Genomic DNA, 144179 nt, shown 5'->3' with positions numbered 1-144179 from the left:
TGTCGTTTAGTAAGTTTCAAACCTGAACATGAAGATGATATTGCTAATCGAAAACTGTTTTAAGGTGTGAAAGCAACATCTTTTTAATGGCTGCTCCCAAATTTTCAGTCATATACGGCGCTTAGTTTTATCTTGAGCATTTCTTTAATATTATTTTTAATCTCTAATTGACCTAATTTAATTAATATAATAGGGTATCTAATCCTAATTTATTTACTTAATTTTTCAAATTCCATCTATTTAAATTTTTATATTATAATTTTTATTTAATTTTAATATTTCACCATACAAAATAAAATTTAATTATTCAAAAATCCTAAATTTATATATAATTCAAAATTATAAATAATTTATTTATAACCTTAGTATAACCGCAATTGCTGGCACTAAATTTATTATTATTCTTATAAATTACTATTTTTTATTTTCATGAATATAATTAATAATAATATTATTTTTCAATTTTATTATTTAAATAAATTTTTTTTCCTAAAATTTTATTTATATTATAATTATAAAATAAATTTTTTAAATAAAAATTAAATTTTATAGATTTAATATTTATTCACTAATTTCTATTTTAATATTTTAATTATATTAAAATATTTTATTATTAATAAAATAATTAATATTAAAATTAACATAAAGAAATAAAATAAAATTATATAAATTTCATTTTGTTTTGTTAGTCAGTTGTAGTACGCCTGCTGCTAGTTTATTTTTTAACAATGGTAAACATTCAATATTGTTCCATGATTAATAGTTGAATTTAAAAAGGAAAACTGCAACGAAAATAAAAACCGAGTTGGTTCTATTTACGGTAACTCTGTTCCTTTCCAATGGTTAAAGTTGGCCGAGTTTAACTCTTAGTGCTCACACTATATTAGCGTAACCCGGACCAGTTTTCAAAGTTGTCACATTTAAATACGCTTTAAGAAGTAGCGCTGGGGTTTGGAGGGAAAAACTTGTATATCTTTTCTACAATTTAGTTGATGGGCAACCTTGGTATACTATTAGCCACAGAATTGCAAGTGTTCAAAATACGTATCCAGCACTAACTCAATGCGAACAAACTGTTAAGAAATCGGAATTTTTAAAAAAGTAAAAATAAAAATAGAGATGAAAAGTTGGATTACTTGTGTTATTCTAATGAATGTACATTATAATGATTTAAGACAATTTTATTGCACTTTTTAATGCCAGAGAAAGAAATTGACTGATGCAAATTGGCAATTTCAAAACTGGAAATATTATTATTTTTGGATAAAGCGGTAAGCTTTTTTAATAGGAAACAATAAATATTTTTTAAATTAGAAAAACATAATTTCATAAATATATATATTTAATTTCAAAATATTAGGTGTACAACTTAATTTAGTCCGTTTTTTTGCTTGAAAAACGCATTTATTTGAATGATAAAATGAATTAATACCTTATTCAAAGTATTGTCTATTGCTAGCCACTACTTTTTCCTATCTTTCTGGCAATTTATGGATTCCGTCGCGGAAGAGCGTTCATCTTTTGAAGCCAAGAATGAATTGAGCCAATTTTTAATATCTTGTTTGAAGTGAAGTGTATTCCAGTCAAAACGTTTTGCATCGATTGAAACAAATGGTAGTCGGAAGGGGCAAGGTCTGGACTATAAAGCGGGTAAGCCGGATTCCCATCCGCTATTTTCCAAATAGTTTTTAACCGGAACAGTAACATGAGACCGAGTGTTATGAAAGATTATGGATTCGTGTCTGGTTGCATATTCTGGACATTTTTCGGCTATAGCTCGCTTTAAACGGATCAATTGTTGCCTGTAGAAGCCTCCCGTAATGGTTTGACTAAGTTTTAGCAGCTCATAGTGGATTACATCCTTCTGATCCCACAAATACAGAGCATTACCTTGCGACCACGGATATTCGGCTTCGGCGTTGATGTTCCCGGTTAGCCGGGCTTTACATACGATTTTTTGCGTTTCGGATTGTCGTAGTGAATCCATTTTTCGTCTCCGGTAATAGTTTGATGCAGAAAAGACTTTTTTGTACCGTTCAAGCAACATTTCGGACATGCAAAATCGTCCGATATCTCTCGGTTTCAATTCGTATAGGATCCAATTTTTTTGCTTTTGGATGTATCCTGCGGCTTTGAATCGTTTCGAAATAGCTTGTTGAGTAACTTCCAATGTTTTTGCGAGCTCTTCTTGCGTTTGACACGAATTTTGATCAAGTAATGTTTCAAATTCTTTATCTTCAAATTTTTTTGATTGACCCAAATGTTCTTTGTCTTCAACACTAAAATCACCACTTTTAAATCGTCGAAATCATTCTTTGCAAGATTTATCCGATGGTGCAGATTCACCATACACTTCCACAAGCATTCGATGCGCTTCAGTTTTACTTTTCTTCCAATTGAAACAGAAAATCAAAACTTCCTGCAAATGGTGCTTATTTGGAACGAAACTCGACGCAGTAAAAATTAAACTTGTGCAAAATTTAAATGCTTGTAAACAATATTTGATTGACAGATGTTGACACTTCACGATACAGCAAAAATCAGCTGTCGCCGTCAACCATTTATAGCACTTAGAGCCATTATTTTAAAACGGACCGAACTACGTTGTACACCCAATAAATTTTGTTAATTTTTATGTGTTTTTTGTGTTTTTAGTACAAATTTGTTGTGAATGCTTCACTCATTGTTGTCAATAATATAATAGTATAATATTTTTTTAGGAAACTTTCTGTCTTTGAGTATATTTTTTTGAAAGAGTAAAACAAAATTTTGACCAATTTTCAGGTAGCGCTATTTCCCTTCAGCAGCTTGCACGCAAGTGTCAGTCGGCATTAGGATTGCGCGGGAAGTAGTAAGGTAAAGGGAAAGCTTTAATCTGAAAATTGGCTGAAATGTACATTTTTTGCTGAGCCCAGATATAAACCAGCTATTAAATTTAATTATCAATAATTACTAATTTTTTAATCAGCAGTATTTATTTTAAATTAAATTAAATTAAATTAAATTTATTGTGTATTATGAAATACAATTGAGTTACAATACGCCATACAGCAAAAATATATACACTTATGCATATACATAAGAGGTGTTACTGCTGCTTCAAAGCGCATCTGAAAATATACAAGATATATGAAAAAGTAAAAGATAATAAAGACAACAAAACAAAAGAAGTTGATAATAAGAGAAAGATAATAAATATTTGAATGTAAGAGAGTAAGTTATGCTGTAGTTTATTTGTTAGAATTAAATTAATAACGGCAGAGAGAAAAGAAAATATGGATGAGAAAGATTTAACGGACGAGGGTAGCATATTAAAATACTTGATTGCTGTGTAGGAGAATGCAGTTTGAAATTTGGAAGAACGGTGAATAGAAAAGGATAGACAGTCATAATGGCGCGTCAAGAGCATTGCAAGAGTGGAGTTCGTAATTGAAATGTAGAAGGTAACAAATATGGGGGGGGGGGGGGTGGTAGTAAAAGAAAGATAATACACAAAATAGCATAAATGGAGAACAAAATATTGCCTGATTTTTAACCTGTCAGAGCGGATGAATAATAGGGAAATATGATCTTATTTGCAAATGCCGTAGGAGAAACGCAAGCAGGAATCAATTATTTGTAATTAGTTATTCCAGTCAATTGAATGAAATATACAATTATACAATTTATTTTATTTATTGAAAATTTGATTAATACTTAACATTTTTTTCTAGGGAACTAAAAATTTTTAATAATTTACTATAATCAAGAACAAAATTTTTAGTTATATTAATAAATTGATAAATTGATTAAATTTTGATTAACACAGTTTAACGTGGCTTGATCTTTGCTGTGCCAAGATGTTAAATAACTGAATTAGAACTAGAGTTTTTTATTCCATAACTCTTTTTCTCTTAAATTAAACACAATTTGATTTGTTTTGTCGACTGAATTCCAGAAGCGGGTTCACCGCGGTTACGCAAAGCGCTGTTTCGAGACAAGTATTGCTCCAATCAGTCACAGTCTCAATTGTCCACTTCTTCTGGCAGTCCGAGTCCTGGTGACAGTGGGATCAGTCAGTCCCATAGTTCTTTCAACAACAGTCCTTCCCAGGGGTTCACTCCAGTCTTTGGTTCAATCGGCTCTGTCAACGATTACAATCTAGATGTGACATCTTCTAACATATCAAAAGTGCGTATAATTAAATCTGCTTTCTCGTTTAATGCATGGAATATATCACATGATGAATTTTACGTAAGCTATGAGAAAGCACTGTGAGAGAAGCAATAAACAATATGAAATATAAAAAATGTACAAAAAGAATATATTTTAGTTAGAAATCATTAATGGATCAATTCTTGTTATGAAAGAATAATTTGACAAATAGTAAAAAAATTAATAGTTTGCGAAATATTCAATAAAATATCTATTCTTCAAATATTTAAATAAATTTTGCTGTATTTTATATTTATATGTGCGTGCGTGCATGTGCGCGCGCGCGCGCGCACACACACACACACACACACACACACACACAGTGTTTGTTAATGGTTGTCCCTACGTTTTACCATAAGAGTATGATTTACCGACGGATATATGTATTTCCAACATATATTAGAAATTACAAATGCGTGCTCTTATGGTAAAACATGGGAACAAGCATTAACGAACACCCTATATATATATATATATATATATTGTAGTATTGGGAGTATAAATTAATTTGGTCCGTTTTTTTTTGTGGTCAAAAATGCATTTATTTCAGAACAAATTGAATGAACAGATTAATCAAAGTATTGTCCATCACTGGCTACTACTTTGTCCCACCTCTCAGGCAATTTTCGAATTCCATCTCGAAAAAATGTTTCGTTTTTTGAAGCGATCCAAGTTAGGAGTCAATTTTTGATTTCTGCGAAAGAAATGAACCGGTGTCCTGCTGTATCCGTCGGAATAACTAGTAATCAGATGGAGCGATGTCCGGCGAATACGGCGGGTGTGGTAAATTATCCCACTTGAGCGTTTTCAAATAAGTTTTGACGACTTTTGCGACATGAAGTCAAGCGTTATCATGTAGCAGAATAACTTTGTCACGTCGTTCCTTGTATTCCGGCCGTTTTTCTCGTAATACATGGCTCAAACGAATCAATTATAGCCTATACCGATCGCCCGTAATGGATTCGCCAGGTTGTAGCAATTCGTAGTATACAACACCCCTTTGATCCCACTAGATACACAGCATCACTTTCGAACCATGAAATCACTATTCTTGAAACGTCGAAACCATTCCCTACATGATTTATCAGTTGGAGCATTGTCACCATAAACTTCTACCAGCATTTGATGCGCTTCAGCTGCGCTTTTCTTCCAATTAAAATAGAAAACTAAAACCTCCCGCAAATGCTGCTTAGTTATTACAAAAGTTGGCATATTCAACACAGTAAAAAACAGGGGTTTTGTATGAAACTCAAAGCGATATGTACTGAATATTATTGACAGATGTCTAACCTCTCTGAAACCATCAGAATCAGCTGTCACTATAACACATTCATAACAGCCAGAGCCATTTTTTGAAAACGAACTAATTTATACTCCCAATAAAAAGAAATCCATTATTTTTCTAATGAATGGCTTTAGTAATCTGTATCTTGCGTTGTATAAGTGCGATCGGGTTACGTTAGATGGCGTTAGAAAGATAAGATTTTGTACTAAAAAAACTGTTTAGACAATTTTGCGATTGCTTGACTCGCAAGCAAACCTACTAAAGTGTTACACTCCGATTTTGATGAGCTTTGAATATATTGTATTCTAAATCAAAATAAGAGACACGTATTTTTTTATACGGGCTCATACGCACTTTTAGGGGGTAAAACACCTCTGTGAAAAAAATCGGGTTTTTTTTGTAACTATAAGAGAGAAAAATGTTCTAAATAAAAGTTGAATGGCTTGAAAAGTACTTTATATAAGTGATAAAAACTTTATATAAGTACTTTATATAAGTGATAAAAAAAATAATTTTTATTTTAATATTTTTTTATACTTTCTCCCACCACATACCCATTTTTTATTTCTTTTTATACGCGAAATAAAGCTTATTTTATTATGAATTTAGCGATATATGATGAAGTTATGTTCCGACATTCCCATGTTCCAAAAATAATTAAAAACCTCTCTATACCTATGGTATGCGTACCTGTTCGTGCGCTATGGAAGTGTCCTTCTCTGATTTTGACGAGCCTTTAATATGTAGTACAGATAAAAATATGGGACACGTATTTTTATATACGGGCCCACATGATTGTCAAGAAGTAAAACACGCTCTTGAAATAAATCAATTTTTGATTTTTTGAGGTAATACCATCGAAACGGTAAAAGATATAAAAAAGTTTCAAATAAAAGTTTTATGGATTTCTATATACTTTGTAACAGTTTGCTCAGATTTTTCGAAAATGTCATTTTTTACGAAATCCCCCTTTTCTAAATTTCAGAAAAATTTAAAATTTACTTTATATCAAAACTTATAGCATATTTAACAACAAATTCAAACATGTATGATAAAGTTATAGTCCAAAGACACGTATTTTAGAAATAAACTAAAAATATCTATATCGCTATACACGCGCTTCATCCATATTCGCTTTATGGCGTCTATTGTTAATATTTTTTTTTATTGATTGACTATAAGACTTTTTTTGTATTATATTTTTATATGCTTTTTTAGGTTTGATTTTATTGATTTATTTTTTTATTTAAATTCTTATTTATTATTTATTTATTTACTTAATCTTATTTATTTATTTATCAGCCATTGGATGTTTATATTTAGGCCATGGAAGAATTTTTTAAAATATTTTTCAGATATAATTATGTAATTATGATATAAATTTGCATATCAGAAATAATATTTAAAAAATTTAATCTCTTATTCATAATCAATTTTTATCTGCCAGATTCGTAATCTTTTTACATATGCGTAGTATAATACAAAAGTGTTTACATTGAAAAAAAATGCGCTAACATAAGTGTGTTGCAGTCGATAGGGAGTACTTTGAAGGGAGCAATATCACTTTTGACAAATAGTATTTTGAATTTTTTGAATGAATTCCTGGAAGTTTTTGATCAAAGTGGTACGCTTCGAAACAAAAAATCCGATTTTTTTAAAATGGATGTTATACCTCTTAAAAGTGAGATTAGGCATACATAAAAAAATACGTGTCCCTTATTTTGATCTGTATTACAACATATTAAAGGCTCGTCAAAATCGGAGGGGAACACTTCCGTAGCGCACGAACGGATGTGCGTACCATGCGTATAGAGAAGTTTTTAATTATTTTTGGAACATGGGAACGTCGGAAGATAACTTTATCTTATATCGTTGAATTCGTAATAAAATAAGCTTTATTTTGCGTATAAAAAGAAATACAAATTTTGAAAAAAAATAGGTACGGGGAAAGTATAAAAAAAATTAAAATAAAAAAATTTTTTATCACTTGTATAAAGTACTTGTCAGGCCATTTAACTTTCATTTAAAACATTTTTCTTTATCTCTTATAGTTTTGACGATATATGCTTCGAAAGAAAAAAACCGATTTTTTTTAAAGAGGTGTTTCACCCCCTAAAAGTGCGTATAGGCCCGTATAAAAAAATACGTGTTTCTTATTTTGACTTAGAATACAATATATTCAAAGCTTATCAAAATCGGAATGTAACACTTGGGTAGGTTTGCTTGTCAGTATTGTTTGAGCGCCAGTCAAAGATGGACACCAGCAAAGAGAAAATACGCCATATTTTAGTTTTTCTCCGATAAAGGCGAAAACGCAAGTCAGGCGGCTGAAAATGTGAATAATGTTTATGGTCTTGATACTGTAACAGCCAATCACGCGCAATTTTGGTTTCGTCGATTCCGTTCCGGTAATTTTGATGTCAAAGATACACCACGCCCTGGAAGGTCAATTGTTGAAAATGTCGATAAAATAATGGAAATCGTCGAGTTCAGCCATCATGTAAGCACTGTTTTGATTGCCCAGGAGCTAAACATTACACAAAAAACCGTTTGGAACCATTTAAATAAGGCTGGATATATAAAGGAGCTCGATGGGTGCACACGAGTTAACGCAAAAAAATGGACCGAATTTTCCTGCGAATCGCTGCTGAATCGCAACAAAATCGACCCATTTCTGAAACGGATGGTTACTGGTGATGAAAAGTGGGTCACTTACGACAACGTCAAGCGAAAACAGTCGTGGTCGAATCACGGTGAACCGGCGCAAACGATAGTCAAGCCAGGATTGACGGTCAGGAAGGTTTTGCTGTATGTTTGGTGGGATTGGCAGGGAATTATCTACTATGAGCTGCACCCCTATGGCCAAATTAATTCGGACCTGTACTGTCAATAATTGGACCGTCTGAAGGAAACAGTTGTCCAGAAGTGGCCAATAGCAGAGGAATTGTGTTTCATTAGGGTAACGCCAGGCCATACACATCGATAGTGACTCACCAGAAGCTCCAGGAGCGTGATTAGGAGGTTCTTATGCATCTACCTTGTAGTCCGGACCTAGCATCAAATGATTACTACCTGTTCCTGTATATGGCGAATAATTTTGCTGGTGAAAAATTCGCCTCAAGAGAAGCTTGTGAAAATCGACTGTCCCAGTTTTTTGCCAATAGGGACGAAGGTTTCTATGAGAGAGGCATAATGAAATTACCTTCAAAATGGCAACAAGTTATCGAACAAAACGGTGCATATTTGAACTAAATCGGATCATTCTAACTATGCTAAATAAAGCCTTTAATTTAATGCAAAAATAATGGATTTCTTTGTACTACACCTTTATATATATATATATAAGGTATATATATAGGTAATAGTATATATAAGGTGTAGTACATATATATATATATTATATATATATATATATACACACACACACACGCACACGCACACGCACACACACACACACACACACACACACACACACACACACACACACACGGTGATTCAAAATAACCTATTGGTCCCGAAGCTGGCATATTCGTAATCGAATTCTGAGACGATTTTTTCTTTTGCAAAAATTTGTCCGAAGCTTAGTTTTCAAGTTACAATAAGAATTAGTTAGCGTATGACGGGTCAGATACAAGTGGTAGACAGGGGCGGCGCGACTCACTGTTACACGCGGGTGTTTCCGTGGGGCATCTCCTGCGCTCAAATGACTGACAAAAGTATGTAATGAATGTACATACGTCCGCGAATAATAAAATTTAATGCAAATTAGATTACTTAAATGTGCACTTGCAAGTTAAAAGTAGCACTTTTAAAACGCACACGAAGGGAAGAAAGGGGAGAGACACGTACAGAGAGAGAGAGAGAGAGAGAGAGAAAGTTTAAATAGGAACGTGTTGTCCGTGTACTTTTGTCAGTCATTTGAGCGTAGGAGGTGCTCCACGGAAACACACGCGTGTAACAGTGAGTCGCGCCGCGCCGCCCCTGTCTACCACTTGTATCCAATCCGTCATACGCTAATTCTTATTGTAACTTGAAAACTAAGCTTCGGACAAATTTTTGCAAAAGAAAAAATCATCTCAGAATTCGATTACAAATATGCCAGCTTCGGGACCAATAGTTTATTTTGAATCACCCTGTGTATACCATTTTATGATATGTACAGGGTGATTATTAATGACTGTTACAGTGTTTTTTCCTGAGAGTATTCATACCGACAGAACTTGTAATATACTAAGTGCTCGTTAGATAACAGTTGCTTCGGCCGGCACGCGCGCGCGCAGCCGAGTAGGTCGAGTGATACGTACAGGCACCTGCTGAAAAATTTTTCTCAGATTACTTGTATATACAATGTAATTTTTTAGAATATTTGTATAATTTTATAGTTTTTTCAGATTTTTTCATAAGAATTGGATTACTTTTTATAAATACTTTGAATGTTTACATCTTAAAATTTTTTAATGTGTTAATTATGAAGTATCCTAAGATTTCTATTATTTTTTGTTCTATAATTTCAGATAAAATGTTATAAAATGTAAAATAGTTAAAAGTATTTTATAAAAATTGTAAGATGAGAAATCTCTAAACATTTTAGAATTCACACGTATGAAAAGTTCAAAGACAAGATGTACACTTTCCAAGTAATTCCAATTATTTTCGAAAAATGTTCCAATTCGTATAAAGATTACGAGAAAAACTTATCAGGGATGTTTTCGGGAAAAATTCTCATAATTATGGAATCGCTCTTCGAGAAGTTATGGTATTTTTCATTTTTTGTTAGAAAAAGATTTAACTCTTAAACATACCGATCCTGTACAATACGGAAACACATTTCTGAGAGATTTTTTCAACTTTGAGAAGCTATAACTTTGATTACAATCAATATTTTTCTACGATTTTTTTTTAAACAGAAGTTCAAAATCTCAGAAGTGTGACTGCACAATCGGCATTGCCGAAAAATAATTTATTGTGAAATTATAAAAGAAAAACCATTAAGCAAAAATGAGAAATTGATCAAATGAGAAATTGATCCACTTTTCCTTCAAAAAATCATATCTTCGCAACAAAAAATGTTTAAGGACGGCGTTTTAAAGCTAAAGAGTCACGCTTTCAAAATAAAATTTGTCAAAGTCATTCCTTTTAAAAAGTATAATTATGTAATATGGAGAATATGAGGTATTTTGGGCATCTAAAAATCCACTTTAAAAAAAAAAAATCATCTTTGCAACAAAAAATTTTGAAGAACTTTACAATATGGCGTTTTAAAGCTAAAGATTCATACTTTCAAAAAAAATTATATCATTGTCATTTCTATTAAAAAATGTACTTATGTAACAAGGCGAATATGAGGCATTTTTGATTAAATCGTGTCTAAAATTGAAAATTGATGTGTTTTATGATATATTTCGGAAAAATTCTTTTTTACAGCATTTTATAGTATTCCAACTTTAGACAGAGTATATGCGAGTAACATCCGCAAACTGACCTGTTCGAACGTATTTTGTCCAGCTTTTTTCTGTAAAATACTCACAAAAAAAGTTTCACTTACACACTATATGGGTCGCATTGACCCTAACAAAACTTTGTTGCCGTGCCGTTCGAATTCTAGTTGACCAAAAAAGTTGATCAACTATAATCGAAAGAGATTTCAAACTTTTTTTACGTTTTGATTCGAACCTCCTATCTCATTCCGTCTTTAGATAGCAATCGTTGAAAACTTCATATGGGGTCTCTCAGACCCACTTACGTGTTTAAGGGTTAAGAAAGTGTTAGAAAATCTGAAGAATTTTACATAACTTCACATGCAAATATTCCGAGAAATTATGTGATTTCTTATGTCATGTTTTTTTGGAAAAGTGTGAAAAAATATTAGAAAATCTTAAAATTTTTTATATTTTCTCATAGAATTGTTCTGATCTTATTGTGATATTATAAAGCTTTATATTTTATGTTTTAGTGAAAAATGTAAGAAAATTTGAAAAAAATTTTTACATAAGTTCACACAATTACTTACAAATTGTTGACATGAGAAATTATGAGAACTTTTATAGAAAAATATAATAAAAGTTGTTCCAGGGAAAGCCGTGCATACTCCGTTATATTTTCCATTTATTACTCAAATTACTACTATTATTTATTAATTAGGTTAATAAATAAAAGTATTACATAATAGCGTAAATTATTATTAATAAATAAACTAATTGAGAGAATTACAAGTATTAAAAAGTTGCGATAAAAATTATGTAGATATAAAAGTATTTAATATAATCACTCGACACTGCTCGGCCACGCGCGCGCGTGCCGGCTGAAGCAGTTGTCATCTAACGAGCGCTTAGTATATTACAAGTTCTCTCGGTATGAATACTCTCAGGGTAAAACGCTGTAACAGTCACTAATAATCATCCTGCATATATATATATATATATATATATATATATATATATATATATATATATATATATATAATATGTATATATCATAAAATGGTGGTAAAAAGATTATGCTCCCACCATATGATTTTGACATAGATTTGAACCATTCTTATTTGCAATGCTGTAAAATAGAAGTGCTATATAGTACCAATTTCGAAAATGGATGCATTAGCGAATGTATAATGGTTTTGATAGTCCCACGGAAAAGGGATGACCGCTCTCAAGTTTTTCCTATTAGCAAAATAATTTTATGGTTTTTTTTCAGTACGATGGTGGATATTCATTCAACCATAAGGGTATTCTGAATCTCGGCAAAAACCTGGCGCCTCCACTATTACCGTACATACCACCGCCAACGTCTCCGCCACCCGATTATCCTGGTTTGGAATATCCACCGGTATTCGAGCCTGGAACTTACTCCCTTTCCGATGCGTCATTGCTACGCAGTCGCAACAAAAATAGTCAAAACACAAGCCAATAGCACAGAATGAGCCAAATTCATCCTTTTAATAAAACAACCAAAGATAATTTTCTTATATGGATTGTAAACATAGAGATACAATTGAATTTATTACAAATCGTAATAGAGTTAATATTGTGCTATTAAGTATTCTAAAATAATCGTCCGTCTCATAGTTGTACAAATAGGTTAGATATATTTATGTAGTTATCTAAATACAAAGAATTTATTTTTCTCTAAAGCGCATATTAAAAACGAAATATATTTTATAATTATTAAATATAATAATAATAATAATATAATAATAATATATGGAAGACTGAATTGTCTAAATGTCAAGTAATATCGTCTAAATATTGTAATTTGAGATTTGTCCGTTTTAAAATTATTTTATATGATATAGAAAAATTGTGTAAAATTTAATATTAATATTGTCACCATTAAAAGTAAATTTAAAAATTTGTTTAGATTTTGGTAAGAATTTAGGAATTTGTTATATGTAAATCATTTTCTTAATTGTTTATATGATTAATGAAGATGATTCCTTACGGAGTGCCATTAAGACTAAGCAGTCAATGGGCAATCCTCTAATATTATTATATCATCACGATTACTTAAGAGGACCTGGATCGGAATAACTATTATAGGGTACAAAATTCTCTGAATTGGCAACAGTATTGAAAACTTATGTGTTTAAAATACAAGAATAAGTGAGACACTCAACTTGAGCTTAAAAATAGAGAGAGAAAGAGAGAGAGAAAAGAGAAGAGGGTAATATGGTATACCCATTTTCATTTTATTGAATAACTTTGTTTATAAATAATATTTTCAATTGAAACTTGAACGATTACATTTGTCAGAGTGTTGTTTGACAGATTCTAGACTCAAAGTAATGAAATATTTATTATTTAGGACGTGATTTATAAACCACGTCCTAAAATATCTAATGCACGGCATAATCGGCGGAAGAAAAAAAGTGGTTGTAATATGGCTTCCCATAAAAATAATTTAAAAAAATTAGTTTAGTTTAAAAGAAACACAATATCTTGTTAAAAAATTTTATATTTTTAATTTTCTATTGTTTAAAATTTTCCTGCGTTCAGAAGCTTTAGAAATACCATTAGAAATTTTATTAAAAATATTATCCCTGTTTAACATTGAACAACAAGCATAAAATGATGTCTTTAATGTTTCTAAACACCGCTCTTTAGAATGACAATCGATTTATTAAAGAAATATTTCGATATAAAAATTCCGCTTAAAAAATCATTAACAAAATTTCATGTTATTGTTTTAACTTTGTATAACTTGAAATTTATACAGTCAAATAAAAAGTTAAATAACAGAAAAACACTCGAGTGTATGTATTTTTGTGTCGTGTGATAATGCACTCAAGTTTAAGAATAATGAGGAAGTGTATATAATTATAGTTTAAAAGTGTACCTTGAAAAAGTTTAGAAATGTTCAAAAGTAAAAATGCTTTATAACAATTGTTAGTCATTATGTATTGGCATATTAGCATCACTAAAAAACGGCGAGCTACTAAACAAATAACTCCATAAACAATTGTTAGAGTATGTCACATAATAACGGAAATAATAGGGGTAGCCATATTGTCGATAGTAGCCATAATGCCCTCTTCCCCACCTCTCTCACTCTGTGTGTGTGTGTGTATGCGCGTGCGCGCGAGTGTGTGAGAGTGTGCGTGCGTGTGTGTATATACAGGGTGTCTTGCAATCACCGAGCAATATTTTAACAGCGTATTCTGGATGTAAAGTAGAGCAAAAAATCTTAATACAAAAATGTCGAGGCTATAGTAGTTTTTGAATTATAACCGATCAAAGAACCAGTAATGTTGCGTAGAACTCGCGCGCTCAGGCCCGTAGTTGGATAGCACGCTCATCGTTTTATCATTTGTCACTGATTTCACATAACATTTATTTTTACTATACATCTGATTCCTAAGAACGTCACTAATTATTACTGTTATAATTATTAGATTTTATAGTTTTACAATTGCAAAACAAGGATTTTTACGTTTTCAACATAAAAAGTAATTACAAAAAATAATTTATTATTATTTTTGTATTTCTCACGATTTATAAAGCGTAAAATCGTATAATTACAATTAATCAAGGAAATAAAATTAAATCGTCCACATTTATAAAACAATATCAATTTTTATTACAATCTTGATGATATACTGAATTATAAAATTTTACTTTCATGATTTGCAAATTTGGAAAGAATATACTTGAAAAGGAAAACAAATGATTAAATAATTTTTATAAATAATAGTAAGTTGAATTCGGCCGATTGTGGACAACACAAATTAATAAATAAAAAAGACCAATTTGATTAAAGCGAATTTTGAGAAAACTTTTTAATTTCTAGTTCATACAAACTGCAAGCGATTATTTGTCGATCTTAAAATACAATTCTAAACCAACATTGGATTACGACATAATATTACAAATTAAATAGGCTTTTTTCATTTCTCAATTATCATACATGGTTTTTTAAAAATAAAGACAAATTTTTCGAAAAGTAAAACATGTATTTGCATAAACAATATTTATGTATTTTAATTTTTTTTTGTCATTTATAATAACTGCTCGAAATGTCCTCCATTTGATTGTAAACATAATTGTGTACGTATTAATAAATTACGACCGGAATTTCTGATCATTTCATTAGTAATTTTTCCTAATGCTTCATCAATTCGATGTTGCAACTCCTCTTCATTTTCAATTGATTCATTTTGATAAATGTATTGTTTTAGATGTCCCCAGAAAAAAGTCCATTTGTGTTAAATCTGGGGATCTCGGCCAATTAATTGGAACGTTACGTTCAATCTATCGATTTGGATATGTTTCGTTTAATGCATTTCGGATTCTTCTTGTAGCATGAGGAGGTGTTCCATCATGTTGAAAAATCATGTCTAATCGCTCATTTAATGGCACATCTTCAAGTAGTTGTTGCAAATCAGTTAAAATAAATTCAAAATATCTGTTTCCATTTAATCTTGGTGACAAAATAAATAGTCCTATCTATAAAATAATATTAAAATTTCTTCGAATTCAGTGGTTTAATACAATAATAATTTTAATTAAAACAAATACACATGTTAGATAATACCATTTGGTTATTAACAATTCCAGCCCACAAATTAATTTGGAACTTATGTTGGAATTTATTATGATATGCGTTTGGGTTTTTGTCGTTCCAAATATAAACATTATGTATTAAAAATGTATTAAAATTTCTTCACGTGTAAAATATGACTCGTCCACAAATAAAATTTTATGAACAAAACCGGGGTGTCTTTCTTCATTTTCTAATAGCCATGTGCAAAATTCGATTCTTTTGGAATAATCTTGTGGCATTAGACATTGCACCCTCTGGAAGTGATACGCATGCATACTGTGTTCGCGTAATATGCGATGTACTGAACACCTATGTATGTTTAGCATTCGACTCAATGTACGAATACTTTTCCTTGAATCTTGATCAATGGCATTCAATACTGCTTCTACATTTTCTACAGTTGTGGCAGTACGATCTCGACCAGCACCATTATCTTTATGTAATGGTATTAATGAGCAGGTGTTACGAGCGTGGGAAACTAAATGCAAAAATACACCATGTCTTGGTCTTCTACACTCTGGAAATTTTTCTGCATACATAACCGCTGCACGATAAGCGCTTTGATTAGCTTTAGCATATGTGATTAACATATCGAAATATTCTTGTGATGTATAATCCATTTTTATTTTATCACACTGTTCACACACTGTAATTATACTTTGATATTATACTAAAAAACTTTGTCATGTTTTTTTATGCAATATTGACTCGTTATTTACTTAGCGAGCATAATACAAATTGACATCTTTCCTATACATTTAGTAGTTACATTCAGTTTGTATGAACTTGTGAAATTAGTGACAAATGATAAACCGATGAGCGGGCTATCCAGCTACGCGCCTGAGCGCGCGAATTCTACGCGATATACTGGTTATCATTACAAAAAGTACTATAGCCTCGACATTTTTGTATTAAGATTTTTTGCTCCACTTTACATCCAGAATACGCTGTTAAAATATTGCGACCCAATAAATATAATATCAAATTAAATGGTTGGAACTTAACTTTATTGTGAGCACAGTGGTTACTTAAAGAAATTATCTATGTTAAAGAACGAAGAGACATGCACAACTTTTGCATGGTAAAGTGAATATTTTTATATAATAAAAATTGTAGCGTTTTTTCTAATGAATACAATGATGTATGATTTATCAAAATTATTTTACAAATTATAGATGTTATGTCGGTTTAAAGATTCGCGGGCGACTAATACCATTTCAGTTTCGCTCCTGCGATGTGGCTAACTTCCGACTCCCGATTTGGTGATTGACGTGTAACATGTTGACATCTGATTATAATATTTGATGTACGTAAAATGTAAGTAATAAGAATACAAAAATCTACAGATTTATAAAATTATTACACCAAATATTATAATCAGATATCAACATGTTACACGTCAATCGCCAAAACGGGAGTCGGAAGTTAGCCACACCGCAGGGACGAAACTGAAGTGGTATTAATCGCCCGCGAAACTTTAAACTAACATAACTTCTATAATTTGTAAAATAATTTTGATAAATCATACATCATTGTATTCATTAGAAAAAACGCTTGTAACATCAATTTGGAGAGTATTGTACCCTGAAATGTCGGTAATTTTGTTATTTTAAGATCCTTTTAATGTTCGTAAATTAGATGGTCTTGGCAACAGTCAGTCATATGTATATTCCAAAACTTTAATTGTGTGAAGCATACAACTGAAGAGTGTGAAGAGCAGTGTTATGAATATGTTTGCAGCATTACGTACACATATATATATATGCTCAGACTAGCTATTGCAAACGTTACATGGACAATAAATAATCAATGAAAATTACGATGTGCAATGGTCTACAATTAAGCAAGTTAATTTATTAATTAATGATCGCGGTAAAATTTTTGTTTTTGATTACAATAAACGATTACGATTAATGATAAGCATAATTATAATTGATTTAATTGATTGCGTTAATTAAACATTAATTAAAAATAATCGTTAATTATTAATTTTTAATCAAAATTAAATATAATTTTAAAAATTATATAATTTTTATGAACTTGTATGTGTAATAGATAATTTAAATTTTTTAGGAATACAAATATTCGTAAGGCTTTGAGGAATCAAATAAAATTTTTTAGTTGCCTTAAAATAATCTTAGGCATTAATCTATTAAACGTTTAATCAATATAAAATGTATTAATTATAATAAATTATATATATTATGTAATTGTAATTAACCTAACTATTGATTAAAAATAATTAGTGTTGATTAAAAAATTAATCATTAGTTTTAACTACTGATTTATAACATTGATTGAATGTAGTTTGTGACTGACCAACTTTTAACTCTTATATTTTAAAGCTACTGTTTGAAATAAAAAATTACACTTAACTATTTTACTTACTTTTTCGAGAATTTCCTTGACATATTTTAATTCGTAAATTTTGAGAATATCTGTGTACATATTTATATATTTTAAATTTTTATTTGATTGTTTTAGTTAAATTTTAATTAAACTAAAAGATTCAACAGAAAAGATTCAACTTAAAATGAAATAAAGTTAAAGAAACGTCTAAAATATTTACAATTACACATGATTAGAAAGCTTTTAATGAAACAAAAATATTCTAAATTGTTATGCTTTAAAGTATATTAAAAACATTGTTTTGAATTAGAAGCAAATATAATCATTGAATTTAGTTCAATGTACGTTGACAAAATACATTAAATATGTTTAACAGAAAAAAGTAGTGTATTAGCAATATTACTAAACAAAAAATGATAAAGGAGATAGTTATTTGTAGAAGAATAAAATATGACACTCGTTCATAGTAGAATGCGTAATTAAGGCGATGCTAAGGTGCGTTAGGTGAATGGACGTCCGAATGCACCCAAGTATCATTTTCTTCTTATTTAATGTTCAATAAACAAAGGCTAAAATATTTAGGTGCATTTGGATGTTCATTTTGAATGCAGCCCTGGACAGTGGAACAAACTCGACGTCAGTACTGCAGATTGATACAGATTTTTCTTCGATGAACTATGGGTTGCGCGTGCAGTGCTGCTAGACGGGCCGGGTTGCTCCTCCACCAACTAGACTGCGCACGCGGTTACCATGGTAACCGCAGTACCGAGTTTTGGCGCGATTCCCGCTGGCGCTAACGGATCTAACGGATCTAAAGGGCCACTTGCACCAACGCCGATTAACTAATCGCAGATTAAGTGTCAACCATGATTGGTCAATTTTACTTAACGACAAATATCAATTCCGATAGAAAAATTTAAGTTAATCGGCGTTGGTGCAAGTGGCTCTAAACAGTGGAAGTCATGACGAGACTTGTGATGTGAGTCCCTAAAGTCCCATATTTTCCGCGTAACGCGTAATGCGTAACCAATCAGAAGCGTTCTGCGTCTTTTGTTGAGCCTTTTTATAAAGTTGATTGGTTACGCGATACGCGTTACGCGAAAAATAGCAATTCATGGGACTTCAGCCTGAGTAATGTGATATGAAGACTGAATAGGACAATAGGTAAGAATGGCTTTGTTTACACCGAATACTTGATACGCGTAATATTTAGTAACTTTCTGTTTAATTATCTTAATTTCGGTAATAAATTTAATGAATAGTATATTAAGCTGGTACAATATGAATCAAGATAATTAATTAAATATAGATATCACGTATACATTTACACGTATTGTCAAAATTAAAACAATTTAATAGAAAGTTACTTGTTAGTACACGTGTCGTTAGTACAAGTGTTCGGTGTAAACTAGGTCTATGATCTGTGATATTAGTACTGTAAGATTGTAACTAACAGGCACCCGGTATACGTACCCGTGGCGCTGCGGACAGGATCGAGACAACCGATCCTAACGACCTATAATAGGTAAGATCGAACTAGCGGCGCTGATAATCTCGCGAAAAACGGTTCGACAACCAGAGCAGCGATGACTCCGGCGAATTCGCTCCGAAACTGTCGTGCAGTAAACGACTCGCGATCCCTATAACCATTTCTGCAGCTGCAAAGGTTGGTAACAGATTTTGGTCCGCATACATTGGTATTTCCGGTACTGTTAGCAAATTTGTACCAAATATACTACAACCTTGTTGGCAGAGTATATATGACAAATTGGCGTTGAAAAACAAGCAAATCTGTTGAAAGTTTTGACGACAAATTTATAACAAATATTAAACAAGTTTGCTATTGCAAAAATGTTAGCAATTTTTACGCAAGAATGTAATACCCAGGTAGAACACAAAGGTCATAAGATGATATCAGGATATCATCATGACTTTATTTCTCATTTAAAAGTCACCGATAAGAAATGACGCGAAAATGATTTAAAAATGAAAAAGAAATTTACACTATATTACAGACAAAATCATTCTTTATAGTTTCCAAAATACTTAAATTGTTTTAATATATTGTTATAATAATATAAACAATAGAAAATACAATTATATATGAAAATTAAAATATGTGACTTCATTATGATCGATAGATGAGATATGACACCGTCATTTGTTCCTATAGTGATTTGCTTATTATAGATTAATGTGTTTCTATACGGTAATGTTGATTTCAAAATACATACAGTTATGAATGTGGAATACCTCATTCAAATCTTATAGTTGAATGTATATAATTCAGCCGAATTAATGTGTATAAGGCAAACAAGTGCTGGCGCTACCGCTAGGCGGTTACGCCATGGAGGATTTTTTCGTGAGTCGAGTACGGCTACAGGTGTTATATCTTAGGCGCCACCGCGACTAATTCACCAGCACACTTCAATGAAAATCTTAATTAGGAGCTGATTGTTGTAACCTCGAAACGAATACTTGCTCTAACTGTTTTCAAATGTGACGTTTGTGTGGAATGGTGTTCCACATTCAATTTTACATTTTTACAACATGCCGTTAATATGCTGTTAAACGCGGACAGCAAACCGATGGCAACAGTTGCCATTATGTTGCGCTATCATACGTATCCCTGCCGCCAATTTACTTTAGAAAACTATAGAAAAAATGTCTATAGTTTTCTGAATGTGTTTTTTGAAACAAGCATTGCATAGGGTTCTTCTTACATAAAACTTTTATAATTTTTAATAAGATAATAAACATACGTCCCATACAGCACAGAGAGATTGCAGGAACATTGTAGAATGATTTCATTGAAACATTGTAATATTGCATTTTGATTGCAAAATATTGCTGCAACATTGCTGGAAGATTGCAGCAACATTAAAATGTCCGCTTTTTGAAATATTGCATTGAAACATCCCATTTTTCCAAAATATTAACATAAATATTATTACATCACATAATTCCAATAAACAAAACAATATTTGTGTAACATTTTAAAAACATTTTTCGCAAAAAAAAAAATCTCGGGAATATTTTTTCGGAAATTTCTAAGCGGTCACCCATCCAAGTCGCGACTCTGGTGAACGTTGCTTGACCTCCGTGATCGCTGCGAACTGATTCCTCATGATGACCTGTGAACACTTTATGCTGATATGTGTATATAACTGGTAGATCAGATCAATATATGTTATCGAAAAAATGAAATATGTATAATTAAAGCACAATATTTATATAAACAAATATAAAATTATAGTTTTTTTTACTAATTTTGCAAATGCAGAATAGCATCTGGAATAACTTTTCTGTTATTTGTTTAAATAAGATGCAATTAGAAAATATATATCAATATAATACAATAATTAAATTAAATATAAAAAAATTTTTATTAAAAAACAATTAAAAAATATTATTTGTTCATTGGCTGTAGATCGAGGTTTCTTCATATATGGACCTATTTCATCTATTGATATAAATATTTATGTTTCTTAACAATACTATGATGCACACAGCACCACGGGACCGCATGCCTTTTTCTAGACGTCTTAAGCCCGTATCAGACTACGCATTGAAGATTGAGATTGAAGATTAAAGATTGAAATTTGACTAATCAAAACAAGCAAATTTTAACTCCTTTTATTTTGATTGGCCAAAGCTCAATCTTTAATCTTCAATCTTCAATTTTCAATGTGTAGTCTGATACGGGCTTTACAGTCAACATTTGAAGGATGTCTGCAGACGTCTATGCAAAGTCGATTTGCAGGTAACTTTGAAAGCCTGACTTGGATGAGTCGATTTACAGTCGATATATGGACGGTTGTATTCTTAGGGAATGTAGAGATTCAGCGGAAAATTTAGTAACGTCGCCCGACCTTAGTTTGCTAAATGCGGATGAATAATTATGGATGAGTTAAATTAATATATTATTATACGCGAATATTCTACTTTGGCTCTTTATTGTCACTACTTTATTAAAAAATTATGATATTACAATGTTTCCGGAATATTACTGGCATATCCAATGCGATGTTGCAGGCATATTGTTAATTTATGTTTCTGCAATGTCTCCGTAATATTGCATTGCAATTTGCAACATTGCAACGTTGCTGCAATGTTGCTGGAATTTTCTGTGCTGTATGGGGTATGTAAAGTAAATCTGCGGCAGAGATAAAATCGTGATTTCTTTTATTACGTAGAAAGTTAAAAAAATCACTTAAAAATCATTTGTATATCAAGAATTCATCATAAAATCATTCTAAAAAGTGTATCGAATGACGTCATGATGATTTTTCCCAAAATGACTTATATTTGATGTCATCATGATTTTATTATGATTTCATGTTCTACCTGGGTACTATCCCTTTGACAAAATACACGACAGATTGGAAGTTGATAGTAGACAGATCTGTTGTATGTATAATTGACAAATTGATGGCAGATAGTAAGCAAGCTTGCTATTACGAAAATGAGTACTTATCACACAAGAATGCAACATTAGTTAAGTTCCGTAAAGCGCATAATGCGCATGACATAATCCTTGTTGATCACCAAAAGTTAAACAAGGATAAAATATTACATTACGCACATCATGCTCTCTTTACGAAATTTGACCATTATCTTTTTGTCAAAACAATTATGCAACTAATTTGTTTATAACAATTATAAAAACTATAACAATTAAGAAAGCATCATATATGTTTCTTTAATTTTTCCCGGTAAATCGATTGGTGCAATCAGTTTTCCTCTACAGTCATTTTTAACAATTTGTTTATAACAATTAATTGCAAAATTGACTTTTGCTCTTTACGTCAATAATGTTTTATTATGCTTTGATACTACTTCTAATTGTTATTTTTTGACTGATCTGACCAGGAAAAAATTTTAATTATTTATATAGTTAATATTAAAAATATCTAAGGCTAAATAACCATAGGGTTAGTGACAGTGATCGCGTGATATTTAAAACGCAAGTTTCAATTCAGTTTTACTTCAAATATAACTTTTTATTAACGTTATCACATGTATACGATTAGCTCAGTGTCAGCGTGTTAGGTTGTTATTCCAAAATCTTAGGTTCGAATCCCGCCGGCGCCGAAATGCGTTTTCAAAAATTTATAAAATAATGCGCAATTGTAATAAGTAAATTAAAATGTTATATGTGAAACAGTGGATACAAATTAAGCTAAGAATAATAAAATCGGTTTAAAAAAAAATAAATTTTTTTGTTGGTCTCGGAAACATCAGATTTGATTTGTATTTGGTATCATTCTATCAGCACGTTTGATAACAGCCCAGATAACATTTTTTGCGCGCCAAGTTTGCGCGTCTTATGCATGTGAACTATGTACGCGGTTTGCGTGAGTTTTGCCCGCAAGTTGGTTAAGCTCATGTATTGTCCGATACACCAGCATATCACATGCAAATGGATACCATTTTGCATGTGATTTGCTGTTGTATCGGATAATTATTTGTTCGTAAGTTGCTTGCACCCAGATAACATTTTTTTGCGCGCAAGGGGAGATTTGGCTTGTGTTTGATGCCATTTTGTCATCACATTATTATTATCAAATTTGTTCTAGTATTGGATTCAATTTGACTTCAGATATGTTCATCAGATTTGGTTTACATCTGGCATCCTAATGCGGACACAGTAGGATACGGTTTTGGTACGAAATTCCGCTGGAAATTGGTGCCAATTTGATATCCTTTTGCATACAAAATGTTTGCTGGGGAATTACCTCTACCGTTAGCGCCGAACTTGTATTCTGATATCGCTTTCGCGGTTATACCGTTTCTTTATAAAAGTGCTTATGTATCAGTGAGTGGTCTTTCAAATAAACTTAAAGTTAATTGACTTAACGATACTTGTGTCTCACCCCGAGCCTCTCCTCGTCCTGGTACCTAAGGCGTAATACACGCACGCCGGTTCGTTGTGAGGCGTCGATGGTTTTTCAGACTTAGCATAGAGAAGAGAAACGTTCACGGAAATCGTGGCCTGACGTTATCCGCCCGCTCGGTCGGTTTAAAAAATAAACGCCCTTACGAGGGCTTTTACAGCTCAGAAGTGGAATACAGCCCACCTCCCTCAAACCGTTTAAAAGAAAAGGAGAAAACGGACAAGTTCCTCTGTATCTTGCTTGCGTGCATAGTGTGGAGTTCGTGGTTATTTTGCGTGCTCGCTGTTCAAGTAGTGATATCGTTACCGCGCTTCACGAATGTGAGTGCGTCGGCCACGTAAACGAAAGTGGGGCTAACGGGAAGCACCATTAAAGACTTCGACGAAGAATCCCAGAGGACGGACACTAACTATCCGACCCGTAGTTGAAGAAGGATGGAACGGGCGAAATTAGAGGCTCTCAGTGCAGAGTAACTCCGAGAGAAAGCAAAAAGAGCAGGCCTTGCCGGAATGGTGCTCGATGATCCAAGCAGAACCATCGATTGCTAGACCTGTACCCCCGAGAGAAGTTCGCCTCCAAGGGCGTAAGCAGAACGACTTCAACTTCAAAGGAATCTAGAAGACCTTTGCAGTCAGAAACGAACGCACTTACAGAAGCGTTCACGAGCATGACTGAACAGTTCAAAACCATGCAATCGCAGATCCTGGAATCGAACAGGATTCAACAGCAATTGATACAGCAACTGCTGACTTCGTTAATCCAAGGCGGACTCCAATGCCTGTTCTCCCGCCGCCAATGCCAGATCCGCCCGTCGTGGAGGAGCATACTCCACGAAGCCAGGGATCGACGCGTCGCACTATCCTGAGCTCCATAGTGTCTTCACACGCCGTGCAGATGCTTGCGTCGCAGATCCCAGGGTTTGGCGGGCGCGACGACGAGAACGTCAAATTGTGGATACAACGAGTGGAGCAAGTGTCGACAATTCATCAAGTGCCGGATGATGTGACCCACCTTGCGGCCACGTCCAAGCTAACGAAACTAGCGCGCCGCTGGTACGACAAAGGCCAAGGCCAGATGTTGGAGTCGTGGCACGGCTTCCGAGAAGTTATCTTGAAACGTTTCAAGAAGAAGATTCTATACCACATTGCCATGCAGACCGTGGAAGCGCGAAAGTGGCTGCCGCTCAGGGAGTCTTTCCGCAAATACGCAATGAAGAAACTGGACTTGATGCACTCTCTCGATTTGTCTGAAGAGAGCGCGATCCACCTGTTGGCGGGATTGGCAACCGATCTCTCACGGAGACAGTCGTTTCACTGAAATGCGGATCCATCGACGACTTCTTGGAAGAGATGCAAATGATTACGTCGGTATTAGCCGAACCGCAGGGAAAAGCCGCGACCGACACTAAATCCACGAGAGACAAGGTATCGACCGAGAAAGCTGCCGACAAAGGGAGCGTCATCACCAAGGAATTTGGCGGCAGCACAAAATTTTGCGGGTACTGCAAAATTCAGGGCCATAACCGGCTCGATTGCTACAAGTTGAAGAAGAAGGAGCAGACACCGTTTGCGGCAACCTCGGCAGCGACGCCTACCGTCGCAGCGGTCCAGGAGACAGCGGACGAAGAATTTTCCGAGGAGGTTACGGACGAGGGATCTTCCGAGGAAGAACTGCTGGTAGCGTGCGTTCACGGTGGAAACCTCGAGATAAATCGACTTTCGCTTACCGCGACTAGGCTTAACGGCGTTGCGTGCGATTTGTCAGTCTTGGTAGACACCGGAAGTCCGATCTCTTTCGTGAAAACCGCGCGCTCGAACCTTTGCGATTAAAATATAAGGCGCTTAACGGTGCGCCGCACAGTGGGGCCAAATGACAAATCGTGTTTCTTAATTGTCTACAGCCTTTAATTCTTAACGGATTTTAATGTTTTTTTTTTAAATTAAAGCTTGTTTAATTGCTAACTAAGTTAAGAAAGCCGATTTTTGAATTTGTCCTTTTTTTCAAAATGGCGGATGTAATATGGCAGCTGAAAAATAGAAAATTGAATCGATATATAACAAATTGTGTAATGCGTGTTTTTGATGCTGCAAATTATAAATCTAATATTAAAATTACGAAACCGATAAAATAACAAATCAAATATGGCTGTCATAATAAAAAATTATAAATATGAATAAAAGATAAATGAATCAAATTCACATTTATTACCCATTGGCGAATTATCTGAAAAAGCGCAAGAAGCACATAATAAAGATTTTAAGCGTTTCAGAGAATACCACACTCGAAAACATTGTAGAAGTACAACAAATAAAGATATCATTAAAAAGCTGTTGACTTTGTCTGATCATTATATAAGTGATCAACGGAATCAATGGAAACATTTTTCGAGGGATATTGATATCGAAACTCTTCAATTATTGTTAGACTAATCGTCAAAATAACACTATTTTATTATTATTTGATTCATTTATCATTTATTCATATTTATAATTTTTTTATTATGGCAGCCATATTTGATTTATTATTTTATTGGTTTCGTAATTTTAATATTAGATTTATAATTTGCAGCATCAAAAACACGCATATACACAATTTGTTATATATCGATTTAATTTTCTATTTTTCAGCTGCCATATTACATCCGCCATTTTGAAAAAAGGACAAATTCCAAAATCGGCTCTCTTAACTTAATTAGCAATTAAATAAGTTTTAATTAAAAAAAAAAAACATTAAAATCCGTTAAGAATTAAAGGCTGTAGACAATTAAGAAACATGATTTCTCATTTGGCCCCACTGTGCGCCGGTGAGAATTAAAGGCCTATTGAATACGACAATTACATTGTCGCAACTCGCGCATTTGGATGCGAAAATAACACTTCACGTGTTAGAGGCTGATAGGATTGTCGCGAATGTAATCATCGGTCGTGACTTCCTCGACGCGCACGGAATTACAGCAGTGTACAACTCGCGCGATAGCGATAACGGACCGATGACCCTGCAGCCACCGAAGTGGCTGCAAAAAATCGCGGGATGCGTTGACGGTCCCCAACCGCACCCGTATAACGAGATCATTACCGATTTCGATGCGGAAACGACAGAAAAACTCGTTGCTTTGTTGCTCGAAGTCGACTATGAAACGGCCGACAAAGCCGACGACGGCTACGCGGTTAAAGTTCGACTTAAAAACGACGCAATTTATGCATACACACCGAGGCGATTTGCGCTCGCAGAAAAGTTAAAAATAAGAGAGATTGTTGACGATTTCCTCGCTCGCGGCGTTATACACAAAAGAAGTGATCACTCATTTGAAATTCTTTCGATTTTCGGGCGACCAACCGAAATCATCTCCGACCGAGGTACGGCCTTCACATCTACGGAATTTTCCGATTTCTTAGAAACATTGAAAGTCAAACATCGACGGATGGCAGTAGCCTCTCCATGGGCAAACGGTCTCGCGGAGCGCGCCAACAGATTTTTGAAATCGACAATAGGTAAATTATTAGGAGTATAAATAAGTTTCCGCCGTTTCACAAAAAATGGCGCCACTAGTATGTTATGGTTGAAATTGTCTGTTGTAAAACGTTATATCGTAAGGTTGGACATCTGGCAACAACATAACCTTAAAATATTAGCAATTTTATGTCAGCATCATATATCTTTTTTCGTGCGAAAATGTCAAGTTTTGAGCCGAATAAGCGTCATTTCCGGGAGCTTTTGATTTACTTCTTTAATTTGAAGAAATCTGCAGCCGAAGCGCATCGATTGCTTGTAGAAGCATATGGTGAGGCTGCCTTAAGTGAGAGAAGTTGCCGTGAGTGGTTTCACAAGTTTAAGAACGGTGAATTTGACGTCGAAGACAAAGAACGTAGCGGAAGGCCGAAAGTGTACGAAGGCGCGGAATTGGAAACATTATTAGATGAAGATTCGTGCCAAACGCAAGAAGCACTTGCACTTATATTAGGAGTGACTCAACCAGCAATTTCACATCGCTTAAAATCATTGGGAATGATTCAAAAACAAGGAAACTGGGTTCCATATGAACTGAAGCCGAGAAACATTAAACGCTGATTTTTCACATGTGAAATGCTGCTTGCCAGGCATAAACGAAAGGGTTTTTTGCATCGTATAGTCACTGGTGATGAAAAATGGATCCACTACGATAACCTAAAGAAGAAGAAATCATGGAGACCACCTGGCCATGCTTCAACATCGACAGCCAAGCCGAACATTTATGGAAAAAAGCTCATGTTGTGTATTTGGTGGGATCAGCTTGGTGTCGTGTATTATGAGTTGCTCAAATGAAACCATTGAAACCGAATGAAACCATTACTGGGGCTCTCTACCGAACACAATTGATAAGATTGAGCCGAGTACTCAAGGAAAAACGTGCCCACTACTACTCCAGACACGACAAAGTTATTCTTTTGCATGATAATGCTCGTCCACATGTTGCGGCGCCGGTCAAACCTACCTGGAAACACTCAATTGGGAAGTTTTACCCCACCCGCCGTATTCACCAGATATTGCTCCTTCTGGTTACTACCTGTTTCGATCGATGGCGCATGGCTCTCCGAGCAACACTTCACATCATATAAAGATACAAAAAATTGGCTCGATTTGTGGATAGCTTCAAAAGATGAAGCATTTTTCCGACGCGGTATCCGTATGCTGCCAGAAAGATGGGAAAAAGTAGTGGCTAGCAATGGACAATACTTCGAATAAAACATTAGGTACCGTTCTTTCACAATAAATGCCCAATTTTTGATAAAAAACGGCGAAAACTTATTTATACTCCTAATAATTATAACGGCGTCCGTATAGAAATCGTGTTTCGAGGAAGCGCAATACGTAATTTACAACATCTTTCATTCTGCGATTAAAACTTCACCTAGTCGATTGTTACTTGGCTACGAACGTCGCTATCATAACGATAAAGGCCTTACGGATCTTATTGATCGGTTAGCGGTTAGCCGATGCAGATTCCGATATCGAGAAAACAAGGAATTCGAACCGCGACCTTGCCATCAAAGCAAGTCAACAACTCCGAGCGTACAAAAGTAAATATAACGCGCGACATTCCAAGCCGAGCAAATATAAAGAAGGTGACCTCGTTATGATACGCGACCTTCAGAGCAAGCCTGGCGAAAGCTCGAAATTCAAATCGCCTTACAAAGGACCTTTTGTGATAGCTAAGGCACTGAATAATAACCGATACGTCGTGCGTGATATTCCGGGATTTAGTGTAAGTCCGAGACCGTACAACACGATCTTGTCAAGCGATAAAATGAAACCTTGGATAAAACCTCCAGCGAAATCAGAGTAGCTAAGGGGAAAATGTAAAATACTAGAAATTTTACGTAACTATCTCCTTAAGAGTTTAACATTTTACTATGAAATTTTGTTGTAATTCCAGAGAGTTTAAAAATTTCGATGGTTAGAAAATATAGTACTATTGTCATACTCCATATAATCGGGACGAATGGATCATCAGGGATGGTCGATCTGTAAGATTGTAACTAACAGGCACTCGGTAGACGTACCCGTGTCGCTGCAGACAAGATCGAGACAATCGATCTTATCGACCTATAGTAGGATAAGATCGAACTAGCGGCGCTGATAATCTCGCGAAAAACAGTTCGACAACCGGAACAGCGATGACTCCGACAAATTCGCTCCGAAACTGTCGTGCAGTACATGACTTGCGAATTACTTCTACCATTAGCGCCGAATTTGTATTCTGATATCGCTTTTGCGGTTATACCCCCAGAAAACATTTTGCGGGTGAATGTCCAGCAAATCACGCGCGAAAGGGATTCCTACAACGCAAGCAAAACCTTATCCAACTGCGTCGCCATAGCGCTAGCAAAACGCTAGCACACTTTGCGCACGATCTCAATAAGCGATATGCACGCAAAACGCTAGCACACTTTGCCCGCGATCTTAATAAGCGATACTCTGCCGAAAATGTGCTATTAAAACCGATTTAAAAAAAGGTAATCCGAATCGATTGGGATTTCTGCACCAAAAATACGGTATTAAGACCGATTGAAAAATAAGATCCGAACCCAGATAAAGAACGATGGCACTTTAGGGCCGAAATTTGCCCATAACGGGGAACCCGTGAATTTGGTATATTTTTATGTTTTTGGGTCTGCTGAATTTGAATATAAAATTTAAAATTGTCCAAAGTACAGGGAACTTTATGAAAATACGATATTTTTACATAAAAACCTAGTTTTGCGATACATGTTTTCTAATGGTAATTTTGAACTCAAAGACCTTTTTTTTGTAAATTTCTTAAAAAATGGGTCTTTTAAATCACCATATCATGAAGAAAATTTATAAACATAAAAAAAAGAAAAAAAATATAATAAAAATATATAAAAAATATAACAATATTTAAAAAAATATATAAAAATATAAAAAATATAAAAAAAGAATATAAAAAAATTAAAAAAAATACAATAGGATACTCTGTATGTATCTATGTATATATAGACATATACAGGGTGTTCAAAAAGTCCCGGACCGGCGAAATATCTCAAAAACTAAGCATTTTAGAAAAAAAATGTTTCAGATAAAAGTTGTAGGGTTTCAAAAGATCTATTTACTGATCTTATCAGTTTGATCTTGGATGGCGTCGCCAAGGTCAGATCGAAATCACATTAACTTTTTTAAATGGAACTGCCTACTTTTTATTGCATATTCTTGTAGCTTATCTCAAGACCTTTCCAAAACACTATAAACAAATGTATTTTTGTTAAGTATTTTTCGAGTTGTAAAGTTTGAAAGTTACATTATAGCTTTCAAGCCTCACAACTCGGAAAATATTCAACGAAAATAAACTTTCTTATAGTGTTTTGGAAAGGTCTCAAAATCGATTACAAGAAAATGCAATAAAAAATATGCAGGGTGTTCAAAAAGTCCGGGACATTCAACCGGTCCGGGACTTTTGGAACACCCTGCATATTTTTTATTGCATTTTCTTGTAGCTTATCTCAAGACCTTTCCAAAACACTATAAGAAAATTTATTTTCGTTGAGTATTTTCCGAGTTGTGAGACTTGAAAGCTGTAATGTACTGTAACTTTCAAGCTTCACAACTCGAAAAATACTTAAAGAAAATACATTTGTTTATAGTGTTTTGGAAAAGTCTTGAGATAAGCTACAAGAATATGCAATAAAAAGTAGGCAGTTCCATTTAAAAAAGTTAATGTGATTTCGATCTGACCTTGGCGACGCCATCCAAGATCAAACTGATAAGATCAGTAAATAGATCTTTTGAAACCCTACAACTTTTATCTGAAACATTTTTTTCTAAAATGCTTAATTTTTGAGATATTTTGCCGGTCCGGAACTTTTTGAACACCCTGTATGTATATATATATATATATATATATATATATATATATGAATATGTGTGTATGCATAATTATAAAGTATTTAATGATTTAGTGTTATAGTGATTTAAAAGATCCATTTTTAAAGAAATTCATAAAAAAAGAGGTCTTTGAGTTCAAAATTACTATTAGAAAATATGTATCGCAAAACTAGGTTTTTGTGTAGAAATATCGTATTTTCATAAAGTTCCCTGCACTTTGGACAATTTTAAATTTAATATTCGAATTCAGCAGACCCAAAAGCATAAAAATATACCAAATTCACAGGTTCCCTATTATGGGCAAATTTCGGCCCTAAAGTGCCATCGTTCTTCATTAAAACAGAATACATTAATGTAAACGTAATAAATGTTTAGTTTACAAAAAAAATATTTCTTGTCCTTTTCGTTAAAAAAAATTAAAAAAAATTTGAATTAAATATTTAATTTATGTACAAGATTAAATAACAATACAAATTGTTATTTACATGTAAAAATATAAAATTTTATGTGGAACAGCGTTTCACACACACGCCATGTTTGAAAAAAAATAGAGCGAGTATTCGTCTCGAGGTTACAAAAAGCAGCTCCTAAAAGTGTCACTAAAGTATGAGCTGACGAGTCGGCGGCGGTAGCGCCTAGATATAACGCCTCAACTCACGAGAAATCTCTTGCGGCGTGGCCGCCTAGCGGTGGCGTTAGCACTCACTTGTTAAATCCATTTCAATCTGAAATTACAGAATTTCAACTTGCGGGCAAAACTCACGCAAATCGCGTACACAGTTTACATGCATAAGACGCGCAAACTTGGCGCGCAAAAAATGTTATCTGGGCCGTTTCTTTATAAAAACTGCTTATATATTTATGCTTATATATTTATGAGTGGTCTTTCAAATAAACTTAAAGTTAATTGACTTAACGATATTTGTGTCTCATCCCGAGCCTCTCCTCACCGGTTCCTAAGGCGTGATATGTGCACGCCGGTTCGTCGTGAAGCGTCGGTGGTTTTCCAGACTCAGCACGGAGAAGAGAAACGTTCACGAAACTCCTGGCCTGACGTTACCCGCCCGCTCGGTTGGTTTAAAAAATAAACGCCTTTACGGGGGCTTTTACAGTACCAATAAAATATGATCTGTGATGATCTTTGCAATAATAGCAATAGTAGTAGTAGTAATAATAGTAGTAGTAGTGGTGATGGTAGTAGTAGTAGTTAGTAGTAGTAGTAACCCTAGTAGCAATTTTCTGCAAGACTGCTGTAAATCTTGCAGCAGATTCTTGAAAGATTTTGCCAACAGGACGTTATGATCTGCTTCCTCATTCTGTTTTCTGCATGATTCTGCAGGCAAATTCTTGCAAGAAATTTGTATATATATATATATAAATATATATATATATATAAATATATATATATATATATATATATATATATATATATACAGGGTGTCAGGTAACGATCGCCCGTGGTTTCGTGGATTGATAAATCAAGTAAAACTGAGTAGAAAAGTCCTTTACCACTTTTTAATATTTGCCATAGTTAACGAAATAAAAATTAATAAAGTCTGCGAATAAGCGCGTATCACCGCGCGCAAGGACCGCCCGCCGGTCGCCGAGACGTAGGCAGCCGCGGCTGTAGGCGCTGTGCGGTGAGGAGGGAAAAACAGCTACTGCTTTTCCTTCTTCACCGCACAGCGCCGCGCCTACAGCCGCGGCTGCCTACGTCTCGGCGACCGGAGGGCGGTTCTTGCGCGCGGTGATACGCGCTTATTCGCAGACTTTATTAATTTTTATTTCGTTAACTATGGCAAATATTAAAAAGTGGTAAAGGACTTTTCTACTCAGTTTTACTTGATTTATTAATCCACGAAACCACGGGCGATCGTTACCTGACACCCTGTATATATATATACAGGGTGTCCCAGAAAGCTCGCATTCCATTTTAAGAGCAGATTCTTTGGAAAATTCTAAGAAAAAAATCCTAATACAAAAATGTCGAGGGTATAATGGTTTTTAAATTATTCGCGATTAAAATTTACGAATCACTGAGCTGACATTTCGCGCGCTCAGGCATGGTGACATGAGAAAGGTACCACAAGGGTACCTCTTGATATTAAGATTGTCATATAAATACGCAGTGACATTTATATTAAGAAATTACTACTATAGGACACATATTTGTACATTACATATGCACAATTAATGTTTTCAACAAAATACCAATTCAATAACAAGATGTTACGATAGCCGTTGGATTAGCTGTCAAAATAAATTCATTACCATGTTCATATGATAAGAACTTTTATGGTAACATATCGATAATATCAATAATTTATTTACATTTTTAACTATTAAAAATGTAAATCGGTAATTTAATTGATATAAACGCGATAATGTCAAATAGACATAATTTGATATGTTTGAATTCTACTTTATCAACATATTCAATCTTTTTCATATCATCGCATAAATTATCGATATTATCAATATGTTACCATAAAAGTTCTTATCATATGAACATGGTAATAAATTTATTTTGACAGCTGACCCAACGGTTATCGTAACATTTTGTTATTAAATTGATATTTTGTTGAAAACATTAATTGTGCATATGTAATGTACAAATATGTTTCCTATAGTAGTAATTTCTTAATATAAATGTCACTTCGTATTTATATGACAATCTCAGTATCAAGAGGTATACAAGGACTTTGATTCTGTCCATGGGGAAATTTTCCAAACTGAGAAGTCGCTATCTTCCTACATATTTACAGTTCATGATTAACGTAACAACCAATAAGCTCTAGTCGTTTCATTAATCATGAATTGCGAGTATGTAGAAAGTGGTGACTTCTCAGTTTGGAAAATTTCCCCATGGACAGAATCAAAGTCCTTGGGTGTACCCTTGTGGTACCTTTGTCATGTCACCATGCCTGAGCGCGCGAAATGTCAGCTCAGTGATTCGTAAATTTTAATCGCGAATAATTTGAAAACCATTATACCCTCGACATTTTTGTATTAGGATTTTTTTCTTAGAATTTTCCAAAGAATCCGTTCTTAAAATGGGATGCGAGCTTTCTGGGACACCCTGTATATATATATATATATATATATATATATATATATATATATATATGTAAGATAATGCAGCAAATCGACAGATAGTCCGCGTGCACTCGAGTCACGAAGTAGGACGGTCAGGGAAGGCACCAGAAATAATTCACTACCTTCGCGTGAGGCACAAAACGCGAGCGTATTTATTGAACGTGAGCGAAACAGCTTTACAATAGCTACAATAATTATTCTTGTCGAACGAGGATACCACTTGCTAACCGACCGGAGGCCGGACCGGGGAGAGCCGCTGTACACGTGATACTACACTTTAAGCGCGTGGCACGCGGTACCCTTTTCACAATTCCAATTAATTACGGAAGGCGTCCCGTAATCGAACAATTCACTTAACTAATACTGAGAATGATTAGGAAAGAGCGGAGGACACCTTACTGTGGTCCGGAGCTCTCTTACTCGTTTTCAATCAAAACTCGAATTCCTCAAATCCCGACTCAAATTTCACGTGCACACTTCTCGCGCTCTCGGTACTCTCTCTCCGATCCTGCTTCCCTTTCCTTGTCATTTGGCGCTCTGCGCCCTCGCTTCCTTTGTGTCCTGCCCTGCTACTATCCACAATCGCTCGCTCGATAACCGCTGTACTTGAGATTCTCTTACAGTTCGGCCATACTGACTGTACCATTCGTCCTCGAATGTACCGCAAGGATCATTAACTTTATAAACAGTTCGTTGTTTCCTATATTTTAACAAATTGTAACTTTTACTTATTCTAAGCGCTTTCGGTTTTTTTCATATTGTACATTTTTAATAACCGCTAACTTAGCCTATTATCTTAAGGCTCCTGACTCCTCAGCCGAGAACTCCGCGTTGACGGTAGCGACATTTCGTCGCGGACAAAATTAGAACTAATACACGTGAAACGTGACAGATTGACGATGAAATGTTATCGTGCATGTCATTTTGTTATTATGTGTTTCATTGTAAAAACATGACTTGTCTCGTATTTACCAAATTCGTAAAAATGGACCGCGAGTAAAGTTTCTTTGAATTTTATACATAAAAGTACATTTTTCACTCCTTTTAATAGCTATCCGTGTGTTTTCCTGTCTAAATAGACGTTACTTTACGTGCTTTTTACGACTATTTACTGACTGCTAGGCGAAAAAAGGATAGTCGTGACCGATATTTAGAAATGTTTTAAAGCCATCTGATTAGTCTGTTTTATCCAAATTGGCATTATTCAGAAATGGCACGTCGGACAAAATTATGTGCCCATGTGTTTTCCTGTTTCAATTGCTTCACTTTACATGCTTTTTAGAACTATTTACTGATTGTTAGGCGGAAAAAGGATAGTCGTGACCGATATTTAGAAGTGTTTTAAAGTCATCTGCTTAGTTTGTTTTATCCAAATTGGCTTTATTTACAAATGGCATGTCGGACAAAATTACATGTCATTTCACGCAATTTCTCGCTTCTGACGTCACGACTTCAATATGGCCGCGGCGAGTACTCAGGAGCCTTAATACTAACATTTTCTACATTTCCAGTATATCTTTTCCTGCGTACTCAAGTTTTCAATGACTCTCTTACAAGTTTCTTATATTACTCGTATTTCTTTTTTTTTTTTCTCTAGTTTGACGCAATTTTACAATATTAGCGCGAATTCTCGCTTACTCTTGTATTCATCGTTCTGTTTATTTATTTATTTGTTATTATTATTATTACTATTATATATATATATATATTTTTTTTCCCGTAATTATTTTAGGTTATATACGTTTAGTAATACTACAGTATATAATTTCCTCAATGCTTTCTCAATTTGATTTTTAACTCAATACTAATTCCTCAATAATACTTATTCAACAATAACTACTCCTAATTACTTCATTCTTCAATAATAATAAATAATAATTTTAATTTAATATTAGTTAATAAGGATTTTGGTTCGTCGATTTTCGACTCCAACAATCGTGAAATATTGTTTGGTTTACAAAGGGTAATACTCATATGGAGAATTTATAAGAATTTTACACAAATTAATTCTTATTTAATACTGACTATTTGCATGTCTTAACTAAATATGTATAGACGCTTCCTTTTTCTTTTTTTTTTTTTCTTCTCAGTTCGCTATAGAGGATTTTCAAACGGATTGACGTTGATTACTAGATTGATTGATCATTATTCAGTTTTCTCGTCTTCGCTCTGTGTATCCGAATCGTTAACAGTAGACTGATTACTTTTTTGATTTATTTTTATCCAGGGTTTTAATTTGTCTGGAGACATTATTGTATCAAGGGGTTTTTGCGTAATATTATATCCTGGGACGTCTGTAATAGCATATCTATTTTTATTCAGGACCGCTTTCACTCTGTATGGGCCTTTATATTTAGGTGCTAGCTTAATGTTCGTTCTCGGTTTAAATTGTGTTACGCGTACCAATACTAAGTCTCCTTCTTTGTATTGTGTATTTTTCTTATGTCTTTTGTCGTATTGTTTTTTGTTATATTCTTGTAATTTTCGGTTGACTGAGAATGCAATGTCTCTCGCTTCCTGTCTATCTCTATCAAAGTTTACATCAATTTCTCTCAAATTATCTATTAGTGTGCGTAGAGTTTCATCGTCTTTGCGTCTCTGATGGTAGCCCAATAGCAATTTACTTGGAGTTGAGTTTACGGATTTATTTAGAGTGTGATTGATTACATGTTGTACTAAAGGCAAGTTTTGCTTCCATTCAGTTGCGTCATTAATCACCTTTGCCATTGTAGATTTTAAGAAGCGATTAACTCTCTCAACCTGACCATTGGCCCAGGGCGACGCTACTGCCGTTTTAACGTGTTTAATTTCTTTTCCTGACATAAACTCTTGGAAAGCATTGGATGTAAACGCTGTTCCCCTATCGCTTATAATTCTGTCCGGATCACCAAAGATATTGAACAAAGAATTTAGATATTGAATTACTTCATTTGATCCCGTCGATTTCGTGGGATATAACCACACGAATTTAGTACAGGAATCTATTATTACAAGAATGTGTTTGAAATTTTCGCTACTTTTTTCCAACGGCCCGAAATGATCTATGTGCAACGTTTTGAATGGCAGAATGTCCTTTTCAACTAACTCTAACTCTCTTTCAGGTTTGCCAGCCGACAACGAGTACGACAGACATTTTATACAGTTTTCAATGTATTGTTTGACTTTTAATTTTAAATTAGGAAACCAGTAATGCGATAAAATTCCGTGCGCTGTCTTTTCGTATCCTATATGTCCCATTTCGTCATGATTAATTTTAATTATTGAATTGACCATACTTTCAGGTACTACAAATAAACTATTTTCTCTAAATTTTCTGAATAATAATCCATCAATCAGTGTGAATTTCTTGCTCCCTTTCAATTCTACTATCTCAGCAATTTCTTTTAATTTGGGATCCATTAATTGCTTAAATACTAATTCATCCTCGGCTGTAATCGCATTGATAGTCTGCGGGTTTCGACTCAAAGAGTCAACATGCGCCATTTTATCCGCGGGACGGTGGACCAGTTCGAATTTATAATTTTGCAAAGCTAACGACCAGCGGGCTATTCTCAGCGGGTTTATATTTACTTTTTTCATCGCTAATGCCAACGAGTTACAGTCGGTTATGACTTTGAACGAGATACCCTGTAAGTAGACGTGGAAACGTTCGATGGCTTTCACAATGGCTAGTGTCTCCAACTCGAAAGAATGATATTTTTTCTCTGCCTCGTTTGTGGCCTTGCTAAAATAGGCAACAGGCGCCATGCATCCAGATACTTGTTTCTGCAAAAGAATTGCTCCAAACCCTTGACAACTAGCGTCTGTGTGTAACTCGGTTTCCGCGGTCGGATTATATACTTTAAGGATAGGCGGGGATGCGAGCTCTTTTTTAAGATTTTCAAAGGCTTCTTTGCATTCGTTATTGAACCTGAAAACGGCTTCCTTTTTTACTAGGGCTTGCAACGGTTTGACTTTTAGTGAGTACTCTTTGATGAATCTACGGAAATATCCTGTAAGACCGAGAAACCCTCGAATCTCCCGAACGTTTCCTGGACACGGGAAATTCAAAATAACTTGTACGTGTCTTTGATTCATAGTAATTCCCTTGGCTGAGATCAAATACCCCAAGTAATCGATTTCTTTAGCCAAGAATAAACATTTACTGTAATTAAGCTCTAATTTATGCCGTTTCAAGATTCCCAGTACTTCGGAAACTATCTTCAAGTTTTCTTCCACCGTGGAAGTTGCTATCAGAATATCATCCATGTATATCAGGATTTTTCCCTCTCGAATTAATGGAGCAAAAATCTGTAGGATTCTTTTTTGGAATTCCGCAGGCGCTTCAGAATAGCCAAAAGGCATTCTCGTGAACTCGAACTGTCCCGACGGGGTTGCGAATGCAAAGTATTTCGTATCGTCTGGATGTACGGCTATTTGGTGAAAACCATCTCACAGGTCGAGTTTGGAGAAAATAATTTTTCCATAAAGCTGATCGACTTGATCTTCGATAATCGGAAACGGAAACTTCTGCGGGGCTACTCGTTGGTTGAGGGATCTTAAGTCGATGCACATACGTTTTTTCCCGTTGCGCTTATTTACCAGTATTACACGCGCGCAGTAGGGTGATACGCTAGGTTTAATAATATTACGAGCCAGTAAGTCGTCCGTTATTTCTTTCAATTCCAATCTCTCGTTAACTGACATACGTCGTGGTGCGTACCGGAAAAAGGAACTGTCTTTCAAATGTACCCTGATGCAATAGTCGTCTCGAACGGGTTCGACGACGCTACTATCACACTCGTGGAATACATCCAGCAATTTTTCTCTAGTACAGGAATCTAAAGTTGGATCAAGATTTTCCAAGATAACATCGTCGCGATCTTTATTCTCTGTTACATTTATGCCGAAAATATAATTTATTTCCTTATCCGGTGTTTGAGATTCGAATTCAAAGACTCCCGTATGATAGCATAGACGTAGATTAGACTGGTCGAAAAAATCACGTCCTAACAAAATGTCAAACGCAATCGTACTATCCTTGACAACGAACAAGGCAACATCAAACCAGTGACCCGCCAATTTCTCGAGGCACAATTGGTCGTGTATTTTCCCGCAAAACTCGATAACTGAATTATTCACACCCTTCAAATTCAAGTTTTCTTTAACGCGTAACAATTTGTTTGACCGAAAGGATCCCAAATAAGTCGATTCTCTTATAAGACTCACCGGGCTGCCCGTGTCCACCAGCGCGACAAGCGTTTTACCTTTACAATCTAGCCCTCTCACTTTTATCAACGGAGTTCTTTCCTCGATCACGCAAACGCTGCTATTCGCTGCCTGCTGTTCCATTGAAGGGGTGGTCTGCTCCGGCTCCTCTTCTTCCCGCCGCTCCAGATGATTGATCCTATTGGTTGACGCTTCTGTTCTGCCGATTGGGCAGTTCGGGCTGATGTGTCCTTTCTGTTTGCATCTGTGGCACGTTATATCGACGTGTCGGCACTGCTGGATACTGTGCCCTTTTTGGTAGCATCCCGTGCAAGAAAGAGCACTTGCATTTGAATGCCTTGCACCGGGGCGCCCCTCTCTAGATTCAAATCGCCGCTGAGACACACTATCACCTACGAGCCTTCTAAACCGCTCCATGAATTGCGGCACTGAACTAACTTGCATGTCTACCGCGAACCGGCGTAGTGTTAGGTCTCTCACTCCGTCCGCTAGCATCTCGATCTTTTCGCGCTCCGATAATTGCAAGAACTGCATACGGTCCAGCTTATCTTCCGCATAGTCCACGAATCTCTCCGAGTTTGCCCTCCAAAAACGTCTATTAATCCTAGCGATCGTATCCGTAATGGCCTCTTTCCTCTCGAAGTAATTCCGCAACTGGAAGCTAAAATCTGGCCATGTTACGACTGATTCAGGTGGTTGACGGTGGAGCCAGTTTCGAGCGCGGCCGGCTAGCTGGTTTATAGCCGCCGTGACTAAGACGTCGTCCGTTATTCTGTGCAGTCGCGCAATAGATGCGCATCGCTCGATCCAGCGCTCGACAACCCCGTCATCCTTTCCGGAAAATGTTGGTATCAGTTTCGCCGCGAACTTAATTCGTCCCCAATCATGCGACGAAAACGGACGCTGCTCCGCGCCTTCGCCGGATACCGTTCGCGAAAAAGGATCGCTTGACAGACCCGATAATTGACGTCTCTCATAATTCGACTGGAGAATCTGCGCCACTGCTTGCGCAATCTCTTGAGTATTGAATGCAGAATTTTCTGCCCGATCGTTGAACCTTGCAGCGCCTTCCCCGGGGCGGAAATATGCTCTATCTTCCACAAGAATTGGTTGGGAACCCGCCGACATAGGTGGATCGTCTGGAATTACGCTATTCGTATCTTCGGTTTCCTTTTCATCTGCCGCGTTAGGGCCAGCTACTGTGATTTGCTCTGGCCAACCGTGGCTTTCGTAATAATCTGTGAGTCGCTTCATTAACACCGCCCGTGTTCCGCAGGTATCTAATTCTAGCTGCCTGGCGATATCTTTTAAGCCCTCAATATTCAAATTGTCTAGCACCACCCGACTCATGATGCGAGAGATTACTTATCGATCGCGGCTTTAATGGTAATAAGAAAAACGAATAACTTGCATTCGAACACTGATATCGATCGACAAATCCGTACCGTCGGTAATTATCCCTTTTTCATCGATCACTCCGATACCGTCGGTAATCGTCGTTAGGATTCAAATCCACTATCAAAATGGCGGACCGCACTGCTCCGATTTTCGCGCGTCACACATTCCAAGACGAAATTATTTGCACGTCGCTTCGGTTCCCTTTATTTGTCCAAGTCTACTTACTTAGCGCGAAACTGGCGTAAATATTGACACCGCTTACCAATGGTCACCCGTCGATGTCTCCCAGTCGCTACCTTCTTTCTTACGTAGTGCCGAAATAATTCCCGCGCCGGTGTTCACGTGATTGCACGTGATGAGCACGTTGAATCACACCGCCGACTTCGTGTTCGATATTCGAAAGTTTCCTGAATTTTGCACTCACTTCACTGGTCTGTGTACTTAAAAGGGGTTCACAAAGGGAAAAACTTAATCCAATGTTCTTCAGTTTAGTAGTTTTTTATCCAAAGGTGCGAGTTTGACCACTTCTGAAAGGGATTTGCTGTAAGATAATGCAGCAAATCGACAGATAGTCCGCGTGCACTCGAGTCGCGAAGTAGGACGGTTAGGGAAGGCACCAGAAATAATTCACTACCTTCGCGTGAGGCACAAAACGCGAGCGTATTTATTGAACGTGAGCGAAACAGCTTTACAATAGCTACAATAATTATTCTTGTCGAACGAGGATACCACTTGCTAACCGACCGGAGGCCGGACCGGGGAGAGCCGCTGTACACGTGATACTACACTTTAAGCGCGTGGCACGCGGTACCCTTTTCACAATTCCAATTAATTACGGAAGGCGTCCCGTAATCGAACAATTCACTTAACTAATACTGAGAATGATTGGGAAAGAGCGGAGGACACCTTACTGTGGTCCGGAGCTCTCTTACTCGTTTTCAATCAAAACTCGAATTCCTCAAATCCCGACTCAAATTTCACGTGCACACTTCTCGCGCTCTCGGTACTCTCTCTCCGATCCTGCTTCCCTTTCCTTGTCATTTGGCGCTCTGCGCCCTCGCTTCCTTTGTGTCCTGCCCTGCTACTATCCACAATCGCTCGCTCTATAACCGCTGTACTTGAGATTCTCTTACATATATATATATATATATATATATATATATATATATATATATATATATATATATATATGCTGCAAATTTGTAAAATTTATTCTTTCACTAGAATATTTTAGTATAGCCTTAAAATGGATTAAAAAAAGATTAAATTTGAATTAAACATTTCATTTATGTACAAGATTAAATTTCAATACAAATTGTTATTTTCATGTAAAAATATAAAATTTTATGTGGAACAGGATTCCACACAAACATCATATTTAAAAAGAATGAAAGCGAGTTTTCGTCTCAAGCAGCTCATATAATAAGAGCTCACTGAAGTATGAACTGGACAGTCGCCCGCGGCGGCGCCTAGATATAACGCCTGTGGCCACTCTCGACTCACGAGAAGATCTTCTGCGGCGTGGCCACCTAGCAGTGGCACCAGCACTCACTTGTTAAATCCATTTCATTCCGAAATTGTTATAAACCTTGCAGCAGATTTTTCTGCCGCTAATTAAGCAAAATCTGTACAATATCTGCACAAGATCTGCGCGTCATTTCCATTGTAAAAAACTTGCACAAATCTATAGATGATATTTGTGCAATATCTGCACAAGATCTGCGCGTCATTTCTGTTGTAAGAAACTTACAGAAATCTGCTGATCATATTTATGCAATATTTGCACAAGATCTGCACGCTACTTCTGTTAAAAGAATCTTATGTCATTCTGCTGAAGAACTTTGCTAGACTGTTTACAGACTGCAGTTGCGGGAAGAATCTGCTTCAAGATAGCTTAATATTTGTACCAAGTTTCTGCAAACAGTTCATATACAAGTACAGTGCACGAATATTGAAGCAGTCTGCTAGTAATCTGCCAGCATGGCTCTTTTGGGAATAATATCTTCTGCATATCTGACTCAATTCTACTGCAATTAACTGCACGCAGATTCTGTCCTGTAGAAAATGCTACTAGGAAATATATTTTTTTTTATTTAAAAAATGAGTAATATTGAGAAGGGAGCTATTAAAAAAATAGTTAAAGTTAGAAATTTTAAACATGCATGGTTAAATGAAGATATTTTTAGAAGATGGTTAGCTCCCTATCCAGAAGAAAATAATAAAGCTTCCCAGAAAACATTTTGCGGGTAAACGTCCAGCAAATCACGCGCAAAAGGGATTCCTATAACGCAAGCAAAACCTTATCCAACTGCGTCGTCATAGCGCTAGCAAAACACTAGCACACTTTGTGCGCAATTTCAATAAGCGATATACACGCAAAACGCTAGCACACTTTGCGCGCGATCTCAATAAGCGATATGCACGCAAAACGCTAGCACACTTTGCGCGCGATCTCAATAAGCTATATCCTGCTAAAAATGTGCTATTAAAACCGATTTAAAAAAAGTTAATCTGAATTGATCGGAATTTCTGCACCGAAAATATGGTATTAAGACTGATTGAAAAATAAGATTCAAACCCAGATAGATTTATTAAAACAGAATACATTAATGTAAACGTAATAAATGTTTAGTTTACAAAAAAAATATTTCTTGTATTCTTTTCGTTAAAAAAGATTTAAAAAAAGATTAAATTTGAATTAAATATTTAATTTATGTACAAAATTAAATAACAATACAAATTGTTATTTACATGTAAAAATATAAAATTTTATGTGGAACAGCGTTTCACACACACGCTATGTTTGAAAAGAATGAGAGCGAATATTCGTCTCGAGGTTACAAAAAGCAGCTCCTAAAAGTGTCACTAAAGTATATGAGCTGACGAGTTGGCGGTGGCGCCTAGATATAACGCCTGTGATCGCACTCAATTCACGAGAAAATCTCCTAAATCCGGCCTTTGCCGGATAATACCGGATATTTTCTTTTATCCGGCCGGATAGTCTGATGTTAACAGGTTAACACCATTGCTTATTTCGATCAGAGAAAAGCCTGAGAGCGGCCATCTTAGCTTTTTTCGACCATTAGCATCACCAACATCCATTTTCGCGTATGGAACTATAAATCATATCAATTTTGCAACACTGTCGATAAAAAATTTTTATTGGCAGTGTTGCAAAATTGATGTGATTAGCCTATAGCACATGAAATGCATAATACCACATAAGCGTAGCATAAGGCCGCTGGACCAATGAGAATCTTATGTATATCAATATGGCGACTTTATGCTGGATGCTCATTGGCCACGCAATCTTATGCTATCAGCTATGCTTATGCTCTGTTATGTATTTCATGTATAACATCTAACCTTGCGTGGAAAATTAGCATGTGAAAAAATCTTGTATTGATAAACCATCAAACTCGTTGCCTTCGTCTTCTTTGGCTAATGTTCACAATGACATATCGAAATGCTACGACGAAATTGTAAATTCTTCGAAGTCAGATACTGAAAGTTCATATGCGACTATTACCAAAGAAATAAATGATGGAGAAGCTGAATTTCAAAGAAAACTTAGTGACAGATCTAAGAAGAAAAAACAAATATATAAATTAAACTTCAGAAACATTTGATATTGCCTCTAATAAAAAGGATAGATAATCCAGTATCATGGTGGAATCAATCCGAATTTCCAAATTTACAAAAACTTATTTTAAAATATTTGAGTGCTCCACTCTCCTTGGTAAATTCAGAAAGGTTATTTAGTTCTGCAGGGAACATTTATGTAGAAAATCGGAATAAGTTACTCTCAGAAAATGCAAAAATGCTCATTTTTATAATGAAAAATTTAAATTTAAATGCCTAATTTTTGAAATTATTGTTCAGATGTTAAAAATAAAAATAAAACATTTTATCAAAATAAATATTTTTTTTTTTGATTAATAATTTAACTTAATTTTTGGAACATTTTTTGCCGGATAATATCCGGTTTATCCGGCAAAAAAGTATCCGGCCGGATTATCCGGTATCCGGCCGTGAAAGTATATGTTTATCCGGTATCCGGCTATTCGGTAAAAATCACTATCCGGTGCATCGCTAATATAAAGATAAAGTTAAACGAGCGGAGATAAAATTAGCGGCTTTCTTTGCTGAACATAACGTAGCTTTTTGTAATGTAGATCATTTAGTTCCATAAAAGATATTTGTATTGAACCTGAAATTGTACAAGATCTTTCATTGGGCCGAACAAAATGTATTCAAATAGTTAAAAATGTAATTTCAAAAAACAAAGAAGAAAATTTAATTTTCATTTTACAGAATCGCAAATTCTTCATTTTAATTGATGAAAGTACAGACATAATGGAAACAAAATTCATGTGTTTACTTGCAAGATATGTTTCGCCTATAGATAAAAAAGTTAAAACAAAATTATTAGAATTATTAGCATTAGATTCTAAAGATGGTACTGCAAATAAAAATTTTAAATTATTTAAAATATTTTTAGAAGAAAAAAATATTAATATTAAAAATATTGCTGGAATGGCAAGTGATAATGCTTCAGTAATGACCAGTAATGTAATAATTCTTTTTTCCGCGTTTAAAAACTGAAGTACCGGGTGTAGTATTATTAAATTGTATTTGCCATTCTTCCGCGATCGTGGCTAGTGAAAGCTTGTGAAAAATTGCCACAAAATTGCGAAAGTATTATTAGAAATGTTAAAAATTGTGTTTCGGGCAGTGCAAAAAGATGTGCAATTTTAGAAGAGGTTCAAGAATTGTTTAACATGAAAAAACATAAAATGCTTAAATTGTCTAATACAAGGTGGCTTGCCTTACATAATTGCGTGACTAGACTTCTTGATAATTGTAAAGTTTTGCAAAATTACTTTTATTCGGCCGTTGTAAAAGAAAAATCTTAATCTGCACAAACTATTTTTACACAACTTAATGATAAATCGATTAAAGCCTATTTATTATTTTTAAAATATTCATTAGAATTTTTCAATCAATTTAATACTCTTTTTCAATCACGCAAAATTTTAATACATAAATTATATTCCAGTAGTGAAAAAATAATAGCTGACATAGCTCAAAATTTTATAACTTTAGAGACTTTGAGGAACATCTCTACTTTAAATGTAGACGATGAAAGTAATGTAAAACATCTGACCGATATATATGTGAGACCAGAATGTGAAAGCTTTTTGCAAACAATCAGCCTCCAGAATTTGTGCAAGAAATAAAATTAAAATGTTTAAATTTTTACAGAACAGCTGTTAAAGAAATGCTTAAATGTTTACCATATAATGATCTATTATTTGAACAGTTAAAATTTTTAAATGCCACAATTGCTTTATATAATGAAAGTCGAGATCAAATAAAAGATTTATCCTTTGTTGCAATGCGCGTTGATAACGCTATTAATATTACAAAATTAGCAGCAGAATGGAGAATTTTGCCAAATATTTTCAATGATTCGGAAAAAAAGAATTAGCTATTTTAGAAATTGATGAGATGTAGAAAAAATATTTGACAGTAAAGATTTTGATGATGTTTCTAAATTTAAAGTTATTAGTCGAGTCTGTTCTTACTTTTCCACATTCAAATGCCGAAGCGGAACGGATCTTTTCAATAGTAACAGATACAAAAAATAAAAAAAGAAATTCTTTAGCAAATGACAATTTCCGCAATTTGTAAAATTAAATCTAATTTTCAGGCTGAAAACATTAATTGTGTTAACTTTAAAGTAAATTCAAGACATTTAGAATTGCACAACTCGCAAAACTTATATCCGAAATAACATGAATCTGATAATGCTTAACTTTTTTATTTTTTTAAATTTAAATTTTTATTTCTATTTTTATACGCACGTAAAGTATAATTTTTTAATTATTGTAAAATAATAATTTGCTTTATTTCAGATTTGATTCTTTCATTTTATAATAATAATAATGTTTTGTTTTCAAATTAACATATACATTTTGTTTGTTTGTAATAATTATAAAGTTTGTTTTATTTAAAAAACAGATTATAATTTTGTTCAATTATAGTTTATATTATAGTTTAATTATAGTTTAATTATAGTTTATATTATCAGTTCAGTTTATATTATAGTTCAATTATAATATAGAATTATATATTTTATTTTACTGAAATATTTATTTTAATGTTATAAAAGCGTATTGTAATTTTCTTTTTTACGGATATTGGTAAGGTTTTTCGGCAGTTTTCCTTACCCTTGCAATAAATGTTTGCATCTATATTATTCTGCCAAATAAAAAATTTCATTATAATTATATAACATGTTTTTCTATCATTATTCTCTCATCCCATTCTTTTTATAAAGAATTATTTTTTTACCCTATCCTATTCTTGTTAAATTAATTTTTAATTTGTAGTATGAAAAAATATAAACATTTAGATTTATTATAAAAATCAAGACTTTCATATATATTTACTGGGATCCGCGCGCTTACAATACGTTCCTGAAGAACTGGAAGGGCAGGCGAGCCAGTCCGGCCCGTCTGGCAGCATTGCGCGCGTGAGGCGAAGAGTAAGGGGAATAGGTTAGTGCTCTTTGTCAAATGCACTTATCTGTCCTTGTTCTTTTGACTTTAGCGCCTCTAATGCAAGATCTCAGAACTAGCATGAACACAATTTCTGCTCTTCGCACCAATACACGTGAAAATTACATAACCAATTTTCATACATTTACACACAGATAGCACATTGCCATCTTTGTTGTCGTTTTGACACCAAATTTGACGTCAAATTGATGTCAAGTGACAATTTTGGTGTCATTTTGGTATCAAAACGACAACAAAGACGTCAATGTGTTAATTTAATTCACACCTTGTTAGCTACTTATTTCATACACAATGTCTAATTGTAAGACTTTTATATGGGAATTGTTGGCTGCAAAAGCCGATAAATAAACTATAAATTTTTAATCAACTTTCGTTTTTCGTATTAAATTATAGCTAGCGAGGCGCATTTTTGTCATTACTTTAACTGAGTAAAAGGATTTTGCGATCTGTAAAGCCAATACAAAAGTAAATACAAAAATAAGCAAGTATAGAGACCGGTCCAGCATCCCTTTAAGGCTCTTAAATACTCGCCGCGGCCATATTGAAGTCGTGACGTCAGAAGCGAGAAATTGCGTGAAATGATACGTAATTTTGTCAAACATGTCATTTGTAAATAAAACCAATTTCGATAAAACAGATTAAACAAATGCCCAGTGAGAAATGACAGGTTCAAAAACGTCTAATCAACGTTTAATAAATCAGTTGATATAGACGTTTAAAATTTGGTCGATTAGACGTCTTTGTGTCATCAAAATTAAACGACTATTAGACGTCTTGCATAAACTGTCTATAAATATTTTCTTCAAAATATCCGCATAACTATTATATTATCGCACTACATAATCTCAATAAACAAAACAGTTGTTGCGTCCGCGGATTCGCGAAGGTTGCAATCCCGGGACGTAGATCTGGTTCGTTGGTTAGTTTTGGTGTTAAGGCAGCTGTCACCAGTCGCGGCTCCGAATCGTGTGATAACACGGCCGGATACGCGACAAATTCCTTGTATGGGAAGTAGGAGGTATTGTAGGAAGATATATTATTAGTAGGTTTGGAAAATGTAGTAGCGTTTATTAACGCTACTGAAGGTGTAGCGTTCGTGCTCGAGCTTGGCGTGGGATTAAATGAATGACAGAGCGTGTAATGATTAAACTGAATATGTATATGTATTTTCGTGATTACGGAATAGTAGATGGTTACATACACGGGGGCTGCGGGTAAAACGTCATCTTGTGAAAGAAGCGCTTTCTGCCGCAGGCTTACGCACGGTGAGCCCTTTGTTTGCCCATAGGTGCTTCGAGCGAGACATGGTAGATTTAATATGGGAGAAGGATTGCCACGTTAATGCGTATATGAACAGGAAACTTACCGATCTTAACGCGAGAGAGAGAGAGAGAGAAACTCGGTATAGAAGATCTACGAAATTTAGTGAAATAAATTAGTGATCGAGTATATGTAACGAGTGACGAATCCGCTGGGTCGGAGTGGTTACCCGTTAGAACGCCTCCCTTAAAGGTGGGAATTATACGGGGAAAAGAGGGGACGATGAAAGCGTCGAGGAGTCGCGCTAGCGAATCTTCCTCGACGGGTTGGGAATGGAAGAAGGACGGTGTCGAAGAGTCGCGTTAGCGAGTCTTCTTCGACGCCGCAGGAAAGAGAGAGAGAGAGAGGAGACGTCGAAGAGTCGCGTTAGCGAGTCTTCTTCGACGCCGGAGGAGAGGGAGGGAGGCAGAGAAACGAGTGAGGCCACACTCTAGCTGGTGCTAGGTGAGGTTCAACCCTCAGGATCTCTGGCGGAAAGGAGGGAGGGGAAAAGAGGCGATCCGACCGGGGCCACCCCGAAGACCAACGTCTTCGTCAGGAGTAAAACCCTCCCGTCGCTGAGATCGTACCTGGAGGTCTGAATGTTGGTGGTCGCCGATGGCAGCGAATTTCACTCGACCAACAAGACTGATCTGAATTTCGAGCTCCGATTTCGCTCCTTATATAGGCAAGGATATGGGCAAGAGGTGTCGCGGGACGATTCCTCAGGTTCGCGGAAAATTCGGAGCGATAGTTTTTCGTAACGTGTGGCCCTTAGAAGCCCGCCCCGTTCCGCGACCGCGCGGCTTGCGCCTATATCGCGCGAGCGCTTGTAGACTTCTCCGGGGGTCGCGACTCGCGGGGGCACCGTATACCAAGCCCCGACGCGAAATCCAGTGCCCAGGAAATTAATAGAATTTAATAGAATTTATATTGAGAGTGTGCGAGGCGATAGCGCCAAGCACATGCAATAGTTTTATGTATAAAAAGTTAAGGTTTAATTATCGTTCGTAGGAGATTGATTGATTCAAAATTATTTGGCATTTTTATTGGCCGTGATTTTAAAGTTGTTTCGATCTGAGTTGCATGGCACAGCAGTGGGAAGCGTCCATGAGTGGATCACGCTTAGATAATAATAAATTTGCCATTCTTAATATTTCGTATTAAATTGGAAAGATGAATAGAATTCCAACGCGCGGAGCTTGTTGGTATCAGAGGGGGTCGCGAGCCGAGGGGTCGGCGCGCACGATGTTTGTCTCGCGCCGATGGACGCTCGCGGGTGTTGCGCGTCGAGGGGGCGGCACGAGGTAGCCAAGCCGTATGAAATTTGAAATCGAGCGATATCGACTGATGCGGGATTTATCTAATTGATCGGAGGATGTTTCCGGATTCTGATTGGGTTATTATTAGTACGGATGGCGCGGAAAAATGAAAATTTTCTCGCCAGACGTAACACCCCCATCGTTAGGGAGGAGCGAAATCGGAGGTCCCAAATTCTTAAAGCGGGGCGCGAAGTCTCTCCCAAAAAAGAAACGGAGTGTGTAGAAAAAAAACGTGACAATCTTTCGGAAACATGTAAGTAGAAATTAACCAACAAAATATGAGCAAAAGAAGCACATCGATAGCATAAGCGCAAAAGAAATATCATTGCAACTAAAACTTACGCAAAAATAATAATAATTGGTTAGTTGCTAAATAAGCGCAGAAAGACGCAAGGTTCGCAAAGAAACAAAAATTAAAGCAATAAGCGAAGAATGATAAGCGCATACAACTAAAATTTAAGCGCAAGCAAATATAAGCAAGGCGAATGTGTGATACTATATCGCAAAGGAACGCAAGAACTTACAGAGAATTGTTAACATAAGCAAAGCGCAACGCAAAAAGAAAAAACGCAAGTAATACATGAACAGAGTATATAAGCATGGAACTAATGCGCATGAATATGAGTAGTTTAGTGTGATCAGTTGTGTGACTGGGTGATATTATAGATATAGGGTTTAGTAACGCAAGAGAACGCAAGTATAGTATAAACAAAAAATGTAAAGCTTAGGACAGGTATAATAGATACGATTAGGAGCAAAAGAACGCAAAGAAAATATAAGTTGTCGCAACGTGATAGCAGATTAATACAGTATTGAACAGCGAACGCAAAATAACACGAAAGGATTAATACTATAACTATGCAGAAAAACAATGAACGCAGGAAAGATGACTAGTATTATGTACAGTTATATGATTAATATTCGTATAATCGCAAATCTTATAAAAAATATATACATATACGGGGGCTTGCACATATATGCATGTATTTTTCTCTTTTGTTATGAAAAATTTTTTTTCTTTTTTTATATTATGTGTATTTTTTTTCTTTTTGTATTTTCTTTTTGTAAATACGTTGAAAGATATTAGAAGAGTGATCTCGCAACGATAGGTCGCAATGATTATTGCGGTGGGGTATTGGGGTACTATATCGCTTTGATCGGCAATAATCATTTCCCTTAGATTCACCAGTTGTTGTTAGAAAGGAGAGACTCCAATTAAGTCGATGGAAATGAGAGACGTCAGGATTTTAGTACGAGTTATCGTCGATTGTTATTTCGGAGAAAAAAAAAAGGAGACTCTCGTTAATAAGACAGTGGCGAATTTTAAATTGATTCTGAAGCATTATAATTCAAAAATTTAAACGCATAAGGCGATCAAGGGGAAAAAGACTCCCTAAAATTAATAGATTGAGATTTGTTATTGCCACCAGTTCTTGACTGTTATTATTGTCACCAGTTATTATGGTGGGGTTTTAGAAGATGTGGTTTTTAGGTCGGATTATATAACACCACTGGACATACAAAGTTTTACTGTAATCGTCGCCAGTTGTTAGATAACATAGGCTATCTCAGTTAAAATGTAAATAATTTTAAGGGGTCGTTTCCTCTTAATTTTTATAATTAATTCTTGCAATTAAATTTAATTAATCGAGGTTACATTTATAGGGGGGGGGGGGTTTATTGCAAAACTGCACGTGACGTTGTCGTTGTCGATCAGTAGTGGGACGATTGTCCTCCTTCAAGGCGGTCGTCAATCCTCCGCTCCAGTTTAGTCAAAGATTTAGAGGTTGCTGTCATCTCGTTGTACAGAGAGGGACTGAATTGCCGAGTACTGGTCGTGGATTGGCGAGCTCTAACTGACTTGCAACTAGGTATTGCGCAGTTGCAGTTTCGGTTGTGTAGTAACACTGAACGAGGCAATCGACTTGAATTAATGGCCTCGATGTGGCAGGCTGGCGAGAGTTTTGGCATTCTCGCAGCAGAGTTTCTTGGTTTGAAGCATTGCCATATTATAATTAGGCAGATTGTTGCACCAATGATTCGGACGAGTCCATGTATGATAGAGGCTGTAATCTTGCGAGGAAAACTGTCTCGCAGTGCAGTCGTGGCATTGTCGCTTGACGTACTGTCTGACATAATGGCAGGGGTACTTCCCCATGAGTGCTCGTAAGAGTTGAGCACGAAAGGCGCAGTTATATTTTTCGGATGCGGTTGGTGTTGCATCCAGACATTTCTGAGTCGGAATATGGCTGCTGTGTTTGGTCCGCAAGCAATCTCCGTACCAGTCAATGAAATTATTCGATTTCTTGGTGTCAAATATTTTGGTTCGCCACCAACTAAGATTGGTAGTTCGAGAAAACAGTTTTCAGTTGCCCTCTCCTGTACTGGCACCGGAATGCACGGAAGGATTTCGGCAGCTTCCCCTCGAATGCGGGCGGAATACCCTGGTCCGCCAGTCAGGATGTAGGCCAACTGATTTGGGTCCAGATGTGCAGTTTGCATTACAATTTGTAATTCGGGTCTTCTGTTTGCACATTTAGTTAACAATAATTCCGAATATAGTTGTCTAGTATCAGTCTCGATATAATTAAAGACATGATAATATGGGGATACGGAATCTATCATATGACGTAACTGATTTAACGGCGGGGTTTCGCTTGGGATTTTCTCTAATTCCTTGATGAGCAAGCGCGGATGCTTTGTCTGTAACAGAGTTGCATTGCATACGCTATGAGGAGTGCTAGCAAATATAATGATATTATTATTTTTATATATCAACGAATAAGCAGTGGGATTTTTGTCAGATTTTATTTTCTTTGCTACACCGCGATATTTAATAGTGTGTGCAGCAGTGTTACATCCCGAATGGAATATAGGTGACCAATAATTATGGTATCCGTCTTCGTCAATGCAATGCAATCCCGTGTATTTACAAGTACCGCCAGGTAAGATTATTTTATCTTTCAATGTATTTACCTTGATATAATTTTGCTTGAATGATATGTGTAAATAATTTTTAGTAATGATGTCTGTTAAATTTTTAGCTATCTGTGACAGTGGAGTGGAAGCATTGCTAATGGGTAGCAATCTGCTGTTGACGACGTTTAATTTTAAATCATTAAAGGTAACATTTTTAATTGTGACTTGTTTATAGTTATGCATGTGAATGCATTCGTATAAGTTAATCGGTAGATAAGATCTGTGTGTTTTGATGGGATTATTATATTGTAGACTTCTAATGTCATAGATGACGTTTTCTGACTCTATTCTGCAAGATAGTACGCTAACATTAGCGTCTTTAGGTAATTGGATTAAGTCGATGTTTATTCCATGGAGTATGATCCTCCCCTCGGGCGTATTACAATCGTCCATTTCGAGTAGTGAGACGAGGGTGCCATTTGGGTGAGGCCCATTGCAATCATAGCCCATGAGTGCATCGATAGGACTGATCAGGATGATCACCGTGAAAATTATAGAAATCATCTGTAACATAAAGGTTGGTCATCCTGATTCGCTTAAATAAGTCCTTTTTAGCTTATTAGAGTGCACTATCCGAGTAGTGCCTCTTATCTCAAGAGTTACATTTCGATCCATCACTTCCAGTACCCGATAAGGCCCAAGATATTCAGAAGTGAATTTGCTCGTTTTTACATCGTTTAGCAGGAAGACATTGTCACCAGGTTGAAAAATTACTGGTTTAACGCGTTTGTCGTAATTTTGCTTGGATTTTTGCTTAGCTCTTTCTAAGTTTAATTTAGCTTTCTGTTGTAATCCTTGAATCTCGTGAAATAAATTGTTAAGTTGGTGGGAATAAGTTTCTTGAGCAGGCTCAGTATTATAGCTAGATGGGATTCGTGCTGGTGTACCAAAAATTAATTCGTGTGGGGTATACCCAGTACCTTCGTGCACAGAGGTATTGTACGAGAAACTAGCTCTTTCAATATGTATATCCCATTCATTTTCCTTTTGTACAAAGCATTTTAAGTACTCAATTAGCACGGAATGTGATCTTTCGAGCGATCCGTTAGATTGAGGATAATACGCGGTGGTTCTGAAATGCTGGATTCGAAACTTTTTCGTAATACTTTTCATTACTTGACTCATAAAGTTACGGTCTTGGTCTGTTAGAATACTGCGTGGACAACCAAATCGGCAGATAAAATAATTGATAAAGGCTGTAGCTGTTGCTTCGGCGCTAATACTTGACAGAGGTGCATAGACAGAATATTTAGTCAATAGGTCTTGCATTGTTAGGATATAAGTATTGCCTGAATCAGTGGTTTTAAGAGGTCCTACAATATCAAGAGCGACTTTGTCGAATGCTTGACCAGGTGTATCGGTCAGCATCATTGGTCGTTTTTTGTCTAACAAGTTTTCGTGTTTGGCAAGTAAGGCATTGTTTAACGAAATTTTGAATTTGATTTTTCATATCGGGCCAAAAATAACGTTTTCTAATAAGTCTGTAAGTTTTAGTGATGCCTTTATGTCCACCAATTGCTGATTCATGGTGTTCTTTTATTATGTTAATTCTATCTTCTACTAAAGGAGTAGTTAAGCCGTGACAAATATTAATAATGATAGGTTGTTCTGCTACCGCAGTTGTTAAACTTTCGAGTACTAGTCTCCATGGAGTTGAATCTAATATTTCAGTTTTCCTCACGCTAATAGACTGTAAATTTAATTCAGTGATTACATCGAGAAGCGAAGCGAAACATTCTTTTAAAATTTCAATATCCATCTGAATGGTCCTTCGTTCTTTTACAGCTAAGATAATTACATGTTTGTCATTATAATGACTCAGCAAGTAGACGCGGGCTCTTCCGAGCATCAAATTGTCAAGAATTGGCAATTTCTCTGCATCGTGGAGTTCAATTGCTCCATTATCAAAAGGTCGCGTATCAACAGTGGTTAATACAACGAGATGATCGTTTCTTTCGAGCAATGATGACGGATTGTCTAGAATTTTACACAGGGCGTTAGGAATAGGTAATGATTCAAGATCTGGTTCATGCTCATGCTCACTATCTGAGAGTTCGAAATCGGAAGGTGGAGGCTCTGGTGGGATATCAGGTTGAGGTGGCGTTTCCTCAAAGTCTGAAATTCGCGCGTCTTCGTCCACGCTAGAGATCTCGATTATGTTTTTCTGCTTTCGCGGTCTCAATTTGTATCGCGACGGTATAGACGTAAGTGGCTGTGAGACCGTTTGGTCTGATGGTTCGAGGCGGATCATCTCTTCTTGAAATGATGCCCCTGGGTTAAAGCTGAATTCGCGATTAGATGACTGTGGGATCGGTTGTTTAATATGAGACTGTTCTTCACAAATAATTAGCGAGGCGTTCGATTCTTCAGAATCCGGGGGAGAGCCCAATTCTACACCGGAGCCAGACCTTAATATAGGCCTTTTTCGTGGACGCTCATCATCAGAATCGTTGTCGCCAGTAAACAGTGTACTTAATGCGCGGCGAACTTCGTGAGTTTGTGACTCAAATCGCGGTTTTTTCCTAATAGGCATTACGGAATAAAAGATTGGCTTAGGAATAATGGGATTTCTAGACAGTGCATCCGCGTTATTGTTACTTGTGCCTTTCTTATAAACGATATCATAATCATACTCTTCCAATTTTAAGCGCCATCGCGCGAGCCTAGACGTAGGGTCCTTGACGCGATGCAGCCAGGTCAATGGCTGGTGATTAGTTACTAGAGTGAATTTTCTACCGTAAAGATATGGGCGAAAATGATTTACGCAGTACGTGATAGCAAGGAGTTCCTTTTCGATGATAGAATAATTTTTTTCTGCTGAGTTTAACACTCTTGACGCGTAGGCGATTGGAAGGTCGTGGCCTATTTCGCCTTGACTTAGTACTCCACCGATAGCGAAATTTGATGCGTCTGTTGTAAGGACAAATGCGCGGTTGAAATCCGGATATTGCAAAATTGGTTCCTTACATAACAATTCTTTTAGAGTATTAAACGCTTCTTGTGTAGTATCGTTCCATTTAAAAGCTACGTCTTTCTTTAATAAATTAGATAGCGGATTGGCGATTTTCGAAAAATTTGGAATGAAGCGGCGGTAATAGCCGGCTAATCCAAGGAATTGACGAACATTCTTTATATTCTTTGGAACTGGAAAATTCTGTACTGCGGAAATTTTTTGCGGATCTGGGCGTACGCCATTTTCTCCAATTATGTGACCGAGATATGCCACTTCGCGACGGAGGAATTCACATTTATCCGGTTGAAGCACTAGATTTGCGGATCGCAGACGGTTCATTAACTTATTCATTTTTATTTCATGCTCTTGTAACGAGCTCGCGTATACCATATCGTCCATGTACACAAATAATTCGACCCCTTGTAAGCCAGTTAAAATTTGATCCATTAATCGCTGGAAAGTGGCTGGGGCGTTTTTCAAACCGAAAGGCATTCGCGAGAACTCATAATGCCCGTGCGGTGTCGAAAATGCGGTTTTATGCGCATCGGCGGGGTCCATGGGTATCTGGTGGAACCCGCTAATTAAATCGAGTATCGACATATATTTAGAACCACCGAGTTGGTCCATGATATCGCAGATGTTCGGTAACGGATACGCGTCTCCGATTGTTTTTTCGTTTAACCGTCTGTAATCGATGACCATTCGCCATCTTTTATTACCCGTTGAATCAGATTTCTTTGGTACAATCCAAACAGGTGAATTATATGGAGAGTTGGAAGGTACTATAATGTCGTTTGAGCGAAGTTGGTTTACTTGTCGATTTATCTCATCTTTATGTATAGGAGGAAATCGATACTGTTTTGTGTGTATTGGTACATCATCTGTAGTCGTTATTTTATGCGTTACTACGTGAGTTTGACCGAGATAGTCGTTAGGTATGTGAAATCTATCTGAGTTATTTTCAACTAGTGTGACAATGTGTTCCTGCTCGAGAGAAGTCAAATGTTCAAGTCGGAGTGATTGTAATATTATGGATACTCTATCAGGATTTATTTTAAAATCGTTTAATTTAGAATTCTCAAATTTTTCGTTGGGTTTTATCGTGCGACTTTGAGTGATGGTGATATTTCTACGCGTAATCTTTTTATTTTTAGTAACGGCAATTTCCTTTGTATTTATAATAGAAATTGCTTGATTATTATTTATGTTATGAATCGCTTTTTCTTGTGGGAGTGCTCTGCATGGCACAAGGGAGGGAGCTGGTGCACTCTGTGGTGCCAGCGTAGGATTAGAGTAGATGCCGCTTGGGCTAGATTTGTGAGAAAAAGAAGGTCCCATGAGGGCAGTCGCGCTTTCTTTTTTGTGAAAGGGGCCCGTCTGGGCTCGCATGCTTTCTGCATGGAGTAGAGTATTTTGAGTGCATTCGAAAGATGCATTGTAGAAATTAGGAGGATTGGTAAGAGAGAGCGATTCATCGTTATTAGTATTAGTATTAGTGTTTGCGGCGTTATCACCAGTGTTATTTGTGTCGTCACTGTTATCACCATTAGTATTAATAGGAACATTTGTTTTGTTAATGTAATTGTTTGCATTAGTAGTAGTATTAATTATGTTATTTTTAGAGGATTGTAGTAATTTATGATTTTTATTTTTAGGAGAATTCTGGTTTAATAATGGAGTGTTTTCGATCTCCGTAGAGGTCGGTAGTTTGTCAGCAATTTGAGCAACTTCTTCGATTCGCAGGGTAGGTATCAGAACTTCGATCTCGTGATCGAGCGTATTAATTATTCGTATGTAAGCCTTGTCATTAATACAAGTTACAAGTGAATCTCCGGCGTATACTCCTTCGCAAATTTTTAGACGAGGAATATACTATATTAAAACATAATAATGTTTTAATTTCCGGGTTTGAGATTAGAACTACAAATCCCGTGTTAGTACGCGGAGGTACGACAATAGTTTCATATTTCTTAAACGGAAAATAGCAATTACGCCAAGTCAGGTTTCTTTGTGCGTAATCGATACAGGCGTCGTGTTCTTTGAAGAATGACGTGCCTAGAATACCTTGTTGCGTCATTGGAAATTCATCTGGCACGACGTGAATTTTTACTGGAGTTTCTAATATATGGGCTTCGATAGAGCCTAGCGTGCTAACGGCATTTTCAGTTATGCCTGTTAGTTGCAAAATCTCTTGATTATTAATAGTGATGTCACCGTGAACACATCCTTTCTTAATGATATTAGGGTGCGCTCCGGTGTCCACCATAAAGGCGATCGGTCCGCGAAAAGAGGGGGACTCGACCTCTACGGAGGGAATATCTCCGGTGTAATTCCTGATGACGTAGAAGGGCGGTCTTCCACCGTGAGGATGGGACGAGGATTTCCTGGGCCTCGGGATGTCCCGTTGGCCGAGGCCTCTGCTTGGTTTCCCGAAAAATTGCTGGCTTTATGTGCCGTGGGATTATTAGTGTTACTGTTTTGATTAGCGCGATAATTATTATTTCCGTCACCAGTGTTATTATTATTTACTTTAATATGGTACTGTCGAGTACGACATTCGTTAATCAGGTGCCCGAAACGCTTACAATAGCTACAAATTTTCTGTTCGGTGCTACCTAGAGTTCCAGAAGAGGAACCAAAATTATTATTGTTGCTTTGCAGGTTCGCCGCATTTTTACTTTGATTTTGATTTGTACGCGAAGCACGCGCTTGCTTTTCCCTAGCCTCCTCTCTCTCCAATCGTTTACTAATAATAATTACTTTAGCACAAGTGTCTGCGAAATTAGTATAGCCTTCGGCTCTAAGTTCTACCCGATATTCTCGTGGCAATCCCTCGTAAAAAGATTCTAACGCAAGGGCATCGATGGAAGCTATCTCGCTTTCCGTTAATTGACGATCGAAATTTGTTTGATCTCCTTCTATGATCGCGGTTCTCAAATCTTTGATACGCCCGATGTAGTCTAGTATATGTTCGGCGGGCTTTTTGTGAATAATGCTGAGTTGACCGCGGTAATAATTAGCAGTTCTACCGGAACCGAATGTGCGCTTCAAGGTGTCTAAAAATTTATCCATTGTTAGGTGAACCTCATCCTCCACAGCAAGGTAAGTGTGTCCTGTTAACTTGTTTCTTAATGAGCGAACGAGATGGGCTTCGTCGAGAAGAGGGACTGATTCTTTCGCTCTTTTACAGGCACGAGCAAATTGCCAAACCGCGATATTTTGTCCATCGTATTTAGGCACTAATTCGAGCGCGTCTCTTATATACGATCGCGAGTACGGCGTGTTGGATGGATAGGTAAATGCACTTGGCATTGACGAAGCGGAGGGAATATCTCTTAGCGCTTCTGGAGACCAAAGAGGCACATGTTCGGGCTGTCCGGTAGATGTAAAAGTAGGAGGAGGTCTACTGCCTGCGAGAGTTTGGGTAAATATCTTCATCATGCTTTCTATATTGTCGGCTTTTCGCGTAAGCTCTTTTTCGCGTTTCTTGAGAGCTTTCATTTGCTTTTTAAAGTCGATGGGGTCATTGTATTCCCCCTCATCCTCGGAGGAACTCATTTTGAATAATTATTTGCAATTACTTAATTGAAAATATGTGTATTTAATTAAACGCTTGATTTATTTTTAGGTGCGTCAAGTTTGACGAAATAATTGAAAGGAGAGTATCGTGCGGAGGGTTTGAAAGGAGAGGAAAGGTGAGCAATAACTTCTTCTTAATTTTATTTAATTGTATATATGTATATTTTACTCATAGTTAATATTGTATCTTCATTTTTCAGAACTGTGCTTTAAGGAGTATATCGCGTGCCATCAGATGGATCATACATCGTTGTGTATGCCGTATCATCATGCAGCATCGACGCAATTGACTCGATTTAAGAATTAAAATCTGCATGTAAGCTGTTAATTAGTGATGTAATTTACTAACTAGTAATGTAACTTATTGATTATGTAACGTTACACCACGCTGTCACTAGTAATTATATTATTATATTTTATGTAAGGCGTAAAAGACTTCTTACCAAATAACCTTTAATTGATTTTATCAATTTTGAAATAATTAATTTTTCATCTTTTATAGTATTCTATAGCCTGTAGTTTTTAACGATTGGATTGCCGAGATCCCTTCGTTACTAGTTCCTTATTTATTGCATTCTGATTATAATCTATTTTATTGTTCTTTAGAACGATTTCTTTGATATCTTATCGATTATTTAAAACAAATCTCATTGCTCTTTCAATTTTTTTTGTAATTAATGTGAATGTATTCGATGTATTCGATTTTACGGTTTTCTAGAGGCAATTAATTTTTCGTAACATTTTGTAGTATTCTATTGGCAATTACGTTTATAATTTAGCGATTGGATTTTCGTAATCCCACCGCGCTGTCACCAGATGATGCGTCCACGGATTCGCGAGGGTTGCGATTCCGGGACGTAGATCTGGTTTGTTGGTTAGTTTTGGTGTTAAGGCAGCTGTCACCAGTCGCGGCTCCGAATCGTGTGATAACACGGCCGGATACGCGACAAATTCCTTGTATGGGAAGTAGGAGGTATTGTAGGAAGATATATTATTAGTAGGTTTGGAAAATGTAGTAGCGTTTATTAACGCTACTGGAGGTGTAGCGTGCGTGCTCGAGCTTGGCGTGGGATTAAATGAATGACAGAGCGTGTAATGATTAAACTGAATATGTATATGTATTTTCGTGATTACGGAATAGTAGATGGTTACATACACGGGGGCTGCGGGTAAAACGTCATCTTGCGAAAGAAGCGCTTTCTGCCGCCGGGATACGCGCGGTGAGCCCTTCGTTTGCCCATAGGTGCTTCGAGCGAGACATGGTAAATTTAAGACGGGTGAAGGATTGCCACGCTAATGCGTATATAACTGGTAACTTACCGATCTTAACGCGAGAGAGAGAGAGAGAGAGAACTCGGTATAGAAGATCTACGAAATTTAGTGAAATAGATTAGTGATCGAGTATATGTAACGAGTGACGAATCCGCTGGGTCGGAGTGGTTACCCGTTAGAACGCCTCCCTTAAAGGTGGGAATTATACGGGGAAAAGAGGGGACGATGAAAGCGTCGAGGAGTCGCGCTAGCGAATCTTCCTCGACGGGTTGGGAATGGAAGAAGGACGGTGTCGAAGAGTCGCGTTAACGAGTCTTCTTCGACGCCGCAGGAAAGAGAGAGAGAGAGAGGAGACGTCGAAGAGTCGCGTTAGCGAGTCTTCTTCGACGCCGGAGGAGAGGGAGGGAGGCAGAGAAACGAGTGAGGCCACACTCTAGCTGGTGCTAGGTGAGGTTCAACCCTCAGGATCTCTAGCGGAAAGGAGGGAGAGGAAAAGAGGCGATCCGACCGGGGCCACCCCGAAGACCAACGTCTTCGTCAGGAGTAAAACCCTCCCGTCGCTGAGATCGTACCTGGAGGTCTGAATGTTGGTGGTCGCCGATGGCAGCGAATCTCACTCGACCAACAAGACTGATCTGAATTTCGAGCTCCGATTTCGCTCCTTATATAGGCAAGGATATGGGCAAGAGGTGTCGCGGGACGATTCCTCAGGTTCGCGGAAAATTCGGAGCGATAGTTTTTCGTAACGTGTGGCCCTTAGAAGCCCGCCCCGTTCCGCGACCGCGCGGCTTGCGCCTATATCGCGCGAGCGCTTGTAGACTTCTCCGGGGATCGCGACTCGCGGGGGCACCGTATACCAAGCCCCGACGCGAAATCCAGTGCCCAGGAAATTAATAGAATTTAATAGAATTTATATTGAGAGTGTGCGAGGCGATAGCGCCAAGCACATGCAATAGTTTTATGTATAAAAAGTTAAGGTTTAATTATCGTTCGTAGGAGATTGATTGATTCAAAATTATTTGGCATTTTTATTGGCCGTGATTTTAAAGTTGTTTCGATCTGAGTTGCATGGCACAGCAGTGGGAAGCGTCCATGAGTGGATCACGCTTAGATAATAATAAATTTGCCATTCTTAATATTTCGTATTAAATTGGAAAGATGAATAGAATTCCAACGCGCGGAGCTTGTTGGTATCAGAGGGGGTCGCGAGCCGAGGGGTCGGCGCGCACGATGTTTGTCTCGCGCCGATGGACGCTCGCGGGTGTTGCGCGTCGAGGGGGCGGCACGAGGTAGCCAAGCCGTATGAAATTTGAAATCGAGCGATATCGAATAATGCGGGATTTATCTAATTGATCGGAGGATGTTTCCGGATTCTGATTGGGTTATTATTAGTACGGATGGCGCGGAAAAATGAAAATTTTCTCGCCAGACGTAACACAATATTTTTGTAATATTCTAAAAAACATTTTTTGTAAAAAAAAATTCTCAGATATTTCTTTTCGAAAATTTCCGGCCACCTATCCAAGTCACGACTCCGGTGAACGTTGCTTGACTTCCGTGATCGCTGCGAACTGATTCCTCATGATGACCTGTAAACACTTTGTAGTCATATGTGTAAATAACTGGTAGATCAGATCAATATGTTATCAAAAAGATGAAACACAAACGACGTCGAGCGAGTTCCACCGTCAGTTCAGCATCGCGTTAAGGCTTCTGACTCCTCAGCTGAGAACTCCGCGTTGACGGTAGTGACATTCTGTCGCGGACAAAATTAGAACTAATACACGTGAAACGTGACAGATTGACGATGAGATGTTGTCGTGCATGTCATTTTGTTATTATGTGTTTCATTGTGAAAATATGACTTGTCTCGTATTTATCAAATCCGTAAAAATGGACCGCGAGTAAAGTTTCTTTGAATGTTATACATAAAAGTACATTTTTCACTTCTTTCAATAGCTATCCATGTGTTTTCCTATCTGAATAGGCGTCACTTTACGTGTTTTTTACGACTATTTATTGACTGCTAAGCGAAAAAAGAATAGTCGTGACCGATATTTAAAAGTGTTTTAAAACTATCTAATTAGTCTGTTTTATCCAATTTAGCTTTATTTAGAAATGGCATGTTTAACAAAATTACGTGACCGTGTGTTTTCCTGTTTCAATAGTTTCATTTTACATGCTTTTTACGACTATTTACTGACTGCAAGACAAAAAAAGGATAGTCGTGACCGATATTTAGAAGTATTTTAAAGCCATCTGCTTACAAATGGCATGTTTGACAAAATTACATGTGATTTCACGCCATTTTTCGCTTCTGACGTTACGACTTCAATATGACCGCGACGAGTACTCAAGAGCCTTAAGTGCACCAAGCTTATGCTCTTTGTCCAACGCATAGATCTGTCTTTGTTGTTCGCTTATAGCCTTCTATGAAAAGACCTACCAACTAATGTTGCACACAATTATCGCTCTGCTTATCATCGTTTACATGCATTAAGCAAAATTTATACACGTACAGCTTTTTAGAAATAAAACTTTTTTGTTAGGCTTTTGATTGGAATGGCACACGGTCAGTGTTGTTCGTTAAAGTTTTCTGCACTTGGGGAAGTTCCCATTTCATACATACGAGCTACAGAGCGTCAGTAAATGACAAAAGTTAAATCTTGTATAACAGATCCATGAGCCAAAAATAAATTTTTTACTTTTTTTCGATTTTCTCGTAAAATCTCTTTATCCCACTTTTTTGGTGTGTACTTTCATTGTACAAAAGGATTTTGTGATCTGTCCAGCCAATTCGAAGATTAAAATAAACTGTAATGTACGGCAATTCCTGTTGGTTCAGTTTCTTCTTGAGGAACACATCTCAGATATTAACAAAAAATACGTATCACCTTCAGGGGGACGATCATGTAACATTTTCCCTAGTGCGGAAACGTGAAAAATGAAAATGTGAACTGTACGATCATGTATGTACGATTCCACGGGATCATGTAACTCACTCATGAGCGGAAATATGAACTTTTTCACGTGAACTTTTTCGCCATCAGCCGTGATGGTAAAAAGGTAAAAATTTAGGGAATTAATAAATTGTATGTATTTCGAAATAAGAGTGAAAGTGTGGTAACAGTTTCAAGCGTTTGAAGAAGTATTATTGAAGAGATTAACCTTTTTGGTTGCATTGCGTTGATAGGATAAGGTAATGTACATACCCACATAGCACGTAATAGTTCTGTGATATCACAGAATCATTGCAATATCACAGAAATATTACATATTACTGTGAAATATCACAGAAATATTACTGTGATATTACACAGTGATAATGACATTGAAATATTCCACTGATATCACAGAAATATCACAGAAATATTATTGTGATATTACACAGTGATAATAACATTAAAATATTCCAATGATATCATTGCAATATATTGTTGCAATATTTAATTTCAAAGAACAAGGTAATGTCAAACCACGTTTTTATTATGTCTTATTAATGCAACGTCACTATCTCTTTGATTAATTTCGATATTTTTAGTATCCTTAATATTCTTGGTAATTTCGGTATCCTATAGAAGAAATCAACTTACAAATAAAATAATTATGTCTTTGCCCTTTCGTGGAATAAAAGTAAATGTTAAGAAAAAAATTAATTAACTTTATTATTAGTTTAGATATTTACTTAGTTTATTCCTTAAACTGTATATATGTATAAACTATAATGTACGCTCTTCTATGTAATCTATCAATTTAATTGTTGCTTTACAACTCGATCAATAATGATTTTATTAAAAAATTACAGAAAAACCTTTGTATTTATCTTATTGTCATTTATAATTTTTACAGGAGCACAAAATTGATTTTAATTTTTAAAAATTTTTATCATGAGGAATTTAAAAAAAAATGTTTACAAAAAGTTTTGTTAATACACATTTATTATTCACTTGGCAATAAATATTTCAAAGTATATTAAGAAGTTTTTAAAAAAATTACATTTTTACGTCATTTAATATTTACTGCTCGGTACATTATTTGGTGAAATAGTTTATTCATTAATATTGATTAGACTATTATACACCACAGTAAAAGGTTTTTCAAGTTAATTAAAATATTAAAGTTAATTAAAATATTAAATTTCCAACAAATTTTTCTTTAGATTTCACTTTTTTTTCAACTCTATTAAAAAATATGATTATATATATTCTATCATTAATTAGGTATTTTACAATGTTCATTAATTATATGTATGTATATAATGTTGCGGCTCGGTCACCGACCGTCACAGCATACGACGAAACAAGCGAGCGCGTACACAGCCGCTATGCGGTCCCGCCGTGTGTATAAGACTCCACGCAAACAAGTGAGTGCTGGCACCACCGCTAGGTGGCCGCGCCGCTGGAGACCTTCTCGTGAGTCAAGTGCAGCCTCAGGTGTTATATCTAGACGCCATTGCGGCCGACCGGGCCGACTCACCACGACTCACTAGCTCACACTTCAGTGAGATTTTAAAGAAAATTGTTGCTTGTTGTAATTTGGAAACGAATACTTGTTCTAATTTTTTTCCAATGTAACGTCCCTTGAAAAAAAAGTTGATAAACTTGTTTCAATAAACTGATTACTGATCAGTAACTGATTATATTTTGTCAGTTACTGATCAGTAATCAGTTTATTGAAACAAGTTTATCAATTTTTTTTTAAGGGGTACGTGTGGAACGCTGTTCCATATAAAATTTTATATGTTTACATGTAAATAATATTTTGTATTGTTATTTAATCTTGAACATAAATTAAAATTATAATTCAAATTGAATCTTTTTTAACAAAAATGAGAAAGGATACAAGAGATTTTTTTTGTAAATTAAACATTTATTACGTTTACATTATTGTATTCTGTTTTAATAAATATAATTATTTTTTTTGTTTAATATATATTACATGTAACGATATGAAAATAATATTAAGAATAACAATAAAAATAAAATAAATTGAAATAATTTATTTATTTAATTTTTTGCAATATTATTTAAATATCACATAAACATCACAGAAATATTGTGAAATATCACAGTAATATTACTATGAAATATCACAGTAATATTACTGTGATGCGTTTTCGCGGACATTTTGATATTACTGTGATATCACAGTAATATTTCATGATATTTCTGCAATATTTCATTTGTAATATTGCAATGTAAAAGTGATATTGCTATGATATCACTGCAATATTACGTGCTACGTGGGTACATAAATAAAAATAATGCTTTTGTGATATAATTAAGTTTGATATTTATATTTGACAAATTGATATTTTGATAATTATATAGAATGAGGCTTCATCAAATGCAAATTTAAATAAAAATATACTTTAACGCGTTTTGATACACAATGATATAAGAAAGGTGCATCTTGTGAAATAGAATATTAATCAATCATGTAAGTGTTTTAACTTATAAATTTGGAAAATACATGTGTGAGCGGAGAATTCAGTTTTGATCAAGGTCCGTATTCTAAATTATTCAATATTTTTTAATTAAACAAAGTTAAATTTAATTTCTAATGAAATTAATTTACTTTAAAATTTGCATAAATATAAAACTAAATTAAAGTTAATTTTGAAAATCAATGTTTGTATTAAATTACAATGTAATTTTTAGAATTAGATTACTACATAATAAAATAGTTGTTACAATATATGGACCATCAAAAATAAATGTAATATATATTATATTTGTAAAATAAGTTTATGCAATATAACTAAAAAATATTGCTATTTATTTATAAACATATTTTTTTACAATTTCTTTTTTTATATAATTAAATTTTTAAAAGTAAAAGTTATACTATAAAAGCAGGTAGAAACCTTTTTCACGACCGCTTGATAGTTGCGATGACAGATTTGAGTCTCTAAAGGTGAATTTCGGAACGCAACCTAAACTTCCGCGCATTATCCATACAAAATCGCTGTGCTTGAAAAGATTCACGTGAATTTTCTATGAGTGAAAAATAAAAAAATGAAAAGTGAAAAGTTCCACGTGAAATTATAGGATTGACCCCCTGAGCACATAATTAGCACTAATCATGAATTTGACTGGAATAGAAATTGCGGGTAAAATTACTCCTTAAATTTTTTTTCATCTGTAGTCAAAATATCGTGTATATTTGAACCTGTTGATAAATTTTTATTTCATTTATATCGAATAGTTTACTGTCTGCTCTCAAAAGAGAGTATCATTCTATTTAAAAAGAAAACGTTTCACATATTCGATAAATTTTATTGAAATTAAAAAATGAACAGTTCGCCTTTCTTTTTGAGACACGAAAATAAGCTTATGAACATACAAATCTTTATTAAAAGTATAAATTGAAAGAGTGTATAATATAAATTTATTGTTGTAACGTTACGCCCCTTCGCCGCACCGCCACTCCGGTAGAAACGCCGAACACAACGCGTAAAGGCGCAATTTCACGCAGCGAGTAAAAGCTGGCGTTTTACCCCCACTCAATCGCAACGCAAAGCAGCGTTAAAAAGCTAAACGCTATCGCCTCTATCCTTTTCATGTAGCGAATAAAAGCTGGCGTTTTACCCTTACTCCACCCAACTCCACCGCAACGCAAAGTAGCGTTAAAAGCGGCAATTGCTAAGTACATAATCTGACATAACCGCAAAAATGGAGTTGGAATATTATAATCAATATATCGAGTATGTAAAATATTATAAACGCACAGTGGCGGTTATAGTTGAAATTAGAAGACGACGTATAACTGCTGCAATTGCTGCAATGTATTTGTTAAAAAAAGAAAAAGAAATAGATATAAAAAAAAGTTTTGGGTAGCTCCGATTTTTGTAAATCGTAATGAGCACAGTTTCTTCTTTCCATCGGGCCGAAATTGTTACTAATGTATTTACCGCTTTTAGGATAAAAATATTATAATATGAATTTTTATCTATGTAACATTCATTATCCCTCCATACAAGAGTGCCGATATATTTCTTCACTTTCTTGTATGGTACAAACAATTGTTTTGCACACACCATAAGTATATGAGGGTATAACAGAATTTCCTACAATATAAAAAACACAGTTATTAACAAAATATAACAAATAAAGCTATCTAACATAAATAAATAAAAAACCAAAAAGCAACCTAGCCTAAAAGTATGCTTACTATATGTATATAATATATACTAACTTTGTTTGTATTTTCAGGTAATGTCGATTGATTTAACCTTTTAGTCATAATTTTTTTCTTATATATTCACTTTTGGAAAGTAATTAATTTGGAATATAATTTAAATTTCAGCGTCGTTTTGCTAAAAGTTGGACTGTGTCGAACTTTGAGCGTTTATCCTCTGAATTTGCCAAATTGATGAAAATTGATGGAGAAGGGGTAAACGCCAGCGTTTAGTCGCTAAAAGTTGGACTATGTCGAACTTTGAGCGTTTATTCGCTGGATTCGCCAAATTGATGGAGAAGGGGTAAAACGCCAGCTTTTATTCGCTGCGTGAACTTGCGCCTTAATAGCTCTGGCAGACCAACGCGATTTGCGACACGCGACGCGCGATTATCCAATAGGCGTACGTCTTTTCAAAAAATTGTAAACGCCTATTGGATAATCGCGCGTCGCGTGTCGCAAATTGCGGTGGTCTGCCAGAGCCATAAGACTAGAGTCCTATATAAAGAGAGAAGCGACATTGATGTCCGAAGCTCTGATTGGTAATCTAATTGATACTTGATTGGCTAAGCGAGCAGCCATATTGTGACCACAGCTGTTTGCAGAATGATACGAATGGTGTTTGATGACGTTAAAGCGGTCCCAAAATGGTGGTGGAGGACTCAATTGGATACTGAAGGTTGTGGTGGGGGTTTGATGTCGCTTCTCTCTTTATATAGGACTCTACATAAGACCGAGCACGTGCACGCGCTCGGCTAAGCTTGCCGCAATCACGCGCTACCATCTACCATGCGTGCCGCGCGCTGCGTTCGTCAAGCGCTCCCACTCCGGCCGGCTCAACCGCGCGCGCTGATTGGTACGTCCGACCGTGCGGACCGCTATATAAGCCGGCAGCGGGTAGCCGAAATCATGATCAGATTGCTCCGAGCCACCAATCTCGCACCTACTCCGCTCCTGCGCCGGGTATTCTCAAGCACCTCCTCGGGAACGGGCATTCTTGTTCCAACTATCTCACGACGAGCATACTCGTCGGTCCTAACGGCTGGGAATACTCGGCCGATCCCATCCTCCGTCTGCGACGGAAATACTCGTCGTTTCCACGGCTGGGTATTCTAGGCCAATAGAAACCGTCCGTCTCGCACGTCCGTTCTCGGAGATTCTCGAGACCAACGCCGTTGTCGGAGATACTCGACGCCGTTCTCCGGCTCAATCCGTAAACTACTCCCCATGAGGTGACAATGCCCCGCGGGGTGAGACCACTTAGGTCTCTAACGTCGACCACCCTCGCGTATCGCGGAACCGTCCGCTGCACCGAACGCCGTTGATTCCGTGATTGCGACCGGCCGTCGCGCGGGCCAATCACGGCCCGTTTAACCGCACTTAAGTCAGCCGCTTCACGGCGACTCCGATTGTTACCTCCGAGCGCATAGCGCTTAATACAAGTCCGTCCGCCAGTTTCTTTAGTTATCCGAATTCGTTCTTTTGTTTCAATATTAATTTACGCAGCGAATTATATTTTGTCCGGCCCGACCAATCGTCGTTCTTTTACTTTGCGCGAGTCCGATTATTGTTTAACCGAGCACTCCGGTGCATTATTATTACTTGTGTATTTCAACTACATCTGATAAATATATTGTTACGTTTGTATCATTGTACTCAACACGGAGTTCTCATTACTACCGAAAAACCCTGGCATCCGGCGAGCATATCCGAGCAACCGATCACGATATCCCAACGCACCGAAAGATATCCCGATACTCCCGCCGCACCGGAAAAGTACCAGCGTTACATTGTAAAAAAGATTCTATTTTCTCATTACTTTTTAAAAAGCAAATAAAAAGTTTACTATAAAGAATTCGCATACAATATGTAATTTGTACAACATTTAACCCTTAAACACCGATCCCGTAAAATACGCAAACATATTTTCGGGTCTAATTTTTTCAATTTTGAGAAGCTATAACTTTGATTACAATTAATATTTTTCAACAATTTTTTTTTTAATGAAAGTTCAGAATTTCAGAATTGTGTATAATCAGAAAAACCATTAAGCAAAAATGAGAAATTGTTCAAAAATCCATTTTTCTTTAAAAAATCATATCTTTACAGCAAAAAACTTTTAAGGCCTTTAAAATACGGTGTTTTAAAGCTAAAGAGTCATACTTAAAAAAAATTATGGCAAGGTCATTTCTAGTAAAAAATATACTTACGTAAAAATATACAAAGCAAATATGAGGTACTTTTGATTAACGCAAGGTGTTTAAAATTGAAAATTGATGTATTTCATATTTCGGATTCCTGTTCAGAAGTCCCCCTTTCCACAGCAATATAGTATTTTAACTTTAGACAGTAACATACGCGTACAGACAGTTTGAACGTGTTTTGTTCAGTCATGTTTTTTTTTACATAAGATTACTCACAAAAGTTTCATTTTATATGGGTCCCATTGACCCTAACAAAACTTTGTTGCCGTGCCGTCTGAATTTTAGTTGACCAAAAAAGTTGATCAACCATAAAAAAAAAAAATCGAAAGCGGAGATTTTAAACTTTTTTACCCCCTAGTCCGAACCTTCTATCTCATTTCGTCTTTATACAGCAAGTGTTCGAAACATCATATGGGGTCTCCCGACCCACTTACGTATTTAAGGGTTAATAATAAGCAATGATCCATTTAGTTGCAATAAATCTTTTACATCTATTTTTACATTTTTACATATAAAATCTCATTTGATAAGTCAAATTATTACTTTTCGAAAATCTTATAGAATTTATCTTCAGAAAAAACAGTATTCAATTAAAACTAATATGCCCTATTTAACAATAATTATTTTTCATGTATAAGCATAAATATGCATTTAAAACAATGATAAGAAAATCTTGTTTATATATAATTAAATTTTCTTTAAAAAATTTTATAATCTCAAATCTCAGCAAAATATACATGCTTTTATTTTAATATTATAATAATTATCTAAAGAGCATAAAATGATTGCTTAATAATGATATTAGAAACATTTAATTCTTATTTCGAAGATTTTGTTATTTTTTGTCCGATATTTTATTTTCTCAATTCGTAAAAATTATTATTAAATAATAATAGAGGAGAAGAGGGTATTATGGCTACTGTCGACAATATGGCTACCCCTATTGTTTCTGTTATTAGGTAACGTATTTTAATAATTGCTTGATAGAGTTATTCATTTAGTAGCCTGTCGTTTTTTAGTGATGCAATATGCCAATACATAATGACTGATAATTGTTATAAGGCATTTTTACTTTTGAGCATTTTTTCTTCTAAACTTTTTTAAAGTACACTTTTAATTGTTAATTACATGCACTTCTTCATTATTCTTAAACTTGAGTGTATTATTACACAAAGGTACATACTCGAGTGTTTTTTTGTTATTTAACTTTTTATTCGGCCGTATATATTTCGAGTTATACAAAGTTAAAACAATAACATGGAATTTTGTTAATACAGCTTGTTAACCGAAATTTTTATATTAAAACATTTCTTCGATAAATTGTCATTCTAAACAGCGATGTTTAAAAACATTAAAGACATCATTTTATGCTTGTTGTTTAATGTTAAACAGGGATAAAATAATATTTTTAATGAAATTTCTAATGGTATTTCTTAAACGCAGGGAAATTCTAAATCAGGAAAATTCTAAACAATAAAAAATTAAAAATATATAATTTTGTAACAAGGTACTGTGTTTCTTTTAAATTAAACTAATTTTTTAAAATTATTTTTATGGATAGCCATATTACAATCACTTTTTTCTTCCACTGGTTATGCAGTGCATTAGATTTTTATAAATCACGTCCTAAATAATAAATATTTCATTACTTTGAGTCTAGAATCTATCAAACAACACTCTGACGAAAGTAATCGTTCAAGTTTCAATAGAAAATATTAATTATAAACAAAGTTATACAATAAAATGAAAATGGGTACCATATTACTCCTCATGAAAAATACATCCAACTAGTGTCCAAAATGACATTCAAATGAGTGTTAACTCTCAAATAAACCTTTAACTTGAAAGTTAACACTCAATGGAGTGTCATTTCGAACACTAATTGGGTGTGTTTTTCAGGGACCTTCTTCTCTATATTTTGTTGACGAAACTATACAAATTTTTTCCTCATGCAAGTAAATTATATTAGTTTAACATCATATTAAAATGTTTTTCTATGTACACACACAATGTCAAATTTTAACAAATTATTCACAAATATTATAGGTAAAAATATTATAGGTAAAAATTTTCATAAGAAAACTATGATTGATAAATAATTATAAAGGTTAGTTTATACAGGCCGTAATCGCTAACTTATGGCGGAATCTGTAAGAAATTGACCAATCATAATTTATAGAAGAATTATCGACTATGATTAGTCAATTTCTTACAGATTCTGGCATAAGTTAACGGTTACGGCCTGCATAAATCAACCTTTAATCCTTCTTATTCTGGAATTCTACCTGCATATGCGTAGGTTAAACGCGGTGGCAAATACAAAATACATATCACATGATATTTTTATGCAAAGTGAAGAATGATAATAAAAGTGTTAAAGAAAAATTACAGATTACGGGTATAGCTTTATCCAAAAACTTCAAAATAGAAGAACAGTTCGTTGTATAAATTGTAACACAAGTTTATTCTTGTCAACACATCAGATGGTCGAGAATTAAACATTGGAGTATAATACCGGAATTATTTATTATTTAATATTAAATAATGATAAGTTATATCCAGAGTCCGGATCTCGGTGGCAGGGCCACAAGCGATGATATCCCGTTTATTACATTAGACTGCTACACCACTACCAGCGTTGTCGGCCTTACTTCTCGTGGCGCACGGCGCTCGGAGTGGAAGAAAACGTCATCGACGTCCAGACTCTGGTTATATAGCACTGACGAAATTAAAAACGCACGATTAAAAAGCCTATATTAGTCACAGCGGTACTTTGTGCCAAATAATAAGTTTTTAATTTTTATGATCTCCAACTTAAACTGCGCGCCGCATATTCGTTGAATTTGAAATACAGTCATGAAACCGGAATATAACGTTAATACTTTTATAAGCATATATAAGATCCTTTTACCTTAGAAAAAAAACTAAAAAATTTTATTGTGAAAAATAATATCTTACATGCTTCAGTGGTTGTAGTAGTAGGATACCTGCATGGAATTTGAAAGATCCAGGTTCAAAATCTAGTTGAGGTGTTATTTTACGAATATGCGGTGCGTAGTTTAAGTTGAAGATCATAAAAATTATTATAAATTAACTGAGAATGGGTCTAGACGGTCATAGCAAGATCTTCGTGTTAAAATAATATTTTATATGTTTTAATTCATTTTTAACTGTGCACCGTTATTTTCGGTTTTAAACACGGTTTTTAAAATTAAAACATAGTTAAATTAAAAATTAATTCGATAATAGTGATGCTAACTTGCATCTTTAAAAAATTATTTGGCACTAAGAACCGCTACGATTGACATAGGCTTTCTAATTGTAGTACTTAATATTAAGTTAAACTATTAAAATAAGATAAAAGCTAATGTTATGTTATTTCGTTCAATAATAATTTTCCTCTTTTAATTTCTTTATCAGTAAAACAAACATCATCGATCAGCTATACTTTCGTTGTTGTTAAGATTGTTATTTACGTTATTAGCGTCCTCCAGTAGGTCTTCATTGATACTTTTACTGTGATTTTCGTTGAGACTATCAAAACTCTTGCTCGTTGTTGCTTTAGCACTATAATTGTTTGTAGATTTGGTTTCCATGTTCAATGTTACATCACGAATACACTTTCTTATCTCGTGACCGATAGCGGCTCCTAATGGTGGCGGTACAGCGTTACCTACTTGCCGATATTTATCAAGTATTGTACCAAAGAAACGATATGAGTCAGGAAAACCTTGAGATCTCGCGCACTCCCTCACGCTGACAACTCGACTCTCCACTGGATGCAAGACACGACCCTGAAAATTGTTACATTTAAAGCACAGATTCGCTTAGCTTACACATTCGAATTGTGTTCAACGATAAAATTGCAGAATAGATCGATAGGAGTGACAAGTCAACTTATCTGCACGTCTTTTACGTATCTGCAGATACATATCTGTACTATATCAAGTTTCGTTTTTGTAGAAGAAATTTTGTTATTAGAGTTTTTTAGCTTATTTCTTAACAAAGCTTACAAAAGCTTTTAAAGACCTATATTTTGTTAATATAATTAGCTAAATATTATTAATTAACTCTTCAAAATCAATTTTTTAAATATTATAATACAAAACAAGTTTAAAATATAAAATAAATAAAATATTGAATAAAAACGCTTGCTTACGTCTTACACATATTACATAATAATTTGTAAAATTTAAAATTTTATTGCTATTGTATAAAGTAAACGCTCAGTTTACGTTTCATTTTTTTAATTGTGTATTAGATGTGGCATAAAAGTTGATTCTGAAACTTTCTGATTTTTCATGTATAACTTTCTAAAATATATTTATATGTTGTTTTCTCAATTTCGTTTAATACTTCCGTTTAGCTGATTAAACTCTTCCTGAAAGGGTGTTAACCCGTGATGTCGGTCCTAAGCTCAGATAAAGGAGGAAGGTTAATGACGGATGAAGGTTAACAGACTAGCTGTTCATTGTAAAAAGAGGAGCATAGTTACAGAATTACCAAAGTAGTCTCGGATGGGATTGATATTTATGGTAGATAAAGACACAGCGAGGAAAAAGGCAAGATGATTCCGACACAGAGAAACACTGCGAGTTGCATGCTAGAACATTCTTCAACAATAAGACTCAAGAAATACTAATAGAATTGAAACAACACTATATTGATATGTGCCCTGTTCGAAACAAAAAAAAGAGCAAGGGAAATGCTAGGCTTACGGACTACTGTTTCATCTTGTCAAATGGATAATTTAGACATGCAAAGAAAAGTTAAGATTATACTTTAAAAATCTTGTATGTATTAAAGAGTTCTTTTATTAAACAAAAGCAATTTGTTGTATGGAAACAGCTGTCATCTTTTTGAATAAATCGTTACTTCGTCTCTGTTGATCTCAAGAGTTAGACGTGTTATCAAACACTCAGTTAAATGTTATTTTTGCCTTTTAAATAAAAGTTCCATCTGCCCATTTAAATTGTATACTGATTATTTCGCACATCTACAATGGGAAAAACAAGAACGAAAGGGTAATAAGCGGCGTTGGACTGCTCTTTCGTTAAAATTTAATAAGGAACATAAAAAAGAAACTAGAGTACATCAACAACAGGTTTCTGCTAACCACGTTACAATAAAAAAAATACACAACATCATACAGCATCAGCATGTATGCTCCCGACGTTAATAAAGTGCAACAAAAGAGAAACAACTTCTTTCAATCACAACAATCTACAATGCACCCTTAATAAAATACCACAACAGGATAAAGTCATACTAATAGATAACCTTGATGTTAGGATCAGAAACAAGGTTATAAGAGGAATCAAAAACAGATATAACAAAGAAGCAGTCAACGAAAACGGGGAACACTTGATATATTTATCCGCTCAAAATGAGTTAAGGATAACAACACTTTCTACTGGCACAAATCGCAACACAAGTTTACACATGAAAACATAGGGTCACAGGTTACTCATAAACTATATAATAACAAATAAAAATATACATCCGTCAAAAATACTAGATGTGAGAATCTTAAGCTTAGCGAACACAGGAACCAACTATAGCATAGTGCTCGCTAACATATGTGGGACAATACAAAAAACAAGGAAGGAACTTACAAAGACTATCATAAAATAAAAAATAAAATCTTTAACAAACGAATCCCTAAAAACTCTTTACCAAGCGAGATTAGCACAGACAATCTGCAAGAACAAGATATCGGAGGTTGATGACGTAGAGGAGGCATGGACAAGCTACACACCAACGTGACAACAGCAGCACTGAGAAGGCACTGGGAAAGAGAAAGGTAAAGCAAGGTAAAATAAACCATGGTTCACACAAAAAGTGAAGACCCTAACAGCAGAAAAGAGAAAAGCATATTTACAACATAAGGAGGTGAGAAACAGAATAAATGTAAAAATTCAAACCATGAAGCGCAAATTCTGGAAAGAATTCTCATCTGAGATGGAGTATGACCTATGTAGAAGTCAGAGAAGAATATGGAACATACTCAGGAATCATAAAAAACCGTTAATAAATTTATCAACATACCTAAACATAATAACAACAAGATAACGGGAAAAACATTTCCAGAGGCTATACGATGTCGCCAACATGGAGGAACAGCAAAAGTACAATGACATAAAAGACAAGGTCTGGACTATGAATTGGGCCATAACAAAGAAGAAAATAAGAGTCATGATCGTCAAACTAAAAAATCGAAAGGTCCCGGGACTATACAATATTAAGAATGAAATGATAGAACATAGAGGAGAGGTATTCATAGAAGATTTACTTACCATCTTTAACGGAATTCTCCTTCGGGGGCGACAAGAATCCCAAAAAAATCGAAAAAGTGTATAACAATACCTCTGTATAAAAAGGGGGACCCGGAGAACTATAGAGGGATAAGTCTTCGAAGATCAGTAGCAAAACTCTCTACACGGAAGAAGTGGCATTAACAAGCACCGCGGAAGAGCAGCAAGGATTCCGGATCTGCAATTGATATAATCTTCATATTCCGCCAAATAGTCGAAAATCGAATTTAACAAGGTCGCCTATATGTGCTTTATCGATCTTACAAAGGCATTTAACAGGTCAAGCTCGCTGATGTATTAAGGATATTGAAAAGCCAAAAGCTAAACACACGCATAAAATTATCAAAGAATTGAACTCGGCAATAGCACTTTTATAAAAGCAGGAGATAATATCACTAAGAATATACCATCTCAATCGGAGTAAGGCAAGAGGACAGTCTAAGCCCGGTGCTGTTTAATGTCATTATGGATGAGATCATCAAGGAAGTTAAAACGACTAGTAAAGGATACAGGCTAGAAAGCAAAGAAATAAAGATATTCTATTACGTCGACAACGCTGTAATCGAGGATGAAAATAAATTATAAAGACTTCTATACTAATTTGAGCTGACTGCCAAAAAGTGTAATATGTCCATATTGGTTCCAAAAAGCCAATTGTTTGTGATAGTAAAAAAGCAAAAAAAAAAAAAGGTAAACTGGCAGTATACGACAAAAGCGTGAAATAGGTTGAGACTTTCAAATACCTGGGGGTCATATTATAAGTTACAAGAATCTGAAAAAGAGCTCCGGAAGCATGCTGCACGCGTTCCCGGAGCCCCCCAGTCATGGACCAGGGCAGGGCACCCGGAGAGGTTTTAGTGGGTATGTCCCCGCCGACACGTCGTCGGCGGGGAAGAGCCCCACATAACCACCAGGCCTCCCCCGGGGCCTGGGGTATGCGGTAACGCATTTCCTCTCCGTTATAAAAAAAAAGAACCTGAAAAAGAAGGTATAAACGCAAACGATCAAAGCCACTATAATATCTGGTTACCTGAGGGACATAATCTGGAGGAACAAACATATAAAATTGGAGAGCAAGGTTAGAATATACAATAAGACCTGCGTGAGGCAATGTTGACATATGTCATAGAAACGAGAGTGGAGACTACCATCACCAAACGACTGATAAGAACAGAAATAAAAATCCTAAAATGCATCACTGGCAATACCACACGAGACAAAATATGTAATAAAGATATCCGCAACAAATGCGAGATTTAGGATGTTGTAAGATGGGTCAGAGCCACAAGATGAGCGTGGAGGAACCATGTGAAGAGAATGGATGATGACAGAATAGCAAAGATCGCTAAAAATGAAAAAGTAAAGTCTTCTAAACTAAAGGGATGACTGCCAAAGTTGGACATCAACATCGTAAAAAGAGTAAAATGGATAAAATACAGGATTCAATTTAAAAATAAGTCGAAGAAGAAAAAGAAGGCTTTCGTTTAGTAATTAAAAATTTTAACGTAATATTAACGTATGAAAGTGTTAATATATGATGCATTTGACAAGGAGAACATGGCAATCCAATTTTCATAAAATTTTGATTGTGTGGTATTCACTCATACATTTACTACGGTAAGCCGCAAGACTTATTATTTAGACATTCTCAAAAAAATAACAATAAAATATTTCTAGCACCTATAATACCGTAACAGAAGAACTAGCGGCAGTGTTCCTGTAAGACGTTGACGTTCGGGATTTCAGATTGGATCCTTGAAAATAAGACTGTTGGGCGAGAGCGCAATTCGAATACCGCACGTTCCGGTTTCCCCTGGACCAAACGCGCCATGCCACGAGCGAGTTAACGCGAACTACGCGAGCGCTGCGACGAGCGAAGCTCGCTCTTTTCTTTCACAACTGCGGACCCGAACGGATCGTTCTATACGCAAAGCTTAGAAATAAAGTGCGTTGTACCTGTCCACTACCGTCTACACAGTTTTGTCACCATCTCGCAACTACACAACAGAGAATTGGCGACGAGGATGGGATCCGCTAGCGGGAAAAGAAGAGAGACTGCTACAGCACAGACGGGAAACCGGTACGCACCACGAGGTACACATATAACGTTGCGAGGCTTACACCTCATTTTTTCATACTAAAAGAGTGTTCCGCGGTTCGAGCGTGAGCAAGCACGGTGTAGAGTCTACATTTTTCTTTACAAAGAAGCGGTAGAGAAACCGCACGTGCATAGTATACAAAAACGATAGAGCGTGTCGGTGCATGCCCAGAGTACGTGGCGCGCGCGCGAGGCCGCATAGATACGCACATAGCAAGAAGTTTACAAACCGACGACGTTACGAAGAGCACAGCTAGCCCTACCAAAAATTTCCTTCGAATCATACCGGCGTGTGAATAATACACACACAAGACATGGCAGAGGTTGTTACACGGTAACCTCTCGATCGACGTATTCGATCTAGCCATCATAGAATGGAAAAGATGGCTACAACGTTTCTTGGCCGCCATCAAAATCTTCAAAGTTCCAGCCGAGCAACAAGTACTGTACTTACTGCACTACATCGGTTCAGAAGCATTTGATGTCATTTGCAATAAATCGGCGCCTGCTGACCCTTACACTATTCCATTCGAGACTCTAGTTGAAAACTTAGGCGAATTCTACGCCCCGGAACCGCTGGAAATAGCGGAGAATTTCCGTTTCCACCAGAGGAAACAGAAGGAAGGGAAATCCGTGAAAGATTTCGCTGCTGCATTACATAAATTGAGCATTCATTGTAATTTCGGAAATTACCTGAAGTCGGCGCTGAGAAACCAACTGGTTTTCGGATTATCAAGTCTCCGAGCTCAGTCGAAGTTGTTTGAAACAAATGTACACTTGACCGAAATATTAAATGTAATTATTGCGGCACGTCAGGACACTTACGTAAAATTTGTATGGGGGCAAAGCGTGCATCTGCGAATCAAATCGAGGAGGTTTTGACGGCAGAACATCCAAACTACCGTGATAAATTCTTTAAAACGCTCATGGTTGACGGGAAAGCGTTGCGTTTCGAGATCAATAGCGGGGCGGCAGTCTCTATTGTAAGTATTAACACGATCAGACGTTTATTCAAAGAACGACGGTTACAACCAACAAATCTACAGTCGCGTTTTGCAAAACTTCAATAGAAGCGGTCGGCATGCTGCCGGTTTCCGAAAATTCTTTGTTTATTCTTGCAAATCAATTTCGTCCCCTTCAAAGTAATCCCCCCCTGATATAATACACTTATTCCAACGGATTTTCCAATCTTCGAAACAGTTGTAATAATCGATTTCAGGAATGGCCTTTAGCTCCTTCTTCGCAGCGGCTTGAATCTCTTCTATCGACTCGAAACGGTGATTCGTGATTTTTTAACCAAAAACTCGACTAATATCGTTCCACAACCACCGTATTCACCTGATTTGGCTCCATGCGACTTCTGGCTATTCAGCAAACTCAAGCGGCCGCTCCGGGGACACCGTTTCGCTGCGAAGAAGGAGCTAAAGGCCATTCCTGAAATCGATTATTACAACTGTTTCGAAGATTGGAAAATCCGTTGGAATAAGTGTATTATATCAGGGGGGGATTACTTTGAAGGGGACGAAATTGATTTGCAAGAATAAATAAAGAATTTTCGAAATAAATGCAATGTCACCTTACTTTTTGGACACAGTAGTATATATTTGTAACTAATCATTAAGTTATACGTATGCTTTTGTAAATGTAAATATTTTTGATTGTATATAATAATTTTTTAAAATTAATTTTCATTAAATCATTTTTTTACTATTAGTACAGATAATTCATCACGCATTTGCATATTTTTTTAGAAATTTTTTTAGGTATCTCATTGCTTCTGTAAATATTTTAAAATTATGTATATTTATTATAGGTAGAATTCAATTTGCAGACTACAAATTTAAAGCAACGTAATTTAGATACAGCGGTTATAGAAAGTTTGCAATGTATTGAGTCTTTAGAAAGAAATTTATGCTATTTTATAAAAATTTGTTATTTAGTTCATATATTATCATATATTGCCGAATCGCTTCATTTACTTAATTAAAATAATTTACAGTATGTATCTTTGTGTGTATCAGTACATACCTGTTTACCCATCGGCTCCGGATTAGTAATAGTTGTTTTGAAAAATCCGTTCCAGTCAAGTCTCCCGTACAAACCTTTCCAATTATTATGTCGGTTCGAGGTATGTGGCAGGCACCATGGAATCAAAGTATTAAATTGTTTATCAGTGGGATCGCACGGTTGACCAGTGCAGCAACTGCATACTCCACGAAATCCATTCTGCGAGTTTCTCCCAGCTTTCGGATCGTCATGTAAATATTCTCTAAAAAAGAAGAAAGCAAAATTCAAAAGTTAATTAATCGAATTAAAGAATTTATGGCATAATAATTTGTGGCGCATAAAGAAAATGCAGGAGGTTAGATAGTTCAATGCCAGAGTAACTATAAAAAATATAAAACAATGTAACCGGGTTTGATTGCAAGTTCGTAAATATCAGGGAATAGTAAGGATGGCAAAATTCCATATTTTTCTTTTATTAACCATTGTCCATGTCAATAAAAATTGATATTCCCCCCCCCCCAAAAAAAGATAAAAACTAGTCTTTTTTATTAATAAAAATAAAATAAATAGAAAAAAGTATCAATTGATGGAAACTTTTGAATTTAAACTTTATCTAAAATAAAATTTATAATAGATTGGGAATCAAAGTAACAAATAAATAGTAAATATACTAAATTGTGGATTCAATTTCTATGAATCCACTTGAGCTTGACATATATTGTCAAGGTGATGATCTGAACGTTTTAGCTGTCGGTAGTAATTCGTTAAAAAGTTATTAAAAAAAGTTTTATATATAAAACAAAATTTCTGTCATTTAGAAATTAGATTGGGTTAAGTTAGTTTAGGTTAGAAATACAATGAATTAATAATTACCATTAAATTCAAAATATTTAACAATAAAATTTGAACGGACAAAACAAGGTCAAAGTCGAGCAAAATAAAGGTCTAACGGCAATAAATTAAATTTCTAATGTGTCTAAGAAACAGATTTACTACACAAACATGATTCGGACTTACTTGTCCATCTTCAGTATGTTACAATTCATCGGATTTAAATAAGGATGCATCAAAATTTTTGACAAACTTTGCAAAGCTCCACAGCGAGAAATAAAAATTGCACACAAATGCAGCATTCAAAAGCATGAATCTTTCATTTGCGTACTTGTATGATTTTTTTTCACTGGGTTATTCAACACTGAAGTAAAAATGGTTTTTTAACTTTTTTTACTTTAATTTTGCTGTTGAATGCATTTATAAACAATTCAGTTTATTTTCAATTATTTTTTTTATATAAAAAAAGGACGGCGGTTGTGGAATATATCTGGAGTGGTGGAATATCATAATATTTCGTATAATTCGTGTTAAACTCTAAAAGCAACTGTTAAAATTACTTCGTTACCAGGGAGTCCACTCAAAATTTATAAATCTATTCCATGAAAATTCCAGGATTTTCCAAGAATTTTGATCAAAATTCCAGGTAAGATTAGAGAATTTTTGTATGCAGCATTGAAATAAATTTATTTTATTCCACACGCACTTTTTAACATATTTTAAATACGTAATCACAAAAAACAGAGATTTAAATTATTAAATTAGAAAAAATACTGAAAAAAAGTAATATCAAATAATGCCATACAATAACCTGTCTACAATATGTATCTAAGTGTCAGAAGTACAGAATTCGAAAAATGATAAAACATACTATGCTAATTTAGCATAGATAAAGAATATTATATTAATTGAATAACATATTGAGGAACAAAGAAATTAATATTGAGTAATTAATTATATAAGCCTTGGTAATAAAATAAAACTCAACAGTCATAAAACTATTTCGCAAAATCTTAAACATTAAAAAATAAAATTTATGTACCACAAAAACTATTTAACACAAATCTTTTTCAAGAAAAAATAGTTTAAAAACTATATAAACATAACTTATTTAAAATTGTAATAACAAACGTAATTTATGTATTAAAAAAACAGCTAAATAATATTTATATACAGGATGTTTCAAAAATACCTACCAAATACGCTACGAGATTCGTTACATAAAAATAAGTAATAAAAGTTCTTAGAAGAAAAGTCGAGACATCAATAGTTTTTGAATGGTGAGCTGTTGAAGTTTACCAATTACGGAGCGCTATCATCCAGCGCTCAGACATAGCACACTCAAACAGTCTTATGTCTTTTATGTCTTAATTTTTATGTATTAACAAAACAAATAAAAAATAGTGATATTTAAACATTTCGTTGAGTTAGTACTTATAATTTAAAAAATAATGATTCGAGTCTGCTTTGTCTTCAAACATTTGTTTATTGGCTATTTTTATGAATAATTTATGTCATAGGCGACGTTGACAAAATTAACAAATTGAAGGGATTTCGAGTTTTTTCGGATTGAAAAATGCTGCTGCAGTCCGTGGAATTTGAAGACTGCGGGCGCGTCTGTTCGTGTGCGCCGGATGGTTACGCTCCGTAATTGGTAAACTTCAACAGTTAACCATTCAAAAACTATTGATATCTCGACTTTTCTTCTAATAATAAAAACTTTTATTACTTATTTTTATGTAAGGAATCTCGCAGCATATTCAGTGTTAAATATTTTTAAAATACCCTGTATAATTATTTATATATATTTGGTGTACAACATAGTTCGGTCCGTTTTCAAAAGATGGCTCTAGGTGCTATAAATGGTTGACGGTAACAGCTGATTTTTGCTGTACCGTAAAGTGTTAACAACTGTCAACCAAATATTATTTACAAGCCTTTGAGTTTTGCACAAGTTTAATTTTTACTGCGTTAAAAATGTCAAGTTTCGTTCCAAATAAGCATTTGCGGGAAGTTTTGATTTTCTGTTTCAATTGAAAGAAAAATGCAGCTGAAGCGCATCGAATGCTTGTGGAAGTGTATGGTAAATCTGCACCATCGAATAAATCTTGCAAAGAATAATTTCGACAATTTAAAAGTGGTGATTTTAGTGTTGAAGACAAAGAACGTTCGGGTCAACCAAAAAAATTTGAAGATAAAGAATTTGAAACATTACTCGATCAAGATTGTCAAACGCAAGAAGAACTCGCAAAAACATTGGAAGTTACTCAATAAGCTATTTCAAAACAACTCAAAGCCGCGAGATACATTCAAAAACAAGAAAATTGGGTTCCATACGAATTGAAACCGAGAGATATCGGACGACAATTTTGCATGTCCAAAATGTTGCTTGAACGGTGCAAAAAAAAGTCTTTTCTGTATCAAACTATTACCGGGGACAAAAAATGGATTCACTACAACCCAAAACGCAAAAAATCGTATGTAAAGCCCGGCCAACCGGGAACATCAACGCCGAAGCCGAATATCCATGGTGCCAAGGTGATGCTCTGTATTTGGTGGGATCAGAAAGGTGTGATCCACTATGAGCTGTTAAAATCTGGTCAAACTATCACGGAAGACTTCTACAGGCAACAAGTGATTGATTTAAAGCGAGCTATAGCCGAAAAACGCCCAGAATATGCGACCAGACACGAGTCCATAATCTTTCACCATGACAACGCTTGACCTCATGTTGCTGTTCATGTTGCGGTTAAAAACTATTTGGAAAATAGCGGATGGGAAGTTTTGGCTCGCCCGCCTTATAGCCCAGACCTTGCTCCTTTCGACTACCATTTGTTTCGATCAATGCAGAATGCTTTGACTGGAATACGATTCACTTCAGAACAGGGTATCAAAAAGCTAGATTCATTCTTGGCTTCAAAAATGAACGCTTCTTCCAGAATCCATAAATTGTCAGAAAAATGGAAAAAAGTAGTGGCTAGCGATGGACAATACTTTGAATAAGGTATTAATTCATTTTATCGTTCAAATAAATGCATTTCTCAAGCGAAAAACGGACCGAATTAAGTTGTACACCCAACAATTTCAGTAAAATAGATAGATGAAATAAAACTATTCAAGCATTGTACTAATCTTATTTCAAACAATAAAATTTATATTAAAGACAAATGGTAGATTAATTCCTTATTAATAAAAAAAGTAACATATTTCTTATTTACGTTATTTTATTCCATTTCCTGTAAATGACACTGAGTCTCTCAAGTGGAAAAAAAAACATCTTATTTTGTAATATCAATTTAAAACAAAAATAAATAAAAAAACAATTTCTGTGGATTATATACGTACAATTTTTTGGAAAAGGTACCATCGCTCAATTTTACCACAATATTCGGTAAATCGCGCCAGTCGGAACCAATCGTCGTTGGAATATAACTCATTCGTGCCTCTACAAGTGAACTCATCCCTTTGCACATGTGATCCATCAATATCGATCGATACGATTTACCTCTCATCTGAAATAAATAAATCAAGTGAAAACTTTAATGTTGGGATGTCGTGTGGCTATTTATAAAAACGGTATTTATAATTAGCGAGTGAATTTGTAGTCGCAACATTAGGTACAAACTTGTGCCCCTGACTCGGACGGAATAAACCGCCATTTTTCTTGTTTTCTCTGGTACAAATTTTTCAGAATTTTTTAATTAAAAAAAAATTTCTATATAAACCCCATACATTTTTAGAATGTTTCTCAGATTTTCTCAATAAATTAGAATAGTGCTGTCTGGAATTTATATTTAAAATTGCAAAACTCTGTAAAGTTCACTTTCTAATTTTTATTAAAAATAAGTTTCAAGATTAATTATAATAAATCTAAATGATAAATTATTATAATAAATATTAATTATCATCACAGCCTCAGTGGTCGAGTTGGCTAAGATACTCGTATCGGAGATTCGGGAGGTCCCAGGTTCAAACCTTGGCTGAAGTGATATTTGTCGCAATAAATTTTTTACAGTTTTTTAAAGGAGAGGAGGGAGTTAATATTAATTTCAATTTTAATAATATGTGATATTAGTAAAATCTTGTTCAATGTAGGACTGTGTTATGACTGAAAAAATAAATCGGCGCACAGTTTATTGAATTTGAAGAAAGTACCTATATAAAATCACACAAATAATACAAGCACAAACACCTAGCTGCAATCGTAGAAGGCATTCTTGTTCAATTCATATTGATACAGTAACGGTCAAATATCTCTCTACTAATAAATTTTAACTTATAATAAATCTATTATTGTAAATCTTGAAAATTATTTTTAATAAAAATTGGAAAGATTGAATTTTACAGTGTTTTGCAACTATAATTATTTATTTCAAATATTTTCCTATTTCTGTAATTACATTTTTCAGATTATGTAATATTAAATTCTTTATAAAAATTATGTAACATTATGATATAAAATTTTATGTAAAATTATTTATAACATTTTATATAAAACAGATTAATATATACAACTTGCAATTAAATTAATTTACATTAACTTGCATTTTCAAAATTTATTGTCAATTCTTCTTCAGTATTCATTTTTCAGTTATACAAAAGATTATTCGAATAATAAATTACCTAATTTTGGGGATTTTCCAACAAGTTACACAGAGGCCATAGTGTAACACTGTGTCCAATACGGAGTGTTCCAACAGTGACACAGTGTTACACTGCTTGATATGACAAAAAGCTAAGTTTCAGCGTGTAATGCACATCAGTACTACCAACATTTAAAAAAAATGATTGATAGCCATGTCTGATAGATCCATGAAACTAACCAAATATAAAAATTTATTGTATTACGGCAATAAAATTAGCGCATCGCGTATTATCACGGCGAGTCAGTAGAAGGATACTTGTATTAAATAACTAAAATCTAATGCAAAAACTATCAACTTTGAAAGATTAGTCTATCCTGGCAGATAAATCTATTATAGATGCGCTAAATACTTGTAAAAATAAGAATAAAAGAATTCTATAATGCACTTTTGTGTTACACTATGAAACTAAACTGCGATCCAACAAGTACCTTACCCAATATAATATAGTGTAACAGTGTCTCCTAGCTAAAAAATTTTAATATTTTTTAAATTAGCAAGATATTCGACCAATAATGTAAATACAAATCTAAACAAGAAGGCCTTCTTCGGTCGTAGCTGAATCTTAGTGCTTTTATGTATTCATGTGATTTTATATACTTTCTCAGACTCGTGCCTCAAAAGCATTTTTACACATAACCGATTATTGTGAGAAATATCATCACAGCCTCAGTGGTTGAGTTAGACACCCGTATCGGAGATTTGGGAGGTCTCAGGTTCGAACCCTGGCTAAGGTGATATTTGTCGCACTAAATTCTTTACAGTTTTTTCAAGGAGGAAAGAGTTAATATAGATACTAGTGAGCATCAAGTATTATTAAATTAATTTTAATTTAATAAGTGATATTACTAACTCTTATTTGATTATAACTGTGTTATATGACCAAAAGTAACGGTGCGCAGTTTGGTTGAGTCTGAGAAAGTATATAAAATCACACAAAAACACATAAAAACACATAAGATCCAGCTACGACAAAAGAAGGCCTTCTTGTTTAGATTTTTTAATTCTTTTAGATTATCATGTAATATTTAAAGTTACTATTTTAAGAATTCTTTATTTTATATGACAAATTCTGAGAAAAATTTTCATCGAGGTTGTTTTTAAATAAGATTAATATTCTTATAACAACATTATTGTCATTGTCGGACCGCAAATTAACCCTTTGCGTTACTTTTTTCTAGTGAATATAATTTTGTGAAATTTGTTATCCAAAGGTTTTTGAGGTCGCTAAGTACGATTCCGGTGTAAAAAATACAAAATTTAAAATGGCGGATCCAATATAATAAACGGAATTTTCAAAATCAACCAAATTTGCTTGAAACTTTGAAAATTACGTTTGCCACATTAGTCCGCCATATTACATCTGGTATTTCGAATTTGGTATTTTTGACATCAGATTTATAATCGGAGACTTCGAAAACACCTGAATAACAGGTTTCAAGCGAATCCAGTTGATTTTGATAACTTTATCCGTCATATTAAAGTCACCATTTTAAATTCTTAACATTGAATTCGTAATAAGAGATCTCGAAAATCCCTAAATAGCAAGTTTTAAGCAAATCCAGTCGATTTTGATAATTTTGTCCGCCATATTGTATCCGCTATTTTAAACTTTAAATTTTTAATATCGAATTCGTAATCAGCAGCCTAAAAATCTTTTAGACATGATTTTGAAGTGTAGGTTATTACGTAAAAATTTTATTCCAACTTTGATCTCTAAAAATGACAATTTTTCAGTATACATTTATTAATAACCAATTATTTAAAATATGATTAATTTATTAGTTAAGAGAAACCTTTAGCAATGTGAAACAATTGATTCATTGATCAAATAAGCTTAGATGATAAGTGTAGCTCCCAGAACTACAACGCGACGCAAGAGGTTAAAGTACATTAGCTTCTATGAGTTACCTTTCTCTGGAAATGTGTTATTGGTTCACTGTTATAAGGCATCTCTTCTTTATTTGAACCACTTTTAATTGGTGGAAGGTCACTCAAGGCATCCTTGACGGTAATATTTCTATATGGAGCTGAATCCTTTCGTATATATTTTATATAGTACTAAAATACATATATTTTATTAATATTAATAAAAAGAGCACAATAGAGACATCAATAAATGTATTTTATGCACTGTAACGCGTTGTCATTATATTTATTTGATCCTGATAATTTTTGTCAACTGTTTGCAGAATCGAAATCGCAAAGTACAAACTATTTATATATACAGGATGTTCAATAGCAAATAGAAAAAAATTTAAAGAATGATTTTAGAAAATAAAATAAAACAAAACAAAGAATAACAAATACAATTAAAGCTTTGTTTTTATTTATAAATGTTTAAATTAACATCAAGAACTGATGGCATAGGCTTACCTTATATTTAACATTTTCGTCCAGATTTAACTTATTAAATGTTTAAATATTCATATGTTTAGACATTCTTTATGTATATATTACATAAATATTTAAATAGAATTATGAAACCAAAAATAACAAAATTTCGAAGAAAGCTTCGTTTTTTAAGGGGTAATATTCATGTCTAAAAATGATAACTTAAATTCAAGAACTTTTTGTGAATAAATAAATAACTTTATTTAAAATCTTAGCTTAGAAGGCTTTATTGTACATATAAAACCCAGTCAAAAATATTTAAAAAATTTGTCTTATATCCCTTGAAAAAGTTTAAACGCGTTTTCCTCAAAACACAGTTTTTCAAACTTGCATGGTACGTTATTCTTAGAATTTTTATTTGATTAACTTAAAATTTTATCACAATCTTCTTGTACATATTCTATAGTGAAGTACATAGGTTTTTTGCGAAATGTTAAAAACTCTTTTTGTGATCAATATTTCTTTAAACAAATATTTGGGCATATTATTTATAGAAAAAAATCTACTTTTTTCTATAAATACCTTCCATTTCGGTAAAAATAAATATTTTTAAAAATTTCTACGTCCTTCATTAGTTTTTAATATGTAGATAATGTAGATTTTTGTAGTATTGTTCTAGTATAAACCATGTCGCAAAAAACTTGCTCGCAAAAATGCATTCATTTATCCATATTAAATTCTCAAAAGGTATAATTTTAGGACCTCAAGGTGTTATCTCTTAATTATAACGTTTAATCATTCAAGTGCTTTAAGTAATTTTTGTGGTAATCTTGGCTTAAGTTGTACGTCTGGTCTCAGTACCAAAGATTTAGGTTCAAATCCATTAATATCATTATTTTTAATTGATCTTATGGAAGGTAATGACAAACCTTTGCAAAGAGAGAGTTGCTCTGGCGCATGCATTAAACGGAAACCACAATCTTTAGTCGGACCGACTTAAGAGAAAAGAAAGCAATTTTTATAAGTGAATATTTAATATGGCCATTTGTAAGATCTCACAAAAATAAATGAAACATTCGATTCGGCAGAATAGTACATTATGTACCCCGGAGCCGAGCTTTGCCGTTCTCGACTGAAAACAGCGTCCGAAGTTGAGAACGCGCTCGGCTCCACGGTGTATACGGTATTTTATGCAAAAAAAGTACGCGTCACACCGCAGAAGAGTATTGCAACATCTCCAATTATATTGCGTGGCGAGAGGGGTTTGGGGGGGCAGAGCCCCCCAGCGGGGGTCCAAGAGGCGAAACCCCCTGGCCATGAGTGCAGAGGGCAAAGCTCCCTGCTGGGGATCCAGAGGACGAAACCTTCTGGTCAGGGGGCGGGTTCGGGAAAGAGGGGGCAAACCTCCCCCGACTCAAAAAAACTATTTCTAATAAAACTATTTCTGATGAAACCACTATTTCTGATGTTACTAAACTCGGAAATTTGGAACAATATACTCCACTGCACGCGAACTTTGGTCTGAACACCCAACTACCGTGCGTAAGCCGAGCACGTGCGTGCACCCGGCTAACCTCTCCGCAATCACGCGCTACTACACACGACACGCGCCGCGTTTGCGAAAGGTCCCCACTTTTTTACTTACGACTATTACTCAACTCTTTGAAATATGCGTAAAACACATTTCTGCGTTGTCGCTGTAGTTTTATGCTGCTTTTTATACTCGATAAACGCCGAATACGCCGTGTCGTATTTGTTGTGTGAGACTTTTGGTAAAGTGTCGACGCATGCACTGTTGATCAATTCAGCAAACTCTGGCGGCGTGCACTGCATTAATTCCTCTTTTTCTTCGTTCTCCATTCTTTAACTGCTTGAAAACGCACAAGGTGTTACTGAACACTTACTACCTTTGCTCATGCATTCGATTCTACGCATATCATTCTACGCTCAGCGCATGCTTCATGAAATGCGCGGAGTCACGTGACAAAAGTGCGCATGCGGAACCGTACGAGAATACTGATTTTGCTCATTTTGCCGTCCACGGATGGCAATATCCACCACCCTAAAGATTGCCCATTTACGGCCACGTTACCAACTGTCCTGCAATATTGCAAAAACGTGCTTCCTATTCATAAAAATAGTTTCTTAGATCGCTATATCGGTATCAGATTCTGAAGTATTGAAAGATCATTTGACACCTCCTTGTACAGTGTGTAAAAAAATATATGGGGTATATCACAAGATACAGGACAAGAATGCACGTCGAAAAATCCGGAGTAATTTTTTGATTTAAGTTTTCTGTTTGTAGTTGTGGCGTCCGTCCAAACTCCATTATAATACACCCACGCACTTAAATAATTCTACGACGCCACCGCTATGCGGCGTTCAAACTCAAGGCCGGTGTGCCCGTCCGACCGTCACCAGACGCGCGCGCGCGCACCCGCCTAGTTCCGCGGCGCTACCGTTTCGCGGCGTCCGAATTTAGGAGTCAAGCGCGGACAAAAGCAGGATATAAGGAACTCCGAGAGCCTCGAGAAACCAGTTTTCGCTCGCCTATCCACGGCAAGTACGTTTACGAGACAACATACCGTTGACCTCTGACGCAGTATTCCGGCAAAGACCTTGTCGCCCGGCACGTCCTCCAACTAAGTGCCGACGGTCAAGCATGGGTTCCGAAACAATTAACGTACCGATCGAGCCTAGCTCTCGGGAAAGGCCTCCTCAACCTCACATAAAGCTCTGTTCTGTGAGCCTTCCGGTAGAGCCCAGCTCTCGGAATATAACCACTCTCCCTCGCATCGAGGTTGGCTCTGCGAGCGTGAGAAAGACTTTTGGAACCGACGTCGAGCCCGGCTCCGTCAAAGAAGCTAAAGTCAGACACTGCAGTGTTGAGTTCGGCTCCACCAACGAGACCCCAGGACTGCATGGAAGCTAATTCCGCTGCATCTGCCTCCGGCGAGACGAAATAAGCCACCGACGCTCTTCTTGAAGGACGAAGACCCAAGGCACGCACGACCAATTTCACCTTCCTGGTTGTTGAATATTCCGGAACATCTTCTGTCACCACTGGCCGCTTCGCCATCGGTTTCGCCTCCAACAGCACCAACTCACGAGCCGAAAATCAACAGGACTATGCAGACCGACGTCCACTACGTCACACGACGGTGCCAAACTCCGGCTAAGTGAAAATGAACGAACAGACCTAACACCAAAGAGAACTAACCTCCCAGAAGAGACAACGGACAAGGAAACGCGGCCACCTTCTTGGATCCCAGAACCATTAACCCAGCGTAACCGGAACATCAAGAATCAAACGGCCTTTTTCAGGGCCCCCTCACTAAAAAACCTAATTGGAGTCAAAACCGCCGACTCTACAACAGAAACCTAAAATTGCGAACAAACCCGCTAAATTGGCGAAACCGCCAAAGTAGTTAAACGGTGTTAAAGTTTGCAAATCAGTGCCAGTCTACAGACGAAAAGCAAGAATGGGAAAGTAGCGGCTATTCTTCGCCGCTCTCAAATGACTCTTCGACACCTCAAGATCTGGCACCATGGAGCGATCTTGAAAATTGGTTCCAAGAGACCTTTTAGTTCAAGAATTTTCTTTATCTCAAGAATCATTTCTGATTGTTTGGATTTTTGGTAATCTACAGGTTAGAAAAGGATTCCACTTACATTCCGGCCTTTAAGATATTCACTTTCTTCGTCAGAGAGTCGAGAGTTAAAAGAAGATGTACAAACAAATCAAGATAATCACTAGAGGTAACCAGATTAAATTTGTTTCTTCTAAGGCAGGAATTATCACAGAAAAAGAAAAGGCAAATTTACCATTAAGAACTTCAAATTCTTCTCTCGGACAAATCAAAGTAACAAAAACCAAGCCGTCAATTACTCAAAGTGAAAAGATGTAGAAAAATTAAAACAGCTATCTTCAAGGCACGTTATAATCAGAAATAATTGTATTTTTTTTTAAATATATTATACGTTGTTGATTGTTAAAATTGCTTTTTTTATTGAATGCGTTTAACAAAATATTACCATCGCTATATTTAACATTAATAAATAAAAAAAGCCTTAATCGTAATTTTATTATTTTTGATTTTTCATGTTACTTTATCATCTATAAACACTCCTTAAATTCTCTCCTGTTGTCGAACACCCTATATACACACGCACACACATGCATACGCGGTGTTTCATAAATGCATATCAATAATTTAGGAAGTAAATTTATATTTTAAAATAAGTAAAAAACATCAGATAAACATGTATCCTACATACATTATTTTTCAAGTTATAAATGATTAAAGATAATATTCAAAATGCCCACCTTATGAGTCAACACATGTTGCTGAACAGCTTATTGTTAGTGCGTTTAACCTTATCTAATGTTTACAAATAATATCCATCGATACAAATCAGACAAAATTTCTGGATATGTCCTTGGCTATCAAGCAAAACTTGTGGTTTATGCATGATAGTGCTCCGTTTTATTTTCATCTTGAAGTGAGAGCATTCCTAGACAACGCTCTTGTAAATTGATGGATAAGGCAAGGTGGACCATTCTATGGTCACACAATCTTCTAATCTCAGATTTTTATTTTTGGGGTTATTTAAAATCTATTATGTATTTAACACCAGCAAACAATATGGATAATCTGCGAGAAAGGATACGAAATGGATTTAAGACTATTTAAAGAATGATATTTTTGAACAAACGCGGAGTTCAATGCTAAAGCGTGCAGTAGCGTGTTTATGCACGACATGAATAATTCAAATATTATCTTTAATTATTCATAACTTAAAAACTAAGGTTTGTAGGATATGTTTATATGATGTGTTTTATTTTAGTGTATTATTTTAGTGTATAAATATACCTCCTGAAGTATATTAATATGAATTCATAAAACACTCTGTGTGTATATACAAGGTGAATCTAGCAATTTCAACTGGAGCACACCAATTGCACATTTCAGATGTCGGTGCAACTTTGTGTTCGGCTGGTCAAATAGTGCAGTCTCTCAACGGTGCCGCGTGTTCGTCTGGGCTCGGTACACCGCACAAGTGCATATTGGGTGTACACAAAATGGACCTGACAAAATAGTCGAAGCCAGTTAACGTAATATCGGTAATGTTGATAATTCGGGTAAAACTGATGCTTTTCATTTAGTGATAAGTCGACACAAGTATCATAAATGCCTGTGTCGACTTGTGTCATTAAATGGAAAGCACCATGAGTTTGTTTGAAGCCGTCTACGTGTTCGGCTGTGTTTGCCCGTTGCTATCAATCCGCTGTCAGTTCGTACTTTATTTTCTATTATTATCTTTGCATCAGTCGTATCGTTCCTGTAATCTTGGAGACGAGAATCAATAATCAAGAAGAACAATAAAAAGCACTCACTGTCACGATTTACATGTGATATTGGAATTATTAACGTCTCCATCGTAAAATAATAAAGACGAATTAATGAATATAGTTGTACTACGCAAAAAAATAGAGCAAAAGTTAAAAATTACATTGAAGAGGTTGTACGAAAAATGTCCGATAAAACGGTAAGTTAGATTAACTACCCAGTAAGCAAGGAACATTAAATGAACGTTTTAAAACATTGATTTTTGTGACTTTTATCGATTGTCTCGGCTGGACAATTATGTTGCAATCGATGGCTAAATATAAAAACAAAGATACAAAAAATATGACGCTCTCGTATCGTTTCGCGCGATCTCGTGTTCGTAGTTGTTGCAATATACACTGCCGCGGTGGAACTCAAAATATTTAGTGCAACATTGCAGGGGTGTACGCACTGTACACACTTGCACCAGTTCGACATACGAGGTGTGGCAGAAAAGTAATAAGACTGATTTTTTTGGCAACAATTTTATTTTATTTTTATACATCAATGTTATTCCTCTTAAAGTAGTTTCCTTGGGCAGCTATACATCGATGGAGGCGTTGTTTCCAGTCTTTGTAGCACTGCTAGAGGGCCTCAACTGGAATCACTTTCAACTTCTCGGCTCCTTTGGTTATCGATAGTACCAAGATGACGTCCTTTTAAGTAGTTTTTGACCGGCAAATAGGAAGGCTGAGGAACTACAGAAATCCCTTTTTTTTTAAAAAAGGGATTTCTGTGGTTTCCCAGCCTCCCTATACGCCGATTTTAGTCCGCGTGACGTTTTTTGTTCTCCAAGATCAAAAACCATTTAAAAGAACGCCATCTTGATACTATCGATAACCAAAGAAGCGTAACCGAGAAGTTGAAAGTGATTCCAGTTAAGGCGATGCTGGACTGACGGTGAAACTCACTCGACGTCGGTACTTTAGATTGCTACAGATTTTTTTTCTACGAACTGTGGGTCGCGCGTGAGGCAAAGAGTAAGGGGAATAGGCTAGCGCTCTTTGTCAAACGCACTCTTTCCTTGTTCCTTTGACTTTAGCGCCTCTAATGCAACATCAAGGAACTAAACTAGTGCTCTGTCTCACTCAGTCTCACTCTTCACCGATTCTCACATCGATTCTGCACGCATACATAAACACGATATTTTTTATTGGAAATATCTTTTATACTAAAGCTTCTAGGATCGTTTTGAAAGCACACTAACAATCTTACGTGTAATTCACAGTACGCTGGATGGTTATTTTGTAGGTACAAAGTCTAGAACTTTTATACACAATATATATCGTCACGAGACTACTACAGAAGCACATAGTTTTGCAACTTTTTTCCGTTTTTCGTGTCAAATTGTAGCCAGCGTATTATGTTTTGTCAAAACTTTAATTGTAGAGAAGGATTTATCATTCTGTAAATTCAATAAAAAGTTTATTGAAATTAAAAATAATAGTGTTTAGTCGGTATCTCCAGCATCGCCTTAAGGTCTTCTAGTGCTATAAAGACTGGAAACAACGTTTCCGCCGATGTATAGCTGCCCAAAGGAACTACTTTAAGAGGGATAACATTGATGTATAAAAATAAAATAAAATTGTTGCAAAAAAATCAGTCTCATTACTTTTCTGCCACACCTCGTAGGTGGCGTACTGATGTGCCACCTATATAAAGCTGGTGCAAGTGTGTGCAAGGCGTACACCCATACGTTATCAATTATACTAATTGGCTCAGACTATTTTGTCAGAACCACTTTATATACACCCAATATGCACATGTGCGGTGTACCGAAAGGTATCCAGAAAAACACGCAGCACCGGTAAAGAAGACTGCACTATTTGACCAGCCAAATACAAAAGTTGCATTGACATCTGAAATGTGCAATCGGTGCGCCCTAGCCGAAATCGTTATTAGATTCATTCTGTATATACAGTGTTTTAGGTTATTATAAATGCGTGTCAATATACTTCAGGTATATCTATACATTGAGGTATATCTATACATTGAAGTAAGTAAAAAACATCATATAAACATATGTCCTACAAACCTTAATTTCAATTAAGATTCACCTTGTATACAGAGTGTCCAAAACCAAATAAAACATCTCTCGTGAGAAAGTAGAAGGGATTAAGATAAACCAAGATGTCTTATACCATTCTGCAATATTTGCAATAATTTTTGAGTTACTAATTATTAAAGTTGTATGAATAATAGCGCGCAGAAAGAAAATCACTTGCCCACCTGAACCGTAGGTCGGCTCAGCGTGTCGACATTGACGATCCGATGTTCGATGATAGGTGGGCAGCGCGCTGTAAAGAAAAGGATAGCATGCCAGATCTACGCGCTGGGTCGTCCTATGGTTCAAGCGGGCAAATGCTTTTCTCTCTGCGCGCTCTTATTCGTACGACTTTAATATTTAACAGCTCAAAAAAATTGCAAATATCGCAAAATGATATAAGACATTTGGTTTACCTCGATCTCTTCTACCTCCTCAAAAGTGACCATGCGAGTGATTTGGAACATCCTGTATACAAGGTGACTCTAAACAATCTTAGTATTCTTAGAAAGATGTATTCCTCATTTAATTCTAAGACAATTTTTCCTTTACAAAAATTTTAACCAAGGCTTACTTTTCGAATTATAAAGAGAAATAGTTCGCAAATTACGAATCAAGTACGCGAGGTAGACAGGAACGGCGCAACTCACCGTCCGAAACGGGCGATTATATAGAGGCGCACATTGCAATCAGCTGCATGCTACACATATTTTTCTATACACATGTACTGTCCTCCCCTCTCCTCTTTATCACCCCTCTCTCTTTCATTCTCATTCACTTGCTACGTCTTTATAAGATAATAATGACTGAATGATTGAATAACAGTTTACTTCAAAATGCATCTTCACTACTATGTGATAAACCATGTCTGAGCGCGCAAATTCTAAGTGTTACAATTGGTGAACTTCAGTCACTTATAATTGAAAAGTATTAGGTCGAGTCATAAATAACTTCAGTTTTTTTACCCATACTCCCAACTTGCTGACTTTCCCTAGTTTTTCCAAGTAGCGGCAAACAGTTGATTGTGATGTATTTAACTTTCCTACTATTCGTATCTCCAAAATGGAATTTGGCAAACAAACTTCTAACTGTCCGATCGCTTATTAGACTTTTAGCGTATACACTGCATATTTTTTCAACTGTCGCTTTAGCACTATTGTCATGTTTAAATTCCCAAAGCATGGCAAATATGCACTTGTTCACTCTCTATTTTAAAGGTTATGAACAACAGTTTAATGAAACGTGCACCACACAAAACAGTTGTCAGAAGACTTATCTATTTAGTGAAAGCAAAAACTCATTTGTCCGGTGACTTATAATGGGTAGATACAAACATAGACATTCTACCTAGCTGTGTCGGAAGTTATTTATGACTCAACCTAATATTACAACCTCGACATTTTTGTATTAGAATATTCCTAAATACAGAATCTATTTCATAGATTTTGTATTAGAATTTTTGTCTTAGAATATTCCAAAAAAATCCATTCATAAAAGGACCTCCGGTAATTTTGGAACCCTACACATACACATAAGTATAAAAAAGGTAAAATAAATGTACCTTTTTGTTATCCACTACTACAGTCGTTGAGCAACATTGTTTATTAAACACATGCATTGGTTCTGGATAATTTGGAAGTATCTCTCCAGGTGCAGCGGCTATGAGTATCATTCTACAAAATAAAATAAAAAATTATTGTTAATAAAATCAAATTAGACGTATCAAGCGACATTTCGATTGTGAGTAAAAAAAATGGAACAAACCTTTTTCGCGTTTGTGGCACACCATAACTTCCAGCTTGGAGAATACCAAATGTACACTGATAGCCCATACGAACGAGACATCTTAAAGTTAATTTTAGCACCATTCCTTTTTTACAGGACGTGAAATTTCGCACATTCTCCATTATAAAAAATTTTGGTTTATAATAATCGCAATAAGACAGAAACGAGACAACAAGAGAATTTTTAAATAATGAATACTGTCGCGAATTGAACCGATTCATGCCACTGAAACCCTGACATGGTGGACCGCCACATATGAGTTCAACCTCTCCTTTCTGAGGAAGTTTTTGGCCATTATTATCTACTTGATCACCCTGAAAAAAAATACAGCAAAATACAAAGAAAATATAATATGTTTCTCTTATAAATATTATTATAATTTAAAGAATAAACTTTTATTAAAAGATGTAACGTGTATCTATTCTAATTAATTAAATATAATAATCTTACAATTGTAATTTATCATTGGCAAATCATTTGCATAGAGTATGTATCTCTAGTATTTATGTTAAAGTAAAAAAAATAGAGGCAAAAGTAATTTACACGCAATCACTTGTTATGTGTTTTATATCATATCGGTAGTATCAAATTAATTGTGATTTTAATTTTTTTTTACTGCTAACATTTTGCGTAGCATGATGCTATTGCGCTTGTTCCAACGTTACGATTTGTCAACGGCATAGTGCTGTCATATTTATTTCGACGCAGCACTATGCTATCGCGGCATTTTTCGAGTGCTCCAATTTGAATAGTTTTGTAGATGTCAGCGTTTATACAGGGTGATTCAGAACGACCCATGTGTCCCTGTAAAAACGTGTTCTTGGATAAATTCTGAGACAATTTTTCCTGTACGAAAATTTTGTCCGACGCTTACTTTTTGAATAATAAAAAGATAAACTTAGCGAATCACGGGCCGTGTACACATGGTAGACAAAGGCGGCGCAACTCATCGTCCGACGCGGGCGCTTACCCTCGATGAGTTGCACCGCCTTTGTCTACCATGTGTGCACGGCCCGTGATTCGCTAAGTTTATCTTTTTATTATTCAAAAAGTAAGCGTCGGCCAAAATTTTCGTACAGGAAAAATCGTCTCAAAATTTATCCAAAAACACATTTTTACAAAGACACATGGATCGTTCTGAATCACCCTATATAATAAAAAAATCAGCAAAATAAGCATAGCTATATAAGTACGTCTTATATTTTCGACGAGTTGAAGTAAACGAGCGGAGTAAATCAGAACGATCGCGTATGGTAAAGTTTTAATAAATAAAACTATAGTGAATTGAATGAATTAGGCAACGTAGTAATCCAATCATGTAACGTTTTATGTTTTTCAAATATTTATTTTTTATAACACTTTTTAAATATTTAAAAAATATTGGTTGTGCTTCAAAAAAATACATAGATGACACAATGTAATACTACAACAAAAAGTATTCCAACTGTGACACAGTGCTACATCGCTTGATACTATAAAAACCGAAGCATATAAAATGTTTTAATATCATCAATTTTCCAAAATATTGTATGTTCAAAAGACAATAATTATGTTCATTTATAATATAAACATAATCTACGTTGTATAGAAGAAGATTATTGTTCAGTGTATTAAAACTAGAATTTTAATATGTTTCAACAAAGATCTTACACAGCGGAACATAATATAATGTCACTGTGTTTTAAAAACAACTATTCTGCTAATTGGAAAGTAGCAAATTATTATAATTTATATAAAATAATTATTGTAGGAAATGTAAAAAACTTAGCGGCAATTTCGTGATACATAAAGTGTAGAGACATAGTAAAGGCTAAAGCACAACAAAATAGAAATGCTTCGCCCTTGTATTCTTTGTTCAGTATGTCTTGTACATCCAGGTTTGGGTAAGTCAATTTATTTTATTTGTATTAAAGTAAGTTAAAGCTAATGATTATAAAATCAATTTAGTTACGTTAAAAATTACCCGCTCAAAAAGTCGGGAGATCACACGTTCGATGCTTGGCTAAAGTGTAATTTTTCGCAACAAATTCTTTATTGTTTTTAGGAAGAAAAGATATTCACATGTGTAAAGTTTCATACTTAATGATATATATCATTGAAAAGGTCTTTGAAGGTAGATTTTAGATGTATATCTCACTTGAACGGCACCTCTACAAAGCAAAATTCGCAATAGAAGAGAGAGAGATAGAGAAAGAGAGAGAGAGAGAGAAATTTTGACTTTTTGAAAAATTGGTTAAAATTATTGCTTCAAAAGTGAAAGTTTCTCTATTAGCAGAATTATTTGGCATAAATTTTAATTAGAATACTTTATTTAATAAAATATAAATCACTTTTTATTTTAGCAACAAAAATAAGAGTAAAAAAGGAGAAGCACAAAAATAGAAATAAAATGGAAAAATTGCTTATGCAACTACATTTATGTGCAAGATGGTTTTTCTACGTCGAGTACAATTTTTAGAACGGTTGGTGGCCGACTTGACAAAAAATGCTCCATATATATCATTTTCATTACCTAATAAGCTTCATAAAAATATTTTCTAAGTTATGTCATTTTAAGTTTTATTTATGAGCATTATTCGTAAATAATCTATACGCCGTATACCCCCATGGAATACATGGGAAAAATGCAAACTTTTTTTAAAGTTTTTTCTAATATAAGAATATATCGTATTTTTATTTTTTTTTATAGTAGACAAAATAAAGTTTTTATAGGTTTAATTTATTTCCCTTATACTTAAACATACTTGACAAATTAAGTTTTAGATAGGTGCGACATATACAGGGTGTCAGGTAACTACCGCCCCTGGTTTCGTGGATTGATAGATCAAGTAAAACTGAGTAGAAAAGTCCTTTAGCATTTTTTAATATTTGCCATAGTTAACAAAATAAAAATTAATAAAGTCTGCGAATAAGCGTGTATCACCGCGCGCAAGGACCGCCCACCGGTCGCCGAAACGTAGGCAGCCGAGGCAGCCTTCTCCCTCCTTGCCGCGCCGCTCGCAGGCCGCAGCTACTGCTGTTTTTCCCTCCTCACCGCACCGCGCCGCCCCTACAGCCGCGGCTGCCTACGTCTCGGCGACTGGCGGGCGGTCCTTGCGCGTGGTGATACGCGCTTATTCGCAGACTTTATTAATTTTTATTTCGTTAACTATGGCAAATATTAAAAAATGGTAAAAGACTTTTCTGCTCAGTTTTACTTGATCTATCAATCCATGAAACCAGGGGCGGTAGTTACCTGACACCCTGTATACTGAAGTTATTCTAAATATATAGAAAATGGTGTGACAGAAACCTACGTTCATCACTTTTTGTAACAATATGTTGCAATCCTCTGTAAAAACTGTAGCCTTCGAATTGTTCAAGCGATACGCATTTGCTGCGGCTTCCTCTTTCTCAATTGCCCATAGACTCTCAGCTACTCCCGCTTGATGCATTCCTTCAGATAATCCTGCCAAACAAAAGTGATAATAAAAGGACTTAAATGAGAGAAATAGAAAACGATAAAACTCTAAACAGAACATCAAAAGAATGTTAAAGTATGAATGTTTCTAAACATTGAATCTACATGGTTTTTATAAAGTCTGTTACTATTCTCTATAATTCGGAAACGGCACAAAATTAGGAAAAACCGTGAAATATGTATTCAATCATTTCAAGGAACTATTCTTTTAAGAAGATTGAAAAAGTTCTTCTCAAGAAGTGGAGAACCTAATCCAAAAATCTCAAATAAAGTCCGACATATTACAGTATATCATTTGAAAGGATAACAAAATAAAACGGGCCAACGTGTATTAACTTCCACTTTGAACCAAATGTTTGGTTCAAAGTGGAAGTTAATACACGTTCACCCGTTCGGAAGTTATTTAAAATCAAAATTCTAAAAATTCATTATTTAAAAAATCGTTATTCTCATTCGGAAAATCCTAAAAAAAGACATTTGAGGTAAATGTTCGTTTTTTTAAATTCATAAGTTGGAGGTTGGAAAAGGTAATACTAGCGAAACTGGTGTTGTGTACAATGTGTCTTATAATTTGCAGTTTTTGCACTATCTGTTCATTAAATTCTTTAATCATTATCAATGTATTTCAAATTTTTATTTCTTGTTTATATGTTGTTATATTAAAAAATTTTGTCTCGCCTTACATGTTATATGGTCCTCCGCGATTTTATACGTCTATAATAGAAAAAAATTAAAAAGAACATTTTCACACTTCCAATGTTTTTTAAAATTTTCCAAATAAAAAATTTTAAATAGCAATTTTTTGAAAATTAACCTTTTTTTTTAATTTTGACCTTAAACAAACAAATCAACATAACAGCTTCCGCTTTGAACAAACAATTCTATTTTTTTTCCTTTCACAATATACGATAATATGGCGAATGAAATTTTTGAGTTGGGCATTTCACGAGAAGAAGCAATCATCTCGACTTTCTTAAAAAAAATAATTCCTCGAAATAATCGAGCATGCATTTCGCTGTTTTTCATAATTGTGAACCTTTTCCGAAATATACAAGGGAACAACAGACCTTATAAATATGTTGTATATTCTTCTTCATTGATTGATAATGCTGCAATATTGAAATAACATTGATTAAATTACCTAAAAAAAAAAAAATCCAAAAATGCATTAATTTGCAAGTTTATCATTTTGACTTCAATATTTAGTTATTTTAAAATATTGTCTATGTTAACTATTTAAGAAGTAATGTGCTAAATAAGTAAAAGTATAGGAAATTATACAGAGATGGGGACCACCCTCCGATGACCTTGACTTCAATATATATTATCAAGGTCATAACTTCTGAATGACCTTCAACAAGTTTAAATCTCTGCTCATCGTTGATTCATTAAAAAATTATTATAAAGATATAAAAATTGGCTCTATAATTTCAAATTTACCCAACATAAATAAAACATTACTTGTATCTTTCTACTTTTAATATTTTCAAAAAGTCGAAAATCTATGTAAAACAAAATAATTATAAATTTCGTTTCGCTCTGTAAACAGGAGGGGGAGGAGTTATAGAGTAAATCTCGCTTTACGTGGAAAATCGCAAATCCATGTGACACGAGTCCTTTCGAACTTTGGAACAAATTTTACAATAAACCGCAAAAGTAATTGATATTTTTGAATTTCATATTCTTTAATTATTTTAAATTAATTACCTTTCATCACTTTAATATCTTTTAAACATTAATTTACAAAGATTCTTAGGTATGCTATAACAAAAATAAATTATATACAGCATTGTAAAGTATGAATATGAAGCTACAATAATATAAACTGCCGAGATAAATAACCACTTAATAAAATCACTTGATAATTATAAAAAACAATAATTTTTCTACGAAGCATTAGATCATGAGAAACGTAAACAAAAAAGTCTTTTAATCTCACTATCAACAATAGAATACATAAACTGAGTAGTCAATTGTTGCAAACAAGTCATGTACAGCCTGTACAACATAATAGCGTTATTTGTTCAATTCATCATATAACTACATAGAAACAGTAAGTAGGTTATAGGATACAAATAGGATACATTTATTTTTGTATTAATTATAATTAATATTCAAGAGCCAATTTTAAATAATAATAATTATTTACAATTGGTTCGTTTGGCTTCCTAAAATATACTTTATCCATCTAGTATATTAAAAAAAAACACCAAAAGAATCAATTTTAAGTAATAAGAATCGTTTTAAGTAATAACAATATTACTTTTACATGTAAATTTTTTCTAATAATTTGAAACTAATTTTACATATTACATTATTTATTTTATTTAATTTGTTAAATGCACACAATATAATGTACATATAATATGTATAAAATCTACATTCCAAATACACTGAATAAATATTGCATCAATTGAACAATGTTTCTAAATATTGAGTTATAATGTTTGTAAGACATTCAATGGATATTAGAAATTTCTGCAATGTCTTTCAATATTGAGTTTACGTTTAAAATGATTCAATATTTGCAATATTATAATTCTGAAAAATTGATTCAATATTGATACGATAAACAAAGAAGAAAATAAAGGAAGGGAACAAAAAAAGAACAAATTATATATACACATACACAAATTATATACAGACATACACACGCACGCACGCATGCACGCGCGCGCGCGCACACACACACGCACGCACGCACACACACACACACACACACACACATATATATACACTCCTAAACATACCTCCACAACCAGCAAATATGTCCAACATTTTCAATTTTCTTGGTATAACAGGATAGTCCACGGGTGTTTCAAAAATCTGCTTCTTTTCAGTCTCTTCCACTTTCATTGCAGATTTACTCTTCCCCTTTCCCTTGCCTTTTCCCTTTCCAAATTTACTCATATTAATAATGTCGTGAGGTGGTTCGTCAAATGTCATTTCTTTAGGATTATACGATTCGGTGAAATAGAATCTATCCGGGCCGCCCATCGACCATTCTTCAATAGATTCACTCATGTTTTTAAAATATGCCAGGTAGCATTTACCCATGACCATAGAGATATTTACTGTGCATTCTGCAATGTAAACAATGAAAAGATTATTTAAGTTGTTCCAAAAAAATATATGTGAATGTAAATTGAATTCCAGATACAGGATTAATAAAATTTTAAATAAAAGAATTTCCGAATTTTCCAAAAATTTCGAATAAAATTTCGAATAAAATTAAAACAGTTTTAATAAATTTATTATATTCCTTTTTTTGTTCTTTGAAAGAACAAAAAAAGTAAAAAAATCCTTCCCGCTCTTTTCCCACAATATATGGCAACAATTTTTTTTAATCCTCTCAAAGTTCGCTCCATTTTTATCTTACCCGTAAATTATTGTACATTTTGATTTCATTATGTAATAACATTTTCTGCTCTTATTGTTGCTCCGGTATCAAATAACTTAGTGAAAAAAAATCAACAAGTACGCAAAGGTAAAGAGTTACGCTTTCGAATGTTGTAAACCGCATTTATGTGCAATTTTTATTTTACGCCGTAAAGTTTTGCAAAGTTTGTAAAACATTTCGAGATTTGATGCATTTCCATTTTAATCCACGTAACTTTGTAAACAATCTGTGAATCGTTTAATAAATTATTAATGTCGAAACTAGAGATTTCAAGCTTTAAAATACTTTTTAAACATTTTTTACGATTATTTTTGACAAAGTTACACATTCTTGAATTTCGCCTATTTTTGGGAGTCAAAATAGGTGATCCTTTAATCTTGGTGTCGAGTGTATATCACAAATGTTTTACAAATTTTCTTTTATTAAGAGAGTTAGACTCCAACTATGAGAGTCAACGAAGGAATTAAACATAACTCTAAATTTAAACAAAATATATCATTATGTAAAATCTAAAAATAAAAAAAAAAGCATCTTATATAATTATAATATTAAATTACAATCAAATAAATTAATTTAAGAAAAAAAGAAAACCTATCGCGTAGTGAAAAATAACTTTCTTGTCACTCCAAGATATCTTTATAATGAAGATATCTTAAAATATTTCAAGAAATCTTTAGAAATACTTTAAAAATATTTTTTAAAATATTTCTGAAACATTTCAAGAAATATTTCAAAATTCTGATTTCTTGGATATATTTATACTTTAGAAATATTACATAAAAAATTATATTACATAAAAATTAAAAAAAAAAAAATATTTTACACTGTATAAGTAGCTCAAAATTCAACAATCACTTTGTCGATGATTACTTTCATCCTTATATTATTGGTTGTCCCTCATGGCCCATTTATGAATGTAACTTAAAGTATTATGATCGTGATGTCTAAGAAAGATATTTTCCGATATAACACCGTTTTTGATAGTGTTATACATTTAAAAAATACATAGAATAGTCTTGCCTGTTCCTTGCGTGTGAGAAACTAGTTCTTTGAAACTGCGTATCTCGCTTGCTTTTTTCGTTTTCGACACTCGTTTTTTCGTTCTCTCACTCATCATTTTCGACACACTTATAAACAAGGGTCACTGGTGTAGAAAACGTGATTCGTACAAGAGACGACAATGACGACGACGATAATCACATTTTTTAAATAAAAATTTAGAGATTTGGACTTTGCGTCGGTATCTCCGCTCGAAGAGCACGGAAAGAAAAAATATAAAATTATTTTTATTATATAATTCAAATCTAAGTTACTGATTATGTCACAGAACTGATCGGTTCAGTCGTTATTGAGATTCGATAATTTTGGAAGCACAATTCGCCGGTTCGCGTAAAGAAACGACGAATCTCCCACTCGTTCCTTATGCTACGCGCTTACTTGACACAAAATACTACTGTGTCTCGTGGGCTGCGTTCCGAAATTCACTGCCAGTATTGAAAAGCTATAGAATACGTAATGTAAACTGTAGATTTTCAGTACTTACAGTGAATTTCGGAATACTTCCTTAATCTTTCGGCTGCAGCTCCCTGTCCCATAGGAAAGAAGAGCCGAGGGAGAACTCTTTTCTACTCATGCATACGTATATTGAGTACAAAAGTTTGTGTTCGATTTATTATTAAACCTCGAACAGTAATTTGACATATAAATTTTTTATATTAATCAATTATGTAATCCCCGTTGTTTTTTTTACAATCTTTTCCCAACGTTTGGTAATACACTCCAATGCCTCGATTATAAAACATCCTCGGTTTTTTATTGAAGAAGAAATATGGTTTTCGACAGCTCAAAGATGTAAATTATTTCCTATTCAAATTGTTTTGCAGTAACTAAAAGTGATGATCTGATGATGCAGTATCAGAAGAATACAACAAGTGTGATATGATATTTTATTTCAGTTTAGTTTGTGCAAAGTCTATTTTATAATGAGTGATTTCACGTTATTACATGTGTGTGAAGCTAGCATATCATATTTTGGCATTCCATGAAACAAGGACAGTTCTGCTTGCATACACTATAGTTCTACAGTTCTGGATAGTTTTTAGCAATAGTTTTATCGAATTTTACGCCAAAAAAATATTTCAAGGAATGAGATGCTAACTTCCCGTTACACTTTCCACCATTTCATCAAATTTCGAATGTATGAATCATAAAGTACAAATATTCAAAGACTTCTACCGTTTCTATCCATTATATCAATAGTTCTGGCCATAAGAACAATACAAAAAATTTTTTATTATTATTATTAAACGCATTTCACACGCTGAAATATGCTAGCGTCACTATCGATAGTTGACTTTGTACGAGAATAAAATCATAGTTCTTAGTCTCTAATATCACTTTCATAACAGTAATTTATAAATAAATAGTTTAGTTATTGTTTAAAAAACAATAACTAAACTATTTATTTATAAATTATTATACACGTCCAGAGTACTTAAATGTGATATGCTAGCCTCACATCGTTAGTTCTGGCTTTGTACGAAAATAAAATCATAGTTCTCAGTCCCTAATACCATTTTCATAACAGTTCTATCAAAAAACTATTTATTTATATTTATTATACACGTTTAGAGTGCTTAAATGTAATATGTCAGAGACTGAGGATTATGATTTCATGATCGTACAAAGCCAGAACTATCGATAGTGAAGCTAGCATATCACATTTAAGCACTCTGGACGTGTATAATAATTATAAATGAATAGTTTAATTATTATTGTTTGATAGAACTGTAATGTATATGATATTAGGGACTGAGAACTATGATTTTATGATTGTACAAAGCCAGAATCATCAATAGTGACGCTAGCATATTACATTCTAGCGTATAAAATGCATTTAATAAAGATGAAATAATATAATAGATGATATAATAGATAGAAACGGTAGAACTCTTTAAATATTCGTACTTTATATATTCGAAACTTGATGAGATGCTGGAAGGTATAACAAAAAGTTAGCATATCATTTCTTGAAATATTTTTTTGGCGTAATTCAATAGAACTATTGCTAAAAAATATCCAGAACTGTAGAATTATAGTGTATGCGAGCAGAACTGTCCTTGTTTCATAGGATGCCAAAATATGATATGCTAGCTTCACACACGTTATTACGATGAAAAATAAACAACTCCTTTATTGATCAGAATTGGACGCTTCTTCTAGATTGCTATCTTTATACTACCTAATTGTTGATAGAACTTGACAAAATTAATTGGTTAGTCCACAGGAAACATCTCAAAATAAATTTCTTCGCAATCCCGTCAAACAGGAAGCACTTTCTCAGGATGCAAATTGTCTTTGGCCTTGGTTTTTGAATATATTTGTCAGCTTTCGAGTATGTTTACGTGGAATATTATTGTGCAAGATCCATTTTTCATTGCTAGCCACAAGTTTTTATATATATATATATATATATATATATATATACATATATACACAGGGTGTCAGGTAACTACCGCCCGTGATTTCGTGGATTGATAGATCAAGTAAAATTGAGCAGAAAAGTCCTGTACCATTTTTTAATATTTGCCATAGTTAACGAAAAAAAAATTAATAAAGTCTGCGAATAAGCGCGTATCACTGCACGCAAGGACCGCCCGCCGGTCGCCGAGACGTAGGCAGCCGCGACTATAGGCGCGGCGCTATGCGGAAAGGAGGGAAAAGCAGTAGCTGTTTTTCCCTCCTTTCCGCATAGCGCCGCGCCTACAGTCGTGGCTGCCTACGTCTCGGCGACCGGCGGCGGTCCTTGCATGCAATGATACGCGCTTATTCGCAGACTTTATTAATTTTTTTTTCGTTAACTATGGCAAATATTAAAAAATGGTACAGGACTTTTCTGCTCAGTTTTACTTGATCTATCAATCCACGAAACCATGGGCGGTAGTTACCTGACACCCGGTATATATAATCATTTAGTCGGCCAAAAAAAAGGGAAGGGGGGCAGAAACTCGATTCAATTTATTCGCTTTGATTAGCAAATGCGGCATTTATATATCAAGTTTCAAAACGTATTCAATTTTTTTTTAATGTCAAAATGCGGTCAAATTATAAATGTTGAGTCTCTCAGCAATCCTGTTAAAATTGTTAACTAAACTGCGCACAATGTCAATATTTATGCTATAGGTCAGGGAGAGCATGACTAGTTGTCAAGTTGGAAATCATCATGTATAAATTTCGCAAACTATTTCCTTATAGACATCTTGAATATTTTTTTATGACAATTCCAACTGTTATATCCTTCTGAAATTCATGAAGTATAACATGTAAATGCAATAAATAAAAATTCAAAGTTTTCCTAGTTTTTCCGATAGTAAACACACTCTACAAATATTTTTAGATATTTTTGACAGTGTAATATGAAAAATATTGTATGTTCTTCATATCAATTGTTAGTGCAAAAAAAATTAAAATATATTCAATAATAAATAATATTTATTTTAAACAGTATTTTTCATAGATACACTCTTTAAATAAATATTTTTTTATTTTTTATTTTTCCCAATTTATTGCCAATTGTTCGCTGTAATAAATGTAAAAAAAACTAGTGTTAAGCAAAATTTGATTAATTTTTCAATTAATAATTATAATTAAAAATTTAGATCTTGATTATAATAAGCAATTAAATTTTTATTTTAAAATAAATTTTAAGCATTAATTAATTACATTTTTTATCAATAAAATAAATTGATAAAAATAAATTATTATAATCATTATTTCACATCATCAGTTATATTGCAATAAACATTACTAAATGCCTCAGTAGTCAAACTGGCTAAGATACCTGTACGGAATGCTAAAGAATTGAGGTTCAAACACTAGGCTGAGATATTAATTTTCATAATAAATTCTTTATAGTTTTTCGGGATATGTTGCTAAGTGCATCAGTATGACAGTTTTCCTAACTTAAATAGTCATCAACTTTAACGAATAATATTTCGATTTGCAGAACAAAGCGATGCTTATTTCTGTCAGATTTTTTCGTGCAAAAACGTTATATATATATATATATATATATAAATAATATTCATACTCATGTTGCAAAATGATGTTGGATAGCGTCATTTGAACTTCGCGCGTTTTTGGGTACTGGGATGTTGAAACATATTGGCTCACAGTCCTGCTATAGTTTATACAGACCATTAGCAGTCCATATTTATATACTCTAAGATTACGTCATTTCACGCTTATGACGTCACGACTTTAATATGGCCGCGGCGAATAAAGGAGCCTTAATTTTATTAATTGATTATTATAACCATGAATGCATATTTTTAATTTTTAGCCAATTATTTTAATAATTAATAACAGCTAATAAAATTAAATCGTAATTACTGGTGAGACACATACTCCACACAATTTCGCAAGGCAAAATTGTAATTTATAATTAATTCATGATTATTTAAATCGTTGTAACTTACCTTCATTACTCCAATAGACCATATTAATGTCCGATTGCTCCATTAGCGCCAAATCCCGATGAGTATTTTCCGGTCTGTACATTTTGTTCACTTTAATAAAAATATCTGAGGGCAGGGCTAATAAATCAGTTGTCGTGGCATATATCGTGTTAATGTAACCGATATGAAAAGGTTCAGGTGTGTTTGACTCTCTTTGTTTATCGTCCAGTTTTCTATATAACTCTGGATACATATCTTCATTCACATCTTTTATGTTCAACTGTTTCGATTCTTGATATTTTCGTTTGTATTTAAATTTCAGAGCATCTGGATGTAAGAACACCGCGGTACCGACTCTGTATTCCTCATTTTTATATTTTACAAACTCGTAAATTACTTCCTTGCTACTTCTCTTTTCTATTAAATTGCAGACCTAGAAAGATGAAAACAAACGTTTATCATGTGTTGATCCTGAGCCCAAACAAGTGTTTTAATTGAGATAGTGTATGTACACACATGCGCACGCCTACATGCGAATATTACAATAAAGAGGGGTAAAATAACCTAATTTATGCCAAAATAATGGAGCCTTTTTTATCCCGTATGGAAAGGAACTACTGAAATGTCATGTAGTATTATGGGACATTATTTATTACTATTGGAAACATGAATAGTTTACTATTCAATTACTATTGGTTATTATTCAGAACAAATAGTTACTCTTCAGAATTATTCACCAATAGTCGTAATCATGTAATATTATAGGACATTACTATTCACGTACGTAGTTGTTCATAGTTACTATTCAAGTTACTATAGAAATTGAATAGTAACTATTAGACATATGAATAGTTCTTAATAGTTCCTTTACAGGTATGCAAGTTTTCTTATATTTTTTGATGTGCTGAATCATTTGTAAAAGTTTATTTTAAAATGGATTGTCGGGAAAATATTGAAAATCGCATTCAAAATAACAATCTAATTTTGAAATATATTTTTCTGATTCTCTGTCCTGTGTCGTTACTTTTGGTTTCAAACACAATTCTCAAATTAAATAAAAAATGTAATATTATAGAATTAAATTGACAACCAATTTAATCTTTTGCGGACAGAGAGTAAGTTGCTGTTGTTAATTTCAGAAACTACTACTTCAATTTTCATGAAACTTGAAATCTAAGGGTTATTGATGATATTTTTTTCGATTCTAAAGTCAAAAGTATTAAATTCAAAATGACGGATTCAATGTGACCGACGTTAAAATAGAAAAATGCAAATATTATTCAATTTTTATTAAACTTATAAGGATTTTGGTAGTGTTCTTTCTGATTTTAATATCAGAAATAATAAGTTGAATATGTCAGAAATTGCAAAGACAAAATAATAAACTAAACAATTATCTGATTTTCAGAAACGAAAATGATATAATGACATTATCATTGAATTTAAGATCAAGAATGTCATAAAAATCAAAATGATGAATCTAATATGGCAAACGTAAAGATTTTCGAAATAAAAATTATCACTGTCAGTATTCTTATTCTCTGCCTCTTTAACTCACTACAGGATCCGCCATTTTAAATTTCCAAATTCTGATATCAGATTCGAAATCAGCGAGCCTAAAAAACTGATAGATACGGAATTTCATAAAAATTAGATTATAAAAAATCATTTATTTTGAATTTTGTAATTCTGAAGTCAGAGTCAGATTCAGCAACTTCAAAAATCATTATAATATTAAATTTTCCATAACTTCTTTAACAATCTCTAGTTCTCAAAAGATTAATAATACTAATGTTAACGGGCATCTATATTATCTAATTTAAGGACTGTGATTGAAAGCGAAAGTATCGGTATGGGGTTCTTTTTAATTTAAAAAATTATACAATTTAATAAAAAAAATTTAAAAAAAATTAATGTAAACGTATCAATTTCTCAGTAAAGATATAAGTTAAGATGTGGTAACCCCTGCAGAAAAGTCCCTGACCCTCCAAGTGCGAGAGTTGGACATAAGGCTGATAACACTACTCTGTAAAAACAATTGCAAATAATTCAGTGTGTAAAATAGCCGAAATGCTTACATGAAAACAACCTGAACTGAGAAACAGAAACGTGAGAACAATATTAAGATTCGGAACTTCAAATGTGCGTACTTTCTTAACAGCACCATAAGATATATTTGAGCGCAAAGTATTGAGGAAAATAAGCAGATGAAACTTGAACTCAGACAATCTAATTGGAGACGCTAATATAGTGAGATTCATAAAAAGTCAAAGAATTAGATGAATCGGTCATATGATAAGAATAGAGGAAACAAGGTACTTCGAAAGATATTGGTCTAAAAGCCAATGGACAGAAAAAACAGGGAGAGACTAAAACGTTGAATAAAAGAAATGAAAAAAGACTTGAGAAGAAAGAGAGCAGAATAGAGCTTGTTGAATAGGATAAAATCCACAATAAATTGTAAAATCGATAAAAAATTACTACTAAAATTATTTCTATACTTTTAAGCACAATTAAAATAATTATATATACAGTTTATTAAATAATTATATACAGTTAGTTTATTTTTGTATTTAATCACAAATCAGCAATTTGTTACTTTTTGTAATTATAAGTTTAGAAGTATGCAAGTAATTTATTCATAATAAAGATTAATAATTTATATTTTTATAATTAATTAATTAAATTTATCTATTAATTAATTTATTAGTTTATTATTGATTGTCAATTTAAAAAAAAGCAAAACAATTGAAAAAACAATTGAATGTGTTGCATTATACAAAATTCAGCATTGTAGTCGGTCACCAACTTGCTCAACCATGCTTACTATCTATTTGATTCAGTCTTACAAACTGCATACATACAGTACACAAAAAACTTTAAATAATTATTCATTAACTATTGCGCACGAGTTGGTTTCCGTAAATACAGGATGTCCACTCAAAATTTATAAGTCCATTCCCCTAAAATTTCAGGATTTTCCAGAAATTTCTATCAAAATTCCCGATAAGAAAATTTTTGAATGTAGCTTTGACATAAATTTATTTTATTACATACGTGCTTTTTAATATTCTTTAAACATGTAATCACAGAGAAAAGTCACTTCAGATTTGAATATTAAATTAAGAAGTATCAACTTAAGCGATACAATAATTTCTACAATATGTAAGTAAATCTAGCTATCAGAAGTATAGGATTCAAACGATGATAAAACATAACGCTAATTTAGAACGATACAGAATATTATATTAATTAAATAATGTATATTAAAAAACTAAAAACTAAGAAATTAATATTGAGTTATTAATTATAGTCTTAACAATATATTTATCAAAGATTTACAATAAAACGTTATTTAAACATTGAACGTAACGTAAGAAATATATACAAAAAATAAAATAATAGTACATTATACAACTCGGAGCCGAGCTTTTCCGTTCTCGACTGAGGACAATGTTTCAGTACAAGCGTAGCAAAGCGCAGCCGAGTGTTGAAAACAGCGTCCAAAGTCAAGAACGCGCTCGGCTCCATACTCGGTTGCATAGTCTTTTATGCAAATAAAATACATTTTTCGCGGCATTCCAGGGAAAACAAGTGCGTGGCGTTTTCCTGTCACTGCCTTTCCCGGTTATAAATTATGAGAAATCAGTACCTTCGCTCATGCATTCGACCCTACGCTCAGCGCATGAATCACGAAACGTTTACAGTTTCTTGACAAAAGTGCGCGTGCGCACCTTACGGAAATGTCGATTTTGTCGTCAAGGGACAACAATATCCCCCACCCTAAAGATTGCCCATTTACGGCCATGTTACCAACTATCCCGCAATGCCGCGAAAAACGTGCTTCCTTTGCGTAAAAACTATTATTGTTAAGAAAAGATAATGCACAATAATAAACAATTTATAATATATTTTAGAATTATCTTATAACCCTCACATATTAGTTCAATTTTATTTTGTTGTACAGCTACAAATTTTTTAATGTGACATTAATTGCTCTTTAAACTGCACAATTTTTCAGTCATATTATAGAGCAAACGTATCCGTCAATGTGTTTGCCGCACTTTCCATCATTAGATATAAAAAGAATAAATGTAAGAAATAATTTTGTCAGAAAGATATAAAATTTAAATTTTAGAATTTAGAAGTAAAGCTTTAAAAATTTCTAGAACTAGCAATAAAATTTCCAGAAAAATCCTTGATTCCAGGAAGCAGTTTTAAATTCCTGACCATCTAGGTTATTTCAAAGGGCACAGTTTCAAATCCTTGGCTTAGGTAGTAAATACCTTGAAATAAGTGAGATGGATAGAGTATAACTTGTTAAGACTACTGTTTACTCGCCACGGCCATATTGAAAACCATGACGTCATAAAAGAGAAATCACATATAAAAGTTTTCGACATGGCATTTGCAAATAAAAAGAATTTGGATAAAACAATAACAAAATAGCTTTAAAACACTTGCAAAAATAGACCTTGAGTATCCTTTTTGTCTAATAGTCAGTAAATAGTCATAAAAAGCACGTAAAGTAAAGCTATTTAGGCAAGAAAACACGGTTGAGCTAAAGTTTCCAACGTGGTATTTTTAAATAAAGAAAATTTGAATAAAACAGAACAAGAGCGCTTTAAAATACTTGTAAAAACAGTCCTTGACTATTTTTTTTCAGCCTAACAATCAGTAAATAGTCGTAAAAAGTACTTAAAGTAAAGCCTATTCAGATAAAAAAATACACGGATAGCTATTGAAAAGAGTAAAAAATATGCTTTTATGTATAAAATTCAAAGAACTTTACTTGCGGTCCATTTTTATGATTTGGTAAATATGAGACAAGTCACATTTTCACAATAAACACATAATAACAAAATGACATGCACGATAAAATTTCATCATCAATTTGTCATGTTCCACGTCTATTAGTTCTAATTTGTCCGCAATGATACGTTACTATGTTACCTACTGTCAACGCAGAGTTCTCGGCTGTAGTGCAATTCTCTAACTCGTTATGTGTTCATAACGACAAGGGTTGCGCAGCTTTTCTGTCATGTATAATATCTGCGCAACGACACTGTAACGATACCGAATTGTCATAACGAGTTAGAGAATCCCAGCACTGAAGCGCTACGAACCTTAAAAATTAAAATATGTGACTTCACTTATGTATCTTTTCCTTGTAAGTTGTTCAAAAATTGGTTTACTTTAAAGATAAAAAAAATAAAATCGTAATCTACTAAACTATTTCTTTTCTACATTGCCCAAAAAATCGAAGCAGAAAGAGTTATTAGATATAATATTAGATCGATTGAATATGTTTTTCCGGTTCAAATTTGTGCTTATACAGAAATTCGGTTTCTAAATTAATTTCTATGATTTAAATCTAACCTTATCTTATACAGTAGCTACCATTAATGTTGTTTTCCATATGCGCATACGTTTCATATATGTTATGTGCACTGTATGAAACAGATGTGCATATGTAAAGCAGTGTGTAAGCATTAACAGCCTCTTTTATAAATATTTCATACCTTAGGTATATTATTTTGCGTTACTATGGCCAACTGCATACAAGAGGAACAAAATCGATGACTAATGTGTTCTCCCGGACATTCCGGATCCGGTGGTGGATCCTCAAATCGAGCACTATCAGGATCATATTTCTTTTGATAAAAAAACGTCTTGCTATTCGTATCTCTTATATTGTTATCCATATCTGTATTACCTGTGCAATATAAAAAATTATGTAAACACAATTATATAAATAGACCAACTTCATGTAATTTTTATTTTGTTCTATTAGAGACTAGCTTTTTTATGATTTTTCTTTTCAATGGGAGTGCAAGGTAAGAGAAAGGTGCGAGAAATAATTCTTTTAGCCGCTCTCACAAATGTCATCCTCACCTTCTCGTGCACTCTGTTTACACTAACAAGGTTCTGGCGCCCAAATAATGCCGGGATAAGCAATCCCTCTATAATGAACAGATCCAAAGTAGAGAGGGCACTCTACTGCTCTGGGGCCGAGAAACCGACTCCGAAGGCAGATAAACTGCTATAGGCAACCAACGGCATTAGGATACAGAAAGTTAGGGAAAATCACTGCATTCAAGATCTTCACGGATATTCCCTAGTAGCCAGCATAATGGGTTTCAAGATTAAATACTCCGGAGTTAATAGTCCCCCATTCGGTCTCTGGGAGGGACAATTTTGAACAAAGTTGTGAGCAAGAAGTGATGATCAGAAACAAAGATATGCACATGGAATGTGCGCACCATGATGCAGCACATTCCATGTGCATATCGACAGAATTCATAATGTTATTCAAGAGATGGAGAGGTTGGATATTAGTATCCTAAGTGTCAGCGAGATGAGATGGCTTGATACTGGTTGCTGTGATATAAACAATCATAGAGTGTACTACTTGGGGACGTCTAACAACGAATATAGGCACGGAGTAGAAATGGTGGTCAACAAAAATACAGCAAAGTGTGTGACAAACTTCGTGTCAGTCTCGAAGCGGATCATGTTGCTTCAGATAGATGCGTGACCCGCAAAGATAAATATTCTCCAGGTATATGCAGCACCAACCACGGACCACGAGGATGAGGAAATTAAAAAGTTTTATACACAGATTACTGCAATTCTGCGTAAACTCTCAAAATAAGATCTGACAATAGTCATGAGAAACTTCAACGTGAAGGTAGGAAAAAGAAGCACACGAGAGCACATAGGACCATGGGGTCTAGAAGAGAGGAATAAACGAGGAGAGCTACTAAGCGTGTTCGCGGAAGAACATAAACTGATTGTAACAAATACCTTCTTCCAGCTTCCGCCAAAGAGGCTGTATACTTAGAAATCATTGTTGGATACAGAGAAGAATATGGTCGGGAAGACTATATCTTGGTCAACAAACGATATAAGAATGTATTCTCCTCAGTTAAAGCATATTCAGGGGCTGACCTGCAAACGGATCATAATCCGCTTGTCGGAGTCTTCAGAGGGCGCAGAGGGTTCCTAAGAGACAAGAACTGAAATATGATCTTCAAAAACTCAAAAATGAGATCATAAAGAAACAAGTACAAACTCAGCTAAATGAACAACATAAATCTAGCAGAAATCCAACCAGGATTGAGAAAGAATTGAACCAACTGTGCGACGTTACAAATATCGTCAAGAAAAAATGGCTCAAACCGGAGAAGCAAATAAGGAAATCATGGATGACCCAAGAAATCCTGGAGCTAATGGAAAGACGCAGGAATAAGAACAATCCAACAGAGTACAACAACCTCAACAAAACAGTGAAAACTAAAATAAGAGAAGCAAAGCAGGAGTTTAAGGAAAAATGCTCTGAAATAGAAAAATTTCAGGAGAGGTATGATAGCTTCAATGTACACAAAAACGTGAAAGAACTAACGAGAAAGGAAAAGTCAAGACTGGCAATCAGACTGGTCAACAACGACGGACAAGTCATACACAAACAAGAAGTACTGGAAAGGTGGAAGAATTATGTGGAAGAGCTATTCTATGATAACAGACCAAACTTCTCTCAACGTGAAATTAGTGCAAGCCCTTCGATCCTCAAAGAAGAAGTCCAGATGGCAATCGTAACACTGCAAAAAGGAAAGGCGTCGAGGCCAGATGGGTTGCAGGCAAAGTTCATTAAGTTGCTAGATGAGAGACATTTGGATGACGATAATTTTTAATCACATATATAATAATACAGGTAATATCCGGCAGAAATCAGAGTTCAGCGTTATCCCCAAGAAATCTGGAGCTAAGAAATGCAAAAACTACAGAACAATTAGTCTGATAAACTCTTCATCTATTAAAATTATTCCTGAAAATCATCCATAGAAGAATTTATAGGCTATGCGAGGACCAAATGTCCCCTACGTAGTTTAGTTTCAGAAATGCGATGGAAACTCGGGAAGCTCTATTCAGTATTCAGGTTCTGTTCCAGAAGTGCAGAAACATGAGCTGTGATGTGTATGCCTGCTTTATTGACTACTAAAAGGCATTTGACAGAGTCCAACACCAGAAAATGGTTAGGTTAGGTTAGGTCCAACACTAGAAGATGGTAGAAGTGTTATAAAGTATTAGACTAAATAGTAGGGATGTGAGGGTAATCGGAAACCTGTATTGAAATAAAGAAGCTAGTGTAAGGATACAAGGGGAGAATACCGAGCCAATTAGAATTCAGCGGTGTGAGACAAGGGTGTATACTGTCTCTCCTCCTCTTTAACATCTATTTGGAATATATATTCCGAGAGTCTACGGAGAATTATAAGGCAGGAATCCTCTTTAAATGGTAAAAGGTTCAATAACATTAGATACGCGGATGACACGGGTATCTTCGCGGATAGCCTTAAGAAGCTACAAGGTTATAGAGAGTCGACCGTGTCAGTCAGCAATATGGGCTAGATATTAACGTAGACAAAACTAAATTAATGATCATCAGGAAAACAAAATCCAATGCGACCATTTCAACATCAACAAAACCATATTGAGAGAGTCCACAAGATACAAGTATCTTGGTACCAATATCAATGACCAATGGGATTACTCTTAGAAGATCAGATACCAAGTAGAGAAGGCTAGAACAGTCTTCAACAGACACATGTCGGGCATCCTGAGGAGCTACGATTTAAGTATGCAATCAAAATCAGACTCCTGAGGTGTTATGTTTTCTCGGTCCTGTACTATGGGGTTGAATCGTGGACGCTGACTGTGGCAATAGAGAAAAAACTGGAGATCTTAAAGATGTGGCTCTACCGTAGAATGTTGCAAGTATCGTGGACGCAAAAGATAATCAATATAGAGATTCTGCGCAGGATGAGCAAGGAAAAAAAGGTGCTCAGCACAGTCAAATGCCCTAAGCTGCAGTACCTAGGTCACATCATGCAAAATAAGACAAGATAGCAACTACTACAGTGTATTCTCCAGGGCAAAATCCAAAGCAAAAGAGAAATTGGCAGAAGACGGATATCCTGGCTAAAGAACTTAATGACGTGATTCAAGAGATCAACTTCAGGACTGTTTAGAGCGGCGATCAATAAAGTGATGATAGCCCAGATGGTAGCCAACATCCGGAGCGGATAGGCACAATAAAAAGTTTTTCTTTTCAAATTTCAAAATTTGTTTTAAAAAGTTTATCAAATAGTTTTTAGAACTCTATTACTTAGAACAGGTTTGTCCAAAACCCGGCAGGCCAATGCGCTTTCACCTTTCCCTCGCCTCGATAAAGCGAGACAAAGAATAAACAAAAAAGGATAGACGTTATTAGTTTTGTAGATTCAAAGCTTTAGAATTTATTCTGTTTTGCTCTTACTCTATTGAGGCGACGGAGAAGTGTAAGCTTTGGCTCGCAAACCGGACTTTGGACGGGTCTCATATGAAATTTTAAAATTTTTATTTTGTCATAAAATTCTATCTGTAAGTTAGATATTTTATGATATTCTTAGACATTTTAAAAATGCCAAATTTTTTTATTAATTAAAATAATTTTCGCTAAAATTGCGTTTCTTGCTTCAAACAATCACCATTTTCATGGTAGAAATGGAACTCTAAAAATCTTTATGTAAAAAATGAAAGATTTAAGTTTCCTCTTTAAGATTCTCTAACATGGAAACGGACAGAAGTGTCCACATTCAATTTTAATGATCCTTTAAAATATTTTAGTACAGATAAAAATAAAAACCACGTATTTTTTTACAGGCCCATTTTCAATTAAAAAAACTTTTTCTACTTTTCAAAAAACAATTTTTTAAATAAAAGTTTTTTAGTAAAAAAAATTTTTTATCACTGTTATAAAAGTCTTCTTCAAGACCACTTTTATTCAGAAAATTTTTTGTATCTCTTATAGTATCGACGTTATACGCTTTGAAAGGAAAAAAAAAACCGATTTTCTTCAAAGATGTGTTTCACCCCCTAAAAGTGAAAACGGGCACGTATTGAAAAAATGTATCCCTTATTTTGATCTACGTAGGTTGCTACTTATGTATCCGGAACTGGTAGTACTGGTATTGCTAGGCACCATCTGATATATCCATCGCAAAGTTTGACATTTTTGACGGTATACATACTTAGAACATTTTGCCATACGGACGCTATTTGTGTTGTTTACACTAAATTGAAAATTTCATCTCAGTCAAAAAATGGAATTAACTCATGAAAATTTTCGTGCGATGATTTACTACGACTTTCAACGTAAATTATCTCAACAGTGCATCGATCAATTCACTTCGACTTTTAGCGATAAAGTACCATCTAAAACCATTGTATATCACTGGTTTAGTAATCGTGGCCGTCGTTCGCTCACGGACGAATTTAAAGGTCGTCCAAAATCGATTTTTGTGCTAGAAAACATCAATGTTGTGCGCAAACTGATAATGCAAGATCATCATGTGACATACCGTGAGATTGAGGAATCCCTGAGCATTAGTATGACAAGCATACGCAAGATTTTACATGAACATTTAGCTGTGAAAAAGATTTATTCGCGTTGGATTTCGCATAATTTGACAATTGTTTAAAAAAAGGCTCGTATCGATTGGTGCAAAAGTGTTATAAAAATTAGTTCAAACGTATGCAAAAGTGTATCAATCATCGCGGAAAATATTTGAAAAATAATAAAACCATTTTTAATGATAAATATTTGTTTTTGTTTATTATTCCGGATACTGAGATAAAATTTTCAAGTCACTGTAAACAACACAAATAGCGTTTGTATGACAAAATGTTCTAAGTATGTATACCGTCAAAAATGTCAAACTTTATGATCGATATATCAGATAGTGCCTAGCAACACCAGTTCCGGATACCTAAGTAGCAACTCTCATAGGCTCATCAAAATCGGACGCGGACAATTCTGTCCATTTCCTTGTAAGTATTATTGCTTCAGCATATTATGCAAAATGTTACGATGACTATCAAAGTTTAAAGGCACCTGTCTACTCGCCACGGTCATATTGAAGTCATGACATCATAAGCGTGAAATAACACGTAATATTGTCCAACATGCCATTTGTAAATAAAGCCAATTTGGATAAAACAGATTAATCAGATGGCTTTAAAATACTTGTAAAAATAGGTAAAGACTATCCCTTTTCCGTCTAAGTCAGTAAATAATCGTAAAAAACACGTAAAGTGAAGCCTATTCAGATAGGAAAATACAGCTATTGCTATTGAAAGGAGTGAAAAATGTGCTTTTACGTATAAACATCAAAAAAACTTTACTTCCGATCCATTTGTACGAATTTGATGAATACGAGACAAGTTATATTTTCTCAATAAAACATATAATAACAAAATAACGTGCACGACAACATTTAATCGTCAATCTGTCGCGTTTCACGTTTATTAGTACTAATTTTGTCCGCGACGGAATGCCGCTACCGTTAACGCGAAGTTCTCGGCTGCCAAGAGCTTTAATAAGCATAATCCGCGCTGGTAGCTGCTACAGTTCTCATTCAAAATAAATCAGCATAAAAACATTTTTAAATATAAATTAAAGTCTATTATCATATTTAACAAAAAAAACCTGTTTTTGCTTTATTACTTTTTTCTTGAAAAATTTCTCAAAAATAACTATTTTTAATCTTTTTTATCTGTCATCTCTCTTAATATTCTTACCTAGTTCAGCCCAATTGTCGAGGATCTTTCTATGAATAACAGTTGCCTTTGATATAACAGATGTAAACGACGCCTGAATACATTGGTCAGTTAGAAACAATTCCATAGGATCCGATGTTTCGCCAAGTATGGTATCGATACCCTTACGAAGACGAGTTCCGTGAAATCGTTTCTTTTTATTCTCTTCCCACATATACATAACTTTGTAAATTTGTGCAGGAATTGTTGGATCTTTAGGTTCTAGTAAAACATAATCATTTATTTCGATTTTTTCGCCGCCAACTATAACCGATTTATAAAATTTTCTTTGTCCGTCAATTTTATCCTTTTTTTCCCATATTATATCTTTCTTGAGTTCTTTAAAACTTTCAGCTTTCGTTTCTTGTACAGTTTTATCTTCTAAATTATCATATTGCTCTTCATTTTCATATTGTTCTTCGTCAGAGTCATCTGCTTCCTATATAAAAAAATATAATATATAAGTTTAAAAAAAAAAAAAATATTAATTCTATTATTTTTCTAAATAGTGTTTTATCATTTATATAATCAAGAGGAAATAAGTAACAATTAGATAAATAAAAACGCAGTTGCTGAACAATCACCAATAAATGATTATTCAAGGAAAAATATTAAAATAAAACTTCAAAATAAAAAATTGTAAATTAATTGACATTTTTAGATTTGATTTTTTCACACAGATTTTATTAAAATGTTAATTTCTACTTGAGAATGTGACTTATATATTAAACATAAAATATTGAAACATTTCTAAGATGTAGTTGAGCACATTTCATTGTTAAATTTATATTAAATTTTCTTTATTAATTGTTAATGTTGCTGCAACATTAAAATATTGAAGAAACTAGCTTTAAAAAAAAATATATATATATATAATATACATACATATTTTACTAAATAATACATTCTTAAACACATATAAAAATGTATTTAAAAAAATATTAATTTTTATGATTTTCAGATAATCACCAATGACTAGACATTTTTAGATTATTAACCTGTCATATTATTACTTAAGATATAACAATATGGTATAATTTTTAATTTAATTTTGTTAACAAAATCAAACCTAATTACACAAAAATAAGATTCTTAATTTTATAGATATTTAAAACTTTTAAATCGTTACAAAAAATTAAATTAAATTAATGTATACACGTTTTCTAAATTGTCAAAAAAAATTTTTTTTAAGTAACATTGATTTTCATCTTTTAGTTCTTGATTTCCTAAAATGTACTTTATATATCTAAATATACCTTACAGTATATTTTTGACAAGCCGGAAAATATCACATTACTTTTTAAATTTAGTGACGTGCAAAAGTTTCCGGCCAGTGACATTTTGTACTCTAATTTATTAAAAAACAGCCTAATAAAATTTTCATAATTATCAAGTATGAGTATAAAATATAAGTAACGAAATAATATAGTAAAACAATAATAATTATAAAAATTTTATTAGGCAGTTTTTTTAATAAATTAGAGTACAAAATGTCACTGGGCAGAAACTTTTGCACGCCACTATACTTTTTTTAATAATTTAAAAATTAATTTTACATATATTTTTATTTTATATAATACATTTACTTTATTCAATTTTTTAACAATGTAATGTACATAATATACATGTGTTAAAGCTGTATTGTGCATTAATAAATTGAATAAATGTTAAATTCATCAATCAATGTTCCTAAATATTGAATTGCAATGTCTATAAAATTCAATAGATATAGACATTAGACACTTTTATGTTTTCCAACATTGGTTATTGACGGACGCAATCCTATATGCGAAAGCCGGTCAATTATGAATATTCGAGTTTGTTAGATCAAATTATACCTGAATAGCCAAATTTGGACATCTTCTTTTGATGCATGCTTGCTTTTGAATTCCCCTGCCTCCAAATTTTGGCTTGTCTTTACAAGCAACGCAAACGCCACAGTCAGGTTGCTGACAAGTCTCACAAACGCCACATCGCATTCTCCTTTGAGGCCCCACCTAACAAAAAACAAAAAACTTAACGACACACACACGCGCGCACAATAAATATCGGAATTGTAAAAGCGACAATATACCTTCATATCATTATGTTTAGCCAGTTGGTCAGCAAAGATATTTTCAAACATATTGCTAACTAATTTTGTTGTAGTGGCCATTGACCAGGAGGGCTTTTTAATCTTCGGCTGTCGTTTCGATAGACGGATAGCTGATTTCTTACCTAAGGTAACACCAGAGAGATGCATAAGAGATCGCATACATGGCGCCGTGATGAGAAGAGTCTCATCAGAACTAGAACCAACATTATTATCCGATGACAAAACTTGATCGCAAATAAATTGCGCGTGACGTAACAGCGTATCCTCTGTAAACTTCATCGTTTCTTTGGGTGGTACCGTCGTCTACAATAATGCAAAAATAATAAAACGCTCGGAAAAAATATGCACATACGTAGAAAAGTATTAAGATATAAAACAACAAGCTTACTTGAAGTTTGTTTAACAGATCTTCGTACTTTGGCTCAATTTCGAGAACTGAATAAGAATGTATCAAGAATTCTATAACCAATTTACTCATATATATCTTTTCTATAACTGCATCCATAAACGGCGCGTAAGCCTCAGATGGTTCCATTAAAATATATTCCGCGAACGCAGTACTAAAACCGACTAATGCCAATTCGCCTCCGTCATAGCCAGTAATATACCATTCATTTATTGGTCCCATATCTTTTGTCGGTATACCTCCTTCAGGCGAAGGATTTTCCTCGTAAATAGCTTTCATGTATCCAGAAAAATATAATAAGACGTTTTTCTCTATGAGCCCCGTGTCAAAAGAACACAGATGCCCATTCATATCATAAACACTAAAAAAAAAAAAAAAAAATTAATTTTCTATTATATAATACGTTTAATTTTTTTAACATTAATTGTTTAAATGTTCTACAACAATTTTAAGTGAGTATTCTCGCTTTCAATACACAGAAAATAATTGATTATTAAATCAATAATTACACTGTACAACACAAAATTTGCCTTGAGATTTTTAAAATCATTTCTTATGTAATTTTGATTGTTAAATACGAATTTGAAATTTTTCTACACATTACAATTTTAAGAAATTTGTTATTAAATTTGCTAAAAATTGCAATTTTGACATTTTTCGATAATTTATAATTCTGAATGTGATGTGCTGAATGTGACAAACTTCCGCAAAGCTTGAAACAAAAGATCTAAACTATCACTATAAAACAAAAAATAAATTCGATATATTACATACTGACCAAGAACCAGCATAAATCAAGAAGTTAAATTATATGATTTAATTTGCCATTTAAGTAACTAATATAATAGCAAAATCAATTTCGCTATAGTTTTCTTTAGTCGTAATATACAAAAAACATTGTATTAAAATATTAAACATAATACAAAAATAAATAAATAAATAAAAACAAAACCCAAATAGCTAAATGAGTTCAAGATGCCGGCATGTTGCTGTCAAGTTGCAGTAATAGATGTCAACAAACTAGGGATAAAGTGTTTCCTCATTACGTGTGAAATATAAATCTCTCATGTGAATTCTAAATTTGATGATAAATTGATAGCATCTTGATGGCATTTTTTACTTTGCTATCAACATGACGCGTTCTTAATCCTCAATGTTTGTTTTTGAAATTTCATAAATTGATGATGTCTACGCTCTTATGTTGCTAACTCAGTTTGTACACAATTCCGATTTAGCAAATTGACGGCAATTACACAACAACTCGTGCAGATTGTTACATTTACCGAATGTGCTAAATCACGCTTGGCTATCTGGGAAGTGTCTCGGAACTTGTTAACAAATAAAAAGAGGAATAAGAATCAGAAGAATCAAGTGTTGTAACGTCTTGAGATTTTAATGTACGATTATTTCATTGCATTCAGTATGATCGTATTCTTTGTTCCTCTTACTAATTTCTTGAATAAAAATTAGGATGGTGGTTAATTTGACTGTGGATATTGTTTGATGTGACTATTGGTAAAATAATAATTAACCATCTGACGCAAATAAATTCCTTTTTTTTAATAATTTAAACAGATAGAGGCTACGTAGTACAAAAGCAAGCCATCGAGAAACGTCCTGATGTAATGATTAAGTAATAATGTATCTCTATCGATGATTCGTGATCGGCTGTTAACGATATAAATCTAGAAGCGCGGTCGCGACTCGCGCCTATGTAGAAGAAGCGAGTCGCAGACCGACCCTCTTTTACGCGAGTCAGCGAGTTCCAAGCACGCGAGATTATCAGATCGGCTGAACCGATCAAGTTCTGAGTAGTCTCAAACGATAGCTTGGCCCCGATTTGTATAATAAGTGTTTTTATTTTTTCTCTCCGTGCCCTACGAGCGAAAATATCGCAACGCAAGTCCAAATCTCCAAATTTTTACATTTAAAAAACGTCATCGTCGCCAAGATTTTCTTGTACAGTACATATTTTCGACACAGAGAAGCGTTTGCTACTATATTATATTAGCTATTCAATCAATCATGTCATGCACCTTCATCTAACCTGAATAGTAGTTGTCACCTAACGCAACTGATCATTCCGTCACAGCGATTCCGGTGGAGCGGACAACCCTTTAATCCGTTTTTCGCCCGGTTAAGAATAATCAGTACAAAATCACCGTTTCAAAAAACAAAGGTAAGAAAAGGCACCAAGTATGCGTGTGCGTGCACTTTATTTTTATTTTTCTTCTAAACCCAAGTGGTACTATTTTTGTATTTTAACAGAAAAAATTTTCTATGCTAATTTAATTCTACAAAATCCAAGTAGTACTACTTTGTACTTTATATTAAAAAATTTTCCTATTCTAACCCAATTGGTATGTATTTGATTCTATAAAACCTAAATGATAGTGTAAATCGTGCCTTGTAAAAAAAAAAAAAAAAAAACCATATTGCTTAACACTACAAAACGCGTGATATCAGCACAAAATTACATTTTCAAAAAAAAAGGTAAAAAAAGCGCCTATGTGTGTTGCGCACAACTTATCTTGAAATTGTGTAATCTAATAAAAATAATATACGTTTATTCAAAAAAAATGTATGAAATCTTTTAAAGTGCGCCTATTATAAAGAGAATATACTTTTTCTACAAAATTAAAGTAGCAGTATTTGTATTTTTTTTTTTTTTTAAACATTCCTATTCTAACCCAACTGGTAGTATTTTCAACTTTTATACAAAACCCACGTGGTACTATCTCTGTATTGTCATCAAAAAATCTTCGTTTTAAAAATTCAAGTAATAGCATCTTTAATTCTCATTGAAAAATTTTATTCCAACCCAAGTGGTATTTCCTTAAATATTGTGTAATTTAATTCAACCTAAATGCATTTTTTCAAAAAATCTTTTAAACAATCAAAGTGTATCTTTGTATTTCCATTGAAAAATCTTTCAATTTTAACCCAAGTGGTTGTATTTAATTTTAATAAGTTTCAATAGAATATATAACATTTAATTTAAAAGATTAAAAAGAAAACGGTACAAAATAAAAAAATTTTATTAAAATAAAAAATTTTTGATGTACAAAAACATGGCGCTGCTAGATAGAAAAAGCAGAAAAGACATAAGAAAGAATGCAATAAATGTAACACTTGTAAAATATGCGTTATAAAAGAAATTTGCAAAATAAGTTTTAGTTTCTTTAACATTTAAGTAATTCTAATTCTAAGTTAAACTTAAGATACCACTTGGATTTTATTTAAAAAAAATAAAGATTCTGTTAAAATATAAATTATTTAAGTTAAATTGGATTACAAAATTTTAATATATTATTTATTTTTAATTAAATACCACTTGGTTTGGAAGATTTTCAATGACAATACAGAGATAATAGCAATTAGGTTTTGTACAGAAATTATTCAACTCTTTTCATTGCTTTTCCTATCTAGCAATACCATGTTTTTGTATCAAAAATTTTTTATTTCAATAAAATTTTTTCATTTTGTACCGTTTCCTTTTTAATCTTTTAAATTAAATGTTATATATTCCATTGAAACTTATTAAAATTAAATACAACCACTTGGGTTAAAATTGAAAGCTTTTTCAATGGAAATACAAAGATAGTACACTTTGATTGTTTAAAAGATTTTTTGGAAAAATGCATTTAGGTTGAATTAAATTACACAATATTTAAGGAAATACCACTTGGGTTGGAATAAAATTTTTCTATAAGAATTAACCCTTAAACACGTAAGTGGGTCTGAGAGACCCCATATGAAGTTTTGGACGCTTGCTATGTGAAGACGGAATGAGATAGGAGGTTCGGACCAAGACGTAAAAAAAGTTTGAAATCTCCTCTTTCGATTGATATTGTTGATCAACTTTTTTGGTCACTTAGAATTCGAACGGCACGGCACCAAAGTTTTGTTAGGGTCAACGCGACTCATATAGTGTAAAAGTGAAACTTTTTTTGTGAGTATTTTACATAAAAAAGCTGGACAAAATACGTTCGAACAGGTCGGTTTGCAGATGTTACTCGCATATACTCTGTCTAAAGTTGGAATACTATAAAATGCTGTAGAAAAGGGAGTTTTTCCAAAATATATCATGAAACACATCAATTTTCAATTTTAAACACGATTTAATCAAAAATACCTCATATTCGCCTTGTTACATACGAGGTGTGTTCAAAAAGTATCGCGAATTTTGTGTTTTTTCAAAAATTATTTATTTATTCATGAATATCTATTTTGTCCCCTTCAAAGTAATCCCCATGAGATATTATACACTTGTGCCAACGGTTTTTCCAATCTTCGAAGCACTTCAACAAATCATTTTTTTTTATCTTGTTCAGCTCCTCCTTCGATGCCGTCTTTATCTCGTCAAGCGTAGCGTAACGTCGTCCTTTCATGGGCCTCTTCAGTTTAGGGAACAAGAAAAAGTCACAGGGGGCCAGATCTGGGGAATACGGTGGCTGCGGCATCATTAGTGTGTTGTTTTTGGCCAAAAAGTCGCGCACAAGCAACGATGTGTGAGCAGGGGCGTTATCTTGGTGCAAAAGCCAATTTTTGTTCTTCCACAAATCCGGGCATTTCTGGCGGATTGCTTCGCGCAAATTGCGCATAACTTGCAGGTAATATTCCTTATTGACCGTTCTACCCTGTGGCAAGAACTCATGATGCACCACGCCCCTGCAATCGAAGAAAACTGTCAGCAAAACTTTCACATTCGACCGAACTTGGCGCGCTTTTTTCGGTCTTGGTTCGTGCGGCAGCTTCCATTGAGATGATTGAGCTTTGGTTTCCACGTCATAACCATAAACCCACGATTCGTCACCAGTTATGACCCTCTGAAGCAAATTTGGATCGTCGCGGACAGAGTCCAACATCTCATTAGCAATGTTCATGCGATGCTGTTTTTGGTCGCAATTGAGCAATTTTGGTACGAATTTCGCGGCGACCCGTCTCATGCCCAAATCATTGATAAAAATCGAATGGCACGAGCCAATCGATATGTTTAGGTCCTCAGCAACTTCTCTAACGGTGATTCGACGATTGGCCAATACCATTTTCTCCACTTCATTAATTTTTTCGTCTGTTGTTGAAGTGCTCGGGCGTCCGGCACGCTCTTCGTCGTTCACATCTTCTCGGCCTTCTGAGAACATTTTGTACCACCGATGAACGTTGCTTCGGTCCAAGGTAGCTTCTCCGTATGCCACAGTCAACATTCGGAATGCATCCGCGCACTTAATTTCGTTTTTCACACAAAATTTGATACAGGTTCTTTGATCCATTTTTTTGAATAGGTAAAAATCGAAGACGATCCAAAACACGTGCAAGCAAAGCAGCTGTCAACAATTAAGTGAACATTCAAAATGGCCGAGCTTGTCGGCATAAGTGAGAGACATGAGTACCAACATAACGCCACAAAAAGATCGAAATTCGAATATACGTAACCCGCGAAAATTCAAAATTCGCGATACTTTTTGAACACACCTCGTAAGTACATTTTTTAATAGAAATAACAATGATATAATTTTTTTTTTGAAAGTATGAATCTTTAGCTTTAAAACGCCGTATTGTAAAGTTCTTCACAGTTTTTTGTTGCAAAGAAATGATTTTTTTTAAAGTGAATTTTTAGATGGCCAAAAATATCTCATATTCTCCATGTTACATAATTATACTTTTTAAAAGGAATAACTTTGCCAAATTTTATTTTAAAAGTGTGAATCTTTAGCTTTAAAACGCCTTATTTGAAAGTCCTTAAAAGTTTTTTGTTGCGAAAATTTGATTTTTTGAAAGAAAAGTGGATTTTTTACCAATTTCTCATTTTTGCTTAATGTTTTTTCTTTTATAGCTTCACAATAAATTATTTTTCGGCAATGCCGATGATTGTGCAGTCACACTCCTAAGATTTTGAACGAAAAAAAAAAAAAAATTGTAAAAAAATATTGATTGTAATCAAAGTTATAGCTTCTCAAAGTTGAAAAAGTCTCCCAGACCCAAAAATGTGTTTCCGTATTTTACAGGATCGGTGTGTTTAAGGGTTAAAGATGCTATCACTTAAATTTTTAAAATACGAAGATTTTTTAATGACAATACAGAGATAGTACCATGTGGGTTTTGTATAAAAATTGAAGATACTACCAGTTGGGTTAGAAATAGGAATGTTAAAAAAAAAATACTACTACTTTAATTTTGTAGAAAAAGTATATTCTTTTTATAATAGGTGCACTTTAAAAGATTTCACACATTTTTTTTTAATAAACGTATATTATTTTTATTAGATTACACAATTTCAAGATAAGTTGCGCGCAACACACATAGGCGCTTTTTTTACCTTTTTTTTGAAAAGGTAATTTTGTAATGAACTTCAAAGTGAAGCAAGCGATAATAATGTTTATTATCAATAGCAACATAAACAAACCGTGTGTTTTAAAGCTGTTATTAGCAACCTTTGCAATAAATTAAAATAAACTTCGTCTAAAAAATTAATACGAATGAAAGGCTAAAATAATGAGCAATACTGATAGATCTTGAAGATTTATTACAATATAATAATATTCGCAAAACTTAAAGCACGGAACGTGTTTCGATTTTACTTGATCCTTTTCAACCGTCTAATACGGATGTAATATTAAATTCGTCTAAAAATTCTGTATCTTCATTAGAAAGTAAGCTATTTTTGTGAGTTTTGATATAAATTATTTCAGCTATTAATTTTTTGTAATAATTCAGCTCAAAGTCTAAAATTTTTCAAATTGTTGTTATCCCAATCAAATGCACGATTGTATTAAACAGTATGATTACGGTAACAGTAGTGATACGGAATGTTTAGATCGTCTTGACACATGCTGAATAACACATGCGGAATCTTGATTCCCAAATCTATCTTTTTATTGAGTGCATCATTTTTTAAATCCTGCAATTATGTCAGCTACGATTGGGAATAATGGAAATTCCATTAGTGTTCCAAAAATTTGTTTGTATACATTATAATTTAATTTAAAGAAAATAAACAATAACACAACATTTATAGCTAACAAAATTTATAACTAAATAAATTCATTCAAGGGTATCTTAGTTTTTTTTTCTATATGTCCATTTATTTATTTTTGTATTACATTTAATACTTTAATGTAATGCTTTTCTGTATATATTGCTATTGAAAAAAACTGTGTACAAACGAAACCAGTTTCACTTTTGTGTCGGTTGTTTAAACGATAGATTAAATCATATTAAGCCATTTTAACATATTGATTTATTACTCCTGACCATAGTATCTTAAATTCATGTTTTTGTAAAAACCAGTAAGCAGATCATAACATACATAATAAAAACTAAATAAAGGCAGTTTTAAGGTTGTACTTAATCTTATTGAAACTGATTTTACCTAATCTATAAATTTATATAGCGTCACATGTTAATTTAAAAAAAAAAAAACAATTTTCACAAAATATGACCCCTTTACATTTTCAAGGTCGCTGAACACAAATCTAAACTCAAATTTTAAAAATTTAAATTAACCAATTATAAATTTTCTGATATAAATAATTTAATTTTATAAATTTTTGATATTTTATCGGCCATCTTGAATCCACTTTAAATTTTTAAAATTGAGCTGGATTCATGTTCAGCGGCTCTAGAAATCTAAAAGTGTTATTTTTAATCTTGCTCCCCACACTTATTTTTGTTTTTCTCTCTAACTATGGGTTTGGAACCCTGTAACTTTGACACGCTATGTCTCTGAATAGAAAGCATATTTTTTAGTTCATAATATATAAAATCGATACCTTAGAGTTTGATAAAAACTGTTAAATGGATAATTTAACAAGTAAAGTTAAGTTAAAATTTATACTTTTAAAGTTCTGAATGTTTTAACCCTTAAACACGTAAGTGGGTCTAAGAGACTCCATATAAAGTTTTGAACGCTTGCTATGTGAAGACGGAATGAGATGGGAGGTTCGGACCAAGACGTAAAAAAAGTTTGAAATCTCCTCTTTCAATTGATATAGTTGATCAACTTTTTTGGTCAACTAGAATTCGAACGGCACGGCAGCAAAGTTTTGTTAGGGTCAATGCGACCTATATAGTGTGTAAGTGAAACTTTTTTTGTGAGTATTTTACATAAAAAACTGGACAAAATACGTTCGAACAGGTCGATTTGCAGATGTTACTCGCATATACTCTGTCTAAAATTGGAATACTATAAAATGTTGTAGAAAAAAAAGTTTTTCCGAAATATATCATGAAAGACATCAATTTTCAATTTTAGACACGATTTAATCAAAAATTCCTCATATTCGCCTTGTTACATAAGTACATTTTTTAATAGAAATGACAATAATATAATTTTTTTTTGAAAGTATGAATCTTTAGCTTTAAAACGCCGTATTGTAAAGTTCTTTAAAGTTTTTTGTTGCAAAAATATGATTTTTTTTTAAAAGTAGATTTTTAGATGCCCAAAAATACCTCATATTCTCCATGTTACATAATTATACTTTTAAAAAAAAATGACTTTGCCAAATTTTATTTTGAAAATGTGACTCTTTAGCTTTAAAACGCCGTATTTGAAAGTCCTTAAACGTTTGTTGTTGCAAAGATATGATTTTTTGAAGGAAAAGTGGATTTTTGACCAATTTCTTATTTTTGTTTAATGATTTTGCTTTTATAATCTCACAATAAATTATTTGTCGGCAATGCCAATTATGCAGTCACACTCCTGAGATTTTGAATTTTTGTTTAAAAAAAAAAACTCGTAGAAAAATATTGATTGTAATCAAAATTGTAGCTTCTCAAAGTTGAAAAAGTCTCCCAGACCCAAAAATGTGTTTCCATATTTCACAGGATCGGTGTGTTTAAGGGTTAAAGAGTTGTTCTTTAATTAAACAAAAGTAACATGTTGTTCTTTAATTAAACAAAAATAACAGCTGTCAAGTTTTATGAATAAGTTGTCACTTCATTTCTGTCAGTCTCAATAGTTAGACGTGTTATCTGTCGCACAGCTGATTTATTTTTGCCTTTTAAATAAAAGTTCTTTTGCCCATATAAATTGTACACCAATTATTTCTCAAAGACGATAAGCAAGAATCTAATAAAAAATATTATATTCTCAAATAATTACAATTTATTAAAATTGTGTAGCAAAAAATGAGTAAAAATCTAAAATTTTTTAATTTTAACTCAAAGTAAAAAACCAGTGGAGATTTTTAGTTGACCCTTTGGACTGACAAAAAAAAGGTCGGCATCAATCGGTTCAAAAAGTTCAACTATTTGAAGTATTAAAAATCAATATTTTTAAAAAATCAACAAATTCATGATTTTATAATGAACAAAATTTTATTATTTGAACAATATAAAATGGCAGTTAAAAGGATATAATAAATAAATATTATTAGTATATATATAATTAAGAAGTCCTCGGACCTCGAAGAAAGTTTCAGTGTTGGCGCGTGTTAGTATGTTAAAGACAAACAAATATTACACTGTATATAATAATGCGTATATATTATACTAAAATAATTTTGAAACGTTAAAACCCAGTAAACGTGTATTTAATAAAAGAGGTATCCAGAATGCCAAAACATACAAGTTACCCACACAAGGATACTCTTTTTAAACTGTCGTATATTCTAATTAAAAAATAGAAAACAATATACTTGCAAGCTTATCGTATCTATGAATAATTAAAGTTTTTTTAGTCCTAATCTTCAAATTATACTATAAAAAAATATAGCAATGTAAAAAATCATATAGGGTGGCTTACATCATATCCATGTGTAAAGAGCTAGAGTTAAGTTTAGTAAGTATTTACGCTTAACATTTTTTATAAGTTTCTAAACTGTTTGAAATAGTGTGACAGGACCCTCATTAATTATTGCGAAAATTGTAAAATGATACAGGACTCTTCAACTCAGTTTAATTGACTCTACTTACTCATAACTGGTGTTACACCTAATGTCAGATATATTGCATATATGTGTTACATTTTCTTTTTAAAATTACAATAGTTATCTAAAAATCATAATATAATTGTTTTGATAATATGTCATAGTATTAAAAAAATTTAATTCTTAGTTTAAAGAAACTGTTACTTTCTATTTGATATTTTTTTTCTTCTCAAAAAATAAAAATCATTATTAAATAAAAAATGAATATATTTATCTCTGTAAAACTATAAAAAATTTTTTCATGTAAACAAATTATATCTGTTTAACTCTAGCTTCCTATATTTGGATACGACGTACCCTATACACGATTTTTTACATTGCTTTACTTTTTTATAATAGAATTTGAAAACTAGGATTGAGGTTGACTAGGAAAAAAATTATAAACTACAAAGTACTCATTTTTTGCGAATTTTTGCAATACAACTTTTTTAAATATTGTAATTACTTAAAAATAAAATATTTTTGATTCGAGTCTCGTTTATCGTCTTTATTAGACTCTAAGGTATCGATTTCATAATATTATAAGCTAATAAATATGGTTTCTGTTCCGAGATATAGCGTATCAAAGTTACTGGGTTTCACAAACTCAGGTAGAGACACAGCAAAAGTGACGTCAGATGATCAAAAACAGTCGTACATAAAACGTCTTTTTTGTGATATCTTAATGTATTATTTCTAGTTTTGTTTATTATGGGTGTATGTAAAAATGTATATAGATATAAAATATAAATATTAGTTTAGTTTTATTTGGTCTATAAATATATTTCTATGTTATTACAGATACAAAATGTATATGGATAAAATATGAATATTACTTTACGTTTATTTTTCTATGAGTATGCACATTGTATATAATACATTTTATAAATAGGAGATAGTAAATAAAAAGAGATAGGGAAGTAGATTGTAAGATAGTATCAGATATTACAAGGTAGCACGTAGGGTTAAATACTATAAAAACAAAGGCTGTGAATAGCTGTGAGTAGTGATATTATAGACAATAAGTAAGAAAATAAGATGTAAATGTAAAGGTAAAGGAAATAAAAATGTAGATGTGAGAAATAATAGAATGTTAAAAAGAAACGTTAAATGATAGAAAACAAAAAGAAAATGTAAACGCGTGGTAGGGTATAGGTAAGAAAGGCATAGAACATAAGATTAGTACAGGATGTGGATGAATGAGTGGTTAAGAAATTATTGTAAACCAAGTCCCCTTCTCGGCAATGTAAGCTTGAAGAGAAATTATATATATATATATATATATATATATATATATATATATATATATATATATATATATATATAATACATTTTATATTACAATATAATAAAAATTTTTGTTAATAAAATAATATTATATTTCGTTAATAAAATAATTTTATATGCAATTTCGGTTTTTATTTTTATAATCCTGTACGTTATTTAGACGTCATTAAAAGAACCAAAATAGTCAGAGTTGTCTTTTTAACGTCTTAAGGGGGTATTCTCGTGTGACGATCAAAAAAATCAAAAAATTTTTTTCATATTTTTATAATTTGGAATCTTAAAAACGTATTCCTACAATATTAAGACAAAATTCATTGAAGTTATAAAGTTTTAAAGAACGCAGCCTCCATATGGTGCGCCAACCAAAATTCCCATACAGCGGATGCATCGTTGCGTGTCAAGTAGTATTATTAGAGTTATTAGTGTTCATGTGTCTTTTTAACCCTTAAAACAATCCTGTAAAATACGGAAACACATTTTTGGGTCTGGGAGACTTTTTCAACTTTGAGAAGCTACAATTTTGATTACAATCAATATTTTTCTACGAGTTTTTTTTTTAACAAAAGTTCAAAATCTCAGGAGTGTGACTGCACAATTGGCATTGCCAAAAAATAATTTATTGTAAAGTTATAAAAGAAAAACCATTAAGCAAAATGAGAAATCAAAAATCCACTTTTCCTTCAAAAAATCATATCTTTGCAACAAGAAACATTTAAGGACTTTCAAATATGTCGTTTTAAAGCTAAAGAGTCACACTTTCAAAATAAAATTTGGCAAAGTCATTCCTTTTAAAAAGTATAATTATGTAACATGGAGAATATGAGGTATTTTTGGGCATCTAAAAATCAACTTAAAAAAAAAAATTATATCTTTGCAACAAAAACCTTTGAAGAACTTTATAATACAGCGTTTTCAAGCTAAAGATTCATACTTTCAAAAAAAAATTATACCATTGTCATTTCTTTTAAAAAATGTACTTATGTAACAAGGCAAATATGAGGTATTTTTGATTAAATTGTGTCTAAAATTGAAAATTGATGTGTTTCATGATATATTTCGGCAAAACTCCCTTTTCTACAGCATTTTGTAGTATTCCAACTGTAGACAGAGTATATGCGAGTAACAGCCGCGAACCTGTTCGAACGTATTTTGTCCAGCTTTTTTTATGTAAAATACTCACAAAAAAAGTTTCACTTTTACACTATATGAGTCGCGTTGACCCTAACAAAACTTTGGTGCCGTGCCGTTCGAATTCTAAGTGATCAAAAAAGTTGATCAACAATATCAATCGAAAGAGGAAATTTCAAACTTTTTTTACGTTTTGGTCCGAACCTCCTATCTCATTCCGTCTTCACATAGCAAGCGTTCAAAACTTCATATGGGGTCTCTCAGACCCACTTACGTGTTTAAGGGTTAATGTTTTTATATAAGCAAAACAATAGTGAAAGTTTAAATTCATTAATTTGGATAATTGCACCGAAAAATGTATACCGCGAGAAGAAAACGGTGCAAATTGCAACTTTTTTGGCCGTTTTTGTATTTTTAATGAAGATTTTTATTTAATTTTGCAAATAATAGGTATAATGAGATTAAAAATTGACAAAATTTTCGCCGATACCAGAGACAACGAGCGCATCAAACGTTCAGAGCAGCAGGCATTGCATGAGATAAAGGAGACGAGAATTGCCATGAGACAAGAAAAAACAGATCAGTACGAGTTTTATAAAGTTGAGGAGGGTCTCTTGTTCTGGCACAGCTGACTAAGGACAAGTTACTGAAATTATTCATTATCCACCTCAAAAGTGCCTGCAAAATTTTAAACACGTTTTTCTCAAAACATTTTTCAAATCGGGCGCCATGGTATCTCAAAAACTACTGGCCGATCGACTTGAAATTTTACACAAATGTAGTGCACATATGTGGCTATCGCATATACTAGGATATTTTTGATATCTTTAAAATTACTATTTTTTTGAACTGAGAAATGTTAGAAGTTTATAGTAAAAATCAAACTATTACACTTTAAATGCCGCCATTTTGTCAATTTTTTCAAATTAATTTCTTTTAGTCTACGCGATAGCCACATTCATTAGGAATAAAATAAAAAAAAATTATGTATTTTAGATAATCAGGACAATAGCAATCGTGGTGTCCAATGGAGAACTGTAAAATTATACTTTCTTCAATAATTAGTCTTCGCCATAATTTTTAATAAAAAGTTTTGAAAAAAATTGAGATGCTTCTTCAAAGATAAATAAATGTAAGCAAAAAACATTAAATCTAACTATTTACTTAAAATTAATTCTTAAAAATCGCCTTGAAAATGGGCCATCACACGAGAATACCCCCTTAAAACAATCATCAGTCCGTGATATTAGTAGATCATTTTCTCATCATTTTAATGTTATTATATTGGTCATTTTTAGCCATTCTGTGACCAAATGTTGATATCATTTGGACGTGTACCTGTTAGCTACAGAGGAAGGTAAGAAAAAAATAAGCAGTTGAAAGCTACAGTTAAAATTATCAAATTCTTAAAAAATTTTTTCTTGCTTATGAGACAAAAATTGCTTGATTTGATGCTTTTTTCCATTTTCGTGTTCTTTTTAGTTTTTTTTTGAAAAAAATATAAAAGTTATAAATTCAAAACTTGGTGCATTTATTCTTTGATACTTTGATACAAATGTTCTTTATAAAATTGTTTAATGATTAAAAAAGATGTTTTGAACACTGATTGGAAATTTATATGGACGTGTCAAAAAGTACTGGCTTACTGTTATCACAAAGATGTAGAAATTATTTAAAGTAAAAAATTCATAAAGATTTTTAATCTATACTAACAAAATTTTCATCTGTAAGTTAAAAAAAATTAATTTTAATAGAAACGGTCACGGTTTGAATAAAAAATCAAAAAATTGTCTTTTCAAGATTTTTTCTTGTGAGAAAAATCAAAAAACTGTAATTTTTATTTAATTGTAGATTAGACGAGAGAGCAAAATATGAAAACCTCCTAAAAATTTTAAATCAAATTAAAACTGGACAAGTTATCATAGCAATAATTTTGAAAAACATTTAAAAAAAAACATTAAAAATTTTGTAGTTTATATTTTAGAAACTTTTTGCAAACTCTTTAATATGATATTATATAATCTCTCTGTTTCTCAAAGTTCAAACTATTAAAAAAATGTAAAAAAAATTAATTTTCTGAAACCAAAATGGAAAAATAAAAATCCTGTTAAGAATTAGTACATGCATCATTGGAAAACATTGGTTCAAAAAAACTCACCTAAAATGAGTTAATTTATTCTGTGGTCTCTCATCGCTTTCATCTACAAAAGATTCGTCACCAGTAAATAAACACAGCTTAGGATCTATTAAAGCTATTTGTTCTTCAATTGCACCATTTGGATGTCCTTGATACAGTTTTATATCACTGTTTAATACATGTTTGCAGTATTGACATCGCTCTATCGCAGCAGATGTATTCTTGCTATCTTGATGTCTTGATTCAAATGTTTTGTTACTATTTTCTATTTTTATTCTCTTCTCTGGATTTTCCTTTGTTTCCTCTTGATTTATTTCTGGATCATGATTTTCCTTATCAAATTCTCGAGTAACATTTTCATCTACTTTCATTTTGATTTCAGATAGATCTGATTTAATTTTTGAATCTAGTTCATCTTCCTGTTCTATCACTTCATCTGATTCTGTATTAATATTTTTCTTAGTACGCCGATGTATTTTTTTTCTGCTGGAACTTGGTTCATTCTCTGTCAAAATAGTACATGTTTAAAAGTAATATTTATAAATGGCTGGTTATAACTATTTATAACTCTATCTTACATTTCAAATTATGTTTGAATATGTGTTTTTATGATGTGATTGCATATTATTTTGAAGCAGTTATTTTAAGTTATCATCTATTAATAGAACACTTTAAGATTTTATACAAAAAAATCTATTCCAGTCAATTAATATTTATGTGACAATCATCGTTATAAACTTTTGGTTAACTTTCAATATAAAATCAGATAGTACTGCCTTAAATTTATGATAAAACAAATTTAATAAAAAAATAAATTTTCTTCTTCTATATTATTCTTTCCATAAAATTGTCATTGTTATTGGCATATTATTTTATATCATGCGGTAATCAGTTCATTGTGTTGTCAAGAAAACAGATGCGAGATAAAAGATTGACGATGTAAAATATGCATAGAAAAATATTAATTCTAAGAAAAACAATTAAATACTTAATTTAGTTTTCTTAAGTAATGGTTATCTTTAACAAATATTTTTTCTTAAAATATACTCATCACAAATTAGAAAAGCTTATCATCATGTATTCAAAATAAAAGTTCTCTTTCAAAGAATATTGTATAATTACATCTACTTTATGCCAATTAAAATTTATAGTTGTAGATTAAAAGGACATTCACTCATGAAATTTAAATATTCATCTGCACATAACAATTTCTAGGGTTAACGTAATAGAACAATTTCATTAACAGATTTGTTTACAGTGACAGAAAATCTATAAGAATCATCTTGTCTGGTTTGTAATCTAAAACTAAAAACTATACTATGTGCTGTATGAATGAAGTTAAATATATTAATAATTATTATCTTATAACTTGTGTGATTATTTTTTCTACGTTGTTATCCATTATAATTTACGTCACTCACATTGTCTATATAAGACTTATATAAATGTAATGTAAATAACATGTAAATAATCCACTCTTGAAATGTACAGAATGTTCTTGATACTCACCGTGCAGTTCGTCCTTCAATCGCCGGGTACCGACATTACGCTTGGAGCAATATCTGTGGGTCATTGCGATAAAGACGATGGAATTTGCGGAGCAGTATACCGTTCACTGTTCTCGGTCGAGTAAACCATAATATAACTCACGTTTCCCGCCTTTTCGATACGTTCCCGCCAATGTTGGAAGATAGAAAAGAGAGACAACACCATGAGATAATTTTTCGCACCTAAAGGGCCTCGCACATGAAATGCATACATAAACACAACATAAGACCGATGAGCATCCAGCATAAAGTCGCCATATTGATTTATATAAAGCCTGCCGCAGACGATACGTTTTTTCTTACAGGATTGCTTACGTGCTCCCGTACTGGAAATAGGTAGCTTACGGGCTACGCTACTGGCTCGCGTACTGGATTTTCGTAATAGATCATGTCCTATTTTTCTTACGTGATTCTGCACTGGTTTATTGTGAAAGCCAATCAGGACGCAGTCTGTATAAGTTATACTAGAGTTATACTGGGGCTGCGGTCCGATTCACGCTCACAGCGCTATCAGCGCACTCCCGGTTGGTCCGATTCACTTCCTGGGGGTCTATCATGGCTGTGTTCCGTTTTTACTGGCAGTACTGAAAATTTATAGTTCACGTCACATATACTATACATTTTCAGTACTGGCAGTTAATATCGGAACACAGCCCATGTAACATTTCCCCTAGGGCGGAAACGTGAAAAGTGAAAAGTTTCACGTGAACTGCACGATCATGTACTCCCAAGGACTTTGATTTTGTCCATGGGGAAATTTTCTAAACTGAGAAGTCGGTCAGTTTAGAAAATTTCCAGTTAGAAATCCAGTAAGAAAAAACGTATCGTCTGCGGCAGGCTTTATATATTATTAAGCTATGATTTTAATTTCATTTGAACTGAAGAGCTAACGGAATCGGCAGGTAATTGTTAAGTATTATTAATTAATATTAAATATTGCAAATGTACCAGGGATGGCCTTGAGTATTTTGCTCGAGCACAAAGAAATCCTTATGATAAGCATATTTACATTCGTCTTCCACCGTGATGTCTCTCAGTTTTTGCGAGTGATCCACATTTTACACTGCCTGATAAAATTGCCAATAAAATAGCCTCCAGCACAAATTCGTTTCTAGTTGGCCGATATTATTTCTGCATGAGTAGACGCTCAAGATAAACCAAGGTGATGATGACAATTCAGCGACTAGCTGACTAGCTGAGCTGTATAAATATACAGGGTGCGAGAAAAGTTCCGGGACGGCGAAATATCTCAAAAACTAAGCATTTTAGGAAAAAGTGTTTCAGACAAAAGTTGTAGGGTTTAAAAAGATCTATTTACTGATCTTATCAGTTTGACCTTGGATGGCGTCGCCAAGGTCAGATCGAAATTACATTAACTTTTTTAAATGGAACACCTAACTTTTTATTGCATATTCTTGTAGCTTATCTCGAGACCTTTCCAAAACATTACAAGAAAGTTTATTTTCGTTGAGTACTTTCCGAGTTGTGAGGCTTGAAAGCTACAGTGTACTGTAGTGTGGGTCCAGCCACTCTTGCCTTAACTGGCCGGACACACGCCACACTTGCCTTAACTGGTCGGACACACGCCACACTTGCTTTGCTCCAGCCAATTAAGGCAAGAGTGGCGTGTGGATCCGGCCAGTTAAGGCAAGTGTGGCGTGTGTCCGGCCAGTTAAAGCAAGTGTGGCGTGTGTCCGGCCAGTTAAGGCAAGTGTGGCGTGTGTCCGGCCAGTTAAGGCAAGAGTGGCTGGACCCACACTACAGTACACTGTAGCTTTCAAGCCTCACAACTCGGAAAGTACTCAACGAAAATAAACTTTCTTGTAATGTTTTGGAAAAGTCTCGAGATAAGCTACAAGAATATGCAATAAAAAGTTAGGTGTTCCATTTAAAAAAGTTAATGTAATTTCGATCTGACCTTGGCGACGCCATCCAAGGTCAAACTGATAAGATCAGTAAATAGATCTTTTTAAACCCTACAACTTTTGTCTGAAACACTTTTTCCTAAAATGCTTAGTTTTCGAGATATTTCGCCGTCCCGGAACTTTTCTCGCACCCTGTATATATATATCTGCTTATGTTCACACCGTCCTTCTGAAAAATAAATTTATTGTTGTAATGCAATGTATCACATGCAGAACAGTTTTTTTCTGATTTGTGTCATTATTAATATTAATAGTTTAAAATTTAATACTACACTTAAAGTTTATAATAGCCGTAACCGTAAGAAATTGGTTAATCATCGATTATTCTCTTATAAATTAACTATGATTGGTCAATTTCTTACGGTTACGGCTATTATAAACCTACTTTAAGTAATTATAAACCAGCCTTAAGAATGCAGAACTTTTTTTATTATCACTAAAGATTTTATTACAGATCAATTAAAAGTATGACCGGAGCAACGCACGCGACCACTTAACCTCCAAAAACCTTGCTTAATACGTCCTTGGACACGTCTTCTCGAAGATCGTCTTATTTATAAATGTGTGCGTGAAATAAGACAGTCTTAAATGACTATGAATTAATGATTAATAAGGTAGCCTTAAGCACATGCTTAGATGTGTTTATGAATCACATTAAGGCGTTCCCAAATAAGATCATCTTGAACAAGGTAAGCATTGAGTATTTGCTTAAATCCTGCCTTGTTTTTCGACTATGAATCTAGAGGGCACCTTAAGATTAAACTTAAGGTGATCTTAAGAATAAAGCCTGCCGCAGACGATACGTTTTTTCTTACTGGATTTCTAATTGGATTTTCTTACTTGCTACCGTACGGGCAATGGTACTGGCAGTGCTACTGGCCGTGGCTTCACACGGTGCGAGTTTTCGTACGGGCTAAGCAACTGAAATTTGTTTCATAGAAGCGGCACGCTTAAATATGGATGAGATAGATGAGATGGATGAAATTATTGCAACAGTTGTACATTGTCGTAAAATTGCATTATTTTTAATTATTGAAAAATTACGACAACGAAATAAATATCGCCGACGTTTATGGAGTCGACAGTCAATACATTCTTTAATGCCTCACTTTTACTGTGTTTATTATGGTAATTTGGTGTGTTTATCGCATATAAACATGGTTCTTATTAGTAGGCTTCTATTAAACATAAAATACTTTCTTTGGACTATTTTGAAGTCTTTTCATTTCTGCACGACATCATGTTTGCGAAGTGAATTCACGTTTGAACTTTGACAACACTTCGACAGTATAACCTGGTATAACCCAGTATAACCTATAAGACTGCGTCCTGATTGGCTTTCACAATAAACCAGTACAGAATCACGTAAGAAAAATAGGACATGATCTATTACGAAAATCCATTACGCGAGCCAGTAGCGTAGCCCGTAAGCTACCCATTTCCAGTAGAGTCCTATATAAAGAGAGAAGCGACATTGATGTCCGAAGTTCTGATTGGTAATCTGATTGATACTTGATTGGCTAAACGATCAGCCATATTGTGACCACAGCTGTATGCAGAATGATACGAATGGTGTTTGATGACGTTAGAGCGGTCCCAAAATGGCGGTGGAGGACTCAATTGGATACTAAAGGTTGTGGTGGGGGTTCGATGTCGCTTCTCTCTTTATATAGGACTCTAATTTCCAGTACGGGATCACGTAAGACTGCCAGTATAGGAGCACGTAAGCAATCTCGTAAGAAAAAACGTATCGTTTGCGGCAGGCTTAAGTTCCGACTATGAATACGGGCCAAAGTCTTTGATTCTGTCCATGGGGGAATTTTCCAAACTGAGAAGTTGATATCTTTTTGCATACTTACAGTTCATGATTAACGTAACAACCAATAAGCTCTAGCACCGACAAGAGACTATTAAAGACCGTCAACCCTGGGTAAATTTTCGAGGCCATTTGGGGCCCCAGGGGCCCGGCGGTAATTGAAGAGCAATGACGTTATCGATTATATGATTGTTAATACAAATATTTGAGTAATACGTTATTAAAATCATGATTTTTTTATTATACAAATACTTCATAAGCAAATATGCATACTTATATTTAATAATATCATTGTATATTGCTTTAAAATTG

At 34.1% G+C, this 144179-nt stretch overlaps 4 protein-coding genes across 14 annotated transcripts in view; 1 reads left to right on the top strand and 3 right to left on the bottom strand.

Annotated features, from left to right (window-relative positions):
- LOC105196054 (serine-rich adhesin for platelets) overlaps positions 1–14269 on the top strand; it is a 69275-nt gene extending 55006 nt beyond the window's left edge. For 2 of the 7 annotated variants that reach the window (XM_039448171.1, XM_039448169.1), the window contains exons 11-12: positions 3938–4170; positions 12173–14269. In XM_039448171.1, coding sequence (XP_039304105.1) covers positions 3938–4170; positions 12173–12388 — 449 coding nt within the window. In that variant the 3' untranslated portion in view covers positions 12389–14269. Of the gene's footprint in view, positions 1–2784; positions 2857–3335; positions 3444–3937; positions 4171–12172 lie in introns of those variants that run through there. The other 5 variants (XR_005574536.1, XM_039448172.1, XM_039448173.1 and 2 more) reach the window with 5 other exon arrangements.
- Positions 14270–38667: 24398 nt separating this feature from the next.
- Positions 38668–40794, bottom strand: LOC120357509. The gene has a single exon (XM_039448024.1). The coding sequence runs from the start codon at positions 40792–40794 to the stop codon at positions 38668–38670; it is 2127 nt and encodes a 708-aa protein (XP_039303958.1).
- A 13042-nt stretch (positions 40795–53836) lies between these two features.
- On the bottom strand, positions 53837–59537 carry LOC120357508. The gene is made up of 3 exons (XM_039448023.1): positions 58522–59537; positions 57972–58423; positions 53837–57823 (listed from the first exon to the last, which is right to left on the bottom strand). Exons 1-3 carry the CDS (start codon positions 59535–59537, stop codon positions 54348–54350), a joined length of 4944 nt encoding a protein of 1647 aa, XP_039303957.1. The 3' UTR covers positions 53837–54347.
- Positions 59538–72649: 13112 nt separating this feature from the next.
- On the bottom strand, positions 72650–140367 carry LOC105197972 (DNA (cytosine-5)-methyltransferase PliMCI). Of its 5 annotated transcripts, none has more exons than XM_026141132.2 (17): positions 140089–140365; positions 138601–139084; positions 124102–124480; positions 123693–124016; positions 123457–123615; positions 121601–122057; positions 115501–115694; positions 110000–110411; positions 103873–104205; positions 100959–101110; positions 97642–97976; positions 97439–97550; positions 88018–88167; positions 84809–84975; positions 80654–80894; positions 73690–74007; positions 72650–72932 (listed from the first exon to the last, which is right to left on the bottom strand). In XM_026141132.2, the coding sequence occupies exons 1-17, from the start codon at positions 140150–140152 to the stop codon at positions 72861–72863; spliced, it is 4353 nt and encodes a 1450-aa protein (XP_025996917.1). In that variant the 5' UTR covers positions 140153–140365; the 3' UTR covers positions 72650–72860. The 5 variants fall into 5 exon arrangements, 3 of the variants coding, with proteins under 3 accessions (XP_025996917.1, XP_025996916.1, XP_025996918.1); XM_026141131.2 differs by having other exon boundaries at positions 72650–72918; XM_026141133.2 differs by lacking the exon at positions 140089–140365 and adding an exon at positions 139158–139972 and having other exon boundaries at positions 72650–72918.
- Between the last annotated feature and the right edge of the window lie 3812 nt (positions 140368–144179).

Source organism: Solenopsis invicta, chromosome 4 (genome assembly GCF_016802725.1).
Source record: "Solenopsis invicta isolate M01_SB chromosome 4, UNIL_Sinv_3.0, whole genome shotgun sequence".
Classification (NCBI taxonomy): Eukaryota; Metazoa; Arthropoda; class Insecta; order Hymenoptera; family Formicidae; genus Solenopsis; species Solenopsis invicta.
Note: the sequence above shows the minus strand (reverse complement) of the source record. Positions and strands in the feature narration are given on the sequence as shown.

What these genes read in the sequence shown, in the direction of transcription:
- LOC120357509 (XM_039448024.1), bottom strand. Translation starts at nt 40,794, where the DNA reads ATGAGTCGGGTGGTGCTAGACAATTTGAATATTGAGGGCTTAAAAGAT.
- LOC120357508 (XM_039448023.1), bottom strand. Translation starts at nt 59,537, where the DNA reads ATGAGTTCCTCCGAGGATGAGGGGGAATACAATGACCCCATCGACTTT. An exon ending in AACGAATGTCGTACTCGACA is followed by an intron (nt 58,424 to 58,521) that starts GTACCATATTAA and finishes CGGCACATAAAG; the next exon opens with CCAGCAATTTTTCGGGAAAC. An exon ending in ACAAAGAAACCTGACTTGGC is followed by an intron (nt 57,824 to 57,971) that starts GTAATTGCTATT and finishes AAATTTGCGAAG; the next exon opens with GAGTATACGCCGGAGATTCA.
- LOC105197972 (XM_026141131.2), bottom strand. Translation starts at nt 140,152, where the DNA reads ATGACCCACAGATATTGCTCCAAGCGTAATGTCGGTACCCGGCGATTG. An exon ending in TGTTACAAAAAGTGATGAAC is followed by an intron (nt 97,977 to 100,958) that starts GTAGGTTTCTGT and finishes ATTTTTTTTCAG; the next exon opens with GGTGATCAAGTAGATAATAA. An exon ending in TACTGGAGGACGCTAATAAC is followed by an intron (nt 72,919 to 73,689) that starts GTAAATAACAAT and finishes CTATATAACCAG; the next exon opens with AGTCTGGACGTCGATGACGT.